General features: G+C 42.8%; 2 protein-coding genes, 2 long non-coding RNA genes and 2 pseudogenes across 5 annotated transcripts; 4 read left to right on the forward strand and 2 right to left on the reverse strand.

Moving 5' to 3' along the window:
* Positions 1–6,526: 6,526 nt before the first annotated feature.
* Positions 6,527–75,252, reverse strand: LOC143666943 (uncharacterized). Its single transcript, XR_013167782.1, has 3 exons — positions 74,885–75,252; positions 16,072–16,266; positions 6,527–14,332 (listed from the first exon to the last, which is right to left on the reverse strand). It is a non-coding gene; the product is annotated as an uncharacterized LOC143666943 (long non-coding RNA).
* ZNF12 (zinc finger protein 12) lies at positions 12,804–20,594 on the forward strand. Its single transcript, XM_077140545.1, is given in 4 exon segments — positions 12,804–14,222; positions 14,224–14,395; positions 14,674–14,769; positions 18,618–20,594. Coding segments are annotated over 4 exon segments (2,166 nt in total). The 5' UTR covers positions 12,804–14,174; the 3' UTR covers positions 20,468–20,594.
* Positions 64,240–66,207, forward strand: LOC143666927 (trafficking kinesin-binding protein 1 pseudogene; annotated as a pseudogene).
* On the forward strand, positions 65,192–67,545 carry LOC143667773 (trafficking kinesin-binding protein 2 pseudogene; annotated as a pseudogene).
* Positions 75,253–75,317: 65 nt separating the features above from the next.
* On the forward strand, positions 75,318–79,783 carry LOC143666945 (uncharacterized). The gene is made up of 3 exons (XR_013167783.1): positions 75,318–75,617; positions 75,803–75,914; positions 78,954–79,783. It is a non-coding gene; the product is annotated as an uncharacterized LOC143666945 (long non-coding RNA).
* Positions 79,784–124,198: 44,415 nt separating this feature from the next.
* Positions 124,199–140,682, reverse strand: ZNF316 (zinc finger protein 316). Of its 2 annotated transcripts, XM_077140542.1 has the most exons (6): positions 140,663–140,682; positions 136,601–136,983; positions 136,238–136,368; positions 135,456–135,582; positions 134,899–135,012; positions 124,199–126,464 (listed from the first exon to the last, which is right to left on the reverse strand). In XM_077140542.1, exons 2-6 carry the CDS (start codon positions 136,953–136,955, stop codon positions 124,213–124,215), a joined length of 2,979 nt encoding a protein of 992 aa, XP_076996657.1. In that variant the 5' UTR covers positions 136,956–136,983; positions 140,663–140,682; the 3' UTR covers positions 124,199–124,212. The 2 variants fall into 2 exon arrangements, with proteins under 2 accessions (XP_076996657.1, XP_076996659.1); XM_077140544.1 differs by lacking the exon at positions 140,663–140,682 and having other exon boundaries at positions 136,601–140,281.
* Positions 140,683–144,179: the final 3,497 nt, after the last annotated feature.

The raw sequence follows: 144,179 nt of genomic DNA on the forward strand, positions 1-144,179 counted from the left end.
GGCGGGCGGCCCTCTCTTGGCGCCGGCCGAGCCCGTCGGCATCCTCAGCGGCCCTGGTTCGAGTTTACCGACAGCCCGGGCGGAGGCTCTGGGGGAAGGTGAGTGCCACGAGAGGAACGTCCCGGCTAAAGTGACTTTGTCCTGTGGCCCATACACAGCTTCTCGGGAATAGGACGGTTTTTGTGAAGTGAAAGGGTGGAGCCCTGAGGTGCACGCCCCACGCTGAGAGGACCTCCCCGACCCCGATCTTTTTCCGGAGACCCCCAAGGGTAGGTCATGGGTTTGCTGGCTCGAGGCGGTTCGCTGTCAGTCTGCCTCGAACGAGCAGGGCTTGTCACCCGAACCGACGACATTGCAGAGTGCGTGGCAGCGGAGCGTTTGGACCGCTTCCAGAAGTGATTAGCGACTTGAGTTGGAGGGCCTGGGGCAGGCTGCTCAGGAAACGGTCCTCCGTTGGAAGATTTGTGAGGACAGGTCTTACTGGGGAAAGAGGGGCTTCCCACCCACGGCTGAGAGCATTCTGTCTCCGCACCCCCAGCGCCCCTTCCTCCTCCACTCATCTTTTCCAGATTCCAAAAGCGTCTCTCAAAACGTCTATCAGCACCTCTTCTGTTTTCTAAGTATTTTCTGATTGGGGCTCTGTTCTGACCTTGTTGAAACATTGTAGTTTAGGAAAAGACTGCCAGGGTTGTCTCTTGAGGCCTCTTTTGTCTTGACTTGCCCAAGGTTCCTGGGTTTGTAGGTGAGACCCAGGTCAATGGTCTGTCCCCCTTATTACAGTTGAGTTTAAGTAAGTTTCTTAATAAAAATTCTCTTGAGCAAGGGTACCCACGTTTGTATAAATAATGTAAAGATTGAACTAGGCCTGAGCTTACTCTCATCCGGTTCTTCACAGCATCCTTTGGTTTTCTGATCTTAAGTAGTTAACGGTTAGCAAAAAATATATATGACTAATACAGAGTTTCTTCTTCTCTCTGATCTGGTATTTAATGATGGCAGATTATTTCAATAGGATTCAATGTTCATGTTGACCAATGAGAAACATCCTTTTAGTCTCTATATAATCGTGTGGGAAGTACAAATATACAGGTGGATGTGTCCTCCTGACCATTTTCCACTGCCTTCTGAGGGTTTAAAGGAATATTTCTCTTTATCTTTCGTGGAACTTTTTGGATAATTTCCTATGCAGGAGATTCCTGCCTGGACAGGTCAGATCACTCATTACTTCATTATTGTGTTTTCCTTTCCCAGGTCCACTTTTGTTTCACAGTCCTCAGCATTTTTACAAGAGCAAGAGAAGATGAATAAATCCCTGGTGAGTTTCTGTTCATGTATTTATTCTTACTTTGCTTTACAGTCTATTTTAGGGACTGTTTAAGGGTTCCCACTTTATGTGGGAAATGGAAACAGAAAACATGGTGAGACAAAACAGTGTGGCAAATTAGCACCGAAGTTTTTTTTTTCCGTGTTCACCTATGAAGATAGTAAGATTCTGCAGAACTGTGAAAGCAGAGCTACAAATATGTCTCATGTTCTTGATATTCATTGCAAAAAGTGGCAGATACATTGCTCACTTGACTTATGTTGACCACAAGGAGAAATGGTTTTTGTTTTCTTGTGGGTTTGGAAGATTTCCAGAGATTTGGAAAATTTTTCTTTGACTATCTTGATATAATTGTGAATGGCTTCCCTAAATAACAACTCTAAAACCATAGCCACTCATGGGAGCAGAGAGTGTACTGTCCAAGAAGGACTTGGTGTGTATGATTTTCCTGACTAAAGGAAGCTTGTGGATATACTGTTTTTACTGCTTGATTCAGAAATAAGATATGCTTCATCTGGAGGAATGGCTTTGTCACCCTTCAAATAAGTCTCCATAAATATTTCACTCAGCTGGTCTATTTGGGTGATACAACAGACAGTGAAGTGTTCTCTCTAGCAACAGTTTTCCTTGTTTCCATTCACATTTTATCCTGTTGCATACGGTGTTGATTCTGTCTCTGCCATTCCTCTGATGCTGTTTCCTCAAAGGCCACCAGTGATGTGTACAAACCCAGTAAATGCTCTCTGTTGCCTTAGGCCATTCTGCTGCCTTTTCCTTCTGCACCATCTCCTTTGTCAGTTTCTGTGACAAAACTCCTTGCTGTCTTCCTGAGTTTGATTGTCTCTGTTGCCTTTTTCCTTTGCTGTTCTTTGATCCTTGGCCCATTGTTCTCCTTATCCTTATATCTGTCTGCTCTCATCTCTAGGTTTTTAATCACAGCTCTGTGTTGGTTCTCTCATGTAGATCAGAGACTTCTGTCCTGCCACCTGCTCAGCTTCTCCATGGAGTTATTTTCAAAGGACACCTCAAGTTAATGGATCCAAAGTGGAAATAATAATTTGCACTGTCACTTATGCCCTTTCTTCTTGTTCCTGTCAGTTCATTGTTATATCATCTGGCCTCTCACCCTCCCAGAAAAATGGGAGTCATTCTAAATTCCTTCTTCTCCATCATCTGTTACCACATTTGATTAATTAATTGTATTAACATTATGTTCTAAATGTTTTAATTTCCTCTTCATCCCATCCTTGCTGCCTTGAAAAGAGCTTATTTTTATTATCTCTGTACTGTTGCAGAAACTTCTTTTCTATGTTGCTACTTCCTTTCTCCACTAGGCTAAGTATATTTTCCATACCAAGTATTTTTCCTACTGTGTTAATCAATCATAGTGTGTTGCCTGTAGCTATGTAGACAGCACTTTCGAGGCTCCCTGAATGACTAGAAAAATGAAGATGCCAATAAAATGAGACAGGCAAGATCGTGGGTGTTCTAGTTTGCTAGCTGTCGGAATGCAATATACCAGAAACGGAATGGCTTTTAAAAGGGGTGATTTAATGAGTTGCTAGTTTACAGTTCTAAGGCCAAGAAGATGTCCCAATTACAACAAGTCTATAGTAATGTCCAATCAAAGGCATCCAGGGAAAGATACCTTGGTTCAAGAAAGCCGATGAAGTTCAGGGTTTCTCTCTCAAGTGAGATGGCACATGGCAAGCACAGTCAGGCTTCTCTCTCAGCTGGAAGGGCACATGGCAAATACGGCATCATCTGCTAGCTTTCTCTCCCGGCCCCCCACTTCATGAAGCTCCCCGGGAGGCATCTTCCCTCCCCATCTCCAAAGATCACTGGCTGGTGGACTCTCTGCTTTGTGGTGCTGCAGCATTCTCTGCCCTCTCTGAGTCTCTCTGAATCTCTCTCTCTAAAATGTTTCCTCTTTTATAGGACTCCAATAAACCAATCAAGACCCACTCAAATGGGTGGAGACATGTCATCCCCTATTCCAGTTTAACAACCATTCTTGACTAAATCACATCAACCAGGGAGATGATCTCATTACAGTTTCAAATATACAGTATTGAATAGAGATTATTCTACCTTTATGAAATGGGATTTATATTAAAACATGGCTTTTCTTAGGGGGCATACTTCCTTTCAAACCAGCACAGTGGGTAAAGCAAATTTGAAACTAGGCAAAAATTAGGTTTTAGACAGTTTTAAATTTTAACAGTTCGAAGTTCTTGCTTGCAGAGCTATGAGGAAGACAGATGTGTATGTCTGGGGTTCAGGAGATGAGTCTGGGGTGAGAGTTAAGAGATTGTCCATGTATTGAAAGTCACATTGATGAGGTCAGTGAGGGAGTGAGCCCACCAACTCTTCTATGAGAAGAGTCTGGTAGAGAAAGTAAAACCGAGGGACTTCCAGAGAGATTCAGGACAGCAAAGTTTCAGAAACCGAGGGAATGGAAAGGTTCAAGGAGGAGGCAACCATACACTGCAGAGGAGCAAGTAAAATGAGAACTGAGAATAAACCATTGAGGCTGGACCTCAGTTCTTGATTTGCTTGGGCGGATTTGTAAAAGGTTTAGGGAAGAGTGGTAGAATAGTCAGATTTGGTCTACTTGCACTTTTTTTGAGAAGTTTCACCTTAAAGGGTAAAAGAGAAATTGGACAGTACTGAAATGGGAATTGAGGTCAAGAGAGGATCTTTTTTTTTATTGTTTTGTTTTAATGGGAGGAATAACCATGGGAATGATCAAGTAGAGAATGACAAGTACATGGTGCAAGTGAGGGAGAATTGCTTGGGTGGGTCCTTGAGTAGAGGAGAGGGAACAGTAGAGCACAGACTTGGAAATGTACTGATAGGTTTTTGGACATGGGGCAGGGCACGTGGTATTCTCTTACGATCTCTTCTCAGGGAAACAGTGCATCATCTGGTATTTTGTTCCTTATTCTTAGTCATCAGCATCATATGTCTTCAGGTTTTGCCCATGAGTTTAAGAGACACTTCTTTCTCTCGAGTAGCTTATATCCTCCTTGAAAGAGGTAATTCATGCAAGTAATTATGGGAGATAATGAAAATGCTTGTCAATACATAGGAAACTTTGAAGTGATGAAGCAAAAGTGTGATTTTAAATTTATTGTGAAAGTATATTTTTCCTTGGTGAGTCAGTATAGAGAACAGTGTAGTTTGGTGGGAACTGAAGATACTTGTATGAGATAATTTGTGAAAACCATGAAATGATTAGGATTTGAGTAGTTGCAAAGGTTGATAAAGGCACTTAAAAGAATAAGGCTCCTGAAGTGCCCAATAAGAATTTTGCTTCCTTAGAATTTGGGTTATTTGTTGCAGAGCATTGAGAGATGCAAATGGTGATAAGTATGAAAATAAAGAGCAACTGAAGAGCTTTGAATGCCATACGAATCAGGTTTCATGCTGTAGAGATTCTGTTAAAATAGATTATTTTCTAGAGCAGTTTTAGATTTACAGAAAAATTGTGCAGAAAGTTGAGTTTGCATATACCCCTCCCCTGGCCTCCATTTCTCCTATTATTAACATCCTGCATTAGTGTTAACAGTTGAAGGATGTTAAAATTGATGAGCCAATATTGATAGGTTATTATCAACTCAAGTCCATAGTTTACATTAGGGTGCACTCTTTGTGTTGTGCAGTTCTGAGGGTTTTGACAAATGCATATTGTTATGTAGCCACCATTATGGTGTCACATAGAATAGATTCACTGCCCTAAAAATGCCTTGTGCTCCCACTTTTCATCTTTTCCCTTTCCTTCTGAAACTCTGTCTGGTGTTTTTACTGTCTCTGTAGTTCTGCCTTTTCCAGAATGTGATCAAGTTGGAATCATACAGCATGTTGCCTTTCTTTCCTACTGGCTTCTTTCACTCAGCAGTCTGCATTTAAGGTTCCTTCCTCTATGCCTTTTGTGTCTTGATAGCTCTTTTTTTGTTTGTTTTTAGAAAAATACAAACCCCATACAGAAACTTTCAACATATCTTTTCCTCCCCCAGGTATCCAGATTCACCAGTTGTAACATTTTCCACATTTGTCATGTCATTCAACTATCTACCTAGCTAACTATTAATCCATCTATTTTCTGAACATTTGAGAGTAGTGTTGCATATATCATGCTCCTTGAATATATACCTCCATGTACATTTCCTGAGAACAAACATATTCACGTTATGTATCCACCTTAAGTACAGTTGTCAAGTTCAAGAACTTTAACAGTGATATAAAGCTTAAGGTCCATATCCTAGTTTTTTCACATATCCTAATGTTCTTTTTCCCTCCATTATTAGGTCTAGGTTCAATACTAAATACAATAGTGTTATTTAAATAATAAATACAACTAATACTAAATACAAATAGTATTTAGTTGTCATTGACTATTTAGTTGCTCTCCTGTGTAGAATTTGCATTTAATTGGGAGGTGAGTCATCTGATAAAAAGGTGTTGTAAGTAGAGGCTGATAAGTGAAAAGAATGCCATAGGGGAAGAGGTAGTGGGGAGGAAAGAGAGTCTGAGTTACTCAAGGGCTCTAGCTGAGATGCAGCCCAGAAAAGCGATCTCTGTCTTAAGGTTTTCGGGCGCCATCCCAGGCCTCACAGCATGTTGGTAGACTTTTTTTTTTCTTGACCATGAGCAAGAGAGTATTTTTCACATATTTAGAAGCCATTTCTATTTTTATGTGAAGTACATGTTCATGTCTACTTGCCAATCTTTTTTTTTTCCTTTTTTGCTTCTTATTGCACTGTTTGTGTTGTGCACAAATTATATTATGTAGCATACATATAACTAAAATTTCCCATTTTAGCTACTTTCAAGTATTTGATTCGGTGGCATTAATTACAATCACAGAATTATGCAACAATCACCAACACCCATTACCCATACTTTTCTAGCACTTCATACAAATTGCACCCATTAAGCAAAAATTCCTCCTTCCCCTCCACTGCCAGTCTTTCTATCATGGTATTGTTGGGGTTTTTTCTTAGTGATTTGTAAGTACTCTTAAATATTTAAAAATTTTCCAGTTTTGGTCATGTTAATAAACATTATCTTCCCAGTTGATTTGTCTTTTTACTTTACTTTTCACTTCTACCATATAATTCTTTAATATTTTCATTTCATTTTCAATTACATTTCATCAAATTAAAAAATATAAAATATTTAAAGACTAATACTAGGGCCAACTATATTCCCACCTCCCAGAATTAGCAGTTGCTAAAAATTTTTAATTCTTATCGAGCACATGATATGCATCAGAAGGTACACCTAGATGTGCAGCTGGGTGTATGTTCAGACTGAACACACCCATGTATAAACAGCACTAAGAAACTTCCAGTTTATTTTTACCATTTATTTTCATATGTGTTCTTTAAAACATGTTTTTATTTATGTATTGAAGTGTACAAATCATAAGTGTATACAGCAAAAATCTTCATAAAGTAAACACGTTCACTAAACCAGCACCCAGAGTAAGAAATAGAGCGTTCCCAGCATCCTAGCAGCTTTCCTTGCCCGCCCCTTCCAATAACTGCTTTCCAGAGGAAGCCCTTCTCCTGACTTTGAACACCAAAGATTGCCTTTGCCTGTGGTCCTTGTGTCTGGCTTCTTTTACTCAACATTGTGAGTCTTTGATGTTGTATAACAATATTTTATTTTCGTTGCAACTTAGCCTTCCATTATATGAATGTAACATATCTGTTATGCTGGTGATGGACATTTGAGTGCTTTCCTTTCTTTCTGGGATTGGGCTGCTATGAACATTTTTGTCTAAGCCTTTGGGTGCCTATGCATGGATTCCTGTGGGTGTCCAGCTAAGGGAGGATTGCTGGTCCTGTGGGTATGCATATGTCAGCTGTTTTAGGGATTTTGCCAGAGTAGGGATTAAGTGTGACAGTTGTTTCACATTCTCACCAACAGTTGGTACTGTCTGCCTTTTTTCTTCAAGCCAGTCTTCCAAGTGTGTAGGTGGTAGTTTGACTTTGCATTTGCCTGATGCCCATGATTATTAACCATTTGCATGTCATCTTTTGTGAAGTGCCTGTTCAAGTATTTTGCCCATTTTCCTATTGTCTGTCTTTTTAAATAATGGTGGGTAATTTTTTATACATTCTGGATACAAGTCCCTATTATGGATTTTTTCATATATGATCTTTAGAAAGTACCCAAGTAAATTTCACAATAGATTTTGTTTTTAGAATGTTCTTATGTTTGCTCTTTAGATTGAGGATAATCACTGAAGTTACTTATGTTCTTTATTTTTTCTTTCCTTTTAGGGTGGTTGTTATTCAGTTTAAATACACTTCAGTTCATTTATTTTTTATGATATTCTATTTCAGGGCTTCCTCCCATTCTTATCAATTTGGTCTTATTCTTTGAATATGTAGAATCTTAATGATTTCAAAAGTCCTAATTGTATAAAATAGTGAGCTCAGAGAAATGCCATCCCCTTCCTACTGTCCCCCCGTGTATTCTTTTTCTTGGATCCTTTACCTAACAGTATATCCTAGAAATTACACTTATCAGTACATTTATAGCTGCATAGTCATAACTCTGCCTTTACATTTACCCACAGTAATTATAAGGTAAAATGTTACATTTAACTTGTTTCTTTTTCTGTGTGGTTTTATCTTACTGGCTTTTTTGTTATTTGTTTGTGTGTGATATTTAGAAGGCTTTGTATTTTTGATCTAGTAGTTACCTTTATAATTATCCTTTACCCAACTCCAGCCTCTTTTCCCTACCATCCCCCCTTTCTTAAACATTTTTAACTGTAAAATGTAACATATATACAAAAAAGCAATAAATTCAAAGTACATTTTAACAAGTAGTTACAGAACAAATTTCAAAGTATGGCATGGGTAACAGTTCTGCAGTTTCAGGTATTTCCATCTAGCTGCTCTAAGACACTGGAGACTAAAAAGAAATATTAATATAACAATTCAGTAGTGCAATTCATTTGTTAAATCCTATCTTCTCTGTTACAACTCCTCCCTTCTTCCTTTGATCCTTCTCCCAATCTTTAGGAATATTTGGGCAATGACCATTCTAACTTCTTTATGTTGAAAAGGGGCATCGACATTATGGGGTAGGGGTTTACAACATGTTGATGCTCTTGGAGAGACTGGTAACTGGGTTTCAGGGCTTATCTGACCTAGGAACCATCTGGAGCTTTTAAGTTCCTGAAAAATAAAATTAGTAATTGAAGCTTATAGAGTCTCAGAGTCCTGGGTATTCCTTAGGGTTTATAGGAATATTGTTGGGGCATGTAAACTGCCAGAATGCAATATGGCAGAAATGGAACAGCATTTAAAAAGGGGAATTTATTGAGTTGCAAGTTTAAGTTCTAAGACCATGAAGATGTCCACATTGAAGCAAGGCTATAAAAATGTCCAAGCTAAACCATCCATGGAAAGATCCCTTGGTTCAAGAAGGCCAATGATGTTCAAGGTTTCTCTCAGCTAGAATGGCAGTGGCAACATCTGCTAGCTTTCCCTCCTCATTTCATAAGGCTTCTTCAGTGGCTTCCCCAGAGCTCTGTCCACTCTGTTGGCTTTGTTGTTTCTGGTGGTTCTTGTGGCTCTAAAGCTTTTTCCAAAATGGTTCCCTCTTAAAGGGCTCCAGTAAGTAACCCCACCTTGAATGGGTAGAGACACATTGCCATGGAAACCATATAAAAGTTACCACCCACAATTGGGTGGGTCCTGTTTCCATGGAAACAATCAAAAAAGCTCCCATCCAACAACACTGAATGAGGATTAAAGAACTTGGCTTTCTTGAGGTACACAAGAGATTCAAACCAGCACAGAGCATTTAGCAATATCTAGCCGAAGCTTGTGTAACTTCCAGGATAACCTTTCACTCTATTTGAAATCTCTTAGCCACTGATACCTTATTTTGTTACATTTCTTCTCCCCCTTTTTTGTCTGGTAGGCATTGTTGATCCCAGGGTGGCAGGTCCAGGTTCATCCCTGGGAGTCATGTCCCAAATCCTTGGGAGTCATGTCCCATGTTGCCAGGGAGATGTATACCCTTGGACGTCCTGTTCCACCTAGGGAGGAGGGTAATGCCCACCTCCTTTTATAGTGACCTTAATTCCTTGTTTTTACTTTTATTCTCTGGTTGTGTCCATTTCAGATGGAATCCATTCACTTCCAGTTATCATCTATCATCTTTGCCTCTTTTGTCTCCGTTTTTCCCCCAAATTTCAGAACATTTAACATTTACATACTACTCTTCCACCCTTGTTTTTGTCTTAAGTTTACAATTAAATATTAATTACTTCCCATCATTCATTTTGCCTAAGGTTCCCCAGTTTTCTCACGGTTGGATGAAATTCATCCTTTAGTACAGGAGTCAGCAAATTATTTTGTAAATACAATTTTACTGGCACATAGTCATACACGTTTGTTTACATATTGTCTGCTTTCAGCAGGTAAGTAGTTATAGCAGAGACCTTATGACCTGCAAAGCTTAAAGTATTTACTATTTCCTGGCCTCTGCTCCAGTTCTCAGGAAGGGGTTTTGAAAGGATGGTATTGCTTGAGTTCTTCCCATTTTTTTCTGTACCCTCAATTCTGAAAAAATAGCTTGAATGGGTATAAAATCCTTGCATCTCACTTCCTTTCCTTAGTTTCTTGAAAATGCTGCTCCATTATTGCTTTGCTTCACATTCTGTTCTTGAGAGGTTTGTATGGCTGGGATTCCTAGTTCAGGAGCACCCTTCTCAATCAGGAGACTCAAGGGCAGCTTCTTTCATATAAACATCGGTGGTGGTGACATGGGAGGAATTAGTTTTGTGGTTCTCTTTCATTTCTGTAGAATTTTTATTTTTCCCTCCCACTAGAATATTGTGCAAGTTGTTTTCCTTGGACGGACCACGGACCATTTACTAACATAATGACTCTCTTGAGTTTTTCCATATGTGAGAATGTCTTGCTTTTTTCTGATGTGGAGGAACTTTCAGCTCCATCTGCTTGTTGTTTAACTTCCAGCAATACCTATGAGATGTCAGAACTAAAGATGCAACCCTAATGGTAGAGCCTACCAGTTAAAATCCTCTTGGGTCTTTTTCATGTTAATATCCCCTAAGGGATACTCTTTTTCTCTTGATATTTACTAATGGAATTCCAGTTCTTAACCTTGAAACTACAGTCCCTCGCTAAGCACTCAAAAGGACTCCTCAGGAAGAGCAGGCACTACTTGGCATCATAAAGCTAGCTCTGAGATGCTTACCACAGAATTCTCAGTCTCATCTCTAGTATTTTGGGTGAAAAATCTGTAATCCAGTTCTGTTATTACAAAAGAGCCTTGGAGTATTATCTCTACTTAGTGATGTCTTGCATTGTTCCCATGTTTTGTGAAACTAGCCTAAAATCTCTGCAATTCTGATTGTCTAATTTTGTCATTCAGGTTTTCTGGAAAACATTTTCTCGAAGTTGAAAAGCAGAATAAAAGCTTTTTGCTTATTTTAAGTCAGAGTAAAAGCTATGTAATTTTCTCCTTCCTTTATGCATCCATGAATTGGGCAAGCTCCTTAAGCCCATCACCAAATGAAAAATCACCTTGGAACATTCAAGACGATAGTGCTCTTTGCAAGCAGCAACAATGCATGTACTTTTGGTGCATTCCAAATATAAAAAACTAATTTTTTCTTACTGTAGTTTTTTCTTTTCCTAAGGCAAAGTTATAAGCAATTTAATCCCCCCCAACAAATTGCACAAATGTAAAAACAAAAGTTAAAGTTACACTTAGTTTGCTAAGGCTTCTGGAATGTAATACACCAGAAATGGAATGCTTTTATAAAAGGGATTTATTAGTTACAAATACACTGATTTGGGAAGGTACAAAGCAATGTCTCTTGGGCTTCTCTCTTGGCTTCTGGGTTCAAATGGCTTTCCCCATGGCTGTTCCTTTGAGCATCTTCCAGACATCTGGGTCTGTGCTGCGCTGAGCTGAGTTGGGCTGTTGAGCTGTATCACTTTTCTGACTTCTCCTTTTAAGCCTCACTCATTGCAGAAGGCACTCCCCTTAGCCTCCCACACATGTAATCAGCCATAGATGACCATCAACCTGGCCAGGTTGACGCTTGAACCTAACTACTACAAGTTATGTGCACATCCTTCTTAGACTACTATTTTATGTTCTGTTGTCTCACTCTCTTGCATTGGTAATGACTTTTAATATATAAGATCTTAAGTGAACCATTTCACTTTTTTGATCTCAAATAAGTCTTCCTTCCCTTCAGTTAACATTCTTATTAAGTAATTGTTCATTTATCATTCACAAATAAGAGCACTCCCTAGACACTAGGTTTCCTAACAGAATTAAATATTCCTTCTCAGGAAGATTCCTTAGAATAGTGGGAAAGCACAAATAAAATAATCTTAATTTTATATAAAGCTCTGTAAAATAAAGGGTGAATGCAACAATAGTATTTAGAAAAAGTATGCTTTTGGTAAAGAGCATGCACTTGATTTAAAATAGAGCTTTTACTAAACTTTACATCTATCCTATTTAAAAGTTATATGTAGTCTCATTATTTTTATCTTCTGTGTTTTTCTTTATAATACACTCATTATTTGTTTCCTTTTCTTTCCTGAATTGACTTTCTTCTCCACATTTCTCCTCCAGAGTGACTTGAAAGTCATTTGTTGTGTTTTTACCCACTTTACACTCACTATTGATAAACTAAACAGGGATACACTGGAGTAAATGAAACTAGGCTTGCTTTTCTAAGATGTAAACAAGGTAATTATTATCATTCAGGAAGGCAGAGCAATGCAGTAGAAGAATTTTTAGACTCCTAGGACCCTATCAGGGTAGTTCCAGTCATGGCTTGGTGGTCTATGGGCAGGGCTTCTAGAAGACTTATCGTTCCTCTCTGAGACTGGCTTTGAGCATTGTGGGCTGGAAAAGTTACACACATGGATTAGTCTGGATTGGGCAGGAACCACTTCTGTCACTCTGGATGATTCTCATCAGCAGTTGGGTCCTCTCCAACATGATCATCTCCAGCTCCCCAGGCCAGAGAAGCCTGGAACATAGGCGTTCCTGAACCTAAAGCTGTGGGAGAATAATGAAAGTCACTATTGAGTTAACTCGGCATCTCAGGGCATGCTGTCCACATTAAATTGTCTCACGTAGGCCTCAGGAATCACTCATGATCTCAAATGGCACCTGAGTACGGCCTGACCTTGCCCTTCCCACACCTTCCACACCACACTCCTGCCTCCATGATCTGTCAGAATCATCTGAACCTTTTTGTTTTTTAACATACAGATAATGCTTTATAGTCCTTTGTTGAGTATTCCTTAAAACTTAATGGCCACATTTCTCTTAATTTTTTAAATTTCTGTATTTTTTTGTCCTAGTTTGGAAAGTAATAAAATACGAAGTTGATAGCCAACAGTAATAATAAATAATCCCATTTATAAGTATTTATTACATCTCAAGAACTATTAAGTGCTTTACATGGATTAGCCCATTTAATATTGATATTCCATAATAAGCACCATTATGATTTTGACTTTAGAGGTGATTATATTAAAGAAAACAGATCTAATAATTTGCCTGAGTAGTTGTAAATGGGACAGTTTATTTTTAAAATGCTCATTTGTAGATATGACTTGGATAGGTTTACCTTTTGGTTCCAAGTCTATTGTTAACTATCTACCCCTCTTAAAGAACGTGCTCCTCCTCTCCTGGGATGTGTAAATGGGAAGAAAGGGAACTCAGGTTCCCAGCTAGGAATTAGGGGTAACCTAATCAAACTATTGCCAATCTTTCATGTGGCAGGCCATGGTCTGACTTGTTGACCAATGTATCTTGTCTAGTTTGCTTACTGCATTGATAATTGTGGAAATAATGCAAATTGTTTCTAGTGTCCTTGTGGCATACCTTTCCTGTGCTCTTCAGAGACAAGAGAGCTAAAAATGGCATTTCCCAGACTCCCTTTGCTGCTAGAATTCTAGATGTGATAAGGAAACTATGCTTTGCTGCTTCAACTTAATGTGTCCAGCAAGCACTATCATGGAGGTGCTTGACTTTGTTAGCTACTCTCCCTGTGAGCAGTCTCTAGCTTTCTTTGGACATCAAAGGACAAGGCACAGGGCAGTGTTTTGCTAGTTAAGTTGGATTGAGGCCCTATAGTCATAATTGAGGATGGGGTCGAACAACAGAGTGGGGTTGTTCCCTGGACTTCAGGTCATATTGGAAAGAAAGATGGTATCATCTCAGATGAGGAAGAGTATAGGTGGAACAGGTTTGGGTAGGAACTGTAGTTTAGTTTCAGGCATGTTGAGTTTGAGATCTGGGAGAGAGGCCTGAGCAGTGATACAAATTTGGGAAATGTTGGTGGAGAGATGGTAATGAAAGCCCTAACGCTAGATGGAATCACCATCAACTCAATAAGTATAGATAGAAAAGAGAAGTGGACCAATACTGAGCTTTGAGGAACTGCAACTTTGGGAATGATTTGGAGGAGATGAGGAACTGGAAAAGGAGACTGAGAAGGAGAATTTGGGGAGCAAGAGACAATAACAGTGGTAATGTACTGGAAGCAAATGCTCTTCATTTAGAGGATGTCCAGAGGAGCAAAGTGCATACTGGGTTTATATGTTCATCCCTTCCTTTCCCATTCCTCTCGCTCCTTGGGAGCCTGAGCTGAAGATGCTCATCATAGTATCCCCAAGAGCAGGGGTTATTCTGGGTCACAGTAGGGTTTCAGTATTTTCTTGTTGTTGTTGTTTTTAATTTGCCCTAAATGAACCCTGTGGCAGTATATTTCTAGTATGTTTATTTTCTTCCTAAAATCAATAATACAAGGTTTACGATGTTCATCATTAACTTTACCAGTGAGCTTGGAAAAGGTCTTGTCCCATATGTCTCTTCCACGTCACCCAACTCCAATCATGGTGCCATTACAGGGGTCAGTGTCATTCATGGATGTGGCTGTGGACTTCACCCAAGAAGAGTGGCAGCAACTGGACCCTGCTCAGAAGAAAACATACAGGGATGTGATGCTGGAGAACTACAGCAACCTAATTTCAGTGGGTGAGGATAGCTTGTTTTCTCAGTTGCTAAAATACATGGAGTTTCTCTCAAATTTAATGACTTTAGACTTTGAATTTGATGGGACAAATGTGATTTATCTAGGTTTGGGCACCAGGCAGGGCTTTTTCAGCTTTACCTCTCCAATGAAAGGTTCTAATTTTGATAAAGCACAGACAGTCTCATTCTGTGCAGCTTGTAAGGCAGCACATTCCCCCACATGACAGAGATCCTGAAGCCAAGCAGCTGGGCTCAAGTTCTCTTTCATTTCTCATTAACAGGGTATCACATTATCAAACCGGATGTTATCATCAAGTTGGAGCAAGGAGAAGAGCCATGGATAGTAGAAGGAGAATTCCTACTTCAGAGTTACCCAGGTGTGTTAGTGGAGGCAGTGAGGGGATTGGCAACTTGGAAGTGTTTCTCAGGCATTTTTAATGATCCCAAACATTCAGAAGTGCCTAAAGATAGATACTTGTATGACTTAGATACCTAAATCTCACTCCAAAGACCTCCTTCCCCGCAAAAAGCTTTTCTATGCTTACCACTACCCAGAATCCAATCACTTCCTTCTTCCTCTTAAACCTTGGGTCTTGGCATGTACTCTCTCTAATATTTTCAGTAACCTGTTATCATCGATTCCTTTTGTTTTCAGGCGTTCATAAATCTGTCATTAACAAATAACTTATGTGACTCCTGTGTTTCTTTTATTTTTTCCCCTTCCTCTTTTCTGTAAACGCATCAGATGTTTCTTTCCCTAAACCTGTTCCTTTCCCCAGTTTTACCTTTTACTCCAGACTCCAAGATCCCTGATAAATTCAGTTTGCCTTTGTCATTGCGTGCACCTATGCTTCATTTTACAGTGCTGATCATTATTCCTAATTCAGCCCAGTTTGGTGATACAATACTTTCACCTGGTGCTCATTTTCTAGTCTCAGTTATTACATAAGTGAATTTTGACTCATTTATCCCCTACCCCCACTCCCTCCAGGAATGTCTCTAAAGGTTCTGTTTCTACTTTGTGTTTTTCCTTGTTTCTTGAGTTCCTCAAAGGGCTCCTCTAAATCTCAAGCCTGAAGGTTTTGTATTTGTTTGGGTTTTTTGCTGCTCACACTACAATTGCTATCGCTAACATGGCTGTCCAATCTGTATTCTAATCTGGTATTTTCTGTTACAGCAGTACAGCAGTTCTTATCTGAAATTCAGTAAAAAACTTCCAAATTATAACTACTTAATCACCTTTCCCATTAAATTACAGTATTCTCTTCAATCGATAAAGATTACTATGGAATCACCTGAAAATACCCACTTCTCATAGGTATTACTGATCTCCGTGGTTACTGGTATTTGTCCTGTGTAAAATATCTTAATTCATCTTCTGTATATTCTGTTTCCTTTGACTTAATCTAAACAAGAGCTATATTCCGTCATGCTCTCGTTGCTATGAATCCTAATTTAGAGTTACAAGATGTGTTCATCTTAAGTTTCCAGTTGATCTTCTCACTAGCCTCATGAGATAAGCCCAGTGCTATTCCCAATTATTTCTGTCTTGCCTGGCAAAATTAATTTTCTACCGTTTCCCAAAACTTACTAAATTCTATTTGGTCCACACTCTAAATGTCTTCTATTTGTCCGATTATTTTCCTTACAGCTTTACATTTCATTAGAGTATGCCTTACTTGTGCAGGTATTTAAGCTCAAATTTTCAACTTTCTTTCAAGTTTTTTTCTTCCTCTCCCTGTGATGTCTCCAGTCTCTTCTTTCTCTCAGCTTCCAATTTTCTGTAGTGGTGGTGCCTTCAAAAAGTTGGGTCTGATCATGTAATATGTTTGATACTTTTTGCTTGTGCTTCTTTACTCCCCTGGATTGTAATCCTACAAAGAGAAGGACACGTTTTCCTCCCTTTTTGGCATATGTAGCATTTAGTAGACATTTCTGTCATACGTGACAGAACTTTCTTATCCATCCATTCAGAAATAACTTATAGGCAATTATTTCTAAATATACATGACTAGGTCACGTAATACAATATTTATCTATATATGATTCAGCTTAAGGCCAACTTTAGCTTTTGCTCAGGGATTCAAAGGAAAATTTTTTAGGATAGCTTTTGGTTAAGAAAAGAGATTGGAGGTAGTTGAAAACTCAGCATGACTGATCTGTTTATGTGCTAAAATGATGCTGGATAGTAATTATTTTCGACTGTAAGGGGAAATGGAACTACTAATAGCAGTGTGAAAGAATTTCAGAAGACTTATTTTCTAAAAGCATGGGACACAGTTCCCCTGAAAAATAGATTTTGAGTAGATCAAGGCTTTAAGTCAGGCAAACTGAGTAAAACAGTAAGAGCACAGACTTGTAGTTGAAATCGACCAGCACATTTGTTGGGTACCAATAGCTTGGTTTTCATGAAGCAGAATATCTTTGATAGACCAGTATGAAGCTAGTTTAGAATCATGTTGTGAATTCCAGTAATGAAAAGTATTATTTATCAGAATTCCCCACCCCCATTTTATCTGTTGATATTATGGCAGTGGGCTCAGAGAAGTTGTAGGTTTTGGAAGACAAGGTTGATAATGGCTTCACTTAGTGTGGATGATAGCAAGTGCAGTAGTCCAGCTCATCCAAAAATATGTAAGATAAAAGTAAAAGTCACTATTATGGGAGAAGTGTTCAATACTAAGTGAAACTCGGAGGAATGGAGAGGCACAATTCATATTCAGAATTGAGGGCCAATTCTGTCTGGTAAGTCAGGGACAAGACTGGCTTGAAGGAAACTGTGAGATTGAAAATGGGAAAAATAATTGCTAAACTTATTATGTATTTTGTGCCAAATACCAAGCACTTTTATATTTATGAAATTACATAATTCCACAACAACCCTTTGAGATAGGTTATCATTATCTCCATTTTGCAGGTGGATGAAACTGAGTCTTAGAGGGGTTTATTAATAACTTGCCCAAGGTCACCTAGTCAGATGTCATATTATGTTCTTCAAAGAGGAACAAATGGAATCAAACATACAGGAAAGTTGCAAAAATAATACAAACCCCAGAGAACGCCAGCATGCCCTCCAGCCTTCCCACCCCCACTCCAAATACCCAAAAATCCACCATTTTAACGTTTTGCCATATCATTCTATTTTTAGAACATTGAAAGTAGGTTGCACACATCATAATCCCTGAACATATTACCACCAGGTATATTTCCTAACGCCAAGCATATTTATGTAAACACCTCAAGTACGTGATCAAGTTCAAAAAATTTAACACTGATATAAAACTTAGCCTATATCCCAGTTTCTTCATATGTCCAATAACGTCCTTTTCCCCCTTCATAGATCCCATTCAGAAGCCATTAGAATTTATGGTCAGAATGAGTCCAGTATTAAATTGTAACATCATTAAAATATTTAAGAAGTTGGAAACCTTTGAAGGACAGCGTGGTCAATGGTCTGTTTTATACTTCCTTTTGGATATCTGTTTGTGGGATTCTCCCTCCAAGTGAAATTGAATTACAGAGAAATCAGAGCCCCAGTTATGGGGCTATTCAAATAAATAGAAAATCTGAGCACAAATCTATTTGGCACTACTGTATGAGATCAGGAAAGAAAGGCAAAAGAATTTGGAAGGATCTAGACTAATGAAAATGCTACCACAAAAATCTTAGTATAAGGGCTAATGCCACTGATTGTAATCTCTCTCTCTCGCCCAACTTGATGTGACTCTCATAAGATGTAAAGTGCTGATCCACCTCCTCCAAAACTAATCCCTATCTGGATATCTCTCTATGACCATCCTTGTCCAGTAGCACTCTTTGTCACGCTATCACTTAATCCCATTTGCTGTGAGTCCTTTCTTGTCTACCTTGTCAGCCATTCATCCAGCATCTTTGTCTTCTGATCACTGTTCCTTGTTTTTTTTTCTACCTCTATGTCCAGTTTTGAACAAAATTTTATAAAGTAGCATAGATCAAGGGTGCTTGTGTTCTTTGTCAGTTTACTTCCCCCCTTTCCCCACCCCTGGAAAGAGAGAGTGAGTGTGTCTGTGTGTGCATGCATGTTATTCTAAACCAAGAGAAGTGAAACAAAGTGTGCTTGGAATTATTTCCATTTGTCCATGAAGCCAGAATCTACCCCACAGTGAGATAAAACTTAAATACATGTCTCATTCCATGTCTTAATAGGTTGGTATATAAAATTTGATTCCTTTTTGCTTCTTTTTAGAAGTCTTGAAAGTTGATGACCTGATAGAGAGAGTCCAGGAAGGTGAAGACAGACATTTCAGACAAACTTTATTCTTCAACAACAAAACCCTGATTGAAGAGAAAGGTAATACTCATAGTAAAAGTTTTGATGTGGAAACAAACCCTGTTCCTTCAAGAAAAATATCCTCTAAATGTGACTCATGTGAGAAGAGTTTAAAATCTATTTCAGAATTTATTACTAGTGATGGAAGCTATGCAAAAGTAAAACCTGATGAATGTAGGGGATGTGGGAAATCCCTTCTCCATATTAAGCTTGAGGAAACTCATCCAGGGGAAAAATCTTATGAATTTAATCAAAATGAGGAAACTTATTCGCTAAATGAAGAAAACATTTATCAGAAAATTCATATTTTGGAGAAACCTTTTGAATATATTGAATGCCAGAAAGCATTCCAAAATGATACAGTTTTTGTTAATCACATGGAAGATAAACCCTTTAAGTGGGATGAATCTGAAATAGCCTTCCTCCAAATGTCAAACCTCAGTGTACATCCGAGATCTCATATGGAAATGAAGTCCTATGATTGCAATGAATGTGGGAAATCCTTCTGTAAAAAGTCAAAATTTATTATACATCAGAGGACTCACACAGGAGAGAAACCTTATAAATGTAATGTATGTGGGAAATCCTTCTGCCAGAAGGGAACCCTCACTGTACATCAGAGAACACACACAGGGGAGAAGCCTTACGAATGTAACGAATGTGGGAAAACCTTCTACCAGAAGTTGCACCTCATTCAACATCTGAGAATTCACTCAGGAGAGAAGCCCTATGAATGTAGTTATTGTGGGAAATCCTTTTGCCAGAAGACACATCTCACGCAACACCAGAGAACACATTCAGGAGAAAGACCCTATCCGTGTAATGAATGTGGAAAATCCTTCTCCCAGAAGTCAGCCCTCAATGACCATCAGAAAATTCACACAGGTGTAAAACTCCACAAGTGTAACGAATGTGGGAAGTGCTTCTGCCGCAAATCTACTCTAACTACACATCAGAGGACGCACACAGGAGAGAAGCCCTATGAATGTAATGAATGTGGAAAATCTTTCTCTCGATTATCATATCTTACTGTACATTACAGAACTCATTCAGGGGAGAAGCCCTACGAATGTAACGACTGCGGGAAAACCTTCTACCTGAATTCAGCCCTTATAAGACATCAGAGAGTACACACAGGAGAAAAACCCTATGAATGTAATGAATGTGGAAAAGTTTTCTCCCAGTTGTCATACCTCAACATACATCACAGAACTCATTCAGAAGTGAAACCCTATGAATGTAATGAATGTGGAAAAAGCTTCTACCAGAATTCAGCTCTATGTAGACATCGAAGAATACATAAAGGAGAGAAACCCTATGAATGTTACATATGTGGAAAATTCTTCTCACAGATGTCTTACCTGACTATACATCATAGAATTCATTCAGGAGAGAAACCCTACGAATGTAATGAATGTGGGAAAACCTTCTGCCAGAGTTCAGCCCTTAGTAGACATCAGAGAACACACACAGGAGAGAAAGCCTATGAATGTTACGAATGTGGAAAGTTTTTTTCTCAAATGTCATATCTCACCATACATCATCGAATTCATTCAGGAGAGAAACCCTTCGAATGCAATGAATGTGGAAAAGCCTTTTCTCGGATGTCATACCTCACTGTACATTATAGAACTCATTCAGGAGAGAAACCCTATGAATGTAATGAATGTGGGAAAAAATTCTACCACAAATCAGCCTTCAACAGCCACCAGAGAATTCACAGAAGAGGAAATATTAATGTACTTGATGTGGGAAGCCTTCTGTGAGGTCAGAACTCTTTTTATTCAAAATAATGAATTAAAAAATTCATTGGAATCAACACCATTGTTCATCAGAGAGTTCATACTTGTGAATGTGGCAAAGCCTTTTTGCATTAGTCAGATTTTAATCTGAAAACTCAGAGTTTAGAAACCACAATCACAGCAAAATATTCAGCAAGATCACTCACTTAACTGAGTATCAGACTGAACAGCAGTAAACTGGATAAATATTTAAAATGTGCATACAATTTCACTGGATTCAAAATGTTTGACATTTTGATTCTTAAGATATCAATTTAAGGAATATGGAAAGCATATTCCTTTGGAAACTTAATCTTAAAAGAGACATTTCAGATTTAAAAAATCAAGCTTTTTATAGTAAAAAAACACAATCTCTGCTGTGAATAAACATGTCCCTATTTTGTATATAGACAATGTGAGATCAGAATAGCTAATCAAAATAATAGCATTAAATTCATTTACTAGCACTTCCTAAGATATACAGGACTTATGGTTTGTTTTTTTTTGTTAGTATACTACATTGTAAGAATTGTTTGCTCAGTTGAATCATTTTGGAAAAGTCAGTGTATCCTTATTAGAATAATTTGTTAGTTCATATGGTAACATTATCCTATAAATTAAATAGCACCCCCATGGTAATATCTAATGTACACTGTCAGTGAAATAATATTTGGCAGGTGTAAGGTCAAATATTATAATTTTTTATAATTTATAAATGTGTTTGGTCATTGTTAATGAACTGGATTTCCCATAAAGAAGCCAATGTTTGTATAATGCTTTCAACTGTATCTAAGTAAACAGAAGAAATACAAATATATTTGCATAAAATAAATACAAAATTCTGCATCCAGCATTGCAAATTAGTAATGCCAGAATTGAAATACCATGTATGGAAACCAGCTGTAGTTCTAAAATACTCATGTTTATTATCTTTCATCCATTATATGTTTATTTGGATGCATACCTAACCACAAGTGTGCAGAGTACAAATACTATGTAACTTAGGAATTGCTTCTGTTTTACTTATTATGGTAGTGCTTTTAAAAATGTGCATTGCTCCTTCCTATTCCTGAACTAATCAAAATCCATCACCATGGGTTTGCAGCAGACACTGTCATGTGACTACCCTCATCACTCCCTCCTTATTGTGTGCTGGAAGAGTTTGGTGTCTGGTCCTCCTGACAGGACTCTGGATAAATCCTTGTAGTTTACATCTATTAATGATAATCCCATCCTCATCGTCAACTGATCATAGGACCCAATTCTAACCAGATAAGCAGAGGGGATATCTGATAGGTAATTTCTGGAAAAGGTGTCCTCAAAGATCCGAGGAATTATATAAGATGCATGGGCTCTTATCTTCTGGTGAACATTACCTGGTCTGGATGTGATGCCTGGTTATGTCTTTCAATAATTATAATAGTTTAAAGCATGGCAATCTTTCTAAAGATTGGAGAACCTGAACCTGAATGATGTTACTGAACCACTAAACCAACCAGCCTTGTAGCCACTAAGCCTCTGGACTCTTTTTGTGTGTGTGAGAGACTAAACTTATTTTTAGACCAGTTCATTTAGGGTGCTTTCTCAGTAATAATTGAAGACATTCTGACACAAAGTTATGCTTTGTAGGAGTTATGCAATTCAGATGTGGACTTCGGGAAAATCATTTCTTTTGGGCTGTAGATACTGATATCTATCTTCTGTAAATTTTGATGTAAATAGTTTGAACATTAGAAATCAACTTGCAACAATGAAATGTGTTTGCTCCTTGAACTATCATATTATCGGCCTAATAAATTAATCTTCGGAACCTGACATGTCAGGTGTGCCTCCCTTTTGACAATATACAAAATAAATTCTCTTTTTAGTTAATTTATATTGTTCATTGATCACTGCTACTTGTCAGTTGAAAAAGTTTGCTGAGAGGGAAAAAATTAATTTTGTTTGCTTTCAAATGACTAGCCTAATAGCCTGTATTATTTGGATAGTTTATCCCTTTATCACTGAGATGAAATACCATATTTTTCATGTATTAAAATCATACATAGCTCTTGTCTTTGTTGCTCTGTGCATTTCCTCCATTCCCCTCTAGATGACTGTGAGTGTACCACATCACAGGAATTAACTGTCTGATTGTATAGTTTGTCTAAGAACTGTATATTCATAGTATATTTGCTGGAATAATATCTATACAGATTTCCATACTTATGTGTCATTATAGCTTAATTACACAGTATGCATTGGAAGTAAAATATTAGAAAACTGTAAAAGGTATCCCACATTCTTTTCTTCCTACAGAAGGTCTGTATATTCAAGTGTCTGGTACATTTAAGTACTTCTCTACTGCATCTTCAACAGTGTAGTCATTCCATATATGAACTGTATATATGAACATACATTCATAGCTTCCAAGATGCAAATGTTTTTATATTATTACATCTGTAAAATTAGCATGTCCTGTCTGTCACTGTTTTCTTTCTTAGAGGTAATTAAAATAATGGTTTGTCTTAAGATTTGATGAAATGCAGTATTTGAAAAGTTTTTAGCTATTCTTGGCAAAAGTGTAAGGTACCCAAGCCTTGGCTGAAAAGAGAGAGCACTTTGGGGTCTGACTCAGCTTACCTATCCTGCACCAAGGCGTGAACAAGGAATTGATGGGGCAGAGTATGAAGAATCTGCTTTGTATACACAATGACCTCATGACCTAGAATGTGAGTGGATTAGGAAGTGTAAGAGGGATTTTCCAGGGCTAAACAGTGACCCTTCTGGCAGGTGGAAGTGAGATTCCCCTTATTTTTAAAAATCAATCTAGGATTAGTGAAATGTATGCTTCCATTGCAGTCTTACAAACAGGACAAAAACAAAAATATGATGTTAACATCAAGACGTGCATACCTGAGGCCAAAGATTCACCCTCAATTCTCTACTCCATCTCAGTGTGCCTCAGTGCTGGCCAGTCAAGACCCCCAAAGAAGGTTATAAAATAAGCCACATGGCTGTGCAGCAATTGCCAGCTTTATAGACTGCCTTAAATTAAACAAAAAGAAGCCCAGAAGGAAATACATTTAAAAAATTATTTTGCCTTTTTCTATCAGAGATTAAAAAAAATGTTTCTTCCTTCATTGCATTTAAAGTCATTTAAAGGGGTTCCTGCCAAGTCAATGAGTTGGCACGGGCTGCTACCTTGTTTCCGTAGCCTAGCCCTAGAGAGACTACAGAGAGCAGTTTAAAGACCTGGAGAACTAAAGAAACGAATGAGGGAAATTTCAGGGGGAATACAAGACAGATTTTCTGTGGTGTGGGGGTGGGTAATGACAGACAGTAGACACAGTCTCTAAATTGTAATCTTTCTACAGTATCTTTTCTTCCTGTGCCTTTACTCTTCACTAAGTTACCCAAGCAGATAACTGCCTACTGTGGTGCCTTCAGGACATAGGGGGAAAAAAGCATTCATCACAGGGGCAATTCAAGTTACTTTAGAACAGCCTAAGGTGAGGAACAGATGCAACAGGTATTTGTAGAGTGGACACCTGCAGCATCCTCTCCGTACTCCAAAAGCCAAGTCATCACAGGAACTGTTGACCTTTACTGAAAAGGGGAGGTGTGTATAGTAAATCCCAGTGAACTGGAGTCCAGAGAGAAGGGTCAGTCAGTAAGGGGAGACCTTTCACACTGAGCTGGTAAGGCATTCTCTTTCGTGAAATACACTTCCATTTTAATCCACCCTGAGAAGCAGGAAACAGATTAGTCTTTCTTCATGCTAGTCATTATCAGGCAAGTCTTTCTTCATGCTAGTCATTATCAGGCAAAACATGCATCTACACCAGGGAAAATTAATTCAGGAAAAAGTAATTTGGCACATGAGAGGTTTACTAAGAGCACACCATTCCACCTACACAAAAGAGGCTAGCTTAATGGAACTTGGAGATCAGGACTTTTAAATGTTCTCAATAAACATCCTTCAAGAAAAGTGTATTCATGATATGATGCAGGAATAAGTACCCAAAAAAGAGAAGATAGGGGATTGGACCTGGGTAATTACAATGAAGTAAAGAATTTAGTGGATTATTGCATTAGCAGAATTGATACAGCCAAAGAATGATTTGGTAAGCTTGGTAGGAGTGGCAAAGAATTCTCCCAGGACACCAGAAAGAATAAAGGCATGAAATGTGAAGAACGAAAACTGAGATATGAGGATAGTAAAGATAACAATATCCATATGTAAGGGTTCTTAAATAAAAGAGGCAAAATACAAAGAGAATATATGAATTAAAATGGAGTTAAGGCATGGTCAAATTGAAGCAGCATGGGCCTAAGTCCCTATGACTAGAGGCTTTATAAAGAGGAAGTTTCAGACCATCTTAACAGAAGAAGCCAGAGAGGAGAGAACCCGATGTGATGAAGAACTTGCATCATTAGGACACTATGGCCCCAGGATCAAGCATAGCTTTGCTGCCATCTTGATTTTAGACTTCCAGCCTTCAAAACCACAAGACAATAAATGCTTGTTGTTTAAGCCAACCCACCGTGTGGTATTTGTAATAGCATCCCTGACAAACTATAACAGATTTTGGTGCTGAAAGGACGGGTGCTGCCATTGCAAATGCTTAAAAATGTGGAAATAGCTTGTTAATTGGGTAACAGAAGCTGGAAGAACTTTGAGATGAAAATGCTTAGATTGCTGGTAGAGAAATGGGTATTAAAAGCTTTTCTGGCAAGGGCTCAAAAAAAAGTGAAGAGAGTTGTAAGCAATTTCTAGCTTAATACATATATCATTATGAACAGAATGCTGGTAGAAATATGGATATTAAAAGTACTTTAGGTGAGATCTTAGAAGGAAACAAATTTGTTATTGGAAACTGGACAAAAGGCCATTCTTGTTAGAAAGTGGCAGAAAACTTGGTAAGTGTTCTCATGTTGGATGGAAGGCAGAACTTGTAAGCAGTAAACTTGGATATTTAGCTGAGGAAATTTCTAAGCAAAGTGGGAGGTGCAGCCTGGTTTCTCTTATTGCTTCTAGTAAGATGAGAAAGAGAAGGAATCAACTGAGAATTAAACAGTTAAATACAAAGGAACTAGCATATGATTTTTGGAAAATTCTAGCCAGATAGTGCATTCTGAGACACGGGCCAGAAGTGGCTATATGAGGACTCTCACTGAGCTTCTAGAAGTGACTCCCCAGAGAATGGGTCTCTACAATGGTGTAGGTAAAGTATCCTTTGCTAAGATTAGGCATAGGACTCACTGGAAAAGCATTTATCTATGAAGGATCTGAGGAAGAGCCTTCTATCTGATGGCTTGGAGCCTCCCTGTAACTGCATGCAAAACCAACAAGGTATTTGAGAATTTTGTATGAGCAGAAGCACTGCCAGCCTGGACTCAAAGAGACTTAGATTGGACAAAATGAAGGGGAAAAGAATTTAAGGAAAAAACCATGGAAGCAGAAGTCTAGGGTGAAGAGATCTCTTCAGGCCAAAAGAGGGTCTTCCACCTCAACCTCTGAATATGGTAGGCCTTATTCTCAAGAGCTTGGAGGGGGTGGGCCTCTTATCCCAATGTTCAGGAGAAGTGTGGCTGCCACTCCAGTGCTCAGAGAGTGGCGGGGGGGGGGGGGGGGGGATGCCAATGCTCTGGCCATTCAGGGAACGTCCAGTCACTAGCCCAGTACTTGCAGAGGGTATGCTCCCAGGGTTCTGGACAAAGTGGTGAGTCCTCTAGTGTCTGGAAAGGATAGACCTGCCAGAGTGGACAAAACCACCAATCCACAAGTGACTCTCAGACTTGAAATCTAATGTAATTTGTCCTGCAGTGTTTCAGGCTCTCTTGGGACCTATGACCCTTGTTTTCTTCCAATTTCTCCCTTTTGGAATGGTAATGTTTATTCTATGCCTGCCCACCACTGTATTTTGGAAGCAAATAACTTGTTTTCTAGGTTTTACAGGTTCACAGATGAAGAGGAATTCTGACCTAGGACAGATCACACCCATAACTGATTTTGTTGAGCCTTTGGGTTTAGAGTTGTTACTGAAATGATTTAAAGCTTGTGGGATGTTGGTATGGATGCATGCATTTTGTAGAGGCAAGAACATGTCTTTTGGGGGCCATGAGGGTGTCTTGAATCATGCATCTCATCAAAGACATGTACCTCTTAATCCATTCCTGTGGGTGTGAACCCATTTGTATGTAGGAGTTTTAGAAGACATTATTCAAAAGGTCTTAATGCCTATGACTGGAAGCCTTAAAAGGAGAGGAAATTTAGACAAAGTCAGTCAGAAGACAAAAAACACCTGAGAGGAGATCGATCACTGTGTGATGCAGGATTTCAATCATCAGAAACCTACCAAGCCTAGCATGAAGCATGGTCTTACCAACATCTTGATTTTAGTCTTCTAGCTTTCAAAACTGTGAGCCAACAATAAATGCTTGCTGTTTAAGCCAATCCAACGTGTGGTATTTGTCATAGCATCCTCGGCAAACTAAGATTACAATAGTATGTGCTTAAGGACATATACAGACTAGTGTGAATGCCACTGGAGGAGGGAATGGGAATGGCGTTAAGAGTGAGGGGAAAAATAAAGTAAAATAAGAACACGATGCTTGTAGAAACCAATGTTGATAAATATGCTCTGACCTGAGTTTCATGATTAACTCAACAGTGAACCCCAGAACTCTTCCAGAAACAAACATACAGAAAATTAAAGGTCAGGAGATATTAAAATCCTTATCAATAATATCTTATTCTCTTCCATTTTAGCCAGAATTTTAGGAAATCAGGTGCTTAAGTGATGTTTGTACCCTTTATTTGCATCTTCAATCTGAGACAATTTTCAGTGAAATGATTGTAACTGCTCAATCTGTTGGTCACTCTATTTTTAAATATCCTTCTTATGTAGAAAGAATACCATCCTTCATCTGCATCATCACAGAACTGATTTAGCATAATGACTGCTAACTGTACTCTAATGCTCCCTCCTCTTTATTTTGGTAAGAAATTCCCGTACCCCTTCAGTTTTCAGCTAGGCATGTAAATGGAGACATAGCTCAAAAGAAAGTTCGGAGGTTAAGTGCATCCAATAACATGAGGGAAAATGACATGTCACCATCAGTGAATCCAGACTTCATAAAAGTAGTTAAGGAAATTTACTGATCAAGCAAACAATCCACAAAAAGCAACAAAAACAAATCTTGGGGAGGAAGAAGAATCTTGATTTCTAGAATTATACAATCTGTTCTATAGAGTTGTAATAACACTCAGTTTTCCACAACAACAACAAAAAAAGATTACAAAACATGCAATAAAACAAAGCATGACCTATACAGAGGGGAACAAAATTAAATGAAACTGCCCATGGGGAAGCTGAGACATTAGACTTACTTGATAAAGATTTAAAGTCAACTGCCTTAAATATGCTTAAAAGCAAAAAAGAAACCAAATACAGAGAAATAATGGTATCCAGGAGAATTATGTCTTGCCAAATTGAGAATATAAAGAGAGAGAAATTACTGAAGGAACCAAATAGAAATTCTAGAGCAGAGAGCTACAATAAATGACCAAATAGAAATTCTAGAGCAGAGAACTACAATAAATGAAATGAAAAAATCACTAGAGGAGTCCAACAATACATTTGAGTAGGTAGTAGAAAAAAATCAGAGAACTCAGATAGATTAATTGAAATTACCAAGTGTGAGGTATACAAAAAGATTGAATCACCTGTGAAGACCAACATATACTGGAGGTCCATAGAGGATGGAGAAAGGAACAGAAAGAATATCTGAATAATGGCTGAATACTTTCCAGATTTGATGAGTGACATGAATCTAAACTTCCAAGAAGCTTAACAAACTCCAAGAAGTATTAATTCAAAGATATCCCATACAAGACGCACAATAGTCAACTTGTCAAAAGACTATACAATAGAATCTTGAATGCAAGAAAGAAGTGACTCATCACATACAAGGAACCTTCAATAAGATTAAACACTAATTTCTCATCAGAAACCATGGCGAGCAGGGGTTAGTGGGAGATAGGTTTAAATTACTGAAAGAATAAAACTGTCATTGAAGAATTCTATATCCATGGCCAAGCCTACTTAAAATTAAGCCTAAGGGTCAACCCCCAAGAGGACCTCTTTTGTTTCTCAGGTATCGCCTCTCTTTCCAGCCAACACAACAAGCAAACCCACCGCCCTTCCCCTGTGTACATGGGACATGACTCCCAGGGATGTGGACCTTCCTGGCAACGTGGTACAGAAATCCTAGAATGAGCTGAGACTCAGCATTAAGGGATTGAGAAAACTTTCTCAACCAAAAGGGGGAAGAGCGAAATGAGGCAAAATAAAGTGTCAATGGCTGAGAGATTCCAAACAAGTCAAGAGGTTATCTTGGAGGTTATTCTTATGCATTAAATAGATATCACCTTGTTAGTCAAGATGTAATGGAGAGGCTGGAGGAAACTGCCTGAAGAGAGCTGTGTTCCAGTAGCCATGTTTCTTGAAGATGATTGTATAATGATATAGCTTTCACAATGTGACTGTGTGAGTGTGAACACCTTGTGTCTGATACTCCTTTTATCTACCTTATTAACAGATGAGTAAAACACATAGAATAAAAATAAATAATAGGGGGAACAAATGTTAAAATAAAGTTAGATTGAAATGCTAATGACCAGTGAAGGGGAGGAGTGGCGGGTATGGTATGTATGAGTTTTTTTCTGTTGTCTTTTTATTTCCTTTTCTGGATTAATGCAAATGTTCTAAGAAATGATCATGATAATGAATATGCAACTATGTGATGATATTGTGAATTACTGATTATATATGTAGAATGGAATGATCATAAGTTAAGAATGTTTGTGTTTATTATTTTTTTAAAAAAATTTTAAAATTAATTAAAAAAAAGAATTCTATATCCAGAAAAACTATTCTTCAAATATAAAGGAGAAATTAAGGCAATCCCAAATAAACAAAAACTGAAGATGTTCACTGCTAATAGCCCTTTCCTACAAGTAATGTTAAAGGGAGTTGTTTCAGTTTGCTAAAACTGCTGGAATTCAATATACCAGAAATGCGCTGGCTTTTACAAAGGGGATTTATTAAGTTACAAGTTAAAATCCCAAGGCCATGAAAATGTCCAAATTAAGGCACCAATAAGAGAATACATTCTTGGAGGAAAGGCTGCTGGCATCCAGTGTTGCTGTGCCACATGGGAAGGTACATGGCGAAGTCTGCTGGTCCTTCTCCTCACAATGTATTTGTGGGCATTTTCTTTCTCTTTTAGTGTCTCTCAATTCTGAGCTCCCTCTAAAAATGTCTCTCCCTTAAAGGACTGCAGTAAGTGGTTTAAGACCCACCTTGAATGGGTGGGGGTCACATCTCCATAGAAAACAATCTAATCAAAAGGTCCCACCCAACAATAAATCTGCCCCCACAGGACTGGAGTAAAAGAACATGGGCATCTCCAGAGTACATAACAGATTCAAAATAACACAGGAGTCTTTCACGCTGAAATGAAATAGTACAATAACTTGAAATCAAACTAACTCAAAGACATAAAGAATTGTGGTAAAGATAATTACAATGGTAACTATAAAAGCATTCTGCTTATGACTCCTCTTTTTTCCCATTTCAGTTTGCTAAAGCTGGTAGAATGCGATGTATCAGAAATGGATTGGTTTTTACAATGGGATTTATTCATTACAAGTTAAAATTTGAAGGCCATGAAAATGTCCAAATTAACATATCAACAAGAGGATGCCTTCATTCAAGAAAGGCCAATTCCATCTAGGGTTTCTCTGTCACATGGGAAAGCACCTGGCGATGTCTGCTGGCCCTTTGCTCCTAGGCTTCATTGCTTTCAGCTCCTGGTTCCCGTGGCCTCCTCTCTGAGCTTCTGTCTGTCTCCAAGCATCTGTAAACATGTGTTTAAGCTTTCTCCCAAATGTTTCCCTGTGTTGGCTCTTTTAAGGACTCTAGTGAACTAAGACAGACCTTAAATGAGCAGGGCCACACCTCCATGGAGATAATCTAATCAAACAGCTCCAACCACAGTTGGGTGTGTCACATCTCCATGGAAACAACTGTAGCAAAGTTTCTTTCCTAAAAATTAATTGGCCTGCCCCTTCAAGATTGGATTAGAATTAAAAGAATATGACTTTTCTGGGGTACATAACAGCTTCAAACCAGCACACCTTCCTGTATGATTTAACAGGCATGTACATAAAAATGTTAAGTTATAAATCTATGTTGGTAGACAATGTAGAAAGAGGTACTTGTAACATAAAAGGAATATATGGAACTATAAAGGGGCAGAGTTAGTGTATACTGTTAAGTTGATATTAGTTAAAACAAGTATTATAAATTTAAAAAGTTAATTACAATCCAAGTGTAGTCACTAAGGGAAAAACTAAAAAATACACAGAGAAACAAATGACCAGGCAATCAAAATTATATACCTTTAGTATCCAACTATATGCTGCCTACAAGAAACTTAGTTTAGAACCAAAGATACAAATAAGTTGAAAGTGAAAGGATGGAAAAAGATATTTCATGCAAACAGTAACCAAAAGAAAGCTGGTGTGGGCTACAGTAATATCAGACAAAACAGACTTTAACACAAAGATTTTTACAAGGTACAAAGGAGGACATACATATATTGATAAAAGGGTCAATTCATCAAGAAGACAAAAACATATATATATATATATATACACACACATACCTAACTACAGAGTACCAAAATACATGAAACAAAACATACCATACAAAGGTGAAGGAAGTAACAGTTCTATAACAATAGTTGGAGACTGCAATACCTTACTTTTAGTGATGGATAGAACTAGATGGAACACCAATAAAAGAACTTGAACACCTATAAGCCAACATATATGAACAACATATAGAGAGCATTCCACCCAAAAACAGCAGAATGCACATTTTTCTCAAGGTCACATGGAACATTCATCAGGACAGACCATGATTAGGTAGAAAAGTTTCAACTTTAAAAACATTAAATTCATATAAGGTAATTTATTTAACCACAGTGGAAAGAATATAGAAATCAATAACAGAAGCAAAACTGGAAAATTCACAAATGTGTGGAAATTAAACAATACACTCTTGGACAACCACTGGGTCAAAGAAAAAATCACAAAGTAATTTAAAATGAATGAAAATGAAAACAAGATACCAAAACCTATGGGGCACAGCAAAAGCAGTGCTCATAGGGAAATATACAGCTGCAAATGATTACACTAAAGTTTAGAAACCTAATAACCTGACTTCATATCTTTAGGATCTAAAAACAGAAGAGCAAACTAAAACTAAATTAGCAGAAGGAAGGAAAGAATAAAGATTACAGTAGAGATAAATATGTATATGGAAAGGCCAGATTCATTAACACTACTGAAAAAGAACAAAATAAAAGGAAGGAATGACAGTACCTGACTTCAAGGCTTTTTATAAAGCTTCAGAAATAAAGACAGTGTGGTATTGGGAGAAGAACAGACATATAGATCAATGGAATAAAATAGAGAGCTCAGAAATAGCATGTCTTGAAAGGGTTGAGGGGAATAGGTTGCCAAAAAGCACTACTATCTGCAGGGCAGGTCAGGAAACCACATGTTTGAAGAAATATGATAAAGGCAGTTTGCTGAAGAGCACCATTTGCTGGGCAGCCCGGTAAAGTGCAGCACTGTGAAGTAAAAGAGGGAAAACAAGGCTTTTTGGAGTCTCTCCTGACTCTCTCCCCATGGCCCTTTGAATTTGGCCTGTGTCCCCTGCGTGGGTATCTCTCCTGGTTTTGACTAGGAAATACTGACAAACCAACTGTCAAAGAAGAGGCTTAACACAAAACCAAACAACAACAAAATCCTAGACAAGAGAGAAAAACTGACTTGCAGCCTAAACCCATCAAGATAGTCAGATGTCCAGACAGCAAAAATATCACAGGCTGTACTAAGAATCAGGATGATAGGGCCCTGTTAAAGGAACAAATTAAAAAGTTGGAGGAGATTCAGACTATGGAACTAATCAAAGATGTCCAAAAAATCTCTTCAGTCAATTAAAGGGGATGACTAAAGAGATAAAGTATATTAAGAAGACAGTGGGTTAGCATAAAGAAGAATTTAAAAGCATACAAATAAAAATAACATGGGAATGAAAGGCAAAACAGATGAAATTAAAAATACACTAGAGGCACACAATAGCAGATTTGATGAGGAAGAAGAAAGGATCAGTGAAGTAGAAGACTGGGCATCTGAATCCAAACAAACAAAAGAACAGATAGAGAAAAGGGAAAAATTTGAGCAGGTTCTAAAGGAAATGATTAACAACACGAAGCATACAAACATACACATCATGCGCATCCCAGAAGAGAAGGGAAAAGGGCAGAAAGAATATTTGAAGAAATAATGGCCCCAAATTTCCTAACTCTTATAAAAGAGACATTACTAAACATATCCAAGAAGAAACTACAAAGAAATAAATCTGAAAAACCTACTCCATGATGCATACTAGACTGTGAGACACTAAAGATAAAGAAAAAATTTTGAAAGACGCATGCAAAAGGAGATTTACCACATACAACAGATGTCAAATAAGACTAAGTGCCAATCTCTCATCAGAAACTTTGGAAACACAAAGGCAGGGGTATGATATACTTAAGATGCTGGAAGAGAAAAACTGCCAATCTAGAATTATTTATCCAGCAAAGCTGTTTTTCAAAAATGAGGGAGAGACATTTACAGATAAACAAAAGTTGAGGGAGTTTGTAAATAAGATACCTCCCCTCTAAGAAGTACTAAAGGGAGTTCTGCAGGCTGAAAGAAAAAGACAGGAGAGGGGGGCTTGGAGGACAGTATAGAAATGAAGGTCATCATTAAGGATAGCTAAAAGGATAAAAGAGAGAAAAAAAGATAATAAGCAAAAGCCAAAACATAAAATGGTTGAAGTACTGCCTTTACAATAGTAACATTAAATGTTAATGGCTTAAATTCCCAAACCAAAAGATACAGACAGGCAGGATGGATTTCAAAAGATATATCTATATGCTGTTTTCAAGAGATTAATTGTAGACCCAAAGATGCAAACTGGTTAAAAGTTGAATGTTGGAAAAAGATATACCACACAAGCAGTACTAAAAAAGAAATAGGGTAGCTTTACTACTATTGAATAAAACAGAATTAAAGCACAAGAATGTCAAAGAGACAAAGAAGGACATTATTTATTAATAAAGTACAAAACTCACAAAGAAAAATTAACAATCATAAATATCTATCCACCCAACCAATGTGCCCCAAAGTACATAAGCCAAGCACTGGCAAAACTGAAGGAAGTAACAGACACCTCTACAGTAACAGTTGAAGACTACAACCTTATCAATAAAAACTTATCAATAAAGAAAACATCCAGAGGATCAATAAGGAAACAGAGAACCTAAATAATATGATAAATGAACTAGGTCTTACTGTCATATATAGAACATTGCACCCCAAAACAGCATGATATACATTCTTCTCAAATGGTGACAGAACACTTTCCAGGACAGAGCACATGCTGGATCAGAGAACAGGTCTCAATAGATTTTTAAAATGGAAATTATACAAAGCACTTTCTCTGACCATAATGGAATGAAGCTGAAAACCAACAGCAAGCAGAAAAAATTTAAAAATGTATGGGGGTTGAACAACACATTCATAAAACAATCAGTGGGTCAAAGAAGAAATTGCAAGTAAAATCAGTATTTTGAAACATAAAAAATGAGAACACAATATATAAAAACTTATGGGATGCTGTGAAGGCAGTGCTGAGGGGTAAATTTACAGCCCTAAATGCCTACATTAAAAAGAAAGAAAAAAAAGAAAGGAAGAAAGAACAGACTTCTGGCAAAATGGCAGAATAGGAGAGAATGAGTTCATTCCAGTTCCATATAATAATGAGAGATGCAATAAAAAAAAATAACCGGTACAGTGGTTCCAGGATGTGAATGATCACAGAGGTCTTCACTCCTACATAAGGAGGCCCTTGGAGAAAGACCAGAGAAATAAGGACAGACAGAATTAGGTGAATGTACTTGGTCACAACTTCACCTATCCCTGCAGCTGGCTTGGGAAGATTTTCCCTTTGACTCTGTAGCCGGGAGTTCCTGTTCTGAACACGGAAAATAAAAGACGTGTTTTTCCTGTACACAGACTCCACTTAATCAAGGTATAGTGCCTACTCCCCACCCATGTGACATGCTGCTGTTGGTGTCAGCTTTTTTTGGCAAAGACTGGGGGCCCTTTCCTGGGGAGAAGGGGAAGCTGTAGAGTGGTGCGAATCCAACATCTAAACAGCAGAAGATTCTTGTTTGGGTCCTGATACCACTCCCTTCAGAGGCCCAGAGACCAGTGTGGACAGAGATGTGAGGTTGAGGAAGCTGGCCGAGCTAAGCACCATGACTGGCCACTAGACTTTATACCTGCACTCCAGGCCAGGTGGGCCTAAGGGGACAAGAAGACTCAAGAGTGCCATTTACTAGGGAGAAGTGGCAAGTGCAATCTGACAAACTGCCTATTTGCGTAGCTCTGAAATAAAGCCCTAAGTAGAACTGCAGTCTCCTGCTGAGGTTACGAACTTGGTCTCAATGGGAAGGACTGAGAAACTAAATCCAAAAGGAGATCTTCAAAGCTAATCCAAGTACTCTCCAGCCAACACAACAAGCAAACTCACCACCCTCCCCATCTATGTGGGACATGGCTCCCAGGGGTGTGGACCTTCCTGGCAGTATGGGACAGAAATCCTGGAATAAGCTGGGACTCAGCATCAAGGGATTGAGAAAAACCCTAGAATGAGCTGAGACCCAGCATCAAGGGATTGAGAAAACCCTCTCGACCAAACGGGGGAAGAGTGAAATGAGACAAAATGTCAATGGCTGACAGATTCCAAACAGAGTTGAGAGGTTATCCTGGAGGTTATTCTTACACATTAAGTAGACATCACCTTGTTATCCAAGAGGAAATGGAGAGGCTGGAGGGAACTACCTGAAAATGTAGAGTGTGTTTCAGCAGCCATGTTTCTTGATGAAGATTGTATAATGATATAGCTCTCACAATGTGAGTGTGTGATTGTGAAAACCTTGTGTCTGATGCTCCTTTTACCTACCTTGTCAACAGATGAGTAGAACATATGGAATAAAAATAAATAATAGGGGGAACAAATGTTAAAATAAATTTAGTTTGAAATGCTAGTGATCAATGAAAGGGAGGGGTAAGGGGTATGGTATGTATAATTTTTTTTTCTGTTTTCGTTTTATTTTTCTGTTGTCTTTTTATTTCTTTTTCTGAATTGATGCAGATGTTCTAAGAAATGATCATGATGATGAATACGCAACTATGTGATGATATTGTGAATTACTGATTATATATGTAGAATGGAATGATCACATATTAACAATGTGTTTCTTTCCTGTAATTTTTTTTAATTTAAAAATTTTTTTAAAAAGCTAATCCAAGCAGATTCAAAATCTTAGATGAAGGAAGTAAATCTTCAAAATAACCTTATTAAGACATTCAGATGCCCTGAATGCAACAGAAGACCATAAAGCATGGGAAGATCTAGGCAGATATAGCTCAGCTAAAATGCCTAAATTAAATTACTTAAGAAGACACAGAATTTGGAACTAATTAAGGTTATTCATAATGACATAAAGGATATCAAGAAGACACTAGAGAAGCATAAAGAAGAATTTGAAAGAATAAAAAGAAAATATCAGATATCACAGAGATAAAAGACACTACAGGCCAAATTAGAAGTATATTAGAGACTCATAACAGTAGACTTAAAGAGGGAGAAGGAAGAATGTGCAATTAGAAGACAGGACAATTGAATCTGAACGTTCAAAGAACAAATGGAAAAAAATGCAACCTGATCTTGGAAATGACAGATACCACAGAGCACAAAAATATAAAAATTATTGGTGTCCCAGAAGAAGAGAGCACTAAAGGGATAAGAAGGCTAACTGAATATATAATGGGGTAAAACTTCCCAACTGTTAATAAACATCCAAACCAAACAAGCCCAAAGAATCCCAAACAGAATATATCCAAATAGGCTTACTCCAAGACATACACTAATCAGAATGTTAAATCTTGAAGAGAAGCAAAAAGTCATGAAAGGAGCAAGAAAAAAGAGAATTTTTTACATAAAAGGGAAAATATATAAGATTCAGGTCAAACTATTCAACAGGCTCCATGGAGGTGACAAGGCAATGGTATGATATATTTGAGATTTTAAATAAGGAAAACTTTGAGCCAAGAATTCTTTATCCTGCCAAGTTGTCCTGCAAAATTAAGGGAGAGATTAAAACCTTCACAGATACAATACACCTGTGAGAATTTGCCAGCAAGAGACCTGCCCTACGAAAAATATTAAAGGGAGCTCTGGTGACTGAAAAAAGACAGGGATGTCTGGAGGAGCAGGGTACAGAATTGAGACTTAGCAAGGGTAACTTAAAGGATCAAAAATGATAGAGGGAAAGGAATAAAGATCTGACTAATAAAACCTATAGGGAGCTATAAGTAATATGAGATAAAATAGATTCCTGAAATCAAATACTTAAAAATGTTTAGTAACATAGGTCATTACTATAGCGAAGTTGATATTTGTAATAACTTTCTACTTGATATTTTAAGAACGTATATAGTTTTGATAGTTAATCAAATGGTAGTTGAGATAGTGTTTAATGTTTATAATTTAAGAAACTCTGATATTTGTATCTGTAGTTTTTTCCTTGCTTGCTTTAGTTTTAAAATAGTTTATGAAACATATTGTACAAACACAGGCTTTACAATGATTATTTAGGTGTTTTATTTAAATACGCGCATAGATAAGCTAACTAAGATATTCACTTTTGGTGGTTAAGATTTTCATGTTAATTGTAAAATCATTTGTATCTTTATATTTTCCTGAAATGAAAAACTTGAAAATGTTCAGTAAGATGGGCCATTACTATATAGCAGAGTTGATATTTTTAATAACTTTCCATTTGATATTCTGAGAATGTTCAAAGTTCTGACAGCTAATCAAACAGTATTTAAGTCAGTGGTTAATACTTAGAACTTAACACACTATAATATCTGTATTTGTAAATTTTTCTTTAATTTTGAACTGGCTAATGAAACTTATGCAAATACAGGCTTTACAATGATTATCTGTATACTTTACTTAAATATGCCAATGGATGAAAGATATCCATTTTTGGTAGTTCTAAGTGTAGTTTGTTTTCATAAGTAAAAATATTTAAATAAAAAAAATAAAGAATATCTCCTCAAAAAAAAGGAAGAAAGAGCTAATATCAAAGACCTAACTTGACATCCAAAGGTGAAAGTCTCCATGGCAATGTGGGAGAGGACTCCCAGGGATGAATCCAGACCTGGCACCATGGGATCAACAATTTCATCCTCATTCATGTTCTCAAAAGCGTTGATGACATCATATGGCATACAGGACAGAAGGTCAATCTCAAACCATGTCTTCAGGTAATTCATATGAATGAGTCTGGGGTCAGATATCACCTTCCCAGCCGGTCCAACAAAGGTGGTATGAAAATTCAGCACAATATCCACCAAAAAGATGATATCCACGATGCTATCCACAATTAGTCAGGCCACGTTGTTCTGCCTGGTTTTAAAGGAGACATTGTAAGGGACCAAGATGGCTGTGTAGAAGGTTAAGATTAAGATGATCCAATCCCACGTGGTCTTAAAAACACAGTAATGTAAGATGATGTGAGGGGGAGATTTTGGCGCCTCCTGCTTGTATTGGGGAAGGATGTTTGAGCCCAGCTGCAGGACCTCTGCCAGACGAGACTGTTTGTGAACGTTCTCCCCTTTTTTGCACACTGGGAGCCAGCTGCTGCAGGATGCCCCTGCTGCATGTCAGTGCTCTGGTCAGCCAAGCAAACTTGCCCCAGCCTTTACATGAATCATCCTCAATTGGCTGTTTGAAAGCTGTTATGCCACTGAAAGTTCAAAGAAATAAAACTACTTTATCCTGTTTGTTTCAAATTGGACACACAGGTGTCCTGTTCTTCTTGTACATCAAAATTTCAAAGGAATTCATCTCATAGTTCTCAAATGTCTGAGGCACCTTTTCAATTTGTGTCTTTATTGGTCAGTTCCCCATATATAAAACTTCAGGTACTGCTTTGTTGCATCACTTCTGCCCTGTGGTAGCCAGACAGCTTGCAAAATCCATCACTGATATATACGATAGGCCAGTCCACTATGTGGGCATTCCCCAGTACAAAATTAGTATCTTCTTGGTTTTCCTGCAAAGAAGTTGCAGCTCTGTTAACCTTGCAGCTAACGAAACATGCCTGCAAACAGATGTGTCCTGCTCACCTCCACTGAAGCTGAAATGATGGCAAAAAGAAAACACATGCGAGCAACTGCAACTGATGCCTTTGAATGGCTTTCAGAGGATGCAGGGATTCTCAGAAGTCATAGGTGAGTGGTGTGGGGGTGCTGAAGTCCATATTGTTCAGTGGGCAATTCCTAAACCTGGTGTATTCACCAGAATCTCCTGAGTAACTTTCAAAAGAACAGATTCCTAATGTCCTGGTAACATTTAACTGAAATCAGAATCTCCTAGGAGAGAGAAAGAGATTCTGATACGCGTACCTTTAAAAGTAATGAAAAGTTATGATGATCAGTCAGATTTCAGTAGAGAAAGTACTGAACTAATATTCCCATCTTATGATTGGAATCCTCCCTTTGTGTGTGTGTGTGTGTATGTGAGAGAAGAGAGAAGGGAGGGTGAGAGAGAGCATAGGGAGGAGAGCAATGACCTCACTTACAGAGTTGGACTTAGAGAGAGTGAGGCCACATCTGAGCAACAAAAGAGATCCTCCAGAAGTAAGTTTTAGGCATGCTGTAGGTAATCTAAGCTTCTCCACTACCTACATAAGTTTCACAAGAGTAAGCCTCAGGATGAAGGGCATGGCCTATTGATTTGGGTGTTCCTAAAGTTTGACACAGTAGCAGGGGATTCCCTGATGGTAAGGCTTAATATCAATAGTTCCATATTCTTTCTCCCATCCCACAGGGGACTTTGCCAATACTTTTTGATTATCTGCTGAATGTACCCAGGTGATACAATTTTCTATACAGAATTAAAGGACCTCTTTCTGATTCTGGGCTCCCTGTGTTTCAGTTATTCAAATGAGCTATACAGATAGGTTGAGTTAGATTATGCCCTACAGAAAATTTCAATCCAGACCAAATAATTTTCTTCCATTGGCTTCAAAGAGTAAAAAAAAAAAAGACCTAACTCAAATACCTGGAAAATCTAGAGAAAGACGAATAAACTAATAGCCAAGTGAGAAGGACAGAAAGATAAGAGCAGAAAGAAAAATGAAATTTACAATGAAAAAACAACAGAATTAATAAAACTAAAATTTGTTTCACTAAGATTAATAAAACTGACAAACCCTTACCTAGGCTAACAGAAAAAAGAGAAGATGCAAATAAACAAAATCAGAAATGAGAGGGGGATTATTACTACTGAACCCATAGAAATAAAAAAGATCATAAGAGTAGATTATGAACAACTGTATACCAACAAACTAGACAATTAGATGAAATGGACAATATCCTAGAAAGATATGAACAACCTAATTCAAGAAGAATTAGAAGACCTCAACAAACCAATCACAAGTAGAGACTGAATCAGCCATCTAAAACCTCCCAACAAAGTGAAGTCTATGACCGAATGGCTTCGTGGAGGAAGCCTACCAATCACTACAATAAAAATGAATACTCCAGGCTTCCGGAGAAGATGGCGGCTTAGTAAGACGCGCAGGTCTTAGTTCCTCCTCCAGAAAAGCAACTAAAGAAACAGAAACAATACGAAACACCTCCCGGAGCCACGACAGAAACCAAAAAGACAGCGTACCCATTCTGGAACGGCTGAACGGGCAGGGAGAATCCGCTGCGGTGAGATACCCAAGGGGCGCGCGTTTTCCCGGCCGGGGCGGCTGGCGACTGGGGTCCCCTCCACGCACGTGGCTCCCAGGTCTGACTGGGAACGTTGGATAGCGGGGCCCTCCCGCCACGCTTGGCGTCTCGGGCCAGCTGGGCAATTTGGACCGGCACTCCCCCACCCGCGGCGGCCGGCGACCCCCACCTCCACGCGCGGTCTCCCGGGCCGACTGCGAGATTCGGATTGGCAAGTTAAAGGAGCCACAGCATCTTTTACTGGTGGGCCCCGCAGACAGACGAGCGCCACGAGCGCCACCTACTGGGCAGGAAAAGAAAAACAGAGCCCAGAGATTTCACAGAAAAACCTTTCAACCAGCCGGGTCCCACACCCAGGGAAATCTGATCAAATGCCCAGACACCAGCAGAAAATAATGGATGACGCTCGGAAAATTGAAGATATGGCCCAGTCAAAGGAACAAACCAATAGTTCAAATGAGATACAGGAGCTGAGACAACTAATGCTGAATATACGAACAGAAATGGAAAAACTCTTCAAAAACCAAATCAATAAATTCAGGGAGGACATGAAGAAGACATGGGCTGAACAAAAAGAAGAAATAGAAAATCTGAAAAAACAAATCACAGAACTTATGGGAGTGAAGGACAAAGAAGAAAAAATGGAAAAAACAATGGATACCTACAATGGTAGATCTAAAGAGACAGAAGCTTCAATTAGTGAACTGGAGGATGGAACATCTGAATTCCAAAGAGAAACAGAAACTATAGGGAAAAGAATGGAAAAACTTGAGCAGGGGATCAGGGAACTGAATGACAATATGAAGCGCACAAATATACATGTTGTGGGTGTCCCAGAAGGAGAAGAGAAAGGAAAAGGAGGAGAAAAACTAATGGAAGAAATTATCACTGAAAATTTCCCAACTCTTATGAAAGACCTAAATTTACAGATCCAAGAAGTGCAGCGCACCCCAAAGAGAATAGACCCAAATAGGCGTTCTCCAAGACACTTACTAGTTAGAATGTCAGAGGTCAAAGAGAAAGAGAGGATCTTGAAAGCAGCAAGAGAAAAACAATCTGTCACATACAAGGGAAATCCAATAAGACTATGTGTAGATTTCTCAGCAGAAACCATGGAAGCTAGAAGACAGTGGGATGATATATTTAAATTACTAAAAGAGAAAAACTGCCAACCAAGACTTCTATATCCAGCAAAATTGTCCTTCAAAAATGAAGGAGAAATTAAAACATTTATAGACAAAAAGTCACTGAGAGAATTTGTGACCAAGAGACCAGCTCTGCAAGAAATACTAAAGGGAGCACTAGAGTCAGATACGAAAAGACAGAAGAGAGAGGTATGGACTAAAGTGTAGAAAGAAGGAAAATCAGATATGATATATATAATACAAAAGCCAAAATGGTAGAGGAAAATATTATCCAAACAGTAATAACACTAAAAGTTAATGGACTGAATTTCCCAATCAAAAGACATAGAATGGCAGAATGGATTACGACCCAGCAATACCACTGCTAGGTATCTACTCAAAGGACTTAAGGGCAAAGACACAGACGGACATTTGCACACCAGTGTTTATAGCAGCATTATATACAGTTGCAAAGAGATGGAGGCAGCCAAGGTGTCCATCAACAGACGAGTGGCTGAACAAACTGTGGCATATGCCTATGATGGAATATTATGCAGCTTTAAGACAGACTAAACTTATGAAGCATGTAATAACATGGATGGACCTAGAAAACATTATGCTGAGTGAGTCTAGCCAAAAACTAAAGGACAAATACTGTATGGTCCCACTGATGTGAACCGACATTCGAGAATCAGCTTGGAATATATCATTGGTAACAGAGACCAGCAGGAGTTAGAAACAGGGTAAGATAATGGGTAATTGGAGCTGAAGGGATACAGACTGTGCAACAGGACTAGATACAAAAACTCAAAAATGGACAGCACAATAATACCTAAGTGTAATGTAACTATGTTGGAACACTGAATGAAGCTGCACCTGAAATATCGTTTTTTGTTTGTTTGTTTGTATCTTTTGTTTTTTTTCTTTTTCCTTTTTATATATATATATATATATATTAGTATTATTATCTTAATTCTCTTCTCTATATTAACATTCTATACCTTTTTCTGCTGTTTTGCTAGTTCTTTTCCTAAATTGATGCAAATGTACTAAGAAATGATGATCATACATCTATGTGATGATACTAAGAATTACTGAGTGCATGTGTAGAATGGAATGATTTCTAAATGTTGTGTTAATTTCTTTTCTTTTTTTTAATTAATAAAAAAAATTAAAAAAAAAAAAAAGAATACTCCAAAGGCTGAGCCCCCAGTCTTGGGGTTTGTTCATATGAAATTTAATCCCACAAAGGATAGGTCAAGTCTACTTAAGATTTAGGCCTAAGAGTCACCCCCAAGAGAGCCTCTTTTGTTGCTCAGATGCGGCCTCTCTCTCCAGCCAACACAACAAGCAATCTCACCACCCTCCCCCTGTCTACGTGGGACTTGTGGACCTTCATGGCAACATGGGACAGGAATCCTAGAATGAGCTGAGACTCAGCATCAAGGGACTGAGAAAACCTCGACCAAAAGGGGAAAGATTGAAATGAGACTAAGTGTCAATGGCTGAGAGATTCCAAACAGAGTCAAGAGGTTATCCTGGAGGTTATTCTTACTCATTGAGTAGATATCACCTTGTTATCCAAGATGTAATGGAGAGGCTGGAGGGAACTGCCTGAAAATGTAGAGCTGTGTTCCAGTAGCCATGTTTCTCGAGGATGATTGAATAATGATATAGCTTTCACAATGTGAATGTGTGATTGTGATACCCTTGTGTCTGATGCTCCTTTTATCTACCTTGTCAACAGAGGAGTAAAACATATGGAATAAAAATAAATAATAGGAGGAACAAATGTTAAAATAAATTTAGTTTGAAATGCTAGTGAGCAATGGGGGCGAGGGGTAAGGGGTATGGTAGGTATAATCTTTTTTTTTTCTGTTTTCATTTTATTTCTTTTTCTACTATCTTTTTATTTTTCTTAATGGACGCAAATGTTCTAAGAAATGATGATATGCAACTAAGTGATAATATTGTGAATTACTGATAATATATGTTAATGTTTTATTTCATTTGTAAAATTTTTTTAATTAATAAATTTTTTTTTAATTACTAATCCTGCTCAAACTCTTCTAAAAAACTGAAGAGGAGGGAACACTACTTAGCTCATTCTATGAAGCCAACTTCACCTTAATACAAAAGCTCAATAAAGATACTGCAGGGAAAAAAAAACTACAGACCAAACTCTCTAAATAATATAATGCAAAAATCCCCAACAAAATACTTGCAAATCGTATCCACAGCACATTAAAAGAATTGTACACCATGATCAAGTGAGTTTTATCCCAGGTATTCAAGGGTGGTGGTGTTTGTTTGAAAAGATTTATGTACCCTAGAAAAGCCATATTTTAATCCTAATCAGTTTTGTGGGAGCAACAGTTTCTTCTAATAGCTATTCAGTACCATAGTTTAGAAACTTGATTAGGTTATCTCCATGGAAATGTGACCAATTGTGGGTATTAAACTTGATTTGATGAAGATGTGTCTCTGCCCCATTCTACGTGGATCATGATTAGTTTACTGGAATCCTATGAAAAAAGTATTTTGGAGAAAGCTTCAGAATGCTGCAGAACCACAAAGCAGAGAGTCCACCAGCCAGCCGCTTTTGGAAATTGAGGAAGGAAAACGCCTCCCAGGGAGCTTCATGAAACATGAAGCCAGAAGGGAAAGTAGACTTTGCCATGTGCCCTTCCAGTGAAGAGAGAAACCCTGAAAGTTATCAGGCTTCTTAAACCAAGGTATCTTCCCTGGATGCCTTAGATTGGACATTTCTATAGACTTTTTTTTTCTTTTCTTTTTTTTTTTTAATTGTATAGTATAACATACATAAAAAGCAAAGAAATAAAAAAGCAACAGTTTTAAAAGCACTCTTCAACAAGTGGTTACAGGACAGATTCCAGAGTCTGTCATGTGCTACCATATGATCCTCTCATATTTTTCCTTCTAGCTGCTCCAGAATATAGGAGGCTAGAGGGCTTAAATACTTTTTTATCATCACAATCGACTTTTTTTCCTTATTTCTTTGTGAACAATAACACATATACAAAAAAGCTATAAATTTCAAAGCACAGCACAATTAGTTGTAGAACCACATATTTCAGACTTTGACATGGCTTTCAATTTCACAATTTTAGGTTTTTACTTCTAGCTGCTCTAAATACTGGAGACTGAGAGATATCAATCTAATGATTCAATATTCATATTCATTTAAGTCCTGTCTTCTATGAATAATTTCACCATCACCTTTGATCTTTCCATACCTCTCTTCGGGTTGTTTGGGGTATGGAAATTCTAAAATTTTGGTACTGGAAGGGTGTGCCATTAATATGGGGTAAGGGGATGGAACTATCTGATGTTTTGGAGAGGCTGGTTAGGTTTCAGGACTTGTCTGGACCAGGGACCCATCCGGAGGTTATAGGTTCCTAGAAAGTTACTCTAGTGCCTGGAACCCTTGTGGAATCTTACATATTGCCCTAGGTTTTCTTCAGGACTGGCTGGAATGGTCCTGGTTGGAGGTTGGCAGGTAGCAAGGTCTACCTGAAGCTTGCATAAGAGCAACTTCCAGAGTAGCCTCTCGGTTCTATTTGAACTCTCTCTGACACTGATTTATTAATTACGCTTCTTATAGACTTTCTTTAATTGGCCTTAAAACTGTAAACTTGCCACTTATTAAATTCCCCTCTTTAGGGCGGGCCACGGTGGCTCAGCAGGCAAGAATGCTCACCTGCCATGCCAGAGGACCCGGGTTTGATTCCCGGTGCCTGCCCATGTTAAAAAAAAAAAAAAATTCCCTTCTTTAAAAGCTATTCTGTTTCTGGTATATTACATTCTGACAGCTAGCAAACTAGAACAGTGGCTAAACATAAAATCTATTAATGTAATATAACACATTTTTAAAATGAAGGAGAAAACTACATGGTCATCTCCATTGATGCAATAAAGGTATTTGACAAAATCCAGCATCGTTTCTTATTTTCAAAATATTTTTACATGGGGATACAAGGGCAGTTCAATAGTAGAATTCTTGCCAGCCATGCGGGAGACCTGGGATCAATTCCTGGTCTATGTACTTCCCCAAAAAAACAAACAAATCAAACAAAAATTCAACAAATGGTCCTGCAATAATGGGATACTCACATGGAAACATAATGGAATGTGACCCTACCATACAATATATAATATATATATTTATATTTATTATTTTTTTTTTGCAGAGAAATCTTCACTAATAGTCTCTCCATAGTTTACAATCAATGGCTCACAATATCATCACATAGTTGTGTATTCATCACCGTGATCATTTTTATAGAACCTCTGCATCATTCCAGAAAAAGAAATAAAACACCCATATATCCCATACCCCTTAACCCTCCCTCCCTCTCACTGACTACATATATTTCAATGTACACAATTGTTTTGGTTTGCTAAAGAGAGTGTCAGAAGGCAACACACCAGAGATGGATCAGCTCTTGTCTTTTCTATTTTTGAAAATTGGCTTTTAATAAGGGATTTATTTAGTTAAAAATATATAGTTCTTCAGAAGAAAGGCAGCTAGCTTTCATCTGAGTCTCTCTGTTACATGGAAGGCACACAACGATGTCTGCTGGCCTTCTCTCCCAGCTTCTGGGTTCCAATGGCCTTCCCTGGGGTGATTCCTTTCTGCATCTCCAAACATCTGGACTGAGCTGCAAATTCTGAGATGAGGTATGCTGAATTGCAAGTGCTGAGATGAGGTATGCTGATCTGCTGAGCTCTCTTCTGAACTCTTTTAAGCCTCCAGCTAATTAAACAAACTTCACTCATAGTGGAAAGTACTCCCCCAGCCAACTGCAAATGCAATCAGCCATAGATGACTTTCATATACTGATGACTAAAGTCCACGAAACAGAACGGGGCATGATCAACTGGCCAAGCGGACACTGAACCTAACCACCACACCAAGATTTTTTTTACCACTTATCCCCCCCCATTATTTATTTTTTTATCCTTATTTTTTCACTCTTCTGTCCATACCCTGGATGAAAGAAGCATCAGACACAAGGTTTTCACAATCACTCAGTCACACTGTAAAAGCTATATAGTTACACAATCGTTTCCAAGAAACAAAACTATTGGAATACAGTTCAACAGTTTCAAGTATGGCCCTCCAGCCACTCCAATACACAATAATCTAAAAAGGGGTATCTATATAATATCCTGGAATAACCTCAAGATAACCTTTGATTCTGTTGAAATCTCTCAGCCACTGAAACTTTGTCTCATTTCTCTCTTACCCCTTTTGATTAAGAAGCTTTCCTAATCCTATGATGAGGGTCCTGGCTCCTCCCAGGAGTCCTATCCCATACCGTCAGGCAGATTTATACCCCAGGACTCATGTCCCACCTAGCAGGAAGGGCACTGAGTTCACCTGCTGAGTTGGTGTAGAGAGAGAGGCCCCATGTGAGCAACAAAAGAGATTCTCTGAGGGTGACTCTTAGGCATAATGATAAGTAAGTTTAGCTTCTCCACTGCAGAAATAAGTTTTATAAAGGCTGTTTAGTTTGCTAGCTGCCGGAATGTGATATACCAGAAAATAATGACTTTTTAAAAGGGGGGACTAATAAAGTTGCAAGTTTACAGTTCTAAGGCTGTGAAAATGTTTCAATTAAAGCAAGTCTATAAAAATTTCCAAATTAAGGCACCAACAAGAGGATACTTTCACTGAAGAAAGGCTGATAAAAGTTCAGGGCTTCTCTCTCAACTGGAAAAGCACATGGCAAACACTGCGATGACTGTCAGCTTTCTCTCCAGACTTCTTGTTTTCTGAAGTTCCTCTAAGGGCATTTTCCTTCCTCATCTCCAAAGGCCTCTGGACGCATGGGCTCTGTAGTCCTCATGGCTCTCTCATCACGTCATCCTTTCTCCAAAATGCTTCCTCTTTTAAAGGATTCCAGTAAACTAATCAAGACCCACCCAGAATGGGTAGAGTCACATCTCCTTCTAATCCAAGGTTAATACTCACAATCGGATGAGTCACATCTCTGTGTAGATAATCTAATCAAGATTCCAACCTATAGTGCTGAATAGGGATTAAAATAAACAGCTGCCTCCAAGAGATGGATCAGGATTAAAACATGGCTTTTCTATGTACATAATCCTTTCAAACCAGCATGGGGGTGAACCCCAAGATCAAGGGCTCAGCCTATTGAATTGGTTGTCTCCAATGTTTACAAGTGTATCAGAAATTCCCCCAATGGGGAAGTTGAATATTTCCTCCTTTCTCCCCAGTTCCCCAAAGGGACTTTGCAAATACTTTATTCTTTACCCAAAGGGATATATTAGAGCATCACAGTAACCTGTACAAACCAAGAAGATCTCACAACCTATTCAAGATTCCATGTAATTGTAGTGTTTGAATAAACTGAACATACAAGTTAAATTAGATAGTGTGCTACCCAAAATATAAATTTTGTACCAAATAAACACCTCCTCCTTTGGTCTCACACAGAAGTTGAAGTTTCAAAATATGGACCATATTCTTTATCCTGATTTACCTTAGTCGTACCCAGATCAGCTTCATTCATATCTCTAGCTGAAGTTTGACTGCTTTTTCAACTTTTTAAGCAGTTGCTATTAAGTGATAATATTGACTTTCACAGACAGCTTCAGTGCTCTAACTCTGAGTCTCAGGTGTCACATAAATACCTGAAGTTTCAGGTGTCACAAATCGCTCAGTATATCAGAATTTAGAAATCAGTTACAACTCATAAATATATATGGCTGCTGTAAAGAGCTTAAATCTAGGTAGGAACCTTTACAATAGGCCCCAACCTGATCCTCTGGACTTCACTTCTCCAAGTTTGCGTATTATAGTTAATTCATATAAATGAAGCATGATAATATTTGTCATTTTTCTTCTGGCATCTCATTCAACATACTGTCCTCAAGGTTCCTTCACCTAACTGCACACCTCACAACTTCATTCCTTCTGGCAACCGCTCAGTAGTCCATTGTATGTATACTCCATAGTTCTCCTTTTCACTCCTCAGTCATTGTACCCTTAGGCCACTGTCATCCATGTGTATCACTGCAAACACTGCAGCCATAAATCCTAGTGTGCAAATGTCCATTCGTATGCTCACTCTCAGTTCCTCCAGTTTTGGAGGATCATATGGCAACCCCACTCCTAGCTTCCTATGGAATCACCACACTGCCCTCTAGAGGGGCTGGACCTCTCAGCTTCTCTACCAGCAATGAATAGGTACATTTCTTTCTCTACATTTTCTCTAGCACTTGTTTCTCTCCGTTCATTTTTAAAAGCTTTGTTCATACATCATACAATCCAATCTAAGTAAATAGCCATGCCTTTGCCATCATAATCTATATGAAGCCATTTCCTTTTCTTCCACAAAGAATCCATATTCCTCCCCAATATCCCCTGCTTCTTGACGTTTAGTTTTGGCATAATGACTTTGTTACGTTCATTGGAAGCATTTTACAATATTAATGCTGACTAGAGATCCTAGCTTGCACTGACTATTTTTTTCCTGTATACCATCCCATTTTCAACACCTTGCAATGCTGATATTCATTTGTTCTCCCTCATGCATTTAATTTTGTACATTTAATCACCATCATTGTCCACTCTAGGCATTCATCAGTTATACCGTCTCAGTCTTTATCTTCTATGTCTCCTTGTGGTGTCATACGTGCATGCCCCAAGCCCTTCTCCCACAATCATACCCACTTCAGCTTCATTCAGTGTACTTACATTATTGTGTGACCATCAGACAGTATCGTGTTACCCATTCTGAATTTTTACAATCAGTCCTGTTGCACATTCTGTATTCCTTCAGCACCTAGCTCTACCTTCTTTCTATCTCTTGATAACCTGTGTTGTTAACTTTAACTCTCAAAGTTCACTCATTAATGTTATTTCATATTAGTGAGACCATATAGTATTTATTCTTTTTGTTTCTGGCTCATTTCACTCAGTATAATGTCCTCAAAGTTCAAACACATTGTTATATGCTCCATGACTTTATTCTGTCTTTTTTTAATTGAGTTGTTTGTCTTTTTTGTTGTTGAGTTGTAAAGTCTTTGGATATTAAACACTTTTCTGATATATGGTTTCCAAATATTGTCTCCCATTGTGTAGCCTGCCTTTTTGCTTTCTTGACAGAGTTCTTTGATGTACAAAAGTGTTTAATTTTGAGGAGATCCCATTTATCTGTTTCTTTCTTCATTGCTCATGCTTTGGGTGTAAGGTCTAGGAAACCACGTCCTATCACAAGATTTATAAAATAGTTCCCTATATTTCCTTCTAAAAGTTTTATGGTCTTAACTTTAATGTTCAGATCTGTGATCCATTTTGAGTTAATTTTTGTAAAGGGTGTGAGATATGGATCCTCTTTCATTTTTTTACATATGGATATTCAGTTCTCCAAGCACCATCACTGAAAAGGCTACTCTGTCCCAATTGGGTTTGCTTGACTTCCTTATCAAAGATTAATTGTCTGTAGATGAGAGGGTCTATTTCTGAACACTCAATTCAATTCCATTGGTCAGTATATCTATCTGTATGCCAGTTCCATGCTGTTTTGACTGCTGTAGCTTTGTAATATGCTTTAAAGTCAGGTAGTGTGAGTCCTCCCACTTCATTTCTCTTTCTCAAGATATTTTTAACTATTCAGGGCAACTTACCCTTCCAAATAAATTTGGTTATTGGTTTTTCTGTTTCTGCAAAGTAAGTTGTTGGACTTCTAACAGGTATTGCACTGAATCTATAAATCAATTTGAATAGAACTAACATCTTAACTATATTTAGTTTTCCAGTCTATGAATGGTTTACCCTTCCACTTATTTAGGTCTTCCATGATGTCTTTTAGTAATTTCCTGTAGTTTTCTGTGCATAGGTTTTTTTGTATCCTTAAACTTACTCCTAAATATCTGATTCTTTTGATTACTACTGTAAATGGAATTACATTCTTGAATTCCTCCTCAGATTGCTTATTACTAGTGTATAGAAACACTACTGATTTTTGGGTGTTGATCTTGTACCCTGCCATTTTGCTATACTCATTTATTAGTTCTAGTAGCTTTGCTGTAGATTTTTTGGGATTTTTAACATAAAGTATTATATCATCCGCAGACAATGAGAGTTTTACATCTTTTTTCTAATTTGGATAACTTTATTTCTTTTTCCTAATTCCTCTCACTAGCATTTCCAGCACAGTTGGGTAACAAATGGTAACAGTGAGCATCCTTGTCTTTTTTTTTTTAATTTTTATTCATAAAACCAATCAATGTACAATATGAACATTCTTTTTTGTTTTTTTTCATCACATAGTTGCTTTAACGTGTAAGAATAACCTCCAGGATAACCTCTTGACTGTTTGGAATCTCTCAGCCACTGACACTTTATTTTGTCTCATTTCGCTCTTCCCCTTTTGGTCGAGAAGGTTTTCCCAATCCCATGGTGCTGAGTCCCAGCTCATTCTAGGATTTCTGTCTCGTGTTGCCAGGAAGGTCCATACCTCTGTGAGTCATGTCCCATGTAGAGAGGGGGAGGGCAGTGAGTTTGCTTGTCGTGTTGGCTGACAGAGAAGCCACATCTGAGCAACAAAAGAAGTTCTCTTGGGGGTGACTCTTAGGCCTAATTTTAAGTAGGCTTAGCCTATCCTATGTAGGGTTAAGTTTCATGTGAACATACCCCAAGATTGGGGGCTCAGCCTATTGCTTTGGTTGTCCCCACTTCTTAAGAATTCTCCACTTGGGGAAGTTGAATTTTCCCCCTTTCTTGCCATTCCCTTGTGATTGATTTGCCTATTTCTTCTCGAGTCAATGTTGAGTTGTTCATGCCTGTTCTAGTTTGCTAGCTGCTGGAATGCAATATACCAGAAATGGAATGGCTTTTAAAAGTAGGAATTTATTAACTTGCAAGTTTACTGCTCTAAGGCCACGAAACTGTCCAAATTAAAGCCAAGTCTATAGATGTCCAGATTAAGGCACCAACAAGTGGTTACCTTCACTCATGAAAGACCTCTGAAGTTCAGTTTCCTCTTTGAACTAGAAACACACATGGTGAACATGGTAATATCTGTTAGCTGTCTCACCAGGCCTCAGGTTTCATGAAGCTCTCTGGGGGATGTTTCCTTTCTTCATCTCCAAAAGTCTCTGGCTGATGAGCTATTTGTTTCATGGATCTGTCATGGCTTTGATCTCTCAGAATCCCAAGGCTTTTCCAAAATGCTTCCTCTTTTAAAGGATTCCAGTAAATTAATCAAGACCCACATGGAATGTGTGGATTCACATCTCCCTCTAATCCAAGGTTAATACTCACAATTGGGTGAGTCACATCTCCATGGAGATAATCTAATCAAGTTTCCAACCCACAGTACTGAATAGGAATTAAAAGAAAAAGCTGCCTCCACAAATGGATCAGCATTAAAACATGGCTTTTTAGGCTACATAATCCTTTCAAAGCAGCACAATACCTTTCTAGGAAGTTATCCATTTCGTCTGTGTTTCCAGTTTTTTAGTATACAGCTTCTCATAGTATCCTCTCATTATCTCCTTCGTTTCTGTGGGGTCAGTGAATATGTCCCCTCTTCCATTTCTGATTTTATCTATTTGCATTCTCTCTCTCTCTCTTTTTTTGTCCTTCAATTTTATTGATTTTCTCAAAGAACCAACTTCTGATTTTGTTGACTTCCTCTATTGTTTTCATATTCTCAATTTCATTTATTTCTACTGAAATCTTCATGATTTTGTTCCTTTTATCTGCTTTGGGCTTGGTTTGCTGTTCTTTCGCTAGTTCTTTCAGATGAACAGCTAATTCCTCAATTTTTGCTCTTCTTTTTTAAAGCAATATGTTTCCCTCTCAGCACCTCCTTTGCTGCATCCCCAAATTTTTGATATGTTGTGTTTTTGTTTTATTTTGCCTTGAGGTATTTATTTATTGATTTCTCTTGTAATTTCTTTCTTGACCCACTGGTTGTTTAAGAGTGAGTTATTTAGCCTCCACATATTTGTGAATTTTCTGGCATTCTGCCTGTTATTGATTTCCAACTTCATTCCATTATGATCTGAGAAAATGTTTCATATAATTTCAATCTGTTTAAATTTACCGAGACTTGCTTTGTGGCCCAGCATATGGTCTATCCATGAGCACTTGAGAGAAATGTATATCCTGCTGTTGAGGAGTATAATGTTCTGTAAATGCTTGTTAAGTCTAGTTCATTTATCGTATAAATCAAAAGGTTTCCTTACTGAACCTCTGTCTAGATGTTCAAACCATTAATGAGAGCAGGAAATTGAAGTTTCCAGCAATTATGGTAGAGGTGTGAGTGTTTGCCCTCATGAATTTTGGAGCATTCTGGCTTGGTTCATAAATATTTATGATTGTTATGCCTTCTTGTTGAATTGTTCCTTTTGTTAATACATAGTGTCATTTGTCTCTTTTAATTACTTTACATCTGAAGTCTAATTTGAAGTCTAATTTGTCTCTTTCAATTGCTTTACATTTGAATAGTATCGCTCTTCTCTGTTGTTTGCATGAAATATTTTTTTCCAACCTTTCACTTTCAAGCTATTTTTGCCCTTGGATATAAAGTGAGTCTCCTGTAGACAGCATATAGATAGGTCCTGTTTTTTAAATCCATTCTGCCAGTCAATGTCTTTTTATTGGTAGCTTAATCCATTAACATTTAATGTTATTACTATGAAGGCAGTACTTTCTTCTACCATTTTTTATTTTGAAATTTGTCACATCTAATTTCTTTTTTCTTTTTACCTTTACAGATAGACTTCATTTCTATACTCTTCTCAAGACCTCTCTCTCCTGTCTTCCTATCTGCCTGTAGTACTCCCTTTAGTATTTCTTACAGAGCCAGTCTCTTAGTCACAAATTCTCTCAGAGACTGTTTGTCTGAAAATATTTTAATCACCCTCGCATTTATTTTTATTTATTTATTTATTTATTTATTTATTTATTTATTTATTTAAAAAATTAACAAACAAAACATTAAGATATCATTCCATTCTACATAAACAACCAGTAATTCTTAATATCATCACATAGTTGCATATGCATCATTTCTTAGAACATTTGCATTGATTTAGAAAAAGAAATAAAAAGACAACAGAAAAAGAAATAAAACGATAACAGAGAAAAAAAAGATTATACATACCATACCCCTTACCCCTCACTTTCATTTACCACTAGCATTTCAAACTAAATTTATTTTAACATTTGTTCCCCCTATTATTTATTTTTATTCCATAGGTTCTACTCTTCTGTTGATATAGTAGATAAAAGGAGCATCAGACACAAGGTTTTCACATTCACAGAGTCTCATTGTGAAAGCTATATCATTGTTCAATCATCATCAAGAAACATGGCTACTGGAACACAGCTCTCTATTTTCAGGCAGTTCCCTTCAGCCTCTCCACTACATCTTGAACAATAAGGTGATATCTACTTAATGAGTAATGCGTAAGAATAACCTCCAGGATAATCTCTCGACTCTGTTTGGAATCTCTCAGCCATTGACACTTAGTCTCATTTCACTCTTCCCCCTTTGGTCGAGAAGGTTTCTCAATCCCTTGATGTTAATTCTCAGCTCATTCTAGGGTTTTTCTCAGTCCCTTGATGCTGAGTCTCAGCTCATTCCAGGATCTCTGTCCCATGTTACCAGGAAGGTCCACACCCCTGGGAGTCATGTCCCACACAGAGAGGGGAGGGTGGTGAGACTGCTCGTCATGTTGGCTGGAGAGAGGCCACATCTGAGCAACAGAAGAGGCTCTCTTGGGGGTGACTCTTAGGCCTAAATTTTAAGTAGACTTGACCTACCCTTTGTGGGGTTAAGTTTCATATGAATAAACCCCAAGACTGGGGGCTCAGCCTATAGCTTTGGTTGTCTACACTGCTTGTGAGAATATCAAGAATTCAACTTGAGCCCCTCATTTTTAAAGGCCAGTTTTTCTAGGTATAGAATTCTTGGTTGGCAGTTTTTCTCTTTCAGAATCTCAAATATATCATCCTTCTTGCCTCCATGATTTCTACTGAGAAATCCACAGTCTTATTAAGCTTCCTTTGTATGTGACAGATTGCTTTTCTCTTGCTGTTTTCAAAATTCTCTCACTTTGACATTTGACGATGTGATTAGTGTCTTGGTGTAGGTTTATCTGGATCTAACTTGTTTGGGATATGCTGCATTTCTGGGATCTGTACTTCTATGTCTTTCATAAGAGATAGGAAATTTTTAGTGATTATTTCTTCCATTAGTCCTTCTATTCCTTTTCCCTTATCTTCTCCTTCTGCAATACCCATATATCTTCTCCTTCTGCATCAATACCCATAACACATATATTTGTGCATTTCATTTTGTCATTCAATTCCCTGAAATTCTGTTCATATTTTTCCATTCTTTTTCCTGTATTTTCTTTTGTGTGTTGGATTTCAGATGTCTTGTCCTCTAGTTTACTCATCCTTTCTTTTACCTCTTCAAATCTATTGTTGTAGGTCTCCATTGTTTTTTATCCCTTCTATTGTGGCTTTCATTCCCATAAGTTTTGCCATTTGTTTTTTCAGACTTTTGAGCTCTTATGTTCGCCTAATTTCTTCTTTATATCCTCCCTCAACTTGTGGATATGATTTTTGATGAGATTTTGCATGTCTGTTCAAACATCTTGAATTAGTTGTTTCAACTCCTTTACTCATTTGAAATGTTGGTCTGTTCCTTTGATTGGGATGTATCTTCGATTTTCCTAGTAAAACTTCTTATTTTTTTGCTAGTGTCTAGACATTTGATTTCCTTAATAAGTTTATTCTGGAGGTTGTCTTCACTTCTTTACAAAGGGTTTTCTTGTTGGATGGCTTCATCCTCTATCTGTTCTTTGGCATTCAGTTCAACTTATTCTAGATCTCTAGCATAGTCGCTGTTTAACTGATCAGAATTTTTCAGTTCTTTTGTTTTTCTGTTTCTTGCCCTGCCTGAGGGTCTCCTCAGATGCTATCAATCCCAGATTTTACCAGACCAGATAGGTCCACATCTCAGGAAGAAAATGTAACCAGTATCAAATTTTCTTGAGAGGAGACCCAGTATGTTGTCAGACTTTCCTATAAAGTCTCCAAACTCTGTATTTTTCCTATCCTGCCCAGCATGTGGTACCTGTCTGCCTACAGCTTCCCACCTGGGTAAAGTGATATGGTGTCTTTAATTTTCAGAGGGCTCTCCCTGCCAGGAGCATGGTTGAGACAGAGGCTGAGGTGGTAGGCAGGCTCTGATTGCTTCTTTTTACTGAATTCCCTGAAGGAGTGCCTCCACTTGAGCTGCCTGTCCCCCCCTTTTCTTGGGGAAGATACACCCTTTAGGAAATTGTTGCCATCCACCTATTTTCTTTATCTCTCAATCATACCTGAATTCTGCCCTTGCCTAGGGAAGCGCTGGAACTTGAGATTGCTCATAGTTCTATCTAATGAGCTGTTTAGAAGTTTCAAAAAAAAAAAAAAAAGAAGAAGAAGAAGCCTTTTCAGAGCCGGACCACAGCTCCCCAGGTTTGCCAATTAAGAGCTGGAGTTGGTATGTGCCTCTATGTATCCCCAAGCTCTACATGCCCCCTTTACTTGGGGTCCAGCCCTTTTCTAGTAGTTGGTGCTGTCCACCTCAAAAAGCCTCTTTTTTCCCCATAAGCCCCACCCCTCTTGCAGGGGTGAAAACTCCTGGTTCCTTTAGTGCTTACTCCAGGTTTATCTGTGTATGGGACCCTTCAGAATTCATTAACTAATTCTGCAACTGGAGCTTGGTTAAACTAATTACTTGCTACTAGTAAAGTCTGTTTCCTTTCCCCTCAAGCTGCCATGCCATGGGGGAGGGGCACCAGCCTTTATAGCTTGGAAGATTTACAGTTCTGTGTGGGGTCTCAGCCACTCTACCCATTCCAGACTGGCATATGATGTGTGTCCGGTCACTGAAGTCCCCTTAAAAGTTGTTCCATACAGTTCCTGGCTATTTACTAGCTGTTCTAGAGGATGAATTAAATTCCACATCTCAGTATGCTACCATCTTGCCCCACCTCCTGCCCAGCATCCTTTTTTTTTTTTTTTTTTTTTTTAAGCACAGAGGGAGTGAAAAGTAGGCAGACACTTGCCTAGAGAAGGAGATTGGCCAGATCAAACCTAGCAATCCATGTGATTGTGAATGTTCCATTCAGATGCCTCGCATGTCTTCCTGACACAGGCTAACCTACACACTTAAGGGGCATGCCAATCCATGATTTCTGCATACTTCAGAACTCCACTCTAAACAATGGTTGATTAAGTGATTTCATTTCCTGGGACAACTGACTGATTGGTAGTGGCTGCTAACTGTTCAAGGTTGAAAAGGAGCCAGTTGAAGGTTAAAGTCGATTACTAATTTCTGCCCCCCCAGTGGCACAGAAGAGCAAGTTACAGGAGAGCCAGTATCACACGTTTGCTAGCCAGTACATTAATCAATGCCTAATCCCCTTTGGTTTTCATTGTTTTACTGAACATGTAAAACATGAACTTACTAATTGTGAATTTTGTACCCACAACAGAAGCACTCATCCATCCTAATGGACTGATGAACTTAAAACATCTGGCAAAACGGAGGACCATAAAAAGCATGCATACCTTTTATTTTTAATTAAAGCATTTAAATATATATATAAATATATATATTTATATATATATATAAATATTTAAATAAATATATATATATATGGATTCAATTTTTTTAACATAAGACCAAGCCTTTTTCCTTCTGGGCCCACTCTTTTGGAGCTCCATTCTATATATTTTTTCATACCACACTCTAACTGCACTGATTTGTAAAGCAATCTAGTAGCAGTATCCTTAACAGATTTTCCCCCAGTCTGTTACAATTGACTTTCCCACACCTAATCTAAAACAAAATTTTTTAGAATTTTATGGAAAATTCATCTTTATAGACTTTCCAAGCATTTGACAAGATCAACATGCAAAAATCAGTAGGGTTTCTATATACCAAAAATGAGCGATCTGAGGAGGAAATCAAAGAAAAAATAGCATTTACAATAGCAACTAAAGGAATCAAGTATCTATGAATAAACTTACCCAAAGATGTAAGACCTATACTCAGAAAACTACAGAACATTGCTACAAGAAATCAAAAAAGACCTAGTAAACGGAAGGACATTCCACGTTCATGGATTAGAAAGCTAAATGTCATGAATATATCACTTCTACCCAAACTGACCTATGGATTCAATTCAATCCCAATCAAAATTCCAACAACCTACTCTGCAGAAATGGATAAGACAATTATCAGATTTATTTGAACGGGTTAGGGGCCCCAAATAGCCTAAAACATCCTGAAAGAGAAGACCAAAGTTAGAGGACTCACTCTTCCTGACTTTAAAGCATATTACAAAACTATGGTGTTCTAAACAGGTTGGTACTGCCATAAAGATAGACATATTGATCAATGGAATTGAATTAAGAGCTCAGAAACAGACCCCACCTCTATAATCAATTGGTTTTTGACAAGGCAGCCAAGTCCACTCAACTGGACTTTTCAATAAACATCTGCCTAATAATAAATAGTTCCAGGAGAACTGGCTATCCATACCCAAAAGAATGAAAGATTTCATACCCTATTCAAAAATTAACTCAAAATGGAAGAAACACCAAAATATAAGAGTCAGTGCCATAAAACTCCTAAACGAAAATGGAGGTAAGCATCTTCAAGATCTTCTGGTAGTTGGTGGTTTCTTGGGCCTTACATCCAAAGCACAAGCAATGAAAGAAAAAATAAATAAACAGGACCTCCTCAAAACTGAATACTTTAGTGCCTCCAGGGGCTTTGTCAAAAGGATGAAAAGGCAACTGACTAAATGGGAGAAAATACTTGGAAACCACATCTCTGACCAGGGGCTTGACATCCAGAATAATAAGGGAATTCTATAACTCAGCAATTAAAAGACAACCCAGTTATAAAAAGGGCAAAAGACACTGTGCTGGTTTGAAGCTATTGTCATGGTCAGCTTCACGTGTCAACCTGGACAAGTGGTGGTACCTGCTTGTCTGGTTGGGCAAGTGCTGGCCTGTCTGTTGCAATGAGGACATTTCATAGAAGTAGATCATGAGCATGTCAGCTGCATCGACAGCTGATTCCATTTGTAATCAGCCAAGGAGAGTGTCTTCTGCAATGAGTGATGCTCGATCTAATCACCGGAAGCCTTTTAAGAAGGATTCAGAAGAGACAGGCTCTCTTCCTGCGTCAGCCAGCAAGCCTCTCCTGTGGAGTTCGTCCAGACCCTCCAATGGAATTGTCAGCTTCACAGCCTGCCCTGCAGATTTTGGACTCTCTGTTCCCACGGTCATGTGAGACACTTTTATAAATTTTATATTTGCGAGTGTTCCCTGTTGATTCCGTTTCTCTAGAGAACCCTAACCAATACAGCAATTATGTATCCCAGACAAGGCGTGCCCTCTAATCTTCATTCGAAATTGCTAACTGGGACCTTTCAGATTATTTCCATGGAGATATGACCCACCCAATTGTGGGTAGTAACTTTTGATTATATGGTTCCCATGGAGATGTGTCTCCACCCATTCAAGGTGGGGTTGCTTACTGGAGCCTTTTAAGAGAGAACCATTTTGGAAAAAGCTTTAGAGCCAACAGAACTAACAGAGCCCACACAGCCAGAGACCTTTGGAGACACATAAAGAAAATGCTCCCAGTGAAGACTTATGAAATGAGGAGAGAAAGCTAGCAGACATCATCATGTACCCTCCCAGCTGAGAGAAACACTGAATTTCATCGGCCCTTTCTTTGAAGTTAAGGTACCTTTCTCTGGAAACCTTAATTTGGACATTTTCACAACCTTAGAACTGTAAATTTGGAACTTAATAAATTCCCTTTTTAAAAGTCAATCTGTTTCTGGTATTGCATTCTGGCAGCTGATGAACTAAAACAGACATTTTTCTAAAGAAGAAATACAAATGACATAACAACACATGAAAAGTTGCTTAATTTCAATAGTTATTAGGGAAATGCAAAACAAAACCACGAGATAATCATTTCACATGACAAGAGTGGCCATATTAAACAAACAAAAAATTACAAGTGTTGGAGAGGAGTGGATAAATAGGAACACTTACTCAGTGCTGGTGGGAATATAAAATGTGTTACAGTCACTGTGGAAAAGATAGGGAGTTCCTCAGAAGCTCAACTCATATGGTAGAACTACTATATGATCTGGCAATCTCAATTCTAGGGATATACCCAGAAGAACTGAAAGCAAGGACTCAAACAGATATTTGCATATTAAATGTTCACAGCAGCATTCACAACTGCCAAAAAATAGGGAAAAAATGAGTGGACAAACAAAAATACAAGGAAATGAAGTTCTGATACATGCGACAACATGGATAAGCCTTGAAGACATTATATTGAATGAAATAAGCCTTAACCAAAGGACAAATATTGTCTGATCTCACTGATGTGAAACAATTTGAATAAGCAAATTCACAGTGTCAGAATGAAGTATATAGCTTATCAGGATAGGGGATGGGGGAGGGAAGAGGGATTTAGGGTTTAAATGTACAGAGTTTTTATTGAGAATATGGAAAAATGGACGGTGGTTATGGTAGCACAACACTATGAACATAATTAACAGCACTGAATTAATTAATTCAGTGTAGTTAAATCAACAGTTACAACAACTGTACCACCTCAATGCAAAATGTTATTAATAGGGTAGAGGGCTGGTTTGAAATTGTTATGTACCCCAGCCGTGGTCTTCTAATCCAATCTTGTGGGGGCAGACTTATTGTTTGGGTGTGGCCTTCTGATTAGGTTGTTTCCATGAAGATTTGACCCAAGCAATTGTGGGTGGGATCCTTTGATTTGGTTGTGTCAATGGAGATGTGACCCCATCCATCCAAAGTGGGTCTTAATCCTTTCCTGAGCCCCTTATCAGAGAGAACTCAGAGCTGATACAGAGAACAGAAAGAAGAAACCAGGTAACAAATGTTTGGATATGCCGAAGGGAAGGACCCCAAGAGATGTCAGAAGCTGAGAGCTGCTTGAAAACCAAAAGCCGGGAGAGAAGAGCCAGACATCACCATGTGCCTTCCCTTGTGACAGAGAAACCCCAGAAGTGATTGACCTTTCTTGAGTCAAGGTATTCTCTTGTTGGTGCCTTAATTTCTGATATTTTTTAGTCTTAGAACTGAAAATTTGCAACCTAATAAATCCCCTTTGTAAAAACCGATCCATTTCTGGTATGTTGCATTCCAGCAGGATTAACAAACTGTAACAGGTGGTATATGAGAATCCTGTATTTTACGCATGATTTTTCTGTAAATCCACAACTTTTCTTGCAAAAAAAAATGCACAAGGGAGAACTGTGGGAAGAGGGCAGAATAGGATGCTCCAGGAATCAATCCCTCCAGCAAAACAATTATTGAACTGGCAGGAACTGTATGAATCAACTATTTTTTAACTCTGGAGTCTAGGGGAACAGTGTGGAGCATCCAAGGAAAAACTGCAGAAAAAGGCTGGTAAATTGCAGTTTGTATTGGTGAATGTCACTGTGATAATCAGGAGCTGTTATGTACCCCAGAAAAGGCTATGGTCTTTTAATCCATTCTTATGGGTGCAGATCTGTTGTGGGTGGGACCTTTTGATTTGGTTGTTTCCATGGAGAAGTGACCCATCCAATTCAAGGGGGAGGGGTCTTAATCCTTTACTGGAGTCCTTTATGAGAGGATAAAAGAAAGAGAGATGAAATCAAAAGAAGGACACAGAGAGAGAGCCACTGAAACCAGAACCCAGGAGAAAAGCACCAGCAGATGTCACCATGTGCCTTCCCATGTGACAGAGGAACCCCAGATACCAACAGCCTTTCCTCAGAGAAGGTATCTTCTTCTTTATGCCTTAATTTGGACATTTCATGGCTTTGGAACTGTAAATCTGTAAACTAATAAATCTCCATTGACAAAGCCAACCCATTTCTGGTTTACTGCATTCTGGCAGTTTTAGCAAACTGAAACAGTCATCTTCCATGTAACACCTACCATCCCCCAACCATATGCCAGAAGAAGTGGGGACAGCAGACTGGGTTCTTGGTAGCTGATGCCCAGGTGGGCTCTAAGGACTTAGTCCTCCAAATTCCAGAGGCTGTGGTCTAATACCTGGTTACTGCTTTGGATCAGCTATGTCAGATCACTGAGGGTGTTGGTTCTGAGGGTGGCCACTTTTTCAAACTCCTTAGGGAAAAAGATATTTTTCCTCCTCTTGTCACTTTCCATTCCACACTTTGGAAGAAAAATAATTTGGAAAAGTCACAAATTGACAGCTCCTACTATCAAGAAGAATAACAAAAACACCCTTGCAATCTTAGAGGTATGAGAGAATTACATTTCCAAAACTAACATAACATAATATTCAGAGTACATAGTTTTCAACAAAAAATTACAAAACATACAAAGAAACAGGAAGGTATAGCCCATTCACAGAAAAAAAAAGAATTTGCCAGAAACCATCCCTGAGGAAGCTCATATATTAGAACTATTATTCAAAGACTTTAAATTAACCATCTTAAATATGTTCAATGAGCTAAAGAAATCTATATACAAAGAACTAAAGGAAATTAGGAAAACATGTTTTGAAAAAAATTAAGAGATGGAAATTTGATAAAGGAGCCAAACATATTTTGGAGCTGCACAGTACAGTAGTTGAAATGAAAAATTAATTAGACAAATCTGAACAGACAGAAGAAAGGATTAGCATATTTGAAGATGAGAAAACAGAATTTATCCAGTATAAGGAGAATGAAGAAAAATTAGTGAATAAAAATGAACAAAGCCTGAGGGACCTACCTTTGGGACACCAATAAGTGTACCAACATACACATCACTGGAGGCCTAGAAGGACAAGAGAGGGAGAAGGGAAAGAGAAAGTATTTGAATAAATAATGATTCTAGGCCAGATAAATCCTGAAACCCAGAGAGACCATCCTCTCTAGGATTATCAGCCTGTCCTTCAGTGTGGATACTCCTTCGTAGCATGAAAGAATCAGAACGGGCATTTCCCAAGGATCCCTAGAGAGTGCGAGAGATTAAAGGAGAAGGAGGAGGAATAACAGAGAAAATGGGATTTAACAAATGCGTACTACCACTGAATCACTATATTAATATTCTTTCTAACCTCCAATGTTTTGGAGCAGCTAGAAGAAAAAATCTGAGATGGAACAGTAGCCCATGACAAACTTTGGAACCTGTTCTGTAGCTGCTTGTTGAAGTGTGCTTTGAAAATTATTATTTTTCCTTTCTTTGCTTTGTATACATTATTTTACACTTAAAAACATTTTAAAATGGTCAAAAACTTCCCAAATTTGATGAAAGACATGAATGTACACATCCAGGAATCACAATGAAGTCCAAACAGGATAGGCTCTAACAGTTCTAAACCAAAACACATTATATCAAAATTGTCAAAATCCAAAAACAGAGAAAATTTTGAAAGCTGCAAGAGAGAAGCAACTTATCATATGCAAAGGATTCCCAATGAGATTGGAGGCCAGAAAACAGCAGAATGGCATATTTAAAATTCTTACCAAAAAAAGTACTCAACCAATAATTCTATATCCACAAAATTATTTTTCAAAAGTGGAGAAATTAAGACATTACAAATAAACAATAGCTGAAAGATTTTATTACCATAAGGACTACCCTACAAAAAATACTAAAGAGGTTCCTTCAGGCTGAAATAAAAGGACAGTAGAAGTAACTAGAAGCCATAAGAAATAAAGAACATTGAAAAAGGTAACCACATAAGTAAACCTAAAACCTTGTATTATTGTACCTTTGGTTGATAACTGTTTTTACCCACCTATATGACTTAACAGGCAAGTGTGTAAAATAACTATTTAAATCTATGTTAAAAAAATGCATATAATGTATAAAGATGTAATATGAGACAACAATATAGAGGGGAGGGACCAAGACACATAGGTCTAGAGAATTTGTATACAGTTTGTATACTACTTAAATTAGGTTGGTACTAGCTGAACTAGATTGTAATTTAAGTAGTTCATTGTAATTACAAAGGCAATCACTAAGAAATTAACTTAAAAAAATAGAGAAAAAAGGAAAGAGAAACAGATACACTATGAGAAAAAGCAACTAAATTCAAAAAAGTTAATAATGGTGTAATTGAAGAACAAAAAAAAATACAAAACAAATATTTTAAAGGCAGAAGTAAATTCTTTCTTCTCCGTCATTAGCTTAAACTTCAATGGATTAAACTCCCCTATTAGAAGGCAGAGGTTGGAAGATTGGATGAAAAAGCATGATCCATCTATTTTCTGTCTACAGGAGACTCAAAGGCAAAAAAAAAAAAAAAAAAAAATTGAAAGTTAAAGGATGGAAATCAAAAGTGATAATATTGGTGTTGCTGCAGAACCGAGGTCCTGAGTGAAGATGTTGTGAAGTCACCTACAGGTTTCTGATACGCCGGGACAGTTAGTGGCAATGGTGGTAACCCCAGCAACTACTCTCACACTGTGGATGCTTTAGGGGCTTCTCTGACAGAGCACAGGTGGAGGGCCAAGGACGCCAGATCATTCCCTTAGGCACAGACAGGGTGGAACAGATGACCAGAACTTACGATATTGACATGGTTACACAGCTCCTGGCTGAGAGGGATTGTGATATGCAGCTAACTGCTAGAATTGGACAAGCTCTCTTAAAGCAGAACCATGTCTTGTCTGAACAGAATTAAGCCCTGGAGGAGCAACTGGAACAAGCCTTTGATCAAGTTAATCAGCTACAACATGAACTATCCAAGAAAGATGACCTACTTCAGATCATCTCCATTGCTCCTGAAGAGAGTGAAACTGATTCCAGCTGTTCTACACCTCTTTCGGTCAATGAGTCATTTAGCTTATCTCAAGGTTTGCTACAGTTGGATATGCTACAAGAAAAGCTCAAAAACTAGAAGAAGAGAATATGGTTCTTTGGTCCAAGGCTTGTCACTTAAAAATGGAAACTATTACCTATGAAGAGAAGGAACAACAACTTGTCAATGACTGTGGTAAAGAACTTCGTGAAACAAATGCTCAGATATCCAAAATGACTGAAGAATTGTCATGGAAGAGTGATGAACTGATTCGATACCAAAAAGAGATATCCTCTCTCCTGTCTCAGACTGTAGATCTTCAGCACAAACTTAAAGAACATATGATTGAGAAAGAAGAACTGAGACTTCACTTACAAGCTTTCAAGGATGCTCAAAAACAACTAACAATGGAACTACTTGAGTTACAGGACAGGAATATGGAATGCCTGGGAATGTTACATGAATCCCAAGAAGAAATAAAGGAACTTCATAGTAGATCTAGCCCTGTTGCTCATCTCTACTTCTCTCAGTCATGTGGAGTTTTACTGGAGAATCCTGAGCATTTGAAATTGAGAGGACCATATGTAAAAAGTTAAGTTTACATGAATAATCTTCTCTCTTTAAACAAAAAGCCCAACAGAAATGAATATATGATACAATCAAGGTTGCCAATGACACATGGGGCCACTCTTTCCCATTCCTAGCCATGCCACCCATTCCAGGCTCCAACTGCTCAAGTGTCAGTATGGCAGCAAAACCTTATGAGTCTCGTCTTCAGTAAGCAAGCAGAGGATGAAACACTCCTGAACCAGGGGAGCAAGCTGAAAGAGGTTCCAGGAACTCTCAGAAGATGGGTCAACCAGGGCTACAGCACTGCACCACCTTAGTCTGTGTTGACAAAACTATTTAAGTGAGAAGCAGTTCTTTGCTGAAGAATGGGCAGAGAAGATCCAAGTTCTGGCTAACCAGAAAGAAGGGGTTAGTGATTGTGGCACCCCCACAGAGAGCCTTGCCTCTCTCTGCACCAACCAGTCTGAGATCACAGACCTCAACAGTGCCAGTTGCCTTTGAGGTTTTATGCCAGAAAAATTGCAAATTGTCAAGCCTCTTGAAGGATCACAAACTCTGCACCATTGGCAGCAGCTTGCTCAATCAAACCTGGGAACCATTCTTTTTTTTTTTCTTTTTTTAATTTTTACTGATACAACGTACAAGCACAGACATTCTTAACATACAAACATTCCATACATGGTATACAATCAGTGCCTCACAATATCACCATATAGTTGCATATTTATCACCATGATCATTTTTTAGAACTTTTGCATCACTCCAGAAAAAAAGAAAAAACTCATACATACCAAACCCCTTACCCCACCCTCTCATTGACCACTAGTATTTCCATCTATCCAATATACATTTTTTAATTTTAACATTTAGAACTGACTTGACTGTGGCATGTGTGGGGACAGAACAGGTACCCCTTCTACTCCCAGCTTGTGTTCTGTAGCTGCTCTTGCTGCATATCCCCAGCTGATGTCAGGGGAAGCTCTGAGCCAGGCACCAAAGGTCCATGGTTCAGGGGGACAAGTAGCTGGAGGGCTGACACAGTATGGGGCCACCCTTTCATTACTGGGAACCATTCTTGACCCAAACCAGGTGTCATCACTAAAGGCTATACCCAGTTGCCCAACGATACCATCTATCACCTCTAAGATTTAGAAGAGGATGCTGTTATGGTTAGGGACAGGTGTCAACTTAGCCAAGTTGTGGTACCTGTTCATCTGATTGGGCAAGCGCTGGCCTGTCTGTTGCAATGAGGACATTTCATAGGATTGGGTCATGATCACGTCAGCTACATCCACAGCTGATTCCATTTGTAATCAGCCAAAGGGGAGTGTCTTCTGCAATTAGTGATGCTAAATCCAATCATGGGAAGCCTTTTAAGGAGGACTCAGAGGAGACAGGTTCCATTCCTGCTTTGGCTGGTGAGCCTCTCCTGTGGAGTTCATCCAGGCCATCCATCGGAGTCATCGGCTTCGCAGCCTGCCCTGTGGATTTTGGACTCTGCGTTCCTACAGTCACGTGAGACACTTTCATAAATTTTATATTTGCAAGTGTTCCCTGTTGATTCTGTTTCTCTAGAGAACCCTAACTAATACACCCAACGATACCATCTATCACCTCTAAGATTTAGAAGAGGATGAAGAGGATGGTATCACTTTTCAGGTTCAGGAGCCTCTACAAGTGGAACAGAAACCTCCAATATCCAAGCCAGCAACAGGGATCTTGCTTCCACCGATTACTTCAGTTGCAGCCTCAAACCCAGGAAAGTGTCTGTCATGCACAAATTCGACATTCACATTCACCAACTGCAGGATACTGCGTCCCTCTGACATCATTCAGGTCACTCCCAGCTCTGAGTTCCCTTCATTATCCTGTGGAAGTAGTAATAGTAACAGTGCTTCAGGCCCAGCTGTGAATTCTCCTGCCATGTCCTATAGACTAAGCATTGTTGAATCCATCACCAACTGACGATATTCTACCATAACCTTCAGTAGCACCAGGAACTTGGCCAAACTTCTACAAGGGCGAGGCATCTCCACCAAAGTGCACCACAGCCCCATTTCAGAAAACTCCCTCTTCCAGCCTCTCCCCAAGGTCCTAACTATTCCTTCCACTCCACCAAATTCAACGTCTCACTTTCCTTGACCTTCTCCTTTGCCCTTTGAGTCTCGAGCACATCTCTCTGAAAAATTTTTGGCCTCGCGACCAGCTGAAACATCCCTCCAGGAGAGGTATAGTTTGAGACCTTTTGGGAACTCTCCTGATGTTGGCCAGTTGAAGACGAATTTAGTGAATAGGCTGAAGAGACTGGGGATAGCCAGAGTGGTCAAGACTCCTGATGTGCAAGAGAATGGAAGAAGACAAGTGGCAGAAATCAGTCTTAAAAGACCAGACTCTATTGTGTATTTTAAATCAGGTAGCAATTTACTAGCAGGGCTAAGGAGGAATAAGAGTCTTCCTGTCATGATGGGTGTATTAGTTAGGGTTCTCTAGAGAAACAGAATCAAGAGGGAACACTTGCAAATATAAAATTTATGAAAGTATCTCACATGACCGTAGGAATGCAGAGTCCAAAATCCACAGGGCAGGCTGCGAAGCCGATGACTCCGATGGATGGCCTGGATGAACTCCACAGGAGAGGCTCACCAGCCAAAGCAGGAATGGAACCTGTCTCCTCTGAGTCCTCCTTAAAAGGCTTCCCATGATTGAATTTAGCATCACTAATTGCAGAAGACACTCCCCTTTGGCTGATTACAAATGGAATCAGCTGTGGATGTAGCTGACGTGATCATGACCCAATCCTATGAAATGTCCTCATTGCAAGAGACAGGCCAGTGCTTGCCCAGTCAGATGAACAGGTACCACAACTTGGCCAAGTTGGCACCTGTCCCTAACCATGACAATGGGTAACTTTGGAACCCCAGTTTGCACATCCTCAGCCAAAATGAGTATCCTGAAGGAGGAATGAGGCTCAGCAATTACTGGCTTCTTATAAAAATAAATTAGCACATGAAGTATAGACACTCACTGATCCATGTTCTGACTTGGTAGAAAATGAATGTTGCAGAAGGGTTGTGAATGTGGAAAGGGTAAAGTGGAGGGATGGTAATGGAATTGAGATGAAGTCCCAACAGACAAGGTCTGAAAATTGAAAGCATAAGTGAAAGGTCATGAGCAGAGGCAGAAAAAGAAAAATTTATTGGGTTTTCTTATTTTGAAAATAAGTGAATAGAAAATAAATTCAGTTATATTGAAATATACCAGAAATGCTGAACTTGTGAGCACATTTACTTCTGGGAAACAATGAGGAAGAACACAGGTTAGCAAGATGGGATGAGAAAAGGAGCAGCTTTCACTGTTGCTTAAAGAAAGCAGTTTTAAAGGATTGGTAGGGTGAGCTCAGTCTGTTACTAAGACATAGTGAGATAGCTTCTATGTTTCCCCTGTTAATGTCTGGTTAAACTACCATCTATCAATGGTATGTTGACAGCATTAACAAAATAAGAAATCTTACCACTTTTAATAAGATCAGAAGTACCAACCCCCTATTTCCTTTCTGTTTTCAGGCCTTTAAGCCACTGGAATCAAACACCACCCAAATTGGTGTGCTGTGGTAGCAATTAATAGACATCTAGCTGTTCATTCTTTAAATTTGTATTTTTGTACAACACACCAAAAAAAACCACACAACAACATGGGTGGGGTGGGAGGGATTTACTTAAGAAGGAAGATATGGGTGATTTGGAATGAAGGAAATTTTGTTTCCAGAATATTTTTTTCTGGAAAAGTCAGTGGCCAAGGAATACAAACATAATTGCATGTCTCTCAGATTTCCTTGGAGGCTGAAAGGAGTCAAACCAGAAGTGCAATCAATGGGAATTAGGGGATGTTATTTATATATGTAAAAATTTTTTGTAAGGAAAGATGATGGCAACTGAACATTTTCCAAAGTGTAGACAATGCCTATTTTTAATGAAAAAATGACAATATATTTGCACAAAAATTCTCAGACACATTAAATTATTATAAACTGATGTAAAATTCAGGTGTCTGCTTTGAAACTGATATTGTGTGTTTGTGTTTTAATGTAAAATAAAAATAAAATACAAAAAAGTGGTAATATTCTCAAACAAAATAGACAAAAGTTAAAAAAGATTGAAAGAGATAAAGGATATTACATATTGAAAAAAGGTTCATTCCAGCAAGAAGATATAACAACTATAAATATATGCACCTCATAAGAGAGACCCAAAATATATGAAGCAAAGGTTGGCAAAAATGAAGGGAGAAATAGATAGTTCTACAATAATAGTTGGAGTTCAATACACCAGTTTCAATCATTGACAGAATATCTAAGCAGAAGTTTGATAAGGAAATGGGGGACTTCAACCAATACTATTAAGCAATTAGGCTTAATGGATATATATAGAACACTCCATCCCAAAACACCAGAATACACATTCTTCTCAAGTGCACATGGAACATTTTCTAGGATAGATCAAATGTTCAACCACAAATCAAACTTTAATAAATTTTTAAATGTTGAAATTTAAATTAAGTATCTTCTCAGATCAGAATGAAGAGCAGAAAAATAAAAGAATGTTAAAAAAAAAATGAAAAGAATAGCTTGAGCAACCAACATACATATCATAGGAGTTCTAGAAGCAGAAGAGAGAGATAAAGGTCAGAAAAAAATATGTGAAGAAATAATGGCTGAAAACTTCCCAAATCTAATTAAAGATACAAATAGACAAAACCAAGATGCTCAACAAACACCAAGCAGGATGAATCCAAACAGATCTACACCAGGACACATTATAAGCAAATTGTCAAACACCAAATATAGAAAAAGAAGCTTAAAAACAATGAAAGAAGCAACACATCACATATAACAAATACTTGATAAGATTAACATCCAGTTTCCCAAAAGAAACCATGTAGGTCAGAAGGCAATGGGAGGACATATTGAAAATACTGAAAGAAATTGTTACCCAAGAATAACATACCTGGTGAAGCAATCTTTCAAAACTGAGGGCAAAATTAAGATATTTCTGGAGAAAAACTGAACGAGTTCATTACTATTAGTTCTGCCTTATGGAAACTGCCAAAAGGAGACCTTCATGTTGAAAGAAAAGGTCACTAAAGAATAACTTGAGGCCGCAAGAAAAAATAAAGACTTACAGTATAAGAAACAATATGGGTTAATATAAATGCCAGGACCATTGCATTTTTTTATTTGTAATGCTATCTTTGGCTTAAGATTCAAATGCATAAAATACAAGTGTAAATCTTTATTACTGGGCACACAATGTATAAATACGTAATCTGTGACAAGAACAACATAAAAGATAGGGACAGAGGGATACAGGTATAATGTATGCACAGGCTGTAGAACTCAAGCCGGAATCAACACAAACTGTAATAAATTTAGGATGGTAAATTAATCCTCATAATAACATGAAGGAAACATCTGAAACATCTACATAAAAGGAAAGGATAAGGAGAGCTTTGGAGATGAAAAAAGAAAACCCAGGGGAAGCCTTTTAAAATGAGAGGCCTAGAGAAAAACCTAGCAGACATGGTCATGTGCCTTCCCAGCTGACAGAGGTGTTCAGACCCATCAGTCTTTCTTGAGTTGAAGCATCTTTATCTGGATGCCTTAGTTTGGAGATTTTTGTAGCTCTAGAACTGTAAACTTGCAACTTAATAGATTCCTTTTTTTGAAAAGCAGTTCCTATTCTGGTATATTGCATTCTAGCAGCTTTATCAAACCAATACAACAATCTACGAAGACAATTAGCAAAATGGCAAAAGTATTTCTTGCCTTATCAGTAATTATCTTAAATGTATATGGATTAAACTCTACAATCAAAAGGCAAAGATTGGCAGAACGGATAAAGACACGATACCACCTTTGATCCAGAGATACAAACAGGATGAAAGTGAAAGGATGGGAAAAAATATACCATGCAAGTAGTAACCAAAAGAGAACTGGGGTAACTATACTAATATTAGATAAAATAGACTTTAAGTCAAAAACAGTTATGAGGGACAAAAAAGGACATCATATATGAAAAAGGATCAATTCAACAAAATGATTTAACAATTACAAACATATATGCATCCAACACCAGGGCACCAAAATATATGAAGCAAACAAACATCGACAGACTCGAAGTGTTGGACAATCGGAGTTGGAGATTTCAATATGCCATTTTCAATACTGGAAAGAACATCTACACAGTAGTTCAATAAGGGAATATAGGACCTGAGCAAAACTATAAATTAAATAAATCTAACAAAACTATAAGCCAATTAGATATACAGATAACTTCGCCCAACAGCAGCAGAATACACATTCTTCTCAAGTACATATATTTCATTCTCCAGGATACATACGCTAGGGCACAACAGAAGTCTCAATAAATTTTAAAATATTGAAACTATACAGAATAACTTCTCTGAGCACAATGGAATGAAGCTAGATACCGACAACAGAGGGAAAACTAGAAAATTTACAAATATATGCAAATTAAAGAGCACATTCTTAAATAACCAATGGTTTAAGGAAGAAATTGCAAGGGAAATTAAACAATACTTAGAGATGAATGAAAAGACACAACATAGCAAAGTTTATGGAATGCAGTGAAGGCAGTGCTCAGAGGGAAATTTATAGCTATGAATATCTACATTGAAGAAGAAATTCGTTAAATTAATTAACTTTGCATCTTGAGGGACTAGAAAAGAAGAGCAAAGTACACATAAGTTAGCAGAAGAAAGGAAATAATTGAAATTAGAGTGGAGATCAATGACATGAAGAATAGAAAAACAGAGAAAAAAGCAAAAGAGTTGGTTCTTTGAGGAAGAAAATCAATAAAACTGAAAACTTTAGCTAGACTGACACAGGGGGAAAAAAAGAAAAAATATTCAAAAAACTAAAGCAGAAAAGGAAAATGGTGATGTCACTAACAACCTTACAGAAATAAAAAGGATTATGAGAATATAAAGATCAAATGTACACCAACAAATTTGGCAATTTAGAAGAAATGATAAAGTCCCTAGAAACTACCAATTATTCATACTGACTGAAGAAATAGAAAATCTCAACAAACCCATGAGAAGTACAGAGATTGAATTAATAATCAAAACCCTAGACTGGGAGCAGATAGTTTCACTGGTGAATTCTACCAAATATTTAAAGAAGAATTAACACTAATCTTTTTCAAATTCTTCCAAACAATTCAGAAAGAGGCAACAGTCCCTAATTCAGTCTATGAGGCAGCATTACTTTTATACCAAAGCTTGGTATAAAAGACATTACAAGAATAGAGAATTACGGACAATTTACCTTATTAATACAGATTTCCAAAATCCCTAACAAAATGAATGATATTTAATCTAATCACTGGAAGCCTTTTAAGGATTCAGAAGACACAGGTTCTCTTCCTGCTTCAGCCATGTGACCCTCTCCTGCTGAATTCGTCCAGACCCTCCATTGGAAAGGTCAGCTTCACAACCTGCCCTGCAGAGTTTGGACTCCACATCCCACGGTTTCGTGAGACACTTTTATAAATTTTATCTTTACGAATATTTCCTGTTGATTCTGCTTCTCTAGAGAACCCTAATACAAGGAATTATAACAGAGAAGATAAGTCTTAACAGAGTATGACTACTGAATCATTATATTGATATTTCTTTTAGTCTCCAGTGTCTTGGAGCAGTTAGAAGGAAAAACCTGAAATTATGGAATTCTAACCCACACCAAACTTTGAAAACTCTTCTATAACTACTTGTTATAAAGTACTTTGAAATACATTATTTTTTTGTATATATGTTGTATTACACAATAAAAAATATTTTTAAAAAATCAGTGTAATACAGTACGTACACAGAAGGAAAGAAATAAACCACATCATCTTAATAGACGCAGAAATGTCATTCAACAGAATCAAGCACCCTTTCTTGATAAAAACACTCATAAAAGTAGGAAAAAAAAAGGAACTTTCTCAACATGATAAAACCCATTTATGAAACACCCACAGCTAATATCATACTCAATGGTGAAAGACTTAAAAGACTTCTGCTAAGATCAGGAATGAGGCAAAGATACCTGCCTGCACCACTGTTATTCAATGTTGTACTAGAAGCTCTTGTCATAGCAATTAGACAAGGAAAACAAACAGTATACAAATAAAAATGAAAACAATATTCACAGATGACATTACTGATTACATATATGTAGAAAATCCAAATGAATTTGCAAATTGTTAACGCTAATGAGTTCAACATTGTGTCAAAGTAAAAGATCAACACATATAATCAGCAATGATACTGTACATGACTAATGAACAATCTTAAGAAATTAAGACAATTCCAATTACTATAACATTTTTAAAAAGTAAATATCAAGGAATAAATTTAACCAAGGATACTAAATATGTTTATACTAAAACCTCAAAACACTGCTGAAAGAAATGAAAGAGCTAAATAAACGGCAAGACATTCCATGTTCATGGACTGGGAGAGCTAATATTGTTACCCAATATTACCCAAAGCAAGACACAAATCCAGTGCAATTTCTATCAACTTCAGCAGCCTGAAAAATGGAAAATCAATTCTCAAATTCATATGGAACTGCAAGAGGGCCCAAACAGCCAAAATAATCTTGAAAAAGAACAAGGTTGGGATACTAACATTCCCAATTTCAAATCGTATTAAAAAGCAACAGTAATTAAATCAAGGCGGTAGTGGCATAAAGAAAGGCAAATACATTAATGTGAAAGAGTTGAAAGTCCAGAAATCCATCAGAAGTGAGGGAGGGAGGACTAAAGAAGCTGCAAGAGAAGTCAATAAATACATAGAATATTAAAATCCCCAACATACATATAATAGGAGTATCCCCCAAAAAGGGATTGGGAAAGCCATAGAACTTAACAATTATTAAAACCAAAATTCAAGAAAATTTCCCTTAAAGGCAGCTTAAAAGTACATTTTACGTATGTAAGAAATCAGACTTACACATTAAACTCAAACATATTTTAGTTATATCTATTAAAAAATGTTAAACTATTTTAAAATGTTCTGGACAGTCAAGTAAAAACAGACCAAGTTCGTTATCAAAAGAAAAAAAAAACACCTCAAATTGTTATCCTTTTTTTTTCTTTATGCCAGAACACACTGGCGTAAAGCATATAAGACTGTCAGGAAAAGAAAACACCAAATGTTTTATATCTAACTTCATGCTGTTATCTACTTGTAATAACTCGGAAAATATTTTAACCATAGAAACTTCCTGAGGAATCTACTTTAGTAGATTTAGTCTGTGACCCAGACCACTCTTCCCTCTCTTCACCATGCTGTCAGCCTTACTCCCCGCCAGCTCCTCTCCACTCCCTCCCCATCCTGACTACCTCGAAACCCCTCCATTTCAGCTGTGGGCCTGCTGAGAAAAACAACGCAGACTACAGAGAAAAAGACAACGTCAGACTCTAACTATTGTAAATAGCAATCTCTTCCGCTCACCCCTTACTTCTCCCTCTCACACCAGCCCTTAAGCTCCTACCTGGGCAGGTAGGGACTCTCTCCCAGCCCTTACAGACTCCGGGTGGCCTCAGGACGGCAAAGGAAACATTCTGAACCAACTGGTCCTCCTCACAACCTCAATAAATCCCTCATCCATCTCGGGAGAACCAAACTGTCCGAATCGCCACCTCAGTAAATCACTCACCCGCGCGGGTGGTGAACCGCCCTTAAGATACCCCAGCGCTTCCCGTTCTCCAGGGGGGAGCGTTCCACTCAGCGTCCCCTGCCAGCAGAGCCCCTGAATCCTCACCTGTTCAGCAATGTCGGCTGCACTTTTTCTTTGAAACCTGTAATCTTCATGCAGTGCCCTACATCTCACGAGGAAGGAGGGCCTCAGACCAGGGTCGCTGGTTTCCATACAGTCCACGGGGATGGAGCTGCACCGGGAGAGAACCCAGAGCACGCCTTCTCAGAATCCACCTGGCGTCGGCGAGCGCTGGCCCCGCTCCCTGCGTGCAAACTGCGAGCCCGGCCCCGGCGCTCACGTCCACTCAGCAGGCCAAGGAATGAGCTGAATCGCCCACTCATAGCCAGGGTCCGGGGACTGCGAACCCCAGAAGCCTGAGTCCAGAGTCTGGGCTCCATTCCCGCAAGCACAGGTGGTAACGACGGCGGCGGGTCACGTGAGCGCTCCCAGCAGCCTCCGCGGTGAGCAGCCTGGGCCCCGGCTCCACTTACCTTGGGCCTCCGCGCCATCCCTTTAGGGACTCTCTGAAAAGTCTCTGCCTCACCCAGCGGCGTGATCGGACCCTGTACTTTCAGGCCTGCCGCGGGGTCCCTGGACTCGATGTCCCAGGACTCGATGTCCCAGAAGTCTCCACGTCGCCCGCGAGCAGTCCCGGATGCCGCGGCACCCGAAAGGGGCGTCGAGGAGGCCCTGCCCGACGCGGGCTCCGCTCGTGGCGCCCTTGCCCTGCTCTTCCCTCGATTCAAAACTCGGGGTCGGACGAGTCCCTGTCACCCGTGATCAGGAAAGCTAAGGGGTGGGGCATTCCCAGTTAACTGAAATATTGGGACATACAGCCTACTGATGCGATAAATACGAGCCTATTGCTCCCAGAAAGAAAGAAACTAAAAAATAGAAAAGTGGCTCTAAATTATGCTCTTTATATAAAATTGTAGAAAGGTGAAAACATACAACGGAAAAATCAAGTAATTCTAATTTCAGGCCCTGTAGAGAATGATGCTTATTGACGTGCAGTTTCTTCGGACGGTTTTCAAAACTTCGGGTCACAGACTTGCTGATTGTCATGGTGTACGGAGCAGTGTTGCCAGCTCAGGTACGTTTTCGGACGCTCAGGTGGCGCGGACGAGAGTGAGAGACAGACTCCCCGGAGACGGCGGCCCCACGAGGGCAGCGCCTGGGAGCCCAGGCTCCATTTATCCTAGTCCCGGCTGCGGGAGCCCCGCCCCTGCTCGCCATTGGCTGGTTACTTAGGAGTTATGATCAGGTCTGGGAAACCAGCTCATCAAAAAGTGAATAATTATCGTAATTATTCATTTTAGTTTTTGACCAATCACAAATTAGGGTATGTTGACTCCTACCTATTTGCATATCCAATTGTCCTAATATAGAGGGGATCAAGAGTAAGCTTTACGCCTATCATATTCTAATAAACTTAATCCTTCGCTATCATATGCTGTCTTGGTTTCGGAAAAACGTAGGCCAGGGTAGGAGGTCGAGACTTAAAAAGGTATTTTGATCCAGACTTAAACAAAGGGCCTTCCATACTTCTTTATTTGCATGTGAGGAGTTCACCATCTGTTCTAGTTTGCTAGTTTACAGTTCTAAGGCTGAGAAAATGTCCCAAGTAAACAAGTCTATAGAAATGTCCAGTCAAAGGCATCCATCCAGGGAAAGATACCTTGGTTCAAGAAGGCTGATGAAGTTCAGAGTTTCTCCCTCAAGAGAGAAGGCACATGGCGAACACAGGGCTTCTCCCCCAGCTGGAAAGGCACATGGCGAACACGGTGTCATCTGCTAGCTTCCTCTCCTGGCTTCCTGTTTAATGAAGCTCCTCAGGAGGCGTTTTCCTTCTTCATCTCCAAAGGTCGCTGGCTCATGGACTCTCTGCTTTCTGGTGCTGCAGCATTCTCTGCTCTCTCTGAATCTTTCTCCAAAACATTTCCTCTTCCATAGGACTGCAATAAACTAGTCAAGACCCACCCAAATGGGTGGAGACATGTCATCACCTAATCCATCTTAATAACCACTGTTGACTAAATCACATCATCCAGGGAGATGATCTGATTACAGTCTCAAACATACAGTATTGAATAGGGATTATTCTACCTTTATGAAATGGGATTTTGATTTAAGTATGGTTTTTCTAGGGGGCATACTTCCTTTCAAACCAGCACATTCCACCCTCTGGCCCCTAAAAAAGACATGTTTTTCCCATATAACAAATACATTAATTTCATAACACTATCAGAAATCCTTAAACCATTTCAGTAGCTATACAAGTCAAATGCAAAGTTAGAAATAGTACAAACTCCTATCAAAGTTAGTTACAGGCATGGTCTGTTCTAAGGCAAAGTTCTCTGGCTCTGGACCTTTGAAAACTTATAACAAGTTATTTGCTGCCAACATAAAGAGGAGGACCAGTCATGGGATACATATACACATTTTCATAGGGAGGAAGGAACACAGGGGTCACCGGACCATACAGTTTCAAAATCCTGCAGGACAAAGTCCATTAGATTTCAAAGTCTGAGAATCATTTACCTTCAGGACTTCTGAAAGCAGCAGCCCCACCCTTTCCAAGGGCCTAGGCTGAGGCCTGCCTCTCTCCAAACATGACCTTGGGGGACATTGGAGAGGCCACCTTTTTCTCACCTGCACCCTCTCCAAGCATTGAGGCGGCACCAGGGCTCTCTGCCATCTCCGGGACACACGCTCAACCCCTCCATGTGGTGGCAGTCAGGCTGTCCCCAAACCCGAAGGAATGTACTTCACCCTCTCCAAGGCCTGAAGCAACATGACACTTCCACTGCCACGAGGTGGAAGGCCCATCCTCTGCCTTCAGGGCAAACTCACCCTCTCCACAGGCTTGGGTAGGTCCGCTCTCCTGGCCCGAGGCTTCTTGACTTCAGACCTCAGCCTCCATGGTTTTGCCTCTGAAGTTATTTTTCCTCCAATGTGTCCCTTCTCTGAGCCCCCCCAGTTCAGACTGGCAGCGCCGCTGTTTATACAGGTCCCACAGCACTCTCGTCAGCTTTCCATGCAGTAGTGTTGGATCATGCCCATCAGACATAAGGAGTTTCCACAAATCCTTCCTGGATAATTCCATGTCCAATCCTGGCTTTCTCTGAAATGGCTCACTGTTTCCACATTTGATTAAATCCTCACACAGAGCAATATTCTCTGCCGTCTCCCTTTCTGGAGGCCTAGAATTTTCCAGGGCATCAACTTCTGGTTTCTTTGTACTCGAGTTTGGTTTTCAGCTTCTCTTTCTCCTGTCGCATTTCACTATAAGCTATGAGGAGAAACCAGGCTACACTTTCCACATTTAATTTGGAAATCTCTTCTGCTAAATATCCAAATTCATGGCTTTTAAAATCTGCCTTCCAGCCAAAGCCACTAGTCAATTTTGCCAGATTATCTGCCATTTTAAAACAAGGATCACCTTCCTTCCAGTTTGCTATAACACGTGCCTCATTTCTGTCTAAGGCCTCATCAGAGGTATCTTTAGAGTCCACATTTCTACCAACAGTCTCTTCAAAGCATTGTAGGCCTTCTCTATCAAGTACCTCACAACTCCTCCAGAATCTTCCCCTTATCCATTTAAAAAGCCGTTCCAACCTGTTTGGTATTTGCAAACTGCAGCAGCAGCACCCCACTGTCTGGTACCAAAATCTGTTCTAGTTTGCTAGCTGCCAGAATGCAATATACCAGAAATGGAATGGCTTTTAAAAAGAGGAATTTAATAAGTTGCTAGTTTATGAAATGAAATTTTGATTAAAATATGACTTTTCTAGGGGGTATACTTCCTTTCAAACCAGCACACCATCTCTTTCAATAGTTTTGTAAACCAATACTCAAAAATTATTCTTGGTCAATTATATATATTTATATGATAGAAAAGTTCCTTTTCACAATAGCTATAGTACTATGAGTATTTATGTATATAAAAAATATCCAGGTTATAACCTAACAAGAAAAGTATGTAAAAAATTATAAAACTTTACTGAAGGACAGTTTTTTAAAGACTTGATTAATTAGAGATAAGACTTAGATGGTAGGGCTCAGAAAAACTTTGTGTTTTTTCTAAGAATCACAGTTTTTCTTTGATTCTTCATTGCTTTGTTTTGTTAAGGGAACAATTATTAATATCACCTGAAAGAAAAAAAGCTAGGACAACAGCCACAAAATTATTAAAGAAGCAGAGAAATGTCTTCCAATTATTTGTATGATGCTGCCATAATTCAAAATACAGAAAAGATACAGGCCCAAGAAAACAAAATACAAGATGAAGTTATGACAGAGGTGGCAAAGCACTGAAAAAAGAATTAAGTATTCAATAAAACAAATTAAAACTAATAAAACATCTGGAAAATATAAAATATATCTGTCATGGTCAGCTTCATGTGTCATCTTGGCCAAGCGGTGGTACCTGTTTGTCTGGTTGGGCAAGTGCTGGCTTATCTGTTGCAATGAGGACATTTCATAGAATTAGATCATGATCACATCAGCTGTATCCACAGCTGATTCCAAGTGTAATCAGCCAAGGGGAGTGTCTTCTGCAATGAGTGATGCTTAATCTAATCACTGGAAGCCTTTTAAGGAGGATTCAGAAGAGACAGGCTCTCTTCCTACTTTGGCCGGCAAGCCTCTCCTGTGGAGTTTGTCCAGACCCTCCACTGGACTCCTTGGCTTCACAGCCGGCGCTGTGGATTTTGGACTCTGCATTCCCGCGGTCACATGAGACACTTTTATAAATTTTATATTTGCGAGTGTTCCCTGTTGATTCTGTTTCTCTAGAGAACCTTAACTAATACAATATCCATATCGCACACATTACAAGAAATAGATTTCATCTGAATTCAACATTTAATATTCAAAAAGTAAATTCCAAATATAGGGGAAATTCTAAACAATGTTTATTTTTCTTTAAATATAGCCTTTGGGTGAGAAAAGTGTGACACCAAAGACATAAATCATAAAAGAAATTACTTTTATGTAAAATTTTAAACTTTAGTGTTTCAGAGTGGGTAAACAAAATTTAACACAAATCAACTCAGAACATATATTTGTTACATAAGTGGCAAAGGGTTTTCATTTTATATAAATTTCTTTAAAAATCAATGTAAAAAGATCAACACTCCAATTAAGGACACGGGTAAAGAATACATACAAGCAATTAAAAAGGAAAAATATACATAAACACTAATAAATACTATTTTTTGGTCTTGTAAAATTGGAAATTTTTTTAGTATTTTATCATTTGTAGAAAACTTTTTTAAAACTTTTTTTATTGTGAACTATATCTACAAAAAAGCAATAAATGTCAAAGTACATTTTTATTTATTTATTTATTTATTTATTTTTACATGGGTGGGCACCGGGACTTGAACCCCAGTCCTCTGGCATGGCAGGCAAGCATTCTTGCCTGCTGAGCCACCGTGGCCCTCAAAGTACATTTTAATAAGTAGTTTTAGAACAGATTTCAGACTTTGGTATGGGTTACAGTTCCACAGTTTCAGGTTTTTCCTTCTAGCTGCTTTAAGACACCAGAGACTAAAAAGAAATATCAATATAATGATTCAATAGTCATTCATTTGGTAAATCCTAACTTCTCTGTTATAACTCCACCTTCTCTTTGATCCTTCTCCCAGTCTCTAGGGATATTTGGGTTATGCCCATTCTAACTTTTCTCATATTGAAAAGGGGTGTCGACAATATGGGATAAGGGATGGAATTAGTTGATGTTCTTGGAGAGGTTGGCACATCTGAATTTCTGGATTTACCTGGCCTAGCAATCATCTGAAGGTTTTAGGTTTTTGGAAAGTAAACTTAGTGTGTGCAACCTTTGATCTCAGATACAGCCTTGGGTGTTCTTTAGGGTTAATAGGAATGAAGTGGGTTGGGGTTAGGCAAACTGTGGCAATTAGCAATCTAGCTGAAGCTTGCATGAGAGTAGACTCCAGAACAGCCTCTCCAGTCTATTTGAACTCTCTTAGCCACTGACACCTTATTTTGTTACATTTCTTCTCCCTCTTTTGGTCAAGAAGGCACTGTCAATCTCACAGTGCCAGGGCAAGGCTCAACCCTGGTAGTCATGTCCCACATTGCCAGGGAAACTTAAACCCCTGGGAGTCATGACTCATGTAGCAGAGAGGGTAATGATTTTATTTGCAGAGTTGGGCTTAGAAAGAGAGAGCCACATCTGAGCAACAAAAGAGGTTTTCTGGAAGTAACTCTTAGGCATACTTATAGCTAGGCTTAGCTTCTCTGCTACAGAAATAACTTTCATAAGAGCAAACCTTGCCTATTAACTTGGGTGTCGTTAGTGTTTGAGAGAGTATCAGGCGTTTCCCAGATGGGAAAATTTAATAATTTCATATTTTTTCTCCCATCTTTCAAGGAATTTTGCCAATACTTTTTAATTATCTGCCCAACATACTCTGGGATGTATCAAGGTATAATAACATTAAACTTTACAGAATTACAAGTCCTCATTCAAAATTGGGAAATTTTGAAAAGGAAAAAAAATCCAGGATTCATATGGGTTTGGGAAAATATTTGTTTTCATGTATGATGAAAACTACTCTGTATTACAATTTAAAATAGGCATGTCTTTAATTCAAAAATTTTGCTGCTAGGCTATACGACAGAATAAAGTTATGAAGTATGTAACAATATGGATGGGTCTTGAGGATATTAGCCAGAAACAAAAGGACAAATACTGTATGGTCTCACTGATATGAACTGACATTAGTGAATAAACTTGGAATATTTCGCTGGTAACAGAGACCATCAGGAGATAGAAATAGGGTAAGATATTGGGTAATTGGAGCTGAAGGGATACAGATTGTGCAACAGGACTGAATATAAAAACTCAGAAATGGACGGCACAATACTACCTAACTGTAATACAATTATGTTAAAACACTGAATGAAGCTGAATGTGAGAATGATGGAGGGAGGAGGGCTGGGGGCACAAATGAAATCAGAAAGAAAGACGATAAAAACTGAGATGGTATAATGCAGGAATGCCTAGGGTGTATAATGACAGTGACTAAATGTACAAATTTAAAAAATGTTTTTGCATAAGGAAGAACAAAGGAATGTCATTATTTCAGGGTGCTGAAAATAGATGGTAATTAATATTTTAAAATGTCAACTTACGTGTGAGACTAAAGCAAAAAGTGTTTATTTAGTACAAAATTTATATTTTGACTAGTGCATTTCCTAATATAACTTATGTAGATAGCTTGGTTGAACAACATAAGTACATGGAACCTTGGGTAGGACATGAGATTTTGTTGGTTTGTCCAGAGTGATGCCCCAATGAATCCCAGAGTGATTTGATCAGTGAGTGGAAAAGTATTTGCAGAGTCCCCTTTGGGGAATGGTGAGAAAGGGGGAAAATTCAACTTCCCCAGGTTGAATTCTTGATATTCTCACAAGCAGTGTGGACAGTCAAAGCTATAGGCTGAGCCCCTAGTCTTGGGGTTTGTTCATATGAAACTTAACCCCACAAAGGCTAGGTCAAGCCTACTTAAAATTAGGCCTAAGAGTCACCCCTAAAAGAACCTCTTTTGTTGCTCAGATGTGGTCTCTTTCTCCAGCCAACACAACAAGCAAACTCACCACTCTCCCCCTGTCTACGTGGGACATGACTCCCAGGGGTGTGGACCTTCCTGGCAACGTGGGACAGAAATCCTAGAATGAGCTGGGACTCAGCATTAAGGGATTGAGAAAAACCCTAGAATGAGCTGAAACTCAGCATCAAGGGATTGAGAAAACCTTCTCAAACAAAAGGGGGAAGAGTGAAATGAGATGAAATAAAGTATTAATGGCTGAGAGATTCCAAACAGTTGAGAGGTTATCCTGGAGGTTATTCTTATGCATTAAGTAGATATCACCTTGTTATTCAAGATGTAATAGAGAGGCTGGAAGGAACTGCCTGAAAATGTAGAGCTGTGTTCCAGTAGCCATGTTTCTTGATGATGATTGAATAATGATACAGGTTTCACAATGTGATTGTGTGGTTGTGAAAACCTTGTGTCTGATGCTCCTTTTATCTACCTTGTCAACAGATGAGTAGAATATATGGAATAAAATAGGGGGAACAAATGTTAAAATAAATTTAGTTTGAAATGCTAGTGATCAATGAAAGGGAGGGGTAAAGGGTATGGTATGTATAATCTTTTTTTTCTGTTGTCTTTTTATTTCTTTTTCTGCATTGATGCAAATATTCTAAGAAATGATCATGATGATGAATATGCAACTATGTGATGATATTGTGAATTACTGATTATATACATAGAACGGAATGATCATATGTTAAGAATGTTTGTGTTTCTTTCTTGTCATATATACTTTTTTAATTTAGAAATAAAAAAAAATTTTTTTAATTTTCTTACTAGGGCCTCATCCTAAGGAAATAACTGCCCAATGATTATATAAAGTTGTTCCTCCCAGGATTTTTTCGTTTGTGTGTGTGTGTGTGTGTGTGTGCGTGTGTGTGTATGCGCGTGTGGTTTAAAAGAACACAAATTTGTTATCTTACAGTTCTGTAGTCAAAGTCCAAATTATCTTACAGGACTAAAATCAAGGTGTCCGCAGAGCTGACTACCTTCTGGAGGCGCTATAGATGTTCCTCCCTGATTCATTTATAAATGAAAATATAAGATTGGAAGCACACTAAACATGCAAGAATATAGTATAATTATCACAATAATAATCACAATGTATTTTATTAGGATAAAGGAAGCATAAATAAGAATATGTAAATCAAATACCACTCTTGTAAAATTACACAAAAATACAAAAGGCCAAGAGCTGAAATGTCAAAACCAAAACCAAAAAGTTAAATACTGAAGACAAACACACAAAGTAATGAAATATGTGGTCCTAAAGATGGGGCAAAATTCAAACCTTACATAACCAAATACTAATTTTTAATGGTAATAAATGTTAAATAGAAAGGACATATGGTTAAAGTACACAAATCTCAGTTTCCTTATTGGTTCCTGGAGATGGAGTTAGGTAACGGCTACTGACAGCTTCTCCAGACTTGACCCATGCCTGAAGGATGGGTCAAATTCATGGCCCCACTCCCAGGATTCCAGGGCCCTACAAGAGCATCCCCTCCTCACCACAGGAAGTCCAAAGCCTGCAGCAGAGTCAGGGCTCCCAGTTCTTGCCCATATTCCTCCAGCTGAGCTGCTAACATAAACATCCTGGATGCTATAGAGCCATAGGTCCTTCCAAAGAGCCAAGTGACCAGTGAGCTGGGAAACAAGATGGTGGGATGGAACAGATGAGGAGGGAAGAACTGGGCCCTGGATTCAAGTTCTCCTGATGTGCACTTGCCCTTCTCATTTTGGGAGGGAGTGGAGAGTATCAGAGGTAAAGGAGATAGAGGCCTCTTAAGGAGGCCCAGCCATTTTGTTGTATGACCAGGGGCAACTTCCTAAGTCTCAGTTTCCTTAACAGGGAAAAAAAGGAAGAAAGATAAGGAAACTGAGAGCTGTCTTTTAGGCTGCAGTGACAAATGCCACACAATGGGTTGGCTTAAACAGTGGGAATGTATTGGCTCAGTTTTGAGACTAGAAGAAGTCCCAAATAAAGAGATCAACTAAAAGTTTCTTTCTCTGCCAAACTGCTGTATGTAACATCTCTGAATTACATAATCTTTTTAAAAATTTATAACTCTGCAAAGTAGGATACTTTATAAAACTAAGTAACAGAAACATATCAACAGGCGTAAACAAGAAGGAAAATTAGAGACAAGGTATTACCACTAAGCAAGGGCTTTCCATCTCTCTGCTCAGCCATCCTCAGTCTACCAGCTCTCACTCCCAAGATGCAAACAAGGGTCATATACAAATGGACAAGGCCATCTCTCCTTATATCTCTTTATCAGTGATGAAACCTTTCTTAGAAATCACACAGCATTTTTCCATAAATGTTCTCTTGGCCAGAACCTGGTCCCCTGTCCAACCCCAAACAGTCCTGATGAGGAGGAGAACCAGGACACATCACGGTCCACAGCAAGGAAGAAGCAGGGGGTGGCCTGCTCAACTGCTACAGGGGAGTTCAGGTAAACTAGAAGAAACAGGTGGAAACAAACCAAGTGTCCATTGACAGATCAAAAGATAAGCCAAATGTGGTCTACTCACACAACAGAGTCTTTTATTCGGCCATAAAATGGAATGAAGTTCTGATACACACTACAACATTGATGATCCTGGAAAACATTGTGCTGGGTGAAATAAGCCAGATACAAAAGGACAAATATTGTATGGTTTTACTTCTATGAAATATCTACAATAAGCAAATTCATAGAAATGGAAAGTAGGTTAGAGATTACCAGGGACTGGGGAGAGGGGACAATATAGAGTTATTGCTTAATGGGGACAGAGTTCCTGTTTGGGGTGATGGAAAAGTTTTGGTAATGGATGGTGGTGATGGCTACACAACATTGCGATGTAATTAATAGCACTGGCTCATATATTTGAACATAGTTAAAAGGGGAAATATTAGGTTGTGTATGTTACTAGAATAAAAAATGTTTAAAGCCACAAAACTGTGCAACACAAACAGCGAACTCTAATGTAAACTGCAGATTATGGTTAATAGTACAGTTATAATATTATTTCATCAATTGTAACACAGGTACACATTAAAGCAAGCTGTTGCTAATAAGTGTGGGGGTTACAGGAACTCCTACAAGTTCTCTTACTTAAAAGAAAAAGAGATTCAGTGCAATATCTGCCACTCTATTATGGAAATAGTCCCTGGGTTCCTCATATGTGGGCTGTGTGCATGGCGTCCCTTTGAAACACGTACACAGGTACAAGAGGTAAAGGTATTTCCTTTACACAGCACCATTTTCATTATCGGATTGTAATGAGTGCTACTGTTTAAAGCTGTTAACAATCATGAATCTGCAGTTGCATATTTTATGAGCTTTTTTAAATTTGTTTTTTATCGTGATAATGTATACCTAACATAAACCATAAAATTTGGCATTTGTAACCATTTTAAATGTACCATTCCATGGTAGTAATTACATTTCAATGTTGTGCTACCATCACCATCATCCATTACCAATAATTTGTCACCCAAAACAGAAACTCCGTTCCCATTAAGCAATCCCAACCCCATCCCCACCCCCAAACCCAGATTCTGATAATTGCTAATCTACTTTCTGTCTCTATGAATTTGCCCATTATAGATATTTCACATAAATGGAATCATACAATAATTGTTCTTTTGTGTCTGGCTTCTTTCACTTAGCATAATGTTTTCAAGTCTCACTGTAGAATGTATCAGTACTTCATTCCTTTCCATTGTACAGATCTACCACATTTTACTTATCCATGAACATGTTTGTATTAAACAGGTTAAATCCAAGGCAGTTGAATCCTTTTTTTTAAAAAAAGGCACTATTTGGCTTCTTTTCTGAAGAGCAGATCAATAACAATGGCCATAACTAGTCAAGATATGCCAGAGAAATAGTAAGAATAAAGGTAAGTGGTGTAATACTTAAAAAAAAAAAAACTTTTCAGTATAAAAATTTTCAAACAGAACTCTTCTGTAAAAAATACATGGCCCCCATATAGCTACCACTAGTTCAACACTTGTTAGAATTGTCCTTTTGGCTTCATCTCTTTATGTAGACATTTTTCCTAAAGCACTTCAAAGTTACATACATCATGATAGCTCATTCCTATAAATTAAGCATGGATGACTGAGAAAGAGATATATTAACATTTGCAACCACAATTGTTGCACTTTATAAAGTTAATTCTAATTAATCTAATCCTAATATCATCTAATACTCATTCTGTATTCAAATTCCCCCAGTTGCCTCCAAAATATTCAAGTTGACCTATTTTTGAACCAGAACCCAATGAAGGTTCATGTATGACATTTGATTATGTATTTTTAGTCTCTTTTAATCTAGAACAGTCCCCCTGCCTTTTCTGTCCCATTTTTTCATTGACCTTGACTTTTTGAAGAGACCAGGCCAGTTATCTCATAGAATGCCCTACACTCTGTACCTGTCTGATCGTTTCCTCATAGTGTCAATGAACTTGTTCCTCTATCTCCCATATTTCCTGTAAACTAAGCATTAAGTATAAACACTTAATTAGATTCACATTAAGTATTCTGGCAAGAATATTTCACAGTGCAATAAGTACTTCAAATTGCACCTCATCAAGAGGCACATAATATCACTGCTATTAATAATGCTCAATTTGATCACTTGATTCAAGTGGGGCTGTCAATCATTCCATTCTAAAGGTACTGTTCTAGTTTGCTACCTGCCGGATGCAATACACCAGAAATGGAATGGCTTTTAAAAGGGGGAATTTAATAAGTTGCTAGTTTACAGTTCTAAAGCCGAGAAAATGTTCCAATTAAAACAAGTCTATAGAAATGTCCAATCTAAGGCATCCAAGGAAAGATACCTTGGTTCAGGAAGGCTGATGAAGTTCAGGGTTTCTCTCTCAAGTGGAAGGGCACATGGCGAACACAGTCACAGTTTCTCTCTCATCTGGAAAGGCCCATAGTGAACAGGATCAGGGCTTCTCTCTCAGATGGAAGGGCACATGGCGAACACGGCATCATCTGCTATCTTCTTCCCTCCTGGCTTCTGGTTTCATGAAGCTTCCCGGGAGGCATTTTCCTTCTTCTTCTCCAAAGGTCGCTGGCTTGTGGACTCTCTGCTTCATGGTGCTGTAGCATTCTCTGCTCTCTCCGAATCTCCTTCATTCTCCAAAATGTTTCCTCTTTTATAGGACTCCAGAAACTTATCAAGATCCACCCAAATGGGTGGACACATGTCATCACCTAATCCAGTATAACAATCACTCTTGATTAAATCACATTTCCAGGGAGATGGTCTGATTACAGTTTCAAACATGTGGTATTGAATAGGGATTATTCTGCCTTTACAAAATGGGATTTAGATTAAAACATGGCTTTTCTAGGGGACATGCATCCTTTCAAAACAGGTACATTATCCCATTTTCAATGAGCAAGTTATCTTTGAATGATACTCTAATGAAAATATCCAATTTCCCTCTAAAATCTAATGATTTTAGCATCCATTGATGATCTTTGCCTAGATACACTAGGAGGTGTGAATTAGCAATTTTTCAGATTCTATCATTCCCGCTATACTTATTAGCTGATAATACTCTATAACAAAGAGCCTTGTTGCTACTGGAGACAACTAACAGTTCCCACTAAAAAGATGGGGTGAAAATCTAATTCTATTCCTACTTACAAAGTAAAGAGTTGATATAAGAATCACCTCCAGTGGCAGCAAATGAGTTAGAATTAGATTTTGCTTATATAATAAAATGTAATAATTTATTTTGTTGAAAGCCTTTATGAATATAAAACATTTATATAGCTTCACTTAAAGTCAGCTATGACTTTTTATAATTCAAGTTAGACTTCTGTTCACTTGACCTAGAACTCTTGCTTATACAGCTCAAACAAGAATTTACTAGACTACCCATCTATTGTATCTCTAGATACCCCATGATTTACTAGTCAACGCCACAAATCTCTGTGAGTCAGATTATTTTGACTCCTGCTTTGAGTTTGCTATTATCATAGCAATGTCCACCCTGTCTTTGGCAATTAGGTGCTGCTACCTGACTTCTGCCAACTCAGGATCCAGTCATCCCCATTGTGTTTAAGGATTCCAGCTCAGTGACAGCAGTTCCCAAAGTAATATCTGACCTACAGAGAAGTGCAACTACAGAGCTCTTCAGGGATCAAGGTGCTGGTCTCACAAATTTATTTCTCACAGTTCTGGTAAAGGGTGCATCCTCCGGACATTTCTGGGGTGTAAGAGCAGGCTTTGCATGATAAATCCACTCTAACCTTCCAATCTCTCTAAGCCTCTGGATCCCCTCATCTACATTATACCAGGGCAGTTCTGGAATTTTAGCCTCAGGTAATGTCTGCCACCTTTTGATCAAGTTTCAGCCAACCATCCAACAAACTGTTAATACCTTTTCTAACCCCTTGAGCTATAACATTGAATGCAGAATCCCTGCTTCATGGGCCCATATCAATAAATTCAGCCTGATCCAGCCTTACATTCCTCCCACCATTATCCCACACCCTTAAAATCCATTGCCGCACATATTCCCCTGATTTCTGTCTATATAAATTGGAAAACTCACACAGTTCTTTCAGAGTATAACGTACCTCCTCATGTGTGATACTTTGTACCTCACCTTTAGGGGCCTGTTGGGACTATAGTCTAGTTATAGGTTTGGAAGAAATGCGGGGTGGTGGGAGTGGGTCATGAAAAGAAAAGTCTCTTCCAAGCCATTTGTTTCAGGGCATTCATTTGCAGTTTCATCTGGTGAGACAGGATTAATCACTCCCTTCAAGGGGAGGTTGGGTGGCCAACTCCTCAAGGCAGGCTGAAGGTGGGATGTCCTCAGGGCAAACTATTACAGGCTTATCTAGAGAAGACTTAGCATGACTTAGGGTTTCAGCCTCGCCATCAGCATCATTATCCATCCATATGTCGCCATCCCATTTTTCAGGGTCCCACTCCTTTCCAATCAGTGCCCTCACTTGTAACAGCAATCACCATCCAAGATTGAGATTTCAGTTTACATTGTAAAGTTGCTACTCTAACAATAAGATTCTGAGTCTGATTTTCAGAAATCTCAAATCTACGGCTACAGGAAATAAGATTTTCCTTCAGGACACTCACAGAAACGTCTGCATTTGTCAGACGGAGCTTAAGCTTCTTGTTTGAAGCATTAAGCTCATCCCTTTCACTCGTTAATGTATGCAGCGTATCTAACAACAACAAGCTAACATCTCTATACTTCCTATTTCCACAAAACTCCATAAAGATGTCAAAAACATTATCCCCCAGAGCCTGGCTTCATACAAGCGAAGCATTAGAAGAACTGAATGGTGATATTTTGACGATCTCTTTTCTTGCCAACTCACTCCATGGATTGGCAGTGTGAGTCTGATTATGGGAATCTGACCCCTTAGTACCTTTGAGACCAGTCAGAGTAGAAAACCATTCAGAAAACCCATTTGTAAGATGCTGTTTCTTAAGAACCATTCCTGGTACCAAGTTGTATTAGTTAGGGTTCTCTAGAGAAACAGAATCAACAGGAAATATTCGTAAATATAAAATTTTTAAAAGTGTCTCACGAAACCATGGGAATGTACAGTCCAAAATCCACAGGGCAGGCTGTGAAGCTGATGATTCCGATGGAGGGGCTGGACGAACTCCACAGGAGAGGCTCACCAGCTGAAGCAGGAAGAGAGCCTGTCTCTTCTGAACCCTCCTTAAAAGGCTTCCAGCGATTAGATTAAGCATCACTCATTGCAGAAGACACTCCCCGTGGCTGATTACAAATGGAAACAGCTGTGGATATAGCTGACGTGATCATGACTTAATTCTATGAAATGTCCTCATTGCAGCAGACAGGCCAGCACTTGCTCAACCAGACAGACAGGTGCCACCACCTGGCCAAGTTGACACATGAACTTGACCATGACACAAACCATCAACTTCCGGTTTCTTTTTTTTTTTTCTTTTAACATTTTTTTGGTATCATACAAAATATATATAAAGCAAAGAAAGAAAACAACAATTTTCAAAGCGCACTTCAACAAGTGGTTACAGAATGGATCCCAGAATTTGTCATGGACTACCACTCCATCATCTAAGATTTTTCCTTCTAGCTGCTACAAAACAGTGGAGGCTAGAGGGAATATTAATATAGTACTTCAGCAGTCATATTCATTTGCTAAATCCCATTTTCCCTGTTACACTACCTCTTCCTTTTCCTCTAATACTTTTACCAATCTATAGGGATCTTTGGGGAATGCTTGTTCCGACTTTTTCATGTTGAGAAGGGATGTCCATACTAAAGGATAGGGGGATGTCATTAATCGATAATTCTGGAGTGGCTGGTCCCGCTGGGTTTCAGGATTTATCTAGTCTAGGAACCCTCTGGGCATTATATGTTCCAGGAAGGCAAACCTGGTACATGAAACCTCTATAGGGTACCAGTTCAAGCCCTAATTTTTCTAAAGAGACAACAGTAGTGATACTGATTGCAGTTTAGCAAACCATGGCAATTAGCAGTATTTAACTGAAGCTTGTATAAGAGCAGCCTCCAGAATAGCCTCTTGAATCCATTTGATTTCTCTTGGCCACTGATGCGTTATTTTATTACACATCCTTTCCCCCTTTTGGTCAGGAAGGTGTTGTTGATCCCATCGTACCAGGGCCAGAATCATCTCCAGGAGTCACCTCCCATGTTGGCAGGCAGAGTTTCACCCATGAATGGCTTGTACCACATACTGGGGAGGGCAGCAATTTTCCTTGCAGAGTTGGACTTAGGGAGAGAGAGGCCACATCTGAGCAACAAAAGAGCCTTCCCAGATGCATACTATATATCAGCCCTTATAGTCTGAAATGTATCCTGGCACTATACCAAGCCATAGAGAATTACAAGGCCTAGTATTTTCCTGATATCCATTATTTCCTTATAAATATCCTTGAGTAGCTTTTCCGTATCCTGTGTCCCCTCTAGAATTTTGAACTGTTCATTTGGTTAGGCCATTTATGCTTGGCTCTTCATATACCTTGTGATTTTATGTTGTGTTCAGGGCATTTGATTATCTGGATGTGATTATTTTGCAAGTTGGTTTCCTTCACTCATCTCAAGTTTTATATTTACTTGGTTTTGCATTGAAGGCATCCTTTTGCACTTGGTTTGTCAATTATTCCCCACAAAATCAAAGTTCGGGATCTCATATAAGGGATACAGTTCAACTTGAGGGTCTATTAGAAGCCAGGCCAGGATGTATAGTTACTTTAGTGGCAGAATGGCCACCTACCATGTGGGAAACCTGGGCTCAATTCCCAACCCATGACCCCTCCAAAAAATTACAATAAGAGTACAATAAAAATATGAAAGAACAACAACAAAACAAAACAAAAACCTCGACAGTAGTAGGTCCCAGAGTCAAAAGGAGACACCCCAGGATATATTGGGAGTGGACTCGACTGGTACCCACCAAAGGAAGAGAAGATTTAAGAAAACAATAATAACAAAAATAAACGAGACTTCTGGGAAGATGGCAGAGTGGAGTGCAGTGAGTTCACTCCTGCTCTGTGAAAACAAGATAGAAGACACGGAGACAATGCACAGGACTGCAGGTCCCAGACTGTGAGCAGTCTAGGGGAGTCTTTAAGCAGTTTGGGGGAGGAGGATCAGGGAAAGCCAGTGGAACAGGTGGGCAGCGGCGCACCAAGGAGGTGTTATTGGAGGAAACTGACCCTCCTTGGCTCCAGCCTGAAGGACTGTCAGCTGGGGAAACCTCCCCACGTGGCTGAGGTGGGCAGTGCCCACAGGGAACCCACAGGCCATTGATGGTCCACAGTGCGGTGGGCCTTGGGGTGGGGGGGAGTGATCACCAAGTCAGGTGTGGGAAAGCTGGCCCACCGTCCCAGTGTTTGGCAGGCCCACCAGCACTGCAATCAACTGATCAGCTGATCCTCCCCGTGCCCCTGGCTCAGGTCAGCCCTCCTGCTCACCTCACAGACCTCCAGTCCTGGCGGAGCTGCGGGAGGAGGAGATTCGAGGGCGGCATCTGCTGGCCGCATGCAGTAAGTGCAGGCCGGCTGCAGAAGACAGGGAGGGGAGAGTTTACAGGAGGAGGTGCCTCACGGTCGCCGCCTGCTGGGGAGAAGGGGTAGGTGCAGGCAAGCTAACTCCCTGTCTGCCTAAGTCTTTATTTTTTATTATTCTTTTTTCTCCTTAATATTCTTTTTTTATTTCCACCCTTAAAAACATATTTTTCCTATATGTTTTTTTATTTTTTTGCATGGGTAGGCTCCAGGAATCAAGCCCTATACATTTTTGTTAATAATATAATTGTCCTTTTCATTTTTTTAAAAATTTGTATAGATATTTTATATTATTATATTTTTACCCATTTTCTATTTTTTATTTAACATATTTTTTTTATTATTCCATTTCACTTATTTTTGTTATTACTCCTATTATTTTTCTCTTAAATTTTCTCTCCCTCTAATGGGCACCAGCCTGACTTCACTGCCAGTACATCCTGGGGTGTCTCCTTTTTTTTTTTTTTTTAATTACATGGGCAGGCACTGGGAATCGAACCCAGGTCCTCTGGCAATGCAGGCAAGAATTCTTGCCTGCTGAAACACCATGGCCCAGGGTGTCTCCTTTTGATTCTGGTGTCTACTGCTGTATTTCATTTGTGGTTCTTGTTTTTGTGTTTCATACTTTATTTTATTATTTTACCTTATTACTATTATCTCTTTCTTCTTCTTTTTCTTTTCTTGTTTTTGTTTGTTTGTACCCAGGCTAGGACTCGCGCCTGTGTCTCCTGTGTGTTGGTCAGCCATTCAGCCACTGAAGTACCCATGCACTCCAGCTGAGCTTATAATCGACCCTTAAGTTGAACTGTATCCCCTACATGAGATCTGGACCTTGATTTGGTGGAGAATAACTGACAAAGTACAAAAGGAGAAATTCAGCAAAAACTAAGTAAATACAAAACTTTAGAAGAGTGAAGGAAACCAACTTGTAAAATAACCATATCAAGATAATGAAATGCCTTGAAAACAACAGAAAATCACAAAGCACATGAAGATCCAAGCAGAAATGGCCCAGCCAAACAATCAAATCAAAATTCCAGAGAGTACACAAAATATGGAACTATAAAGCATATTTATAAAGAAATAAAGGATATCAGTAAGATACTGGAAGAGCATAAAGAAAAATTTGGGAGGTTAAACAGAAAAATGGCAGATGTCACAGAAATGAAAGATACAGTTGACCAAATAAAATATATACTGAGACACACAATAGCAGATCTGAAGAAGCAGAAGGAAGAATAAGTGAGCTAGAAGATAGAAGGATAGAACTAGAGTGCACAAAACAACAAATGGCAAGAAAGATGGGGAAAAAATGCAACTGGATCTTAGGGAAATGATGGACAACAAGAAGCACACAAATATAAGAAATATTGGTTGGTGTCCCAGGAGGAGAGAAGAGTAAAGAGTTGGGAAAGTTAGTTAAAGATATAATTGGAGAAAACTTCCCAACCCTTATAAAAGGTATAAATATGACATAGAGCCCCAGCAAACTCCAAATAGAATAAATATGAGCAAGTCCACTCCAAGACACATACTAATCAGGCTGTCAGGTGTTGAGGAGAAACAGAAAATCCTGAAAGCAGCACGAGAAAAGCAGTCTACTACATATGAGGGAAACCACATAAGACTGGCTGCAGACTACTCAACAGGTACCATGGAAGCAAGAAGGCAGTGGTGTGATATTTTTAAGACCCTGAATGAGAAAGGCTTTCAACTAAGAATTCTTTATCCATCCAAATTATCCTTCAAAAATGAGGGAGAGATTAAAATCTTCAAAGACAAAGAAAGATTGAGAGAACTAGTCAATAAGAGATCAGCCCTACATGAAATACTAAAGAGAGCCTTGTCAGCTGATAAAAAAGGACAGGAGAAGGAGATTTAGAGGAGGGCAGAGAATTGAAGAATATGAGTAAAGGTAATTGAAAGGAAAAGAGAGAGAGAAGGAAAATAATTTACAGATCTGACAAAAACTAAAGGACAAGATGGTAGAGTCAAGAACTTCTTTTAAAGTAATTACTTTGAATGTTAATGGACTAAACTCACCAATTAAAAGACACAGACTGACAGAATGGATCAAAAAACATAATCCGTCTAAATGCTGTTTACAAGAGACACATCTTAGACTCAAGGACACAGTTAGATTGAAAGTGAAAGAATGGAAAAGATATTCTGTGCGAGCTGTAACCTAAAGAAAGCAGGAGTAGCTATACTAAAAGCAGAAAAAATACACTTCAAATGCAAAGACATCATAAGAGACAAAGAAGGACACTGCTCCAGGGACAAGTCACCAGGGAGTAATGACAATAATAAATGAGCTCTCAGTCAAGGAGCTCCAAAGTACATGAGGCACATATTAGAAAAACTGAAGGGAGCTATAGACATATCAACAATTAACAGTGGGAGACTTCAATACACCACTGTCCACTATAGAGAGAACAGCCACACAGAGGATCAACAAGGAAATACAGAACCTAAACAATAAGATAAATGAATTAGACCTAATAGACATATATAGATCATTATCCCAAAACACCGGTTACACATTCTTCTCTAGTAAACATGGAACATTCTCCAGGATAGATCATATACTGGGATGTAAACTGAGTCTCTACAAGTTTAATGAGATTGAAATTATCCAAAGCACTTTCTCTGATCACGATGGAATAAAGTTGGAAATTAATAATCACCAAAGGAACAGAGCTTTCACAAAAATACATGGAGATTAAACAGCACACTCTTAAATAATCAATGGCTCAAGGGAGAAATTGCTAGAGAAATCAGTAAATATCTGGAGATGAATGGAATGAGAATACAACATATCAAAATGTATGGGATGTGGCAAAGACAGTGCTGAGAGGGAAATTTATTGCCCTAAGTGCCTATTATTAAAAAACAAAAATGAGCAAAACCTGAGGATTTAACTGCTCACCTGGAGAATTTAGAGAATGAACAGCAAACTAACCCCAAAGCAAATAAAAGAAGAGAAATAATAAAGACTAAAGCAGAAATAAACAAACTGGAGAACAATAAAACTAAAAGTTGGTTCTTTGAGGGAAAGTAATAAAATTGATGGCCCCCTAGCTAGACTAACAAAGAAGAAAAGAGAAAGGACACAAATAAACAAAATCAGAAGTGAGGAAGGTGGGGCTTACCACAGGTCATGAAGAAATTTTTAAAATCGTAAGTGTATATTATGAACTATATGCCAACAAACTAGACCACTTAGATGACATGGACAAATTCCTAGAAACATATGAATTATCTATACTGACTCAAGAAGAAATAGATCTCAACAAATCAATAACAAGTAAAGAGATCCAATCAGTCATCAAAACTCCTCGAACAAAAAAAAAGCCCAGGACAGATGTCTTCACAGGAGAATTTCATCAAACATTTCAAAAAGAACTAATGGAGCTGTCCGGAGAAGATGGCGGCTTAGTAAGGTGCACGCTTCTTAGTTCCTCCTCCAGAACAACTACTAAATAACAAGAAACAGTACAGAACAGTTCCCGGAGCCACAACAGAGACCAGACACACAGCGTACCCCATTCTGGACCGGCTACGAGACTCCACTGCGGTGAGGTCCCCGAGCGGTGCGCGCTTCCCCGGGCCGAGGCGGCTGACGGCCGGCCCTCCTCCCTCCCTCCTTCCCAGTCCGGCTGAGAGACTCGGATGGGCGGTTCCCCAAGCCGCAGCAGCCGGCGACCGGAGCCCCTTCCACACATGCAGCTTCCCGGGCCGACTGGGAGCCTCGGAACAGCGGTTCCCCAAGAGGCCGGTGCCGCTCCCCCACAGGCGACTTCCCGGAGGGAAAGGAAAAAGTCTCCAACAGTAGTAGAGACTGAGTCCAACCTAACACCAATAGTGGCATTAATGAACAACTTCTGACTACTAAAAATAGGCCCTCAGCTCAGGCAAAACTGATCAACGCAGAAGTCGCCTATTGGGCTAACTGAAAAAGAGGAAAGGGGGTAAAACAGAGCCTTCTACAGCTGTTTCTGTGGAAGCTTGGTTGCCTCTGGGCTCAGCACTGTGATTACACAGGTTGCGACGGCCCCGAACGCAGAGGTGGGCTGCTTTCAGGTCTCTTTACCACCTGAACCTTCCCTGCGGGAGGGGTGAAACACAACTCAGGTGGAATCCCTCTCTCAAGGAATTCAGATCCCAGGACTTCACAACTTGAAGCCATTAAAACCAACCTACAAACTTTCCTCTGTCTCCACCACACACCCAGCAGCGAGAGTCTTCCAAAGTTAAAGGAGCCACAACATCTTTTGCTGGTGGGACCTGCAGACAGACAAGCACCACATATTGGGCAGGATAAGAAAAACAGAGCCGAGACTTCACAGGAAAGTCTTTCAACCTGCTGGGTCCCACACTCAGGGAAATCTGATTAAATGCCCAGACACCAGCAAAAAATAACAAATCACACCAGGAAAATTGAAGATATGGCCCAGTCAAAGGAACAAACCGATAGCTCAAATGAGATACAGGAGCTGAGACAACTAATTCTGAATATACGAAGAGATAGGAAAATCTCTTCAAAAACGAAATCGATAAATTGAAGGAGGACATGAAGAAGGCATGGGATGAACAAACAGAAAATCTGAAAAAACAAATCACAGAACTTATGGGAATGAGAGATACAGTAGAAGAGAAGAAAAAAACAATGGAAACCTACAATGGTAGATTTCAAGAGACAGAGGCTAGAATTAGTGAACTGGAGGATGGAACATCTGAAATCAAAAAAGAAACAGAAACTATAGGGAAAAGAATGGAAAAATTTGAACAGGGGATCAGGGAACTGAAGGACAATTTGAACTGCACAAATATATGTGTTGTGGGTGTCCCAGAAGGAGAAGAGAAGGGAAAAGGAGGAGAAAAACTAATGGAAGAAATTATCACTGAAAATTTCCCAACTCTTATGAAAGACCTAAAATTACATATCCAAGAAGTGCAGCGCACCCAAAGAGAATAGATCCAAATAGGCATTCTCCAAGACACTTACTAGTTAGAATGTCAGAGGTCAAAGAGAAAGAGAGGATCTTGAAAGCAGCAAGAGAAAAACAATCCATCACATACAAGGGAAACCCAATAAGACTATGTGTAGATTTCTCAGCAGAAACCATGGAAGCTAGAAGACAGTGGGATGATATATTTAAATTACTAAAAGAGAAAAACTGCCAACCAAGATGTCTATATCCAGCAAAATTGTCCTTCAAAAATGAGGGAGAAATTAAAACATTTTCAGACAAAAAGTCACTGAGAGACTTTGTGATCAAGAGACCAGCTCTGCAAGAAATACTAAAGGGAGCACTAGAGACAGATACGAAAAGACAGAAGAGAGAGGTATGGAGAAGAGTGTAGAAAGAAGGAAAATCAGATATGATATATATAATACAAAAGGCAAAATGGTAGAGTAAAGTATTACCCAAACAGTAATAACACTAAATGTTAATGGTCTGAATTCCCCAATCAAAAGACATAGAATGGCAGAATGGATTAAAAAACAGGATCCTTCTATATGCTGTCTACAGGAAACACATCTTAGACACAAAGATAAACATAGGTTGAAAGTGAAAGGTTGGGAAAAGATATTTCATGCAAATAACAACCAGAAAAGAGCAGGTTAGCTATACTAATATCCAACAAATTAGACTTCAAATGTAAAACAGTTAAAAGAGACAAAGAAGGATACTATCTACTAATAAAAGGAACAATTAAACAAGAAGACATAACAATCATAAATATTTACGCACCGAATCAGAATGCCCCAAAATACGTGAGGAATACACTGCAATTACTGAAAAGGGAAATAGACACATCTACCATAATAGTCGGAGACTTCAATTCCCCACTCTCATCAATGGACAGAACATCTAGACAGAGGATCAATAAAGAAATAGAGAATTTGAATATTACAATAAATGAACTAGACTTAACAGACATTTATAGGACATTACACCCCACAACAGCAGGATACACCTTTTTCTCAAGTGCTCATGGATCATTCTCAAAGATAGACCATATGCTGGGTCACAAAGCAAGTCTCAACAAATTTAAAAAGATTGAAATCATACACAACACTTTCTCGGATCATAAAGGAATGAAGTTGGAAATCAATAATAGGCAGAGTGCCAGAAAATTCACAAATACGTGGAGGCTCAACAACACACTCTTAAACAACAAGTGGGTCAAGGAAGAAATTACAAGAGAAATTAGTAAATATCTCGAGGTGAATGAAAATGAAAACACAACATATCAAAACCTATGGGACACAGCAAAAGCAGTGCTAAGAGGGAAATTTATTGCCCTAAATGCCTCTATCAGAAAAGAAGAAAGGGCAAAAATTCGGGAATTAACTGTCCACTTGGAAGAACTGGAGAAAGAACAGCAAACTAACCCCAAAGCAAGCAAAAGGAAAGAAATAACAAAGATTAGAGCAGAAATAAATGAAATTGAGAACATGAAAACAATAGAGAAAATCAGTAAGACCAGAAGTTGGTTCTATGAGAAAATCAATAAGATTGATGGGCCCTTAGCAAGATTGACAAAAAGAAGAAGAGAGAGGACGCAAATAAATAAGATCAGAAATGGAAGAGGAGACATAACCACTGACCTCACAGAAATAAAGGAGGTAATAACAGGATACTATGAACAACTTTACGCTAATAAATACAACAATGTAGATGAAATGGACAAGTTCCTAGAAAGGCATGAACAACCAACTTTGACTCAAGAAGAAATAGATGACCTCAACAAACCAATCACAAGTAAATAAATTGAATCAGTCATTCAAAAGCTTCCTAAAAAGAAAAGTCCAGGACCAGACGACTTCACATGTGAATTCTACCAAACATTCCAGAAAAAATTAGTACCAACTCTGCTCAAACTCTTCAAAAAAAATGAAGTGGAGGGAAAGCTACATAATTCATTCTATGAAGCCAACATCACCCTCATACCAAAACCAGACAAAGATATTACAAAAAAAGAAAACTATAGACCAATCTCTCTAATGAATATAGATGCAAAAATCCTCAACAAAACTCTAGCAAATCGAATCCAGCAACACATTAAAAGAATTATACATCATGGCCAAGTAGGATTCATCCCAGGTATGCAAGGATGGTTCAACATAAGAAAATCAATTAATGTAATACACCATATCAACAAATCAAAGCAGAAAAATCCCATGATCATCTCAATTGATGCAGAGAAGGCATCTGACAAGATTCAACATCCTTTCCTGTTGAAAACACTTCAAAGGATAGGAATACAAGGGAACTTCCCCAAAAATAATAGAGGGAATATATGAAAAACCCACAGCTAATATCATCCTCAATGGGGAAAAATTGAAAACTTTCCCCCTAAGATCAGGAACAAGACAAGGATGTCCATTATCATCACTATTATTCAACATCGTGTTGGAGGTTCTAGCCAGAGTAATTAGACAAGAAAAAGAAATACAAGGCATCAAAATTGGAAAGGAAGAAGTAAAACTATCACTGTTTGCAGATGATATGATACTATACGTCGAAAACCCGGAAAAATCCACAACAAAACTGCTAGAGCTAATAAATGAGTACAGCAAAGTAGCAGGTTACAAGATCAACATTCAAAAATCTGTAGTGTTTCTATACACTAGCAATGAACAAGCTGAGGGAGAAATCAAGAAACAAATTCCATTTACAATTGCAACTAAAAGAATAAAATACTTAGGAATAAATTTAACTAAAGAGACAAAAGACCTATACAAAGAAAACTACAAAAAACTGTTAAAAGAAATCACAGAAGACCTAAATAGATGGAAGGGCATACCGTGTTCATGGTTTGGAAGACTAAATATAGTTAAGATGTCAATTCTACCTAAATTGATTTACAGATTCAATGCAATACCAATCAAAATCCCAACAACTTATTTTTCAGAAATAGAAAAACCAATAAGCAAATTTATCTGGAAGGGCAGGGTGCCCCGAATTGCTAAAAGTATCTTGAGGAAAAAAAACGAAGCTGGAGGTCTCACGCTGCCGGTTTAAGGCATATTATGAAGCCACAGTGGTCAAAACAGCATGGTACTGGCTTAAAGATAGATATATCGATCAATGGAATCGAATAGAGTGCTCAGATATAGACCCTCTCATCTATGGACATTTGATCTTTGATAAGGCAGTCAAGCCAACTCACCTGGGACAGAACAGTCTCTTCAATAAATGGTGCCTAGAGAACTGGATATCCATATGCAAAAGAATGAAAGAGGACCCGTATCTCACACCCTATACAAAAGTTAACTCAAAATGGATCAAAGATCTAAACATTAGGTCTAAGACCATAAAACAGTTAGAGGAAAATGTAGGGAGATATCTTATGAAACTTACAATTGGAGTCGGTTTTATGGACCTTAAACCTAAAGCAAGAGCACTGAAGAAAGAAAGAAATAAATGGGAGCTCCTCAAAATTAAACACTTTTGTGCATCAAAGAACTTCATCAAGAAAGTAGAAAGACAGCCTACACAATGGGAGACAATATTTGGAAACGACATATCAGATAAAGGTCTAGTATCCAGAATTTATAAAGAGATTGTTCAACTCAACAACAAAAAGACAGCCAACCCAATTACAAAATGGGAAAAAGACTTGAACAGACGCCTCTCAGAAGAGGAAATACAAATGGCCAAAAGGCACATGAAGAGATGCTCAATGTCCCTGGCCATTAGAGAAATGCAAATCAAAGCCACAATGAGATATCATCTCATACCCACCAGAATGGCCATTATCAATAAAACAGAAAATGACAAGTGCTGGAGAGGATGTGGAGAAAGAGGCACACTTATCCACTGTTGGTGGGAATGTCAAATGGTGCAACCACTGTGGAAGGCAGTTTGGCGGTTCCTCAAAAAGCTGAATATAGAATTGCCATACGACCCAGCAATACCATTGCTAGGTATCTACTCAGAGAACTTAAGGGCAAAGACACAAACGGACATTTGCACACCAATGTTTATAGCAGCATTATTTACAATTGCAAAGAGATGGAAACAGCCAAAATGTCCATCAACAGACGAGTGGCTAAACAAACTGTGGTATATACATACGATGGAATATTATGCAGCTTTAAGATAGAATAAACTTATGAAGCATGTAATAACATGGATGGACCTAGAGAACGTTATGCTTTGTGAGACTAGCCAAAAACTAAGGGACAAATACTGTATGGTCCCACTGATGTGAACCTACATTAAAGAATAAACTTGGAATATGTCATTGGTAACAGAGACCATCAGGAGTTAGAAATAGGGTAAGATAATGGGTAATTGGAGCTGAAGGGATACAGACTGTGCAACAGGACTGAATACAAAAACTCAAAAATGGACAGCACAATACTACCTAATTGTAATGTAATTATGTTAAAACACTGAATGAAGCTGCATCTGAGCTATAGTTTTTTTGTATGTTTTTTTCTGTTTTTTATATATTTTTTGTATTTTTTGTTTTTATTTTTTCTCTATATTATCATTTTATTTCTTTTTCTGTTGTCTTGCTATTTCTTTTTCTAAATTGATGAAAATGTACTAAGAAATGATGATCATACATCTATGTGATGATATTAAGAATCACTGATTGCATATGTAGAATGGAATGATTTCTAAATGTTGTGTTAGTTAATTTTTTTTTAATAAATAAAAAAAAAAGAACTAATGCCAAGCCTGCTTAAACTCTTCCAAAAAACTGAAGAAAAAAGAACGCTACCTAACTCATTTTATGAAGCTAACATTATTCTAATACCAAAATCGGATAAAGATGATACAAGTAAAGCAAACTACAGACCAATCTCCCTAATGAACATAGATGCAAAAATTCTTAACAAAATATAGCAAATCATATCCAACACCACATTAAAAGAATTATACATCATGATCAAGAGGGATTCATACCAGGAATGCAAGGGTGGTTCAACATAAGAAAATCAATCAACATAATACGGCACATTAACAAACCAAAAGGGAAAAATCATATGATCATATCGAGTGATTCTGAAAAGGCATTCAACAAAATCCAGCATTCTTTCTGGATAAAAACACTTCAAAATTTAGGCATCAATAAATTAAAAAACAAAAAGAAAACCAAAAATTAAAAAAAATAAAAATAAAAAGTTAGACATCAAAGGAAACTTTCTCAATATCATAAAAGGCAGGTATGAAAAACCCATAGCCAGCATCATATTTAATGGTGAGAAATTGAAAGCAATCCTCTTGAGATTGGGGACAAGACAAGGATGCCCACTGTCACTACTATTATTCAACATTGTATTAGAAGTACTAGCTGGAGCAATTAGACAGGAGAAAGAAATAAAAGGCATCCAAATAGGAAAGGAAGAATTAAATTTTTCATTATTTGCAGATAACATGATCCTATACTTAGAAAACCTTGAGAAATTTACAGCAAAACTGCTTGAGCTAATAAATTCAGCAAAGTGGCAGGATATAAGATTAATGTACAAAAATCAGTGATATTTCTATACACAGCAATGACCTATCTGAGGTGACAACTAAGGAAAAATTCCATTCAGAATAGCGACCAGAAGAATCTGGTATCTAGGAATAAGCCTAACCAGGGATGTCAAGGACTTATATGCAGAAAATTACAAAAAAAAAAATTGCTAAAAGAAATTAAAAATATTACCTAAATAGATGTAAAAAGATATTCCATATTCATGGACAGGAAGGTTGAATATCATCAAGTCAATTCTACCCAAACTGATCTACAGATTCAATGCAATAACAATAAAAATCCCAACAACCTACTTTGAAGACTTGGAAAAACTGGTTATCAAATTTACATGGAAGGAAAACAAAAGAGAAAGGTGGACCACAGGGGCTCAACAGGCAGAGTTCTTGCTTACCATGCCGGAGACCCGGGTTCAATTCCTGGTGCCTGCCCATGTAAAAATAGAAAAATACATGGAAGGGAAAGAGACCTCGAATAGCTAAAGATATCCTAGAAAAAGAAGCATGAACTGGGAGGCCTACCACTTCCTGACTTTAAAGCTTACTCTAAAGCCACAGTGGTCAAAACAGCATGGTACTGGCACAAAGACAGAAGGAGTAACCAGGGAATAGAGTCGAGAATGCAGAGACTGACCAACAAATTTATGGACATTTGATCTTCGATAAGGCCCCCAAATCCACTGAATTGGGACAGAATAGTCTTTTCAATAAATGGACAAACAAAAGAACAAACAATCCAATTATGAAATGGGCAGAGGAAATGAACAGGCACTTTTCTGAAGAGCAAATACAGATGGTTAAAAAGCAAATGAAGCTCATCTTCACCGGCTATAAGGGAAATGCAAATTAAGATGACAATGAGCTATCACATCACACCTATAAGAATGGCTGCTGTTAAATAAACAGGAAACTACAAATGTTGGAGAGGATGCAGAGAAATTGGAACATTTATTCACTGTTGTTGGGAATGTGGTATATACATACAATGGAAGATTATGCAGCATTTAAACAAAATGATGTCCTGAAACATATGACAATGTGGATGAACCTTGAGGCCATAATGCTTAGTGAAATGTCAGACACAAAAGGACAGATACCGTATGATTCCATTATTATGACTCTGATAAAGCCACCAGTGTTTTGGAGCAGCTGGAAGGAAAAATCTGAGATGAAGGCATGGAAGCCCACAAGGACTCTGCGAACTGTTCTATAGCTGCTTGTTGGGAAACACTTTGAAAATTGCTACTTTTTTTCCCTTTCTTTTCTTTGTGTGTATATATATATGTTATTTTTACAACTAAAAATGGTTTTTAAAAACTATAGGAAGTTATTGTAATATTAGATAAAATAAATTCCTGAAATCAAAAATTTGAAAATATTTAGTAATGTAGCTCACTACTATAGCAAAGTTGATATTTGTAATAACTTTTTACTTGATGTTTTGAGACCACACACAGTTTTGATAGTTAATCAAATGGTATTTAAGGTATTGTTTAATATTTAGAATTCAAGAAACTCTGATATCTATATAATTTTTTGTTCCTTGCTTTACTTTTTTTTTTCTTTTTTTTTTTTCACATGGTCAGGCACTGGGAACCGAAACCAGGCCTCCGGCATGGCAGGTGAGAACTCTGCCACTGAGCCACCGTGGCCAGCCTTTCTGTGCTTTACTTTTAAATTGGTTTATGAAACATCTTGTACAAACAGGCTTTACGATGATTACTTAGGTTTTTTTTTTAATATTCCTATGGATAAGTTAATTAAGATATCCATTTTAGGTGGTTAAGATTTTCATATGTTAATTGTAAAAATATTTGTTTCCTGATTTCCTGGATTTCAGGAAATCAGGAAACATAGGTCATTACTATAGCAATGCAGATATTTGTAAGAACTTTCTACTTGATATTTTGAAAATATTCACAGTTTTGACAGCTGATCAAATGGTATCTAAGTTAGTGTTTAATATTTAGAATTTAAGAACTTTGCTATCTGAATATGTAGATGTTTTCCTTGTTGCCTTAATTTTACATCGTTTATGAAACTTACTGTGCAAACACAGGCTTTCCAATGATTATATAGATACTTTACTTAAATATGCCTATGATTAAGCTAACTAAGATAACCAGTTTCAGTGGCTCTAAGTGTATTATTTGTTTTCTTAAATAAAACAAATAAATAAATGAAATAGAATAATAAAAATAATATATAAAATAAGAAATAAAGAGAATAAAAACATAAAATACCTATAAAGATAAAAATTAAAAATAATGAAAAAACAATTACGTGAATAAAATACACATATATAAATAATATATTTTTAAAAGGGGTGGAGAATATTAGGACAAAAATTAAAAAGAATAAATAAATAAATAACCTAGGCTGATAGGGCCTGCCTGCACTTATCCATTCCCCCCAGCAGGTGGCGATCCGGAGGCACCTCCTCCAAGGCCCCCTCTCCCGGATTGTAGCAGCTGCCTTGCACTTACCACTTCTTGCCAGCAGGTGGCGGGCTGAGGCACCGCCTCCCTCAGGCCGGTCACCCCCAGGTCTGCAGCGTCACCCCCTGGTCTACAGCGCCTGGAGGAAGGCGTGCAACCGTGCTGGGGGCTGCTCCCAGCCCTAGCGACCAGACTGCCAGTCCCCGCCAGCAGTACTGGGGAGCCGACCAGTGTCCTAGGATCAGCTGACCCACATCACCCAGCACCCTGCGGGTCCACTGGATACCACGCCTGCCGGGCTGGCTATTCCTGCCGTGTAGCTGGGCAATCACTCCCAGCACCGGGGGCCCGGCCCCTCGCAGTGGGCAATGGTGTCCACCTTTAGACTCCCCTCGGCCGCTGTCCACTACAGACCCGAGGGTGGAGGTCTCCCAAGCCAGCAGCTGGGGTAGGCTAGGGCTTCAGGACAGTCAGTTCCCTCTGACTGCACCTCCCCCCACGCCCATCCCCAGTGGGGATCAAGGTCACCCCTTTCCCACCCCACTCTCCTTCTCCTTCGCAGAACCCCTTGAGACCCTGTTTGAGTACACACACATGAGGACCCCAGTCCCAGCATTGCTCCTCACTCCCTTTCTTGTTCCATGGAGCAGGAGTGAACTCATTCCACTCCACTCCACCATCTTCCCACCAGTTTCTGGTTTCTTTCACCCAAGAGTTCAGTTCTCAGTTTATCCCTTTTCTGTTGAATTTTACTATAAGCTACAAGGAGAAACCAGGCCATACTTTCCACATTTAATTTGGAAATCTCTTCAGCTAAATATCCAAGTCGTGGCTTTTAAATTTTGCCTTCAATCCAATACCAGCAGTCAATTTTGCCAAATTCTCTGTCCCTTTAAAACAAGGATCGCCTTCCTTCCAGTTTGCAGTAACAAATGCATCATTTCTGTCTAAAGCCTCATCAGAGTATCTTTACAGTCTACATTTCTACCAATAGTCTGTTCAAAGCAATTCAGGCTTTTTCTAGCAAGCATATCACAATTCTTCCAGAACCTTCACCTTATCCATTTTAAATACCAACGTTTTGTATTTGTAAAGCACAGCACCCCACTTCTCTGGTACCAAAATCTGTTTTAGTTTGTTAATGCTGCCAGAAATGCAATATACCAGAAATGGGCTGAATTTTATAAAGGAAGTTTATTAAGTTACAAGTTTACATTTCTAAGGCCTTAAAAATGTCCAAACTAAGGCATTCAGAGAAAGATACCTTGAGTCAAGAAAGGCTGATCTGGGAAACAGAGCTGGCATCTTCTGGTCCTGTGCTGCTGGTTTCAAATTACTTCCTGGGGGCATTTTCTTTCTGCGTCTTCAAATGTCTCTGTCTGTGTCAGCTCTGAAGCTTTTTCCAAAATGGTTCCCTCTTAAAGGACTTCAGTAAATGACCCACCTTGAACGGGTGGAGACACAACTCCAAAGAAACTACCTAATCAAATAGCCATACCCACCACTGGGTGTGTCACATCCCCATGGAAGCAACTTAATCAAAAAGAATTCAGGATTGAAGAACATGGCTTTTCTGTGGTACACAACACACTGGCACAGGATTTCCACACTCATTACGTGATAGAGTCTTTCTCCTGTATGAATTTTCAGGTGGACTTTTAAGGCTGAGCTATGATGGAAAGGTTTCCCATACTCATTACATACATAAAGCTTCTTTTATGATTGTATTCTCTGATGATGCATGAAGGTTGACATCACATGGCTTTCTCGCATTCCTTATCTTTTAGGGTTTCTCTCTTGTGTGAGTTCTCTTATGATTTTTGCGTGTGTCCTCTTACTTGAATAAGATAAAAAGATTTCTTGCAATAAATGCATGCCAAGGTTCTCTCTCCTGTGTGAGTCTTTTTTTTTTTTTTCAGTGAGATTAAATGAAATGTGACTTCTTGCTGGAATTATTCTCACTTTCATTAGATTCATGGGTTTTCTCCCCCATGTTAATTTCCTGATGTTTAAAGAGGGCTGACTTCACACATTCATTAACTTAAGAGTGACCATTACTTGTGTAAGTTCTCTGAAGGACGTCAGTGCTGACTTATCATTGGCCTCTTCCCCATATTCCTTATAATTACAGAGTTTCTCTCCTGTGGGAACCCTTGTAAGTATAATGACGGCTGCCTTCTTAAGGAAGGCTGTCCCACTTTCATTATACTCAAAAAATGTTTTTCCTAAAACATTGTCTTTCTTCTTCATCACTGTTTTGTGGATGAATAAAATTTCTGCAAACATTTACTTTGGTTTTTCTGGCTTCTCTCTATCAGGTCATCACATTTCTTGACATTTAGAAATGAGAAAACTTAAGCACAACTTACAAATGTGAGCATATTTGCTATATATATCACTGATTCTTTATTTTCAGGCACAGGCTCTTGAGATGAAAGCTACCCCTAACATATCTCTTCCCTTGGTTCAGAAAAACTTTAAAAATACTTACTCCAGTGCGAAAGGAGAGGAAAAAACTAGCAATCGACATGCAAATATTTGCTATTTTTTAAATATGACTTTTAAAAATGAAAAGAGAAGATAAAGGTAGACCCATGGAAAAGTCTATGTAGGACAAAACAACTTGGAACTGTTTGATTCACGTTACAGACACTAACAGATAATGGGGTAAGCTCAACAAAAACCATGAACAGAAAGTAGAGTTATAAAGAATATTAGCACACATGGATATTCAGCCATTTCATAATAAAGCTTAGATGTTGGACAAAACAGATTACTTCTTCTTACCCGGATTCTCTGGTAAGATACTTAACAGTCTACATGCCTCAACTCTCCATCCCCTTCCCGCTTTTTTTCCATTCTACATATCAACAATAAAATTACATTTCTGAAACTACTAGTTTCTTATAGTCAGACAGTCCTATAGCTTGGGTTCTAAATCTCTGTCTGACTATGAATCATAAGATCACAAATGTCCAGGAGGAAGCACAAAATTAATGTAAAAGTAAGCTCTTCTTGCAGAAGGACAAGATTCACTCCTCTGTGTTGTTGTGCCACTTTGCTTCAGTTTATCAGCTGTTCTATGGTGACTTCAAATCTTATTCAGGAGGTTGGGCCAAATGGAACTTATCAGAAACAGAAATTTAAAATTCACTAGATGAAATCAGTAGCAGGTTAGACAATACAGAATAAAAATTCAGAGAACCTACAGAATAGCAGTAGAAACTATCCAAAATGAAGCACAGAAACAAAACAGAGAAAGGTGACCAATAAGATAAAATCAAGTGTATTAATATGGAGAATAGGTCCCAGAAAGGGGAAGCAGGTAAAGACAAAAAAAAATCAATTATAATAACTGAAAAGATTAAAAATCTGGTAAAAACTATAAAACCACAGATGCAAAAAGTTCAATGAGGATAAACAAAGAAAACTATACTCAGATACATCATAATCAGACTGCTGAAAACCCATGTTAAAGAAAATAATTTCCAACAAACAGAGGGAAAAAAATATGTTTAATACACAGAAGTGAAGATAAAGATAAGACAGACTTCTTATCAGATACTATGGAAACCAGGAAACAATGGAATGACAACATTAAAGTATTGAAAGATAAAAACTGTCTACCTAGAGTACCCAATAAAGATGTTTCAAAAATCAAAGTGAAAAAAAAATGTTTCAGGCCAACACAAACTCAGAGAACCCAATCCCAGGAGAATGTCACTTAAGAAATTTTCAAGTAAATTGTACGCATGAAAGGAAAATATACTAAAAGGAAACATGGACCTAAAGAAAGAAATGAAAAGTGCAGGAAATGATAAATATGTGGGCAAATATAAAGGATTTTTTTCTTTTAAATTTCTTCAAAAGATAATGGTTGTTCAAATTTTATAAAATAGCAGTATGTTGTGGGTCTTACAGAATATGGAAATCTATAACAACTGCACAAAAGAGGACAGAAAGCAATGGAAGAATATTGTTATAAGGTCCTAACGCTATATATTACATAATGCCATGAATCATGTGAAACCCTCACATCTATGGCCAACTGATTTTTGCTAAGGGAGCCAAGTCCACTCACTGGGAAAGAAATAGTCTCCTCAAGAAATGGCACCAGCCACCCTCTCCCTGTCTACTTGGGACATGACTCCCAGGGGTGTGGACCTCCCTGGCAACATGGGACAGAAATCCTAGAATGAGCTGAGACTCAGCATCAAGGGATTGAGGAAATCTTCTCAACCAAAAGGGGGAAGAGCGAAATGAGACAAAGTGTCAATGGCTGAGAGATTCCAAACAGAGTCAAGAGGTTATCTTGGAGGTTATTCTTACACATTATATAGATACTACTTTTTCAGTTTAAGGTGTATTAGAGAGGCTGGAGAGAAGTACCTGAAACCGTAGAGCTGTGTTCCAGGAGCCACGTTTCTTAAAGATGAATGTATAATGATATAGCTTTTGCAATGTGACTATGTGATTGTGAAAACCTTGTGTCTGATGCTCCTTTTATCTATGATATTGACAGTTGAGTAAGAAATATGGATTAAAAATAAATAATAGGAGGAATAAATGGTAAAATAAATTGAGTAGATTGAAATATTAGTAAACAGTGAAAGAGAGTGGTAAGGGGTATCGAAAAAATAGGGGGACAGAGGTTAAAATCTACTGGGTAGATGGTAATACTAGCAGTCAATGAGAGGGAGGGGTAAGGGGTATGGTATGTGTGAGTTTTCTTTTTTCTTTTTTTCTCTTTTTCTGGAGTGATGCAAATGTCTAAAAAAATGATCATGGTGATGAATATACTACTATGTGATGATTTTGTGAGCCATTAATTGTACACCACATACGAATGTTTGTATGTTAAGAATGTTCATGTTTATATGTTGTTTTGATTTGATAATACAAAATAAATTAAATTTTTTTAAATGGTGGAGGGAAAACTGGATATCCACATGTAGAAGAATAAAATTGGACCCCTCCCTCACACCATATATAAAAAGTAACTACACCTCGACCTAAGAGCTAAAACTAAAAAACTCATAGAAGGAAACATAGGAGGAAATCTTCAGGACCTTGTAATTGGCAAAGGACTCTTAGATATAACACCAAAAGCACAACGAACAAAAGAAAAATAAATTGGACTTCATCAAAATTAAAAACTTTTGTGCATCAATAAACATTATCAAGAAAGTGAAAAGATAAGTTACTGAATAGGAGAAAATAGTTGCAAATCATATATGATAAGGGTTGTTTTTTTTTTCATGGGCAGGCACCCAGAATCAAGAACTCGGTCTCCTGAGCCACTGTGGCCTGCCCTATGATGAGGTTTTAATATCCAAAATATATTAAAAATTACTACAATGCAACAACAAAAAGACAAACGGCCCACTTTAAACAGTGGGCAAAGGACTTAAGTAGACATTTTTCCAAAAACAGCATACAAATGGCCAATAAGTACATGAAAAGATATTCAGTATCATTAGCTATTAGGGAAATTCAAATCAAAACCCACATTGAGATACCACTTCCTACCCTCTAGGGTGACTATTCCCAAGAAAAAGCTGAGAATAACAAGGATTGGTGAAGAGGAGGAAAAAGGTGGACTCATGCATTGTTGGTGGAATTGCAAAACGGTGAAGCTGCTGTGAAAAACGTTTGATGGTTGCTCAAAAGATTAAACGTAGAATTACCACGTGACCCGCAATTCCACTACTAGGTATTTACCCCAAAGAATTGAACGCAGGGATTCAAACTGGTACTTATACTCCGATGTCCATAGCAGCATCATTCACAATAGCCGAAAGGTGAAAACAAATGTTACACGTCAGCACAACTTTATATATATATAAAAAACAATGAAAAAAACAATAGCCTGGCAAATCTTTCCTGCACTACTCCTGTGTAAGATTAGGAGAAACCACCTCAGCACATCTGGAGGCCAGCGCGATGGTGGAGCTGGTTAGAAAGCCACCAGCTGCTGGAAAGAACTCGCGGATAACGAAGGGAGGACAAGGGACGCCGTTTAGGGCGGGGTGGAGCTTCCCAGCTGTGGGCTCCCGTCAGAATCCTGCCAGTCAAGTGACATCGGTCACCCAGTCCGGTCCCTCCCCTCTTAAAATGACTCACGATCTTCCACGATTGGTGGATGTGGCGACATCGCCCAAGCCTTGGTCCCTCTGGACAACGGGCTCCTTTTCTGTGTCCCTTCTGCCGCTCTCTGACACTCGGGGAGGTCTCGGGTCAGCCGGGACAGGGAACCCAGTGGCCCCGGGGAGACGCCTGGTCCCGCGGCTCCTCCTCGCCCCGGGGAGCCTTTAGCGGGCGCCTTCCCCAGGCCCGCAGAGCTGCCGCCTCGAGGGGCGCAAACCAGCGCCGCCCAGGACCCGGCCCCGCGGGGCCCAGCGCTCCACGGCCGCCGGGACGGCTCAGCCACGGGCTCCAGGGAGACCCGGGGATCCCCAGCACCCCAATCCCCGCCGGGGATTCCGGTTGCTTCCTTGGAGCCCTTAGGACTCGGGCCCACGCCGAGCGCCGAGAAGCGCAGCGCGGGTCCCTGCTACTTCGCCACCCGCCAGGACGCGGCGCCCCACCGCGCAGCGCTCCCCGCCCCCAGGCAGCCCGGGGCTCGCCTTCCTGGCCCGAGTCAGGCCCGCCAGCGGCTGCCCACCCCACGCCCACCCCCACCCCGCCCCCACATCACCTCCCCTGCCGCCCCCCTCCCCCCACTGTGTCTTGGGCCAGAAATGCCCAGTCTCCCAATACAGATGCAAATTTTAACCAAATTACCAGGAGCTGCAGTCCCCAAGCGATTAGAATGTATGAATGAAAAAGAACTGAAGGGGGGGGGAGCGAAATTTAAGAAGTAAAGCCCGAAAAGTGAAGGTAAGTCAAAATGCACAGAAACGAAAAGGAGAAAGGGGCTTCTCGGCCCCCCATCTCCCGGGCTGAGCCCCTTGGCGCGCGCCTCGCGGGCCCCTTGACTCGCCCCCCTACCCCCAAAAACGATCCGAGCAGCCAGGAACAGGTGTAAGACGAGGGGCGTTAGCACCTGATAAAGGCGAGCCTCCAAACTGCAATTAGAGGTAAATTCCTAGCTCAGGCGCTGCAGTAAATACGTTTCACCTGTACTTAAAGCTGTACCCTTCAAAAGCAAGTTCTTAAATAAAGCATAAGCAAATTTCGGAATATAAAATCCATGGGAGGGGAAAACATGACAACAAAAGGAGAAACCATTAAGCAGAGAACTGACTCATTCCATTTTAGAAAAATTAAACACTTCAGTTGTAGATGAAAAATGTGAATAAGATTTTAAGAGCAAACTAGGAAAAATTTTTGTAACATACCTGAAAAACAAGTATTTCATGGTCTTTATAAATAAGCTGCTCTTATAAATCAAGGAAAAGATCAGCCTTGCGGTTATCACACACTAAAGTAATAATGTAAAATGAAGGAAGTAATAAAAGACAAAATGTAAATGAACAAATACATGAAAAAGTCCCTCCTGACAAATAAAGCCAATGCGATGTTTAAAATATTTTTTGGAAAATGGAATTTGAAAAGAATAGTAATATCCAGGGCTGGCAGAGCTTTAGAGAAAGATTCATTTTCTCATGTCTAAGTGCTTTATTCATACAAACTTTCGGGAGCTACTCTGTATGGACAATAAAAATACCCTTTAATCTAGAAATTCCACTTCCAGGAATGGATATGAATGAAATGGTCGCCCAAAGATGTATCCACACAAATCACAGAGTTTTGTTGCGTGGGGATGGGGGTGGGGAGAGTGGAAGTAATTTAAATGTCCAGTCAAGTGAATAGGTAAAGTAAATTGTGGAACGTGGGACTTACTCGAAATGATAAGGGAGCTTTGCTAACTCATATGCAAGAATTGGCCCTGAGAATTGCCTGAAAATGTAGAGTTGTGTTCCAGTAGCCATGTTTCCTGATGATGATTGAACAATGATACAGCTTTCACAATGAGACTCTGTGAATGTGAAAACCTTATGTCTGATGCTCCTTTTAGCTACTATATCAACAGAAGAGTAGAACATATGGACTAAAAATAAATAACAGGGGGAACAGATGTTAAAATAAATTCAGTTTGAAATAGTGGTAGGTGAAGGCGAGGGGTAAGGGGTATGGTACGTATAATTTTTTTTGTTTTTTTTTCTATTATCGTTTTATATCTTTTTCTGTTGTCTTTTTATTTCTTTTTCTAAATTGATGCAAATGTACTAAGAAATGATGAATATGCAACTATGTGATGATATTAAGAATCACTGATTGTATATGTAGAATGGAATGATTTCTAAATGTTTTGTTAATTTTTTTTAATTAATAAAAAAAAAAAGGAATTGGCCCTGATCTATTTTGGGATCGAAATTGCAGTGTGTGCACAAAGATATAAGATAGGACTCTATTTTTGTAAAAATTGCAGATATATAACTTAAAGAATAAAAAGAGATTGGTAAAAGAAAGAGACAGAAAGAAAGAAGGGAGGGCGGGAGGGATGGACAGAGAGAGGGAGGGACAGAGGGAAGGATGGAGGGGGGAAAGAAGGAAGGAACAGAAAAACACCCACCAATGTGCCACCCCCAGCCATGGGGTGATTCTGGACTTGGTCTCTCCCCGGGGCCCTGAGAAGGAAGGGAGGTTATTTCTGTACTTCAGCTCAAGGGGCACCAGCCACAGCGTTGGCAAAGCATATGGCCTTTGATAGGCTGTGATTCCTGGTAAGTTTTTTTTAATGGTATTATTTCCCATTTTGGGCATACCACGGGAGATTTATTAATATTTTAGTAGCCTGACTTGAACTCGGTATAACTCAAAACCCATAAGCTGTGACAGCACCCTCTTTTCTTTCCTCTACAGCTCCCCCGTTTGGATACAGACGCATAGAGCAGGTCGGGAAGCCTGCACTATTCATTGAGAGCTGATTTCCTCTAGAGGGGGACCTATGTTGTCTACACAAGACTTAAGACTTATTTGCAAATATTTATATTTTTCACAGGAAGAAGTCATTTGTCCCTTCTTTGTGAAATGTGAAGGCCCAGACAGCATTGTGTAGTGGTCTTGCCCCTATTTGCAAAGCCAATTCCAGGCAACTGCCCAGACTTCTGTCCTTCAGTTCATAAAGCACAGTGGGGTGGGCCATAAATAGCACGCAGACATAAGAAAAGGAGTATTTCTCTAACCTATGCCCCATTAAGTCCCCCAACTCTTGGAAATCTGGGAACTGCGGCCTCTGACCCCCAGACACAGCAGGGGCCCCTACGGCAGGGCCTCCCCACCTTGGATCTCGCTCAGCTCCTAAGCCTGTTTTTCTAGCCTACAAATTGATTCTGCAAGCTACCCCGCACCCTTCCAATTCCTTTTTTGTTCACGTCAGTCCAAATTTGGTTTTCTTGTGCGCATTCAAAACTCTAATACAGGCGACTGACTGCCTAGAGCAAAATGCACCAGCATCCTCACCCCCCATCACTGTGTCACTGTTTCTTCTCTATGTATCTTCTCAGCAGCCCAGGGTGACATTTTGTATGTTCTAGAAAAGACGACGTGATCCATATTAGGAAAGTTCTGTTCACACCCAAAAGTGTGCTTGTTTCTGGCAGATCACCCAATCCTAAGTCATGGCCTCAAGGTCTCCTGGCTTTGTTTGAAGTGTTGGGGAGTGTGATTTGGAATTGGCTTCGCAGGCTAGCAAGGGGTGTGACCCTAGCAGTTTGACAAATTAAGGGAGTGAAGTCTGGAGCTAAGTCGGTGGCTTATACCACAAGCTCCATTTTTCTGCTCAGCCATGCTCAGGCATGTGGCTTCCATATTTTAAGTTACCTCATTGTATCAAAATGGCAGCTGACCACTAGTCATCACATCTGTGTTCCAGGCATAAGAAAAATAAGAGTCAAGAGGCAAATAGATAAACCTCCCAGCTAAATCAGCCCATTTCAAAGAACTTTCCTGGAAGCCCCACGAAATGATTTTGCATTCAGCTAATTAGCCATTTCTATCTGCAAGGGAGGCTGGGAAATGCAGTTGAGGCACATCAGCTCTCCCAGGAACTGCTGGAGAAAAAGAAGGGGAGAACGATGACAAAGCCTAAGAGTTGCTTCCAGGAATTCTCTTTGTTGCTCACATGTGGCCTCTCTCTCTCTCCCTCTCTAAGCCCAACACTGCAAGGAGAATTGTTGCCCTCCCCCCATGTGGGACATGACATTCAGGAGTGAAAATCTCCTTGACAATGTGGCGTGTGACTGCCAGGGATGAGTCTGGCCCTGGCACCATGGGACTGACAATGCCTTTCAGACCAAAAGGGGGAAAAGAAGTGTAATTAAAAAAAGGCATCAATGGCCAAGAGAGATGGAATGGAGTCAAGAGGCTATTCTGGAGGCTACTCTTATGCAAGCTTCAGTTAGACAGTGCTAATTGCCATGGTTTGCTAAACCCCAACCAACATCACTCCTCTTAAAAACACCTAGGGCTCGAACTGAGGCTCTATAAAAGTTTCATGCACTAAGTTTGTCTTCCTGGAACCTATAATTTCCAGAGGGTTCCTAGGCCAGATAAATCCTGAAATCCAAAAGGACCAGCTTCTCCAAGATTATCAGTTAATTACATCCCCCTCTCCTTTAGTGTAGACACCCCTTCTCAACGTGAAAAAGTCAGAACGGGCATTGTCCAAAGATCCCTATAGATTGGAAGAAGGATCAAAGGAGGAGGAGGTATAACAGAGAAAATAGGATTTAACAAATGAGTATAACTGCTAAAGCACTATATTGATATTTTTTCTAGCCTCCCGTGTTTTGGAGCAGCTAGAAGGAAAATTCTTAGATGGTGGAATCGTAGCCCATGACGAACTCTGAAACCTGTTCTGTAACTACTTGTTGAAATGTATTTTGAAAAATCATTGTTTTTTATTGCTTTGCTTTGTATATATGTTATATTCTACAATTTAAAAAAGTTTTAAAAAAATAAAAAGAAGGAGAGAATGGATATCAGGTGGACAAACTAGGGAGGGAGAAAGGATAGAGGGAAAATAATAGAAATGACCTGGGCCTGGGCAAGATGGCACAATAAGTTTGCATTCAGCAAATCCTCTCTGCCCCAATCATATAGCAGTGAAAGATTAAAACTGTGAAATAAATTATTAAAAAGTCAGAGCCAGGCTCAAAAAAGCAAGGCAAGTGTCTCCATGGACCAGAAATGGGCAGAAACAATGAGAATGGGTGAAGCCAAAGGCTTCCTGGGCTGTATGTCTGGAAGCAAGGAGAGGGGCTGGGAGCTCAGTTCTGGGGGGAAAAGGCACATCACGGGCTCCAGGCTAGATGAGGAGCCAGGCAGGCTGCTGGGGCCTGTGCCTTGCAGGAAGCTGCAGGTCCGGGGACAAGGACACAGGGGGCTGAGAGTCAGCTAGCCAAGCAGGAATCAAGCTCAGTCACAGGTAGGATCTATCCCAGCTCTGGTCTGCAAACCCCCCAGGGTCCTCAGACAGCTGCAGGCTAGAGCCCTGGACACCACATCATTTAACCAAAGACGGCTGGACAGCAGGCAGGAGAGGATGAAACCTAAACAAAGATTAAAATAAAAAATCCTCCTCCTCAAAGTGAGCCTGCAGTGAGAATCTCCAAAAGCCGAAGCAAGGTAATGCAAAGAAAAACGATGGAAGGAATTATCGATCAATGCAGAAATTCACTGTAGAAAAAAATTAATTTTATGCAACACCAAGGGAGGAAATTTAAAACGAGCATGCTTAGGATGTTCACAGATATGAATGAAGATTCAACGTCAAAGTTGAAACACAAAGAAATTCCAAAGCAGAAACCTCCAAGAGCCTCATGTGGCCACGCTGGCCGCCAGACTCGGGGGGTGGGGGTAGGGGTGGGGGACACCAACAGGCATGCGGTGTCTCAAAGTGGGAGTAAGACCCTGTCCCCCCGAGGAAGGGCTCTTCCTGAGACAGAGCCCCGCCAACACCTTGATGCCAGGCTGCTTCTGGTCCCCAGAACCGTGGCATAATATGTTTGTGTTGTTTTGAACCCCTGTGTGAGACAGGGTTCTCTAGAGAAACAGAACCAACAGGAGAGATCTGTAAATATGAGATTTATAAAGGTGTCTCACACAACTGTGGGAATGGAAGAATCCAAAATCGGCAGGGCAGGCTGTGAAGCTGGCAGCTCCAATGAAGGGTCTGGGCAAACTCGGCAGGAGAGGCTCACTGGCTGAAGAAGTAGTGAAAGAGTCTCTCTTCTTCCTTAAAAAGCCTTCGACTAACTGGATTATCTTGATTGTAGGAAACACACCCTTAACTGATTGCAGATGTAATCAGCCACAGATGCAATCAACTGACTAATGATTTAATGCCCCAGCCTTCCGATTTATCAACCAGCCACAAAATATCCTGACCAGACCACTGGGCATCATCACTTGGCCAAGATGACACCAGAACCGAACCACCACAGGACTGAGGTCCCTTTTTAACCTTGATCTGCCTTTCACCATGGCCCTGCCCTGTGTGTCCACCTCCAGCCACAGTCTGTGCTCTTCTAACCTCCCTCTTGTCCACAGAGACCTTCTTCCAAAGCTCTCCATCCTCCTGCTCGGACCCCACAGGCCTCTCACTAGGCCTCACAAATGGCCATCATCCCGGTCAGCTCTTTCTCCTTGACTGACTCCACTATTTTCCAGACTCCAAATCTTCCTCTTTCTTGGTTCATTCCTTCATTTTCTGACATGCTTCCTCTCAATGACAAATGTATGGTAAGGTTTATGAATCCTTGCATGTTTAAAAATATCACTATTTGTCTTCATAACTTGAGTAATAGCCTGGCTGGATAAGGAATTCTAAACTGAATGTTTCACCCTTAGGAAAAAATAGTCAACCCAGTGGCAGTGAGCACCCCAGCACCCAAATTGTGGTCCTTAATTATCACATTCCTGCTAAAGGAGTGAGGGCTCCTTGGAGAACTGGATTATTACAGGTTTGGGGGAGGGAAATTTTGCAAGGTAAGGCTGGGACATCTTGTTATATCAGAAAGTAAGGAAGCTGTCAAGGAATATTAGCATTCAGCAAAAGGGTATAGAAGCCAATTGAAATTTGGGGGCTCTCATTAGCCAAAGATGGGACAAGTTGAACGCTGATGAAGGTAGCAACTACAACGGATTTAAACAATGCTCAAAAATTAAACTCTTTGAGTACTTTTGGACTATGCTAGAGAACCAATTCATTATTTTGAAAACTGTAAAGAAAATGCAGCACAGATTTATCCTGTCTTTCCCACACAAACTGTACCTCAATGAATCAAATAGCTGATGAGAGGGCGTTTCTATTTTTGGAAGTGAGCCAGCTAATAAATGAGAAAGAAATGATAGGTTATCACCATTCAGCACTCCCCCGTGAATTATCGGATCTACTCAATAATTATCAGTGCGGCCAATGTCACAAGAAGAGAGACATCCAGCCCACCCCTGATGAAAGTACACACTACCTCCCATGAAGCAGTTTTGGGAAAACAAAAAAGGAACTTGAACTTGATCAAGCCTATCGATATTCAGAAACCATGGGGAACATGTAAATATGTCAATGTCACTCAAGATTGCACTCAGCAAAATGCAAAATGTGGGAAACTAAGGACAAGGAACCTCCTCTCTCCATCAAACCAACTTTAAGGAAAAAACAAAGATTGGTAGAACCTATAGATTGAAAGAGACTTAAGAGCTATATCCACAAATTGCAACGTAGGACCTCATTTGGGTCATAATTCAGTCTGCTAAACACACACACACACACACAATTTTTTGAGACAATTAGGTAAATCTGAACACTGAATATTTGATTGTATCAAACAATTACTGTCAATAATTGACGCAAAAACGGTCTTGTGGTTTGTTTTCTTTAAGCATCCTTACGTCTTAGAGATACAAACTCATATCGTTAACAGATGAAGCGATATGATGCCTGGATTTTGCCTCAAAACATTCGAGGCACTGGGAGAGAAGGGACTTGGATAGGTGAAACAAATCTGGCCATGACTTGATGATTCATGTAGGTAATAGAGACAATGGATTCAGAATGTTGTTCTTCGAAATTTTGTATATATTTGAAATTTGTCATAATAAAAACTCAAAATAAAAAGAAAAGAAATTTCCCTAAGAAGGTTGGAGGTATCACTCTAGTTCAGCTGAAGAGACGTCTGATACCCGCCCCGAGCTTGTTCCTGCCCAGGTGATTAATTTCATCCTCTCTGGAAGCTTTTAAAATCATCTGTCTTGGCAGTTTTGGATTTTCATGAGCAGATGTCTAGGTGTGACTCAACTCTCCCTGCTCAGCAGCAGCGGGCGCTTGCATTCTGAGGACTGATAGCCATCAACCCTGGAAAGTTATCTTCTATTATTTATGTCATCTTCTTCAACCTCCGTTTTCCTTTTCCTTTCCTTCTGGAATTGGCTGAGTATTGAGACTCTTGAATTAATCCTCTGCATCTTTCACTGTTTCTGTCTCTTCCTTTTTTTCCTTAATATTTGTATTGACAGATCATACACATACAGTCCACACGTGGTATACAATCAATGGCTCACGATATCATAACATGGTTGCGTATTCATCACCGTGATTATTGTTTTAGAACATCTGCATCACTCCAGAAAAAAGAAATAAAAAGAAAAATCTCATCCAGAAAAAGAAATAAAAAGAAAAACCTCATATATCCCAAGCCCCTTACCCCTCCCTCTCACTTACCACTAGTATTTCCATCTACCCCATTTCATTCTGTGGATCATTGACCCGAGGTTTTCAGTCACTGGCTAGAGGATTAGAATGTCGTAATGAGGGCATTAAATGTCCCAGCCCAGCCAGAGGGGGACCCCCCACAGGACACTCAGCCCCCATGAAGTGCCCATGGGTTTTGTTGAGTGAATGAATGAGTGAATAAATGAATGAACAGAAAACATGCCCTCCTGTGGGCACCTTGGCTGACCCAGGGTCCCCTTTGGCTGTGGCGGGAAGCCTGGGACATCAGCAGGCAGCCAGTGGCCGTCACCTGGGAGCTAGCCTGGACCAGGTGGGGATAAATTAACATCCGCAGTCACAGGAATACCTAAGCAACGCCCATAGCTTCTTAAAATACCTATTCATATGTTAAAAAGAGGGAAACTGGCCACTGGCCGCTCTGTAGCCCTTACAAAGATTGAAACGGTCAATCTTTGAAGAACACAGATTAAAAGGACTGTCCCCCGGCACTGGTGAGGCCGGAGTCACCAGCTCTCTCTGTACTGGGAGCACATTCTGAGTTAGCCCTTCTCGACGGCAAAAGAGAATCACATCTAGAATTTTAAAATAGGACCCAGCAATACCACTTATGGGGCTTTATCTCCTACTGCACGGATACACGTGCAGGAATGTTCATCACGGCATTATCTGCAGTGAAAACTTGGGAGGAGTGGCTCCAGGAACTAAGGTTTAGCTGTGGAATGAAACGCTGTGAGTAGCAGTTCCAACAGCAAAGGAGCTCTCCCTCGGATAGGAAGCAGTGGCTGTGATCCACTGTTAAATGGGAAAAGCATGTTGTGCGATTCTATGTAAAGCAGGTTCCTAGTTTTAAACATACCTCGACACCGGTGCCCCCCACGCTGCCGTACCGACGGGGGTGCTGATGGCTGGGTGTGGGGTCACTCTTTTACTTGACATGCCTCGGTACCCTTGGAATCTTTTTCAGTTAGCATGTTTTGCTTTGTTTTGCATGGACAGGCACCGGGAACCGCACTCGGGTCTCCGGCATGGCAGGTGAGAACTCTGCCTGCTGAGCCAACGTGGCCCGCCCAGCTGGCATGTTTTTGTAATCAGGAGAAAAATGACAAGGAACGTAAAGCTTTATTTAATAAATATAACCAAAAGTTTCCAAATATTTCATTCCATATATAGCCAATTTGAGAAAGAAAAGAGTTAGAAAGGAAATGTTTGGGGAGGGGGTGGAGGAAAGGAGGCAGAAAGGCAGAGAGCTGGGGACATGGAACAAGAAACAGGAAAACGCCCCAGAAGGCAGAGGTGAGAGCCATGCTCAAGGCTGCGAGACTCCCCGAGTCCCACTTTTCGGGGGTCACGGGGGACTTTGATCCTCCCTGGCAGCGAAGGCCGCTCAGCAGACACCTGCAGAATAAACCAGGTCCCCAGAAGTCCCCGCATCCTCTCGAAAGCACGAAGGGCACCTACCTTTTTTCTATGACCGCCAGGGTTTGTTTTATCTCCCCTAGAATAATGAAGCATTTGGGCTGGGCGACTGTAAGCTCTGTCAGAGAGTAATTTAGCTTTTCAATAAACTTGAAGGGCCTCAGACCATCTGTTTTTTCGACAGGGTCTTAGCATCCATCTACTATCCAAAGCCTGCCCGCCCCCCATTTTTTTCATGGAAATACTGGGTTGTTCGGTTCTGATGCCATCACCTTTGAAAATAAGCTTACGTCATTTTTCATATCCAGGGGAAAAGAGTGGGAGGGTCAGATCCGATCATGGGGGATATGTGGTGAGAAGGAAAGGGCAATGACTCTGCTTAAAGGAAGGTGATGGGGGGGGGGCCGGAGTGGGGGTGCTTTGCCTGCCTTGGAGCAGGTAAGCCCTGGACAAACCCATGTGGGGTTGGGGCCTCTGAGCAAAGGTCTGTGGCCAGGTGTGTCTGGACCCCCAAGAAGGGGGATCTGGAAGGCTGGCCCAAACAACCCCAAACACAGCCCTATCCCAGGAGAGCTCTCTGTACTGCAATAACGGACCCTCTGGGGGCCTTGGGGGGATTCAGGCAGCACGGGCCCAGAGCTTGTCTTGGGCCATCCCGGGACCAACCCTCGTTTCCTACAAGCGAAACACCTCTAGAATGTCTGCAGGAAGGAGCAGAAACGGCCTAAGCCCTGGCAGCTCCTCCCGGGTGGGCACCGAGTCGCAACAAGATGGACGACAGGCAGAGGCTGTTTCTCCACTCTTTATTAAAGCTAGGTTCTCCGGTCCACGGCAGCGGGGCAGGAGCGGCCGGGTCGGCAGGGGCACGCAGGGCAGGCACCCAGGGGCACGCCAGGAGGGATGAGCCCCACAGCCACCCGCCCACCCTCCCCTGGCCCTTCCCGAGGCCCCTGTCCCTCAGGGAGAGAAACTGGCAACTCCCCGGGGCAGAAAGGGTATGGTCCCCCACCCATGCCGCCCGGCCCCACACGGCAGCCTCACCCAGCCCGGCTAATTGTCACCACCACCACCCAGGCCCGCATCCCACCCACCGACTACCGCGCCTCCTACCCGCCCTCAGTCCCCAGGCTGCTGGCACTCAGCCCCCAAGGCCAGGTCTACACTAAAACGGAAGGAACTAGGTCTAAAAGGGAATGCAGGTGCTTCAACATCTCAGATTTCTGTCCCCAGCCGCTCCGGCTCCAGCGCAGGGGGCATCTCTGCCGCACCAGGCCTCAGCTGCCTGCCCGGCCTCTGACTGCCCAGTCCCGCGGGTGGGGTGCCCACCGGGCCTTGCATAGGTGGGTGCTCGGTTGACTGTCGTTGGGTCGAAGGCTTAGGCCCACACACCCAGGGGGACAGCCCCCCCCACCTCTGCGCAAACGCCCGGCGCCTCCCTTCACTGCCCACCCAGTGAAATGGTCCAAACGGAAACATGATTTGCTTCTGGTGTAGAAGAGTGACAGAAGAGGGGTTAAAAATGGGGCCGGTCGAGGTCGTGGGGCCCTAATTATGGGGGTGTGGGGAAAGACCCTGCGACCAACCTCAGCCACGCTAAGCTTAGCTATTAAACCTAAAGGGAGCAGCGCTCGGCACGCCCACCTGCTGCAGGGGAGCGGGCAGCCCAGGGAGCCCAGAGCCCGGGCGCAGGGCCCGGGAGCCTGGCTCTCCGCGGAAGCGACCCCCCAGCCCCAGAGGTAAGAGAGCCGGACAACCCAAAGGGGAGGCTGGGCGGGAAACGGGTCTGGCTGTGGCCAACTAGCGCGCGCTGGGCTCGGGGCCTGGGGGGCCGGTGGCTCCCGAGAACAGGGCTTCACCCTCCCTCGGGGCCCCGCCAACTCCTGTGACCCGCCCCAGGCCCCAGATTTGGTTTTTGGCGTTTCCTCCTCCGGATGCTTCAGGCCATACAAGGGATGGAAATAAATATCCACAGTCGGTCGTCACAATAAGGCTTCCCCAGGGTCACCTCCAACGCCCTGGAGAGAACCTCTCTCCGGGCTGCGCATTTCTCCACCCGTTGGGCCCACCCTGACGCCGCACCAGGCCCCGGGGTCCCCCACCCCGCAGCCGCGAGACGCTGACGCCCAAACCCCGACGCCAGCGCTGAGCCCCCTGGCCGCAAGGGCTTCCCCTCCCTCGCTGGAAAACCGGGGAACAAGCTCACAAACCACCTTCCCCCTCTGGCCACCCAAATCTCAATAGGGTCAAATAAATAACGCCGCCTGCCGCCCCCACCTCGCAGCGCAGAGCCCGGGCCGTGCAGGCCGTCGGGGGGCCACCGCCCGCCGCTCTCCCCTCCTCGGGTTCCCCGGCCGGCCCCACTCGCTGGCCAGCCCCGGGCACACCGAGCCCCTCTCTCCACGCCCGGGACAGAGGAAAGGTCGAGAACAGGGACAGGGCGGCCGAGAAAAAGGCACCGCACCCAGGCCCGGGCGCCTCAGGCCCCCGAGGCCAGGAAAGCAGGGGCCCCCCGCCCAGCGGCCTGCGCCCGGGCCACCCAGGGGAGGAGCCGGTCGGCCCGCGGGCTGCGCCTCCGTCGGCCTCGGCACCCGGGGCCCTCACATGATGGTCTCCTCGAAGGCGCCCGAGGGCCCCGGGAAGGCGGCCGGCCGCTCCGAGCCGAAGCTCGTGCCGCCCGCGAACTCCAGCAGGGTGCCGCCGCGGTCGCCCGCCCCGACTCCCGTGCTCGGGCCCGCCGGCCCCGGACCCTTGGTGGGCGCCTCGGCCTTGGGCGCGGGGGCGGCGGCCCCGGGCGCGCCGCGGTGCGTCTTCATGTGGGTGAGCAGGTGCGAGCTCTGCGAGAAGCGGCGGCCGCAGTTGGCGCAGGCGTAGGGCCGCTCGCCCGTGTGCGTGCGCTGGTGCGTGACCAGCACCGAGCGCTGCGAGAATCGCTTGCCGCACTCGGGGCACGGGAAGGGCCGCTCGCCGGTGTGGCCGCGCCGGTGCTTGGCCAGGTTGGAGCGCTGCGCAAAGCCGCGGCCGCAGTCGGCGCAGCGGAAGGGCTTCTCGCCCGTGTGCGTGCGCCGGTGCCGCTTGAAGTCCGAGCTGTGGCCGAAACCCTTGCCGCAGTCGGGGCAGCGGTGCGGCTTCTCCTCGGCGTGCGCCCACTGGTGCCGCGTCAGCGCCGCGCTCTGCCCGAAGCGGCGGCCGCACTCGCCACACGCGTAGGGCCGCTCGCCCGTGTGCGCGCGCCCGTGCGCCGTCAGGTGCGCGCGCCGGCTGAAGCCCGCGCCGCACACACCGCACACAAAGGGCTTCTCGCCGGTGTGGCCGCGCACGTGCGCCGCCAGGTGCGAGCCGCGGGCGAAGCGCGCGCCGCACTCGGGGCACGGGAAGGGCCGCTCGCCGGTGTGTGTGCGCCGGTGGCGCGCCAGGTGCGAGCCGTAGACGAAGCTCTTGCCGCAGTCTGCGCAGCGGTGCGGCCGCTCGCCCGCGTGGTAGCGCTGGTGCTTGGCCAGCGCCGCGCGGCGCCCGAACGTCTTGCCGCAGTCGGAGCAGATCCACGGGCTCTCCTCCTCGGCCAGAGCGGCTGGCGCCGGCTCGGCCAGCAGTCCCCCGACGGCGGGCCCGAACGGAGGCCGCAGGCCGCCGCCGCCACCGAAAGGGTCGCAGGCCAGTCCCGCGCCCTCCACCAGCGAGAGCGGGCCCCCCAGGGCTCCCGGCAGGGGCCGCCCGTCGGCCGGCAAGCGCTCCCCGAAGTCCGGGAGGCCCAGGAGTGGGAAACTGTCCGGGTGCAGCCAGGCCTTGGGGTGCATGGGGAAGTGGAAGCCGAGTGGGTGGGAGGACGGGCCCTCGCCCTCGCCCAGGCCGTTGCCCAGCTCCGGGGGCCGCCGGGCCGGCTCGGGCTCCTCCTTACTCGCGGGGCTGGACTGCTCCTCAGTCGCCGCCGCCTCGCCCGCCTCGCCTTCCACGTCGGCTTCGGGCCCTTCGGGTTCCGCCTCGGGCTCCTCGGGCTCCCGCCGCGGGCCGTCGCCACCGGGCTCCCCGCAGCAGCCGCCGCCGCGCCGGTGGCGCTGGAAGTCGGCGCGCAGGCGGAAGGCCTGGCCGCAGTCGGGGCAGCAGTGCGGCCGGTCCGCGGTGTGCACGGCCTGGTGCCGGGCGAGCGCCGAGCTCTGGCTGAAGCTGCGGCCGCAGTGCGGGCACGGGTAGGGCCGCTCGCCCGTGTGCGTGCGCTGGTGCGTCACGAGGTAGGAGCGGCGGCCGAAGCCCGCGCCGCAGAAGGCGCAGCGGTAGGGCCGTTCGCCGGTGTGGATGCGCCGGTGAGTCACCAGGTGCGACTTGTAGACGAAGCGCTTGCCGCAGTCGGGGCACGGGAAGGGCTTCTCGCCGGTGTGCGTGCGCTGGTGGATGGCCAGGTGCGAGCGGTACACGAAGCCCTTGCCGCACTCGTCGCAGCCGAAGGGCTTGACCGCGGCGTGGTAGCGCTGGTGCTTGGCCAGCCGCGACCGGTGCGGGAACACCTTGCCGCACACGTCACACGTGGTCTCGGGCCGGCCGGCCGGGGCGGCCACGGCGGCAGGGAAGGCCCAGGGCGCCAACACGTTCGCGCCGGGGTCCCCGCCGGCCAGGAAGGGCTTCGTCTCGGCGCCTTCGGCCAGGCCCCCGAGGCCGCCCGGGTCGGCCCCCCACCCCTCCGGGATCTGCGCCGAGTCCGAGTCGTCGGGGCCCCACGTGCCCGGCACGTCCCCCACGCCGTAGGCCGCCGACCACAGTCCGGGGGGCTCGTTCTCCTCCTCGGCCACCTCGGCCAGGAAGTCTTCGTCGTCTTCTTCCTCGTGGTCCTCCATGTCGTCGGCCCAGAGCCAGGCCCCTGGGGAGGAGGCCGGGAGGGAGAGGTGAGGCAGACGCGGGGCCCGGGCACCTTGCGGGCTGTCCCCGAGAAACGCGGCGCCCCCAGCCCGCCAGCCTTGCACACCTGCCGCAGGGGCAGTCAGGCTGCAGCCGCCCCCACACCCGCCAGCTAGAGCCCAGGAAGGTGCGCAAGGGTATCCCTCAGAGGCCAGGGTCCCTTTCCTTTTGGTCTTCCCTCCAACACGGCCACGCATGGTGACACTCTACAAGCTGCGGGGCTTCTTTGCAAGTCCCTATACCCGGAAAAATAGAACGAGGCCCAGGAACCATTTTCTCCCAAAGCCCCTCGTCTCCTGGAGAACATCAAGTGGCTGGCCTGCTTGTCCGCTCCCCCCCCTTCCGTGGAGACCCTTGCTAAGCATCCCTCCCTCGGGGTCTTCCCCACCAGTCCCGGGCCTTCCAGCAGCCAAGGGTCTTGCTCTCCCTTCACACCAGGCCCGGAAACAGGAGACCCTCTGCCCTCACCCCCATCGGCCATGTGTATAGGCCCCATTGGCTTGGCTCCCTTTGTGAACCGGTTCCCAGTCTGCTAAGACCATGGGAGAACCGTGAGCACCCTCCCACCACCAAACCCAAGGATCACCTCCAGTTTCTCCTGTTCTGTCCCTCAGAACAGGAGCTTCATCCCTGCCCCCGCCCCCACCTGCCCCCTCCAAGGGGACTGTGCAGGCAGCACAGAGAAAGAGGCAGGTCCAGGGTTCCCTCATTTGGGGGTGCTGACCTGCCTGCCATTCTGGTGCACCTGGCAGGGAACTGACCAAGTCACCCAGGGAACCTGGGGGAAATGCCTGTTCCAAGGCACCTGCACACTTGGTCCTTGGTCCCGTGTGCACCACATGCTGTGTCCGTGGAGACCCAGCACCTGGAAGGGCCCCGTGAGTAGGCTGAGGTCCCCTCCCCTGCCATCAATGCCCTGGCTGGTGCCAGCCACAGCGGGCTAGGCAACCTGGACCCCGTGTCCTACCCTTAAGGCTGCCGGCCTCAGCATAGCTGCTGCTCTAGGTCAAGTGGGGGACCCCCCCCCAGGGCTAAGTGAGATAAAGCCACACAGACCCGCAGGCACCACCTCAGCTGGTCTTAAAACACGTCTCGGAGAAAAGGATAAGAAAATGGGTTTATTTTTTCATGCTTTGCAATTTTAAGTTTCCTATAATTAGTAATAAGATGCTATTATAGTACAAAATAGGCTTTAAGTTAAAGAAAACATTTCCCCGTTATTAAGCTGAGCGCCTTCCAACTTTCCCCATGGCTGTGAATGAACAAGGTGACATGGCCGTACCCTCGTGAGTAGTAACTCTCCCCAAATCTGGGAAGGCTGGCGTGCCCCTAAAGGGCAGAGAGGGGTTGGTGGGGGCAGGGGCAGTCTGGGCTGTGGCAGGGATCATCAGCTGGGAATTGCATGAGTCTCAAAAGGATTTTACCTTCAGACTGTTCAGGGTCCCTTGAGTAGTTTTGAGAGAGTCCTGAATGCAGGGAAATCCAAACTGAGGATCAAGTACCTGTCCTTGTGGAGTGTGTCTGACACCTCAAGACCTTGCTAGGGAACAATGAACAGTTCCTGAATAAATAAGCCTCTGAACACTGGGTGCCCAGGTCAGACAGGTGCCCTCCAGCAGGCATCTTGGGCACCAAGGACAGGGCATGGAGGGAGTGGAGGGTGGCAAAGGGTCCCAAAGTCCCAAACCACATCTTTCCCCTCGAGCATCTGGGCAGTTGGAGAGTCATGTGGCTTGGGGGGACAGGGGGAGGGCAGACCCAATCCTGAGGAGACTTGAGGGACCTCACGTGTGCTCCAGAGCTGGCATGGCAGCTTATCTAAGAACTGGACAACTGCAGGCAGTGCTGAAACGGCCGGCAGGGTGGGGGCGGGGGCAGCGCTGAACGCCAAGCATGGAGAGTTCCTGTGGTTGGGTCTCAGTCAGGACTCTTCGGCAGTAGCAGGGGAGGACCCCAGAGGAGGCCAGCCTTCCTTCCCTTCTCTCCTGCTCAAAGCAGCCCAGGGGTTGGAGGTCCTGGCCCTGGGGTCTTAGTGGGAAGGATGCAGGGCTCCAAGCGAGCCAGCTGCTCTCAGATCCACAGCCCTGCTCTGCATCCAAGGGAGTGACCCACCAGGTCCTTCCCCAGCCAGGGGTGGACATACGGTCTGACAAGGAGCAGCTGGGGAGCAGGCACTCACAGGACATGGCCCAGAGGTCCGCACCCCACAGAGGAACCTACCCCCAAGGGGACAGGGGAGGTGAGTGGACCTGGGGGGCAGGGAGCCGGCACTGCACTTCCCTTGGGCCACCTGGTCCTGAGGATCCTCACCTTGGCGATGACCTGCTAGGCCTTGGGAGATGCTGAGTGACCACATGGGTTTACAGAAACAAGCAGATCAGGGGCTCAGAGTCAGCCATTTCTGGGGCGGGAGAACCAAACAGGGCCATGGGGACACTTTGACAGCTCATGTTCTAAGCTGGGGACAGGGTGAGACCCTGGTTCAGCATAGGTCTCTGGCCCTCCGTGACGGGGCAGGTGACAGGAGATGGCAGAGGGGGAGTCAAGAGAGGGAGGCCAGCCTCAGCAGGCCTGCAGCAAAGGGCGGAGAGAGACCCAGGGCCAGGGCAGTGATCGTGAAGAGGCTCTTCCGCTTCCCACCAAATGCCCCTTGCTGGCCACAGAAGCCTCAGGGGGCGAGCGAGGTTCCTGGTGCTGACAGTCTTTATTGGTTTCCCCTTCAAATCCTACGGGTGGGGTTCCCCATTTGAATTCACTACTCCACTCTGCTCCCCCAAGGGTAAACTTTCCCCCGCTGTACCTGCCAGCTTTCCCTTACTCCTGAGCCCCAGGTCTGCTCATCTTGCACCTCCTCAGCTTTACCTTAACTACACGGACTCTGCATCCTAGTTCTACCACTTTGTGCCCAGAGGCCTTGGGCAAGTCATTTAACTTGTTTCCCCATCTGCAAAACGGGTTTGTAACAGCACCTACCTTGTGGGACTGCTGTCAGGATTAAATAAAATCATAGCCGTGCGTGCGCGCACACAACAGTGCTTACAGGAGCATTTGCATTATCTTCAGGGTGGGGGCACCCCGTGGCCAGGAGTCACTGCAGATTCCCCAGGGTCCCCATGGCTTGTCTTTGCTGTTCCTCTCCTGCCACCACGCACGCCATGATCACAGCTGCCACTAAGGCCCACTGTCCCTCTCTCTGAGGCTGCCCGGGTCTCCAACCCCAAAGGGGACACCAACCAGCTCCGTGCCTTGGGCTGGCCAGTTCGTCTCTCTGAGGCCATCCCCCTGACTGTTGAGGAGAGGGAGAGGGAGGAGAAGGTGGCCCCCCCAAACAAAAATCACAGGGTTTACCTGCATGCAGCAGACCCTGGAGCCCCGGCCCCCTGTCGGCACCTGGCTATCCTAACTAGGGCTGGCATTTCCAGGCTGACCAGAGCCTGTGGGCAGAGCCCCCCCACCCCCACCCCCTGTAGTTCGTGACCACCCAGGAAGCAAGGAGACCCTGGGGAAGGTGGTGTGGCAGGACCTGACCCACTGCCATACCCAGGCTGCCAAGGAAGTGGGAGCAAGGCCACCCTGGGAATCGGAGCTGTGGGTCTCAGCACCTCTCGCCTGAGCAGCCGGGCCCTGTGTGGGCACCTGGGGACCTGCCTCCAGCCTTACTGGGGTCATGTGATCAGTCAGTGGTGCCACCTGCTTCCAGGCCTGGGGACGCTGCCCGCCCTCCTCATGCTGCCTCCCTCCTGTGGGCCCTCTCTGCCACGCTTTGGCTGCTCGTTCTGCTGCTCATGCCAAGCCCCACATGAGGACCTAAGCTCCTGCCCCACACCAGAAGGGCCAGTGTGGTCCGGGGCGTCCATGGTCCCCTCAGGGCAGGGAGGTGAGGGCAGGAGGTGCTCCCAGGAGGAGGGCCGAGGCCTGCTGGAGGCCCAGGCCAGGTGGGGGTGGGGGGGTAGGGGTGCCAGCTGCACAGCTGCCCCTCAGCTCCTCCTCCCTGGGACCCCCGGCTGTGCCTCCCAGCTACTGGCCTCCGTCTTCCTTCGCCTTGGCTGGGTGTTGACCTCATCCTGCTTTTATCTTCAGCTTGGATGTTATCTTTCCCCTTCCCTGTGCGACTTCGCAGCTGATCCAACCCTGTGCTCCATTTCCCTCCCCCTCTTCCCTCTGGGAGGAGGGCAGCCATCAGACAAGTCCCTCTAGAAGCTGACCTCATGGTCCTGGCTGGCACCCCCAGGGCTGCTGCTCACCCACCAAGCCCACTGAGTCCCGGCCTGCCAGACTGCACTGGGCACCAGGGACAGCGAGGGACACAGCACAGGACAGCCCCACACAGCCTGAACCGGTCGCACCCGAGCAGGGCACTGAAGGCGGGCACTCAGATGCAGTGGGACAGAGTTCCCAGGAGGCCCCTGGGGAGACTTCCAGGCCTCAAGACAGGTGAGGGCTGGACCCCAGGACAGGTATGGAGGTGGGCCTCAGGTTCTGTTCTGAAGACTCGAGGGTAAGGCAGGTGGGTGAGGAAGGCACATGGAGCAGGGCCTGTGGCCAGGCCCCCCAGGTGCCAGGGGCTGCAGGAGGGAGACTAGTGGGGCAGCAGTTCCACTTCAGACCACGTCCAGTGTGGGCCACCCGTCAGCTCCCATGTGGAGATGCCCAGTGGGGGGCCTCGAGAGGGACAGCCTGGGACCAGGCAAACACAGCACCCATGGCAGTACAGGAGAGGCCCTAAGAGTGGACCCTAGGCCAGCAGGAGGGGGCAGGTGGAGAAGGCCGGGGAGACGGCAGGAAAGCCGGGTGGTGGTGTCCTGGGGACAGGGGACTGGCTTGGGGAGCAGAGGCACCGGCCCCACAAGGACGTGCTGTCTGAACATCAGCCAAGGCACAGGTAGCAGCCCAAGGGCCTGCAGCCACCCCCTATACGCAGTTCTCGGCTCCAGGGCAGATCTGGAACAGGCTGGAAGTGGGGTTCACCCAGGGGCGGGGTTCACCCAGGGACAGGGTTCTCCAGAGGACAGCACTGGGCTCGCACAGGAGGGAGGGACCTGCAGTCTCAGCCAGGTGAGGACAGCAGAGGCAGAAGAGGTGAGGAAAGAAGAGGTGAGGAAAGACGTGGCTTCCCAGGAAGTGCAGCCCAGCGGGGCACTAGGGTGGGGGTGCGAAGGCCTAAGTGGGAGGTGACGGCTAGATGAGTGGGAGAAAGTGGCCAGGGCCCATGCTTTGTGTGTGCGTGGGCCAATGTGTCAAGAAACACAAGCGAGGCCTTCAGAACACACTCGTGTCTCAGACCCAGGGACCATCACGCTCAGAACAGTTAGCATCTGTCCTGCAGAACTGGCAATTCCCAGCTCTCGACCAAACAGATCCAATGAAGGGAAACAAAGGGAGGCCATTAGCCAGCAGTTAGGAAGTCCTCAGGTGACCTTCTCCGCCCAAGCCAGCCCAGGACACACCTAAGGCTATGCCCACAGTGAGTTCCAGCCCCGACTGGCCCCAGGGTAGACAGAGGGCATGGTCCAGCTGGCCAGCCCCTCTGGGGGCTCTCAAACCCCAGCCATTCTCTCAGACCACATGGCACCCAGAGCAAAAGGGGGACCAACCAGACTTGAGCCTGCAAACAACCCTACCCCAGCTCCCTCCAAGAAGCACAGAGATGGAGTCACAGCCAAACCACGGAAACCTGTGTCCCTTGCACCTCTGTAAAGAGTGCATGCTAAGAACCTACATTTCTAAGACACTAAGAAAGTGTCACCAACATCACCAGCCAGAACCCTCCCAATTCTGAGCTCTGGAAGATTCCTCCTGGCCTTATGATGGAAGTGATGGAAAACGGAGACCTGCATCCCAACCCCGCCTTGGGCAGGTCACTCCACTATGTTAAAAGCCCCTTTCCTCATCGGCCAGGGGAGGTGAACCGTCCCTTCCCTGTAACCTCACAGGGCTGTCAGGAGGATAAAGGCGGTGCGAGTGGGAACCCTGGAGAGCATGCATGAAGGCATGATTGTATGGCCTGTTTTCATTTTCAAGCCCCCACCAACTGCTCCGAGTCCAGGCAGGCATGTGATCGGCACGTGACCTCCAGACATCCCAAGCTCACTTGCTGGCTGGTGTCATTCCAGCCCAAAGCCAAAGACACCAAGCAGGGGCGAGGCCCTCCACAGAGCTTTCTGCAACAGTGAGAATACCCACAGCCCCTCCAAAAGCACCTCAATAGAGCCCAGTGTCTACTGTCCTCAGGACGGGTTTGGTCAGACTTTGTTCTCTGGATGGATCAAGTGAGGCTCAGAGAGGAGGAAGAGGCCAGAGCTGGGCCCGAGGCTCTGCAGAAACCATGCCCCAATGACGGCCTTAGCACGCATTTCTCCAAACTTGCCTCTCCGGAGGCTGAGCTGCCCACCTGGGCAGAGCCACAGCCTGTGCGGAGGCCTGCCCTGGGGCTTCCACAGACAGCAAGGCTAAGGGGTCTTTTTCCAAGATGGCCAAAGACTAAAGCCTCTGAACATGAGGGCGGGCAGCATAGCACCCAGCACCAAAAGCCTGTAAGCTCCTGGTCTAGCCTCGGCTCCCGGCACCCAGCACTGACGGCCCACACGCTCCTGGTCTAGCCTTGGCTCACAGCACCGACGGCCGGCACGCTCCTGGTCTAGCCTCGGCTCACAGCACCGACGGCCCACACGCTCCTGGTCTAACCTGGGCCCCCGGCACCCAGCACCGACGGCCCGCATGGTCCTGGTCCAGTCTCGGCTCACAGCACCGACAGCCTGCATGCTCCTGGTCTAACCTGGGCCCCCGGCACCCAGCACTGACGGCCCGCATGGTCCTGGTCTAGTCTCGGCTCACAGCACTGACGGCCCGCACATGCCTGGTCTAGCCTCGGCTCACAGCACCGACAGCCTGCATGCTCCTGGTCTAACCTGGGCCCCCGGCACCCAGCACCGACGGCCCGCATGGTCCTGGTCTAGCCTCGGCTCCCGCCACTGACGGCCCGCACACGCCTGGTCTAGCCTCGGCTCACAGCACCGACAGCCCGCACGCGCCTGGTCTAGTCTCGGCTCACAGCACTGACGGCCCGCACACGCCTGGTCTAGCCTCGGCTCACAGCACCGACGGCCCGCACACGCCTGGTCTAGCCTCGGCTCACAGCACCGACGGCCCGCACACGCCTGGTCTAGCCTCGGCTCACAGCACCGACGGCCCGCACGCTCCTGGTCTAGCCTCGGCTCACAGCACCGACAGCCTGCATGCTCCTGGTCTAGCCTCAGCTCACAGCACTGACGGCCCGCACGCTCCTGGTCTAGCCTCGGCTCACAGCACCGACGGCCCGCACGCTCCTGGTCTAGCCTCGGCTCACAGCACCGACGGCCCGCACGCTCCTGGTCTAGCCTCGGCTCACAGCACCGACGGCCCGCACGCTCCTGGTCTAGCCTCAGCTCACAGCACCGACAGCCCGCACGCTCCTGGTCTAGCCTCGGCTCACAGCACCGACGGCCCGCACGCTCCTGGTCTAGCCTCGGCTCACAGCACCGACGGCCTGCATGCTCCTGGTCTAGCCTCAGCTCACAGCACCGACGGCCCGCACGCTCCTGGTCTAGCCTCAGCTCACAGCACCGACGGCCCGCACGCTCCTGGTCTAGCCTCGGCTCACAGCACTGACGGCCCGCACGCTCCTGGTCTAGCCTCAGCTCACAGCACCGACAGCCTGCATGCTCCTGGTCTAGCCTCGGCTCACAGCACCGACGGCCCGCACGCTCCTGGTCTAGCCTCGGCTCACAGCACCGACGGCCCGCACGCTCCTGGTCTAGCCTCGGCTCACAGCACCGACGGCCCGCACGCTCCTGGTCTAGCCTCAGCTCACAGCACCGACAGCCCGCACGCTCCTGGTCTAGCCTCGGCTCACAGCACCGACGGCCCGCACGCTCCTGGTCTAGCCTCGGCTCACAGCACCGACAGCCTGCATGCTCCTGGTCTAGCCTCAGCTCACAGCACCGACGGCCCGCACGCTCCTGGTCTAGCCTCAGCTCACAGCACCGACAGCCCGCACGCTCCTGGTCTAGCCTCGGCTCACAGCACTGACGGCCCGCACGCTCCTGGTCTAGCCTCAGCTCACAGCACTGACGGCCCGCACGTTCCTGGTCTAGCCTCGGCTCACAGCACTGACGGCCCGCACGTTCCTGGTCTAGCCTTGGCTCCAGGCCCACAACTCGACAACGTGTCCCTTGCTAACCAGGAAGACATTTCAAATCATGGGATCCAAGGAGGGGCCAGGGCACTGGACAAAGGGCCTCCGAGGATCATCCAGCCCTGGGGCGTCCCACAATGCCCAGCAGCCCGCAGTGCAGCCCTGAGGCCCGCGGTCAGGATGGGGTGAGCGGAAACCCCACGAGGTTCCCTCTCACGCTCACCTGTGTAGACGCCAGTGACAATGTCCCCCTCCTCAGGATGGGGACTATCTGGGACCCACGGATCTTCCCCTTGTTCCAGCCGGAAGATCAGATCGGGCTTGGGGATCGGGTATCCTGCCCAGGAAAGAAACAGACAGCAGCTGCGGGGCTGCTCCTGCCGGCGCCCCAGCCCGCACCCTGGGGCGCTGCCACCACTTGCTCCCCAGCCTCTCCATCCCCTCCAGGCCCATCACCCCACACCGCCGGCTTGGGGGCCCCATACCCCGTTCTCCCTTGGAGCCTCACCCCGATGGCCCCAGCTCCCCTCCTGCAGCCCTTCTGCACACACTCCACCTGCGGGGCCCACCTCCCTCCTGCTTCCCACCTGACTCCTCGGTCCTCGAGGCTTCTGGGGACACACAGCAGAGACCAGAGCTGGACACCAAAGGGTCCTGGCTCAGGGCGGGCCTCAGAACACCGATCCGGGGAGGGGGACTGGTTGTGGCTCCCCCTTCCCCAAGCCCCTGGGGCTCAAGAAGCACCCCTCTCGGGCAGCCCTGGGACGGGACGCCTCTTACCCAGGGACACCAGGATCCCATAGTTCTCCTGCATGACGTCCTTGTAGAGGCCCCGCTGGCCTGCGTCCAGCCTTTCCCACTCCTCCAAGGAGAAGTACACGGCCACGTCTTCAAAGGTCACCAGCCCCTGGAAAACCGAGAACCCTGGATGCTGCCCCACGCTGCCCCAGGCTAGACGCTGAGGAGCCTCCCCAGAGTGAGCAGTAGGAGAGGGCACCAGCCCAGCGTGCGGCCCACATGGGGCACCCACACCCCATTCCTAGGGCTGGGGGCTGCAGACGCCCAGCACGCCCCGGAAGGATTTTCCTGGCCTCGCAGAGGCCCAGCTCTCACTTCAGAGGTGAGAACTCGGGTTCGGACGCCTGGGCCCCCGCCTCACTGGGCCAGGATCCATCCCAGGTCCAAGGCCGCATGTGGGTACTGCAGCCACGGCGGCAGTGTGAAGGCCTGTCCTGGGTGGACCGTGGCACCAACGGGACTTGGGGTGGGCTGAGCAGGAAACCAGGCCCTGGGTGGGTCTTGGCCGTTGCAGGGAAGGGGCGCGGTCCAGAGTGTGGGGAGGGGCTCCGAAGTGACTGTGACTGCAGGCGAGGCGGTGACCACCAGGAAAGGAGACCCGGCACACCCCGTCAGCTTGGGGCTGGAGCCTTCCTTGTCCTCCTACAGCCCCACCTCTGAGCCCGGGGGTCACAGTCCCATAGCATCCACCAACGGGGCCCACGACAGCAGGAACCAGACCCTGCCCTGGTCAACTGAGCTCCAACCCAGACAGGGCAGCTCACCTGAGAGCCAGCTGCCAGGAAACCATCCTCAGTCTCCTCCTCCTCTACTTCCTCCTCCTCCTCCTCGTCTTCCTCCTCTTCCTCTTCCTCAAGGTCCTCATCCCTCGCTGGAACCCAGGAGGTCTGCGGGGCTGAGGGAAAGAGCTCTTAGGGGCCACCTGCCCTTTAGCCTCTGACCTTGGCTGACCTCTGCCCACCTGGCCAGCAGACCTGGGAGCTCTGAGCAACTCGGAGTCACAGCCTGGGCCCAGGTGCTCTGGCTCTGGCACCTCCCACTCAGGTTGGCACGGTCTCCTGCTGGCCCCCCCGCCCCAGCCACCCAAGCCCTGTGCTTCCTCCCCAGAGCTGCCTTCTTTTTCTTACCCTTCTCCTGAAGATCTGGGGGCTGGGCATCACCCCCAGGGTTAAGTCGCTCCCGGGTCCCCAACATGGGCCTCGGCTCCTCTGCCACCACCTCTGCCACATCCTCCTCGTCCAACTCTGCCTCCAGCTCCGTCGGCTCCGGCACCTGCTCCTCCACCTCTGCCTCCGCCGCATCCGCGTCCTCGTGCTCCACCACTATCTCCTCCTCCTCCTCCTCCTCCTCCATCTCCTCCACTGTGTCCCCCTTTTCTTCCTCCTCCTCCTCCTCCTCCTCAGGGGAAGCACATTCTACCCTGTCCTCCGCCCTCTCCAGCTGGGCGGCGGGGGAGCCAGGACGCGTGGGGAGTGCTGCCATCTCCTCGGGACACAGTCCTCAGCTCCACCTGAAACAGACGAGGCGCAGTGACAAGCCTGAGGCACCACCTCCCGATGCAGGCCCCCCCAGAGTGCTGTTCCCCACAGTATACAGACGAGGCAGAGAAGCTGCGGTAGAACTGGGGCTCCCCAAGACACTGTGTACCTAGAAGGCCTGCCCAGAGAGCGCCCCTCTCCCCGACCCCCAACTAGGGGTTCTCTGCTCCGTCCTGCTAGCAACCGCATGCCCGGGGCAGACAGATAACGGCAGGTCAGGCGGTTTCCCAATCTCTTCTGTGCAAGCACCATGGAGAGCATCACATCCGGGCAGCACCGCCCAGGATGGTCCCACGTTTAGCAGAAAGGGGAGAATGGAGCCTGCAGGGAACAGCTGTGGGTCATGCAGAACAGAGAGCCATCTGCCCCATGCCCGCATCCTGGAGGATGCTGCGGGAAATGCGTACTGACAGGTCCCTAGAGCACATGCAAAGCAGGACGGGCACGGGAAGGAGCCAGTAAAGCTTCCATGGTTTCCTGTGGTAGGAAAATGAAATGGGTGCCTCATTCCCACCACTTTGCAGGGCCTTTTCTGGGAAGCCCACAAGCCAGGCTCCTTCCCGCGAGACGCGGGATAGAAGAGGCCGAGTGGGGCACCCGGCTCCGGGAGGACACCGGAAGAAGCTCGGCACGCCCTGGAGTTCTGCACCACGGCTCCGTAGGCACAGCGAGAAAGCACTCCTTGGGGCGCCTCGAAGTGAGAACTTTGGGGGGTCAAGAGGGGTCTGAGAACTCCAAAAGCTGGGTGGCCAGAGTCCCAGCAGCTCTCAGGCTTCCCCCACGCCGCTGTCACAGTGCTTTGGGGAGCCCAGACCAGGGATACCAGCAGAGCCCCCCAGGGCAGGGCACAGTCCCCATTTAGATGAGTCCTTTCTGGTGTCAACCTAAGAATGGGTCCCTCCCCACGCACCCCAGGAGTGTGGCAGATCTGAACTGGGCCATTTCCACAGGAGCTCTCGGAGCTAAAAGTGAGCCAGACCCACTAAAAATACTCAGCAATCCCGGGTTGACGGTGAGAGACCCCGCAGGACCCAAAAATGCAGGGACACACAGGCAAGGGGGCCCACTCGGCACATCTGGCTACCCCGGGGGGATGGTGTCTGCCGGAGAACCCCCAAACAAGACTGAAGCTCCCCCCATAAGGACAGAGTCATGAGCACAGGTGAGACCACCGGGCACAGCGCTCTCCCCGCAATGAACTCACTGGTGTTCCCCACCCTTCCTGGGTAAGGGGGTGGGTTCACTCGCTGAACAACTCTCGGGCCATGGCCTTAAAACCGGCACCGCGGCCACTGGGACTCCCCAGGCGTGTATGCAGCCCCCACAGAGACTGCAGCCCGGGCAGGTGCACGTCTGGGCCTCAGGGGGTGAACCCCACTCAGCGTCCCCTGGAGACTTGTGTACCTGGCTCCATGGCTCTTTGGGCACGTGAAGGTGCCTGAGGGGTAGCAACTGTCACCCTGGCCACCTCCAGGCAGACGCAGCCCTGCCCAGCACCCCGGGCGCTGAGAATGCTTGGCACAGGTTTCCCAACCGCCACCCACCTCCTCGTGCCCAGAAGACAGCTCTTCTCACCCGGGCCCCAGGCTGCAAATTCAGGCTGAGCCCAGATGCCTGCCAAGCCAAGCCGTCTCCTGCCTGGCCACCACCCAGGGCAGCAACTCCACGCTCCCGAGGGCCAGGCCGCTCTACACAAGGCTCCAAGAGAAAGAAAACCTACGGCTTTGGAAGACAGTGGCCTCGTGCTCATCCTACCCCGGAGCCTTTGCTCGTGCCGTCCAGCTCCCTGGAACCCCTTCTCCCCTCTTCTCGCAGACCCTCCGGGGGCAGCTCCCCTGTGCCCACTGCCACTTGGGCCTCCCCACGTGGTTTATGTACTTATGGAGCTGTCTGCTGTCTCTCCAAGCACACGGTCATCAGCTCCAGGAGGGGGAGGCTCGTTTGCTCATTCCTGAACCCCACATACTGGATGCATAGTATTTACTGAAGAAATTATTCTTAAGTCTATGCCAGTGTGATGGACGTGGGCTTTTTAAAACTTGGTTCTTTAGCCCCACAGCCATGTTCCAGAGCAGACTGGCCATCGTAGGGGGTCCTCTAAGCCAGAACCCATATCAGAAGCATGGAAGAGACTCTGCCCCCAAAGAGGGCCACCAAGTAAAGTCCCTTTTCCCAAGAAATCCATCACTGGGGCCAACGCCGGGGAGGTCAGCAGCCACTCAGCAGACACCATCAGGGCCCAGCACAGCCCGACACCCCTGTCCTCCTAGAACACAGTGGTTTTAAAAACTGGACCTGAGGGACAAGTCACAGTGTATGTCCAGGCACCTCTGGCCCCAGGTTTTCTGCCTCCCCAGGCATGCTACCCCAGACCTGCTCCAATCTCTTTCTAGCCTGGTATCCCACCCAAGGCTCACTTCACTCACTTCTCCCTCGGCATCTGATCCCAGGTCAGATGCCAAAGGGGGGCCAGCAAGCAGCCTCATCAGTGTAAATTCTTGGTCATCCAGGACCCTCATTTCTGCTGGGTTCTGCACCCAAGAATACAGTACTGCAGACATTTAGAAGTGGGGGTGCCAAGGCACCCTCTAAGGGGAGAAGCGAAGAAGGCAAGGGCAGGAAGAGGTGGCGATGTTTGAAAAGTGTTAGAAAGTTTCCACAAAAGTCCCCAATCCAGGAAATCCCACCTAGAGGATTAGGGGAAGATGTGGGGGTGCACATGACTCTGGTTCCCTCTCCCTCAGGGGTGGCCCCACTCGGGCCGTTCAGATCTTCAACTCCTCTAAGAAGCACTCCTTCCCTAACCAAGGGCGAACCTCACTGTTTGCCCACAGCTCCCCGGCTCTCCCTGGTTAGCTCCCAGTGCAAGTTCATCTAGGGGAGCCCACCCAGCTCTTCCAGGGTAGCCCCTCACCACACTCGCCAGCTCTCTGAGGCTGCCAAGACTTGTTGAACCAAACCAAAGGCCAAGATCTCTCCACCAGCACTGCTCAGGGGCCTGATATAGCTGGTACCTGCACATCTCCCTTGGCCCTGCCCATCGGATTCTCGATTAAGCCCCAGCCAAACTCTGCTGCCACATGGGCAGCCCAGACCCCATCCAACCCCAGCAATACGGTCCCATGTGCCCCCCCGAGCCTCCGGGCCGGCGGAGAAAGCCTCAGCAGAAAGCAGCCCCCAGGGCCTCCATTTGCAGATAAGACTCAGACAAGGCCCCCAAGGTCACCAGGCAAGCTCCGGCAGGCCGGACCCACCCCCGTCCCTCCAGGAGGCTTATCGGGCCTCCCCACGCCCCACCTCCCTCAGAGGCCCTGGCCGTGACAGCCCCTCCCGGATGGGTGTGTCCCCGAGGCGGCCCCCGCCCCTCCTCCAGCCGAGGTGTCGCGCGCGTGCTCCTCCGCCCGCCCACTTCACGCTGCCCGCGGGGACGGGGCTGGGGGCAATCAGAGCCCGCCCTCCGCCCGCGAGCAGGCCCGGGCGTGGGAGCCGCCGCGGAAGGCCCGGCCTGTGGGCGGCTCCGGGCCGGCCCCGCCGCGCGCCGCCCCGGCCCCGCGGCCTTCCCGCGCCGGGCGTCGAGGGGCGGACGTCCGCACGCCTGCCCGCACCTGCCGCGCGCCCGCCCGCGCCCCGCTCGCCGCGCGCCCCACTCACCGCGCGTCCCGGGCCCGCCGAGCCGCGGGCGCACGCCGGGGCCGGGGCCGGGGCCGGGGCCGGGGCCTGGCGCGCGCGGTGGGCCCCGCGCTGCACAAAGTGACGGCCCCGAGCGGCGCGGCGGCGGCGGCGCGTGGGCACCGGAAGTGCCGCCGGCTCGGCCCCGCCCCGCTCGCGCCCCACGGGGGGGCATTTCCGGTCACGCGGGGTCGCCCAGGCGCCTCGTCCGGGAGCGTGGCAGCCGAGGGGGGCTGGAGGCGGCGCTGCGCGCTGGGCCCGGCCCTCGGCGCGCGGGGAGGGGTCCCGGGGCAGGAAGCGACCCCCGCGGGGGGCCCCGCCGCCCACCTCCAGCCTGGAGACCCCTCCCCGCTCGCCAGTGCCAACCCTGCCGCGCGAGCGCCCCCAGGCTCCGCCTCTCCGCGCATCCCGACGGGCCGCGCCTCCTGCAGCCAACCCGGGCTCCGGGCTCCGGGCCCGCCCCGCACGCCCTCGGGGGGCCCTCCCCGGGCCCACGTCGCGGGAGGCGGGGACACCTGTCTGCCCCGCGTGCGCTCCGACGTCCCCCGGGGGGGGCGGTTAGGGAGCAGCTCCGGGACGTGGCCGGGGCCCCGGGGCCCAGCGCCCAGCTCGGCCAGACCAGACGGCTCTGCTTTTAAAGTCGCCTCTGGGGGCGTGGACAGCCGTGGCCGTGGCCGAGGCTCCAGGCTCAGGGGATCCGGTGGGCACCCGAAACCATGTGGAGCCTGAGGCGGGGGAGCCTCGCGGAGGAGGTTCAGGACCGTCGGATGGAAGGGACCAGGTCTCTGCAGAGGCAGGAGCCATAGGTGGCCGTGGGGGAAGGGGGAATTCAGGGGCCACCCGTACCCCTCCCCAGCCTGTCTGCATCCACGCCCAGCTGGGATCTGATGGCAAACCCCATCACCTGCGAGAGCCAGAGCCCCTCTTTGGTCGGGCTGCCGCCTTAGGCAGGAAGGTGCGGCTGCTTCCCGGTGCCTGCAGGCTTCTTCCATTATCCTCTCTACTTTTCGGTAGTACCCCCCACCCACCCACGTTAGACCCTCTAGCTGTGGCCTGGAGGTTCCCAGCTGCTGGAATAATAAGCCCAGCCCGCCAGACCCGCAGGCACAGTGAGGTCACAGGCCTCTGTCCAGCACCCTGCCCTCCCAGCCCCAAGTACCCCGCTGCCTGCTCCCGGGCCTAAGCGGCCCCTCAGCATGATTGTTTGGCATTTGATGTTTTTAACATTTTCAAAACTTAGAGACCTGCTCATGTAAAACTTGGAAACTCAGTTCACTGCTTTTCCCAATGGAATGGGCTCAGCCCCATTGGGTGAGACCGAGCTCTGCAGACCTGCCTGCCTCCATCCCCACCCCCCTCCCCCTGATCCTCCTCATCCTGTCCTGTGGGTATTCAGCTTGGCCCTCCACCCCCCTCCCCAAAGCCCTCCTCTCGGTGGCCTCCGGGAGGCTCTCCTTCCTTCAGCCCCAGGACAGGCAGAGCACAGAGTGAGGCAGTCCTGTGAAGCCACCACTGTCCACCACGTGTCCCAGGTCAAAACCAGGCCCCCACCCCTCGCCCCAGCAAGGCCTGCTCAGGTGGACCACCCATGATTCCACAGAGCCGCTTGCCAGGAGGCTGAGCATTGCGTTTATTTTACCATCAAATCAATCTAAACGCCCCACCCTCCAACCCACCAGACCCCTTTTCCCCCAGCCTTGGGCTGACTAAGCCTTGGCACATAACGCTCCCCCAGGCTGCCAACATCCATGTCCCTTCTTGGGACACGCTAGGCTCTCTGCTGGGCCTCGCAGGCGCGCACCTGTCCTGGAGCATTCTGGCCCCTCGGGGCTGGCTATGCCAGGTGCTATAGGGCACTGCCTGGGCCATCCTCTCTCTACTGCAGGTTCCAGCCCAGCCCTTGGTGCCACCACGGCTCCCTGAGGTTCTGGTGCCGCGACGAACGGGAGAACACTGTGCGCCCTGCTGGTTGACTTTTGTGGGTCTCATCTCACTGTCCCAGCCAAGTCCTGAACAGGGGTCCTCCCTAGTCACCGCTTCCTGTGGGTTCTCAGGGGCCTCAGTGGCTCCCCTCACGCACTATTACACCAGCAGCCTTGTCCCTGGACTCCCAGCTTTGCACACCCCTGACACTTGCATGAGTATGCACACAGACACGCACACACTTTTCCTTCATTTTCAGCAGGGACTCTTTTTTTTTTTTACTGTAATTTTATTGAGGTATGTATTCATTTACCATATAATCATCCACATTGTACAATCTGTGGGTCACAGTATTATCATAACTGATTAAAAAATTTTTTTTATTATTTTAAACATAACAACATACAAACACAAACATTTTTACCATATGATCATTCCATTCTTGTTATAGAAACAGTAACTCACAGTTATCATCACATAGTTGTATATTCATTGCCACGATCATCTCTCAGAACATTTGCATCAATCCAGGAAAAGAAATAAAAAGAAAAAAGAAAAAAATTCATACATATCATACCCCGTCCCCCTCCCCCTCCCCAGCATTTCAATCTACTAAATTTATTTTAACATTTGTTCCCTCTGTTATTTATTTTTAATCCATTGTTTTACTCGTCTGTTGATAACGTAGATAAAAGGAGTATCAGACACGAGGTTTTCACAATCACGCAGTCACATTGTGAAAGCTGTATCATTATACAATCATCTTCAAGAAACATAGCTACTGGAACACAGCTCTACACTTTCAGGCAGTTCCCTCCAGCCTCTCCATTATGTATTGACTAACAAGGTGATTATCTATTTAATGCATAAGAACAACCTCCAGGATAACCTCTTGACTGTGTTTGGAATCTCTCAGCCATTGACACTTTATTTTGTCTCACTGCGCTCTTCACCCTTTTGGTTGAGAAAGTTTTCTCAATCCCTTGAGTCTGGGTCTCAGCTCATTCTAGGTATTCTGTCCCACGTTGCCAGGAAGGTCCACACCCCTGGGAGTCATGTCCCACGTAGACAGGGGGAGGGTGGTGAGTTTGCTTCTTGTGTTGGCTGGAGAGAGAGGCCACATCTGAGCAACAAAAGAAGTTCTCCAGGGGTGACTCTTAGGCCTACTTTTAAGTGGGCTTAGCCTATCCTTTGCGGGGTTAAGTTTCATATGAACAAACCCCAAGATTGGGGGCTCAGCCTATAGCTTTGGTTGTCCCCACTGCTTGTGAGAATATCAGGAATTCTCCACATGGGAAAGTTGAATTTCCCCCTTTCTCGCCATTCCCCCAAGGGAAGTTTCAGCAGGGACTCCTGATTGCACTCCCCGATGATGCGTTTACACTCAGCTCCCATGCATCACACACCTGCCCTGCTCCCCACCCCATGCCCAGGGGACAGAACGGGGGGTGGGGGTGGGGGGCCAGGGACAGAAGTCAAACAGGAGCTGCCATGGCTCACCAGTTCCAAGAATCCTGTGCAGAGGGGGTGTGCCAACAGCTGTGGGGCAGGAGGGCTGCAGGGAGGGGCAGTGTTG

The sequence above is a fragment of the Tamandua tetradactyla genome, chromosome 23, assembly GCF_023851605.1.
Source record: "Tamandua tetradactyla isolate mTamTet1 chromosome 23, mTamTet1.pri, whole genome shotgun sequence".
Lineage (NCBI taxonomy): Eukaryota > Metazoa > Chordata > Mammalia > Pilosa > Myrmecophagidae > Tamandua > Tamandua tetradactyla.

What these genes read in the sequence shown, in the direction of transcription:
- ZNF316 (XM_077140542.1), bottom strand. Translation starts at nt 136,955, where the DNA reads ATGGCAGCACTCCCCACGCGTCCTGGCTCCCCCGCCGCCCAGCTGGAG. An exon ending in CCCAGATCTTCAGGAGAAGG is followed by an intron (nt 136,369 to 136,600) that starts GTAAGAAAAAGA and finishes TCTTTCCCTCAG; the next exon opens with CCCCGCAGACCTCCTGGGTT. An exon ending in TGTCACTGGCGTCTACACAG is followed by an intron (nt 126,465 to 134,898) that starts GTGAGCGTGAGA and finishes CCTCCTCCCCAG; the next exon opens with GGGCCTGGCTCTGGGCCGAC.